The sequence below is a fragment of the Lethenteron reissneri genome, chromosome 35 (assembly GCF_015708825.2).
Source record: "Lethenteron reissneri isolate LAM-NWPU_2019-01 chromosome 35, ASM1570882v1, whole genome shotgun sequence".
NCBI lineage: Eukaryota > Metazoa > Chordata > Hyperoartia > Petromyzontiformes > Petromyzontidae > Lethenteron > Lethenteron reissneri.
This window is the reverse complement of record NC_083813.1, coordinates 3,216,866-3,361,044: the sequence shown is the minus strand read 5'-3', so window position 1 is coordinate 3,361,044 and position 144,179 is coordinate 3,216,866. Positions and strand designations below refer to the sequence as shown.

At 47.1% G+C, this 144,179-nt stretch overlaps 3 protein-coding genes across 3 annotated transcripts; 1 reads left to right on the top strand and 2 right to left on the bottom strand.

The window, feature by feature from the left end:
* Nucleotides 1-12,357: 12,357 nt before the first annotated feature.
* LOC133350752 (terminal nucleotidyltransferase 4A-like) lies at nucleotides 12,358-56,466 on the bottom strand. Its single transcript, XM_061565475.1, has 14 exons — nucleotides 56,413-56,466; nucleotides 55,457-56,307; nucleotides 47,845-47,968; nucleotides 36,548-36,594; nucleotides 34,625-34,745; nucleotides 33,764-33,871; nucleotides 32,630-32,758; nucleotides 30,149-30,362; nucleotides 27,285-27,411; nucleotides 24,693-24,820; nucleotides 22,543-22,883; nucleotides 20,532-20,648; nucleotides 18,972-19,115; nucleotides 12,358-18,622 (listed from the first exon to the last, which is right to left on the bottom strand). The coding sequence occupies exons 1-14, from the start codon at nucleotides 56,464-56,466 to the stop codon at nucleotides 18,461-18,463; spliced, it is 2,667 nt and encodes an 888-aa protein (XP_061421459.1). The 3' UTR covers nucleotides 12,358-18,460.
* Nucleotides 56,467-68,111: 11,645 nt separating this feature from the next.
* Nucleotides 68,112-99,020, bottom strand: LOC133350816 (ubiquitin-conjugating enzyme E2Q-like protein 1). Its single transcript, XM_061565572.1, has 3 exons — nucleotides 97,874-99,020; nucleotides 90,631-91,480; nucleotides 68,112-71,278 (listed from the first exon to the last, which is right to left on the bottom strand). Exons 2-3 carry the CDS (start codon nucleotides 91,429-91,431, stop codon nucleotides 71,147-71,149), a joined length of 933 nt encoding a protein of 310 aa, XP_061421556.1. The 5' UTR covers nucleotides 91,432-91,480; nucleotides 97,874-99,020; the 3' UTR covers nucleotides 68,112-71,146.
* A 4,379-nt stretch (nucleotides 99,021-103,399) lies between these two features.
* On the top strand, nucleotides 103,400-129,780 carry MED10 (mediator complex subunit 10). The gene is made up of 4 exons (XM_061565571.1): nucleotides 103,400-103,619; nucleotides 119,098-119,181; nucleotides 120,438-120,540; nucleotides 128,213-129,780. Exons 1-4 carry the CDS (start codon nucleotides 103,498-103,500, stop codon nucleotides 128,309-128,311), a joined length of 408 nt encoding a protein of 135 aa, XP_061421555.1. The 5' UTR covers nucleotides 103,400-103,497; the 3' UTR covers nucleotides 128,312-129,780.
* Nucleotides 129,781-144,179: the final 14,399 nt, after the last annotated feature.

Below are 144,179 nucleotides of genomic sequence, written 5' to 3'. Positions count from 1 at the left end.
TCCCTACACCTCTGCTGTAGCAGACGGACAGAAAATATGGCATCTGTGCAAGACCGCCCCTTCCTGAAACCGCATTGGGGCTCCGCAAGCCCCTCCTCAGCGTGCCTAGCAAGGCGATGTTGAATAATCCTTGCCAGGACCTTACCCGGCACACTGAGGAGTGAGATGCCCCTGTAGTTGTTACAGTCTGTGCGGTCCCCCTTCTTAAAGAGGGGGACCACCAGGGCATCCTTCCAGTCCTGCGGAACCCGTCCAGTGGTCCAGACTGTTGTTATGATGTCATATAGGGCAGTCTGTGCACAAACGCCACCCTCCCTCAGCATTTCGCTTGGGAGATCATCTCTGCCCGGTGCCTTCCCTGGTCTCAGACTCCGGATCGCCCTCAGTACTTCCTCAACAGCTGGCACCTCAGCCAGCCACTCACAGGGGGTGACCTCTTCCAATATTTGAGGCACCGCAGCCTCAGCAGGGTTATCCCCACTTTGTGCCATGATGTTTTCCTGGCTGAGAGAATTTCCCTCCCCCAGGACCTCACAGAAATGCTCAGCAAATCTGCAAACCTGTTCCTGGGGGTCGGAGATTGGATCACCGTTTTTTCCTCTAATGATGGTAATAGGTGTGGCGCTGCAGGTTACTTTTTTGATGGAGTTAAATAGTGATTTGTGATCACGGGCCACTGAGGCAGACTCCATCTCCTCAGCAACCCGCGACCACCACCCATCCTTACAACGCCTTACGGCTCTCCGAACTTCCGAGCGAAGGCTGCGGTAAACCTCCTCATTCTCTGACGTGGGATGCTGTAGGCGATGAGAGTGGGCCTGTCGCTTTTTCTCAATTAACCTGAACACCTCCTCTGTCAGCCAGGGTTTCTGGGGAGGTCTGGACCGCGTACCCAAAGCAGCCATTGCAGCTGCATGAGTCACAGTCTTAAACCTCGCCCATTTACCCTCGACATCAGGTGGAGTGGGGGACGATGCCAACCCCAGCTGCAAGCGATGATGAAATTCTCGCTTGCAACTTTCATCAGCTAACTGAGACCAGGCCACTTTTGGTTGGAATGGGATCCTGGGTGTACACCCACCACCGGAGTGGAAGAAAGGCAGGCGCATCTTACAGATGACTAGTCGATGGTCAGAGGACAGATCAGCTCCACGGTAGGTCCTGGTGTCAAGGACATGGGTTCGCATCCGCTGGTCCGTCACTATGTAGTCCAGCAGATGTTCTTGCTTGGACCCGGCATGTATCCATGATGTTGTGTGGATGCGCCGATGCCGGAAGAGCGTGTTGGTAATTACAAGCCCATGGGCTGCACAAAAATCTAGCAGCCTCCTACCGTTATTATTGAGCTGATCTGGCCCATGCCTTCCAATCACTCCAGACCAGGTGTCAGCATCATGACCAACTCGGGCATTGAAGTCACCCAACAAGATGACTCTGTCCCGAGTGGCCACTTTAGCCAGCACCTGTGACAGGAGGTCATAGAAAGCGTCTGACTCATCGGCTTTGCTTGCATCCCTCCACGGATGTTCGTCTTCGGTGGGGGCATAAGTAACCACGACCACCACTCCTCGCCTCTGGTTGATGGGAAGGCGAGCCCAAAGTATCCTGGGGCTTACAGCTTCCCACACCTCACCGCCACGCTCCCACGCCCCCTTCATTCTTTTGTTCAGAAGAAGAGCCACACCCTGTTGTTTGGCAGTCTCCTGCCCCGAGTAGAGGACTGTCCACCCCTCATGGTGGCAGGAGCCAGAACACACACAGACACACACACACAGACACACACACACAGACACAGGCAGCACGCTAAGCAGTACACTACCGTTCCCCCTACACAACACACGCGCGCGCGTCCATAGGTACACATAGACGCGCTTGCCGCAGACACACACGACTGTCAGGGTGCGTACGGCAGTAAACGACTGAAATAATAAAGCGGCAATGCTGCGCAAGGAACGCCTTAGACCTGCAACACATTTGTGTAATGCGAGCGTAAACACACAAACACATACAAACACATACACAATACACACACACATACATGCAGACACACAGACAGACACATAACACACATACATACACAGAAACACATACATAGACACACACATATGTAGGGCTGTTACAGAGGGCCTGTTTGTGTAGGGCTGTTTGCATAGGGGCTAACGGATAACAAACACAGTGGGCGGGGACTCCGTGAGCACACGGGGTGGTGCCCGCAACGACGTCCGCACTGGACGGCGTGAGGGGGGTTTCGATCCTCTAGGGGGGTATAAAAAGGGATGAGCCAGAGAGCTCGGGGCTCAGTCTTAGTGTAGTTAAGGGAAGAGAGAAGACCGGCCAGATAGGCCCTGGACTCCCCCTGGGACGCCGCCCTTGTAAGGGCAGTGCAGGCTGGAGCCAGTGGCGTGGTCCCGGAACCAGAGTCAGACCTCTGGGATTCCGGGTACCGTAGCCCGACTGACCAGTGTCGGGCCAGACAGCCTCCCCTAGCCCGTTAGCGGAGGACTCGGCTAGGAAGGCTAGCTAGGGGTGAATTCCCAGTTGTACGGGTGAGGGGGCCGATACATCCCTCCAGTGCTGTAAAGACATTGTGCAAATAAATACGTGTGCCTTACCCCGTTGTCCACGCGTCCTCAAGAGTACTTCATCTGGCGTCAGAAGAACCAAGAACATGGACACGCGCCAATCAGCTCGAGCCAGGGAACGGCAAACGGAAGACGCCGCCGAAATTGTCGAGCCCGAGATGGCTCAACAAGACGACGTGCAGCCGGGGCCGGACGCGTCCTTACCGGAGCGTCGCCATGGTGAGGAGCAGCGGACAGACGACCTAAGGCTGGCTCACGAGAGGCTGGCGGAACTGCTCTACGCCGCTGCCGCTACGCTGGAGAACATCACACGGCTGGGGGCTGGTGGTCCACCGCGGGGCGAGGGGAACCGGCGTCCGGAGCGCCTTCCCGCCATTTTTGAAGATTCAAATTTTGAATTTCCCGCCATCGACGCGGCGACCGCTATGGGCGTGGCCAACCTCAACCTGGGGTCCGACATCGGCCGCGCTGGGGCTGCCGCATCAACGACGGAGGAGGGCGCGTCATCAAAGCTGCGACAGGCGATACCATCTGCCGTTCGCGCCGAGACGCAGCCGAGTCGGGGAGGCAGCAGCCCACGGGACTCCACGGCAACCGCTGCGCTACATCAAAGGCTGCCCCCGCTTAAAGAATTCGTGGGCGCAGAGGGCGACTGGAGCGGCTTCCGAAGACGCTTCCTCGCCCACCAAGAAATGGCTAAATGGACAGACGAAGAAGCTCTCAGCGCCCTGCCGGCGCTCCTGGACGGCGACGCGCTTGCCGCCCTAACATCGGCACCGAAGGAAAGGCGCTCTACGTTACCGATGGCGCTGCAGCTGCTGGGAGGGGTCTACGGACCATCGGCGGAATGCAGACAGGAGTTCTACGACCGCAAGCGGGGAGAAAAGGAGTCGCCCCTGGCGTACCGAACGAGCCTCCTGGCGATGGCCAAGTCGGCCTTCCCCCGTATGGATGACGACGGCATCGACGCTATGGTGACGGAGAAAATACTCCTCCTGGCTGACGATCTTGACATCGCTGTCGTCGCACAGGAGGACGCGGAAATGACATCGCTCCAGGCGGCGCGGCTCCTCCACGCAAACCTCCTGTCGCTCCGGCGGAAAGCCAGCAGGGCATCGGCGGGGCGTGCGGTGGCTGCAGCCACCCTTCCGACGGAGGAACTCTACGCCGTCGACCACCGACGGCAACAGGCGACGAGTGCACGGCCGGGCCAGGACGGGTCGGGCCGTTCCGACCATTCGTCACCTCCGACGTCGCTCCCGCGGTGTTTTAACTGCGGCGTCCGGGGCCACGTCGCCTCGGGGTGCCGCTCTCCTCGTCAGCGCGGGACGACACCTCACCGGGACGACGGGCCTCATCCCAAGCTCCACCATCAAAAACCGGCGAGTCGCGGCACCCCACACGTTTGGCCCACACACACAACCGTCACGCACTCAAACACCGCGACGAGAGGGGGGCCGGTATCACGCACCATCGCACCATCACGCACCACTCCGGGTACCCATATCGAACCCGGCCAGTGGTCCGCGCTGGCCGATCGTGTGGTTGCCGCATCGTCGGGGTCGTCGGCCGTTGTGGGGTATATCGACGGGGTTGAAGTGCGCATCCTGGTCGATACGGGAGCATCGGCGACTATTATTTCGGAATTAATTTATAATATTCTCCCTGTCCGGAGTCGTCCCTTGATGCCAGTTAACATACCATTCTATGCGGCTAACGGGGGCTCACTTGGCATCATCGGACAAATTCGTGCCCAAATTTGTATCGGGGAAATAAAATTGTCTGGGCCGATTTTTGTTTCTTCCTCGCTGGCGGTTTCGTGCCTGCTGGGGACGGACTTCCTGGCCAAAATGCCGATTGTAATTTTGATCGACCAGGGGTGCATAGAGCTTCCATCGGGCAGACGCATGGCGTTTCTGCCATCACCGGTTGCGACTCGGACGGCGTTCGCGACGGTGCCGGCGTTCGTGGAGAGAACGGTACGCGTTCCTCCGGGAACGCAAATGTTGGTACCCTTGAAACTTCGGCGGCCCCTCGTTAAGGGTGCTGGGGCACAAGGGGTACTGTTGGGACCGTCTAGGGCCGGGGTTAGTGGACCTGACTTACTACCGGCCCAGACCATAGTGAGAGGGGATGGTGAACCCTTCATCGCGGTCCTAAATGTGGGCTCGCGGACGGTGGTGGTCCCACAGGGGACCGTGCTTGCTCACGCAACGCCGGTGCCGTGTGAGGAACCCACCGTAAATTGCGTCAACACTGTCCCTGCGTCGCGACCGCATTCGGACAGCGATGAAGGGTGGCTCGAGGCGCTTTGTGCGGGATCGACGGACCTGTCCGATTCAGAGCGTCAACAACTTAAAACACTACTGCGAGAATTTTCCGACGTTTTTAGTCGAAATAAATATGATTTGGGTTGCACTCACTTGCTGCGTCACCATATTGACACGGGTGACAGCGCGCCAATTCGCCAAAATCCGTTTCGGTTGAGTCCCGCCGAAAAGGACCATGTCAAATCGGCTGTTGATGACATGTTGGCCGCGGACATCATTTCTCCTTCCACCAGCCCTTGGGGAGCGCCGATCGTCCTGGTTAAAAAGCAGGACGGTTCGTTGCGGTTTTGCGTTGACTTCCGGCGTCTTAATAAAATTTCGGTTGCCGACGCATACCCGCTCCCTCGGATGGATGAATCGCTTGACGCCTTGGCGGGAGCGCGATTCTTTTCCACACTCGATTTACTTTCGGGATTCTGGCAGCTTCCTCTGGATGATGAGTCAAAGCCTAAAACTGCTTTTCGTACACCGCACGGCTTGTTTCAATTCAACCGGTTGCCGATGGGCTTACACTCAGCGCCGGCAACTTTCCAGCGTTTAATGGAATTGGTTTTGGCTGGACTGCAATGGGAGTCGTGCCTCATTTATTTGGATGACGTTATCGTCTTTGGTAAAACTTTTGATGAGCATCTCCAGAGGTTGCGGGCGGTTTTCCTAAAGATGCGGGCTGCTAATTTGAAATTCAAGCCCCAAAAATGCCATTTGTTGCGTGATTCGGTGCGTTATTTGGGGCACATCGTGGGACGCTCAGGTATTGCTACCGATCCCGCCAAAACGCAGTGTGTCAGCTCCTGGCCGACTCCCACCTCGGTGGGAGAGGTCAGGAGTTTCATTGGGTTCGCGTCGTATTATCGACGGTTTGTTGCTGATTTTGCAACAATTGCTAAACCCCTGCACGCTTTAACATCTAAAGGGGTTCGGTTCCACTGGGGTCAAGAGGAGGAGGCTGCGTTCCGCTCCCTTCGGGACGCCCTGGTGAAAGCCCCTCCCTTGATCTACCCTGATTTTTCGAAGCCCTTTTTGCTCGACACCGATGCGAGCAACACGGGTATTGGGGGTGTGCTTTCCCAGGTGGTTGATGGCGTTGAACGGGTGGTCGCGTACGGTAGTCGGGTGTTGTCTCCTGCGGAGCAGAGATATTGTGTCACCCGTAGAGAACTGTTGGCAATTGTTTTTTTCATCCAACAGTATCGCCCATATCTGTACGGTCGGCATTTCACCGTCCGCACAGATCATGCGGCACTACAGTATGCCCTGCGGGTTCAACAACCATCGGGACAGTTGTCTCGATGGTTGGAGGTTCTCCAGGATTTTGATTTTGAGACCACTTACCGTAAGGGCGTTCGCCATACCAACGCGGACGCTCTGTCACGCATGCCAACCACCTCGGAATGTGCATGCCTCCTGGGGTCGGGACGTTGCAGACCTTCAGGGGACGCATCGGTTCCGATCCTGGCAGCCACCGACGACGACGAGCCACTGCCTGATAATTCGATCGAACAACAGGGAAGGGATTCCCTGTTGGGGTTGCCCGTCACTGAGTGGGGGCGCCTCCAAATGGAGGATACCTCCCTCCTCGGGTGGCGTCGTCGCGTCGGGGGTGCTGGCCGGGTGAAAGGTGATTCGGGTGCATGGGAAATGGTACAGGGTCTGCTCATGCATTGGGACGCAAAATCACAGCGACATCAGCTGGTCGTCCCTTCTGAGTTGCGAGGCAAAGTGGTGTGGGCCGCGCATGAGCGCCTGTTACATCTGGGGACTCTAAAGACCCTTGCACTGATACAACTAGATTTTTTTTGGCCTGGTATGACAAAGGATGTTGGGGATCTTTTGGGTTCATGCCCGCGGTGTGCGCAACGGAAACCGCCGGCACGGGAGTCTAACCCGCCTTTACAATCAATCAAGGTGTCCAGAATAAATGAGCTTGTCGCGCTGGACATCTTGGGCCCATTTCCCGCCACCCCCAGGGGCAATAGGTATTTGCTGACAGGAGTCGAGTATTTTACGCGCTGGCCCATGGCCTGGCCCCTTGCCAACCAGTCGGCAGCAGCCATCGTGGACGCCTTTGTTCAGGGATACGTCCTGGACAAAGGTGCTCCGGAACGGCTGCTGACCGACCAGGGTAAAAATTTTTCCAGCAAATTACTTAAACAAGTCTGTGACCTCTTAGGCACAAAGAAAATTCGGACCTCCCCGTATCACCCACAGACCGACGGAATGGTCGAGCGCCTGCATCGCACCATTTCGTCAATGATGGCACAGCAGGTCTCAGATTCTCAGACTGATTGGGACCTGCATATTCAGGGGGTCTTGGCGGCATACCGGATGGCACCCCATGCAGCTACGGGATTTTCCCCCTTTTACCTTATGTACAGTCGCGAACCCGACCCGCCTGTTCGCGCCCAGCTGCAGATCCCCGACCCGCAAGGAAAAACTAAATTGGCTGACCACGTCAAATTTAATCTGGCTAAATTAACAGAGGCGCGGGATGCTGCGAGGTTGAACTCGGACCTCCGTCAAAAGGCGAACGAGCGCCTCAGGTTGGGTCGGGCGCATGTCATACAGTGGAAACCGGGGGACAGGGCATGGTTGCACTGTCCCCAAGTACCCCTGGCTACCTCCCCTAAGCTGGCGCGGCCGTGGCGGGGCCCTGTGGAAGTGGTCGAGGTCTTGCGACCACAGTGCGTGCGCATTCGTTGGGGGAAGCGGCGATGGTTCGTGCACCCCTCTCGGTTGAAACCTTTCGTCGCGGTACACAAACCCACTTCACACATGCGTGGCCAGACGTGTGGGGGGTCGACCGACTCACTAGGTCCGTCTCCACCGCGCTCACCTAATGCCTTGCCGGCCGTGCCACCTCCAGGTGCATCGAGACTGACGGGCTCACGCCCGACCACCCCTTCTGGGGATACCAACAGTCACGAGGCATCAGAGGAGGCCTCACTCCGGGACGGACGATTACCACCTGACGGTCCGCCACCCGGGGTTTCCCCGTGTGAGGGGCCCGCCGCAAGGACACGCGCAAAAATGCGCAGACTGTTGTGAAACCGCAAGATGTGTATATATGTTGTGTTCATTGTGTGTTGTGTGGGGGGGGGTGTGTTCCCTGCCCATTGAATTCACATACGTTGTGCTCACCTGCTGTTGTGTGTATGGTGGCTTCGCTGCAAATTGTATATAGCTTGTTCTTACGGTATCCGTATTTATTCAGGGGGGGTGCGTCGGATTGTCCCCTTTCAGGGTTGAGGGTTTTGTTGTTGTCATTGTTGTTGTTGTTGTCGTTGTTGCTGTTGTTTCCTTCATGTTAGCGTTAAAAACGTTTTTTTAAGGCACACGCGGGGGTCCAGGGGTTAAATAACTTTTATTAAAAGTTGTTGCAGCCGGGACGGCTGCGAGCTGTACAGGGGGGGGTGATGTAGGGCTGTTACAGAGGGCCTGTTTGTGTAGGGCTGTTTGCATAGGGGCTAACGGATAACAAACACAGTGGGCGGGGACTCCGTGAGCACACGGGGTGGTGCCCGCAACGACGTCCGCACTGGACGGCGTGAGGGGGGTTTCGATCCTCTAGGGGGGTATAAAAAGGGATGAGCCAGAGAGCTCGGGGCTCAGTCTTAGTGTAGTTAAGGGAAGAGAGAAGACCGGCCAGATAGGCCCTGGACTCCCCCTGGGACGCCGCCCTTGTAAGGGCAGTGCAGGCTGGAGCCAGTGGCGTGGTCCCGGAACCAGTCAGACCTCTGGGATTCCGGGTACCGTAGCCCGACTGACCAGTGTCGGGCCAGACAGCCTCCCCTAGCCCGTTAGCGGAGGACTCGGCTAGGAAGGCTAGCTAGGGGTGAATTCCCAGTTGTACGGGTGAGGGGGCCGATACATCCCTCCAGTGCTGTAAAGACATTGTGCAAATAAATACGTGTGCCTTACCCCGTTGTCCACGCGTCCTCAAGAGTACTTCACATACATACACACAAACACATGCACACACGTACATACACACATACATACAGACACGCAGACATACACATAAAGACATACAAAAAAACCCACATACATACACACACACATACACACAAACACATACACACACATACATACGTCGTGTGTGTCTGCAGCAAGCGCGTGTATGTGTACCTATGGACGCGCGCGCGTGTGTTGTGTAGGGGGAACGGTAGTGTAGTGCTTAGCGTGCTGCCTGTGTCTGTGTGTGTATCTGTGTGTGTGTCTGTGTGTGTGCGTGTGTGTGTGCGTGTGTGGTGTGTGGGGAGCGGTAGTGTACTGCTTAGCGTGCTGTCTGTGTCTGTGTGTGTGTGTGCGTGTGTGGTGTGTGGGGAACGGTAGTGTAGTGGTTAGCGTGCTGTCTGTGTCTGTGTGTGTGTGTCTGTGTGTGTGTCTGTGTGTGTCTGTGTGTGTGCGTGTGTGGTGTGTGGGGAACGGTAGTGTAGTGCTTAGCGTGCTGTCTGTGTCTGTGTGTGTGTGTCTGTGTGTGTGTCTGTGTGTGTGCGTGTGTGGTGTGTGGGGAGCGGTAGTGTACTGCTTAGCGTGCTGTCTGTGTGTCTGTGTGTGTGTGTCTGTGTGTGTGTGTCTGTGTCTGTGTGTGTGTCTGTGTGTGTGCGTGTGTGGTGTGTGGGGAGCGGTAGTGTAGTGGTTAGCGTGCTGTCTGTGTGTCTGTGTGTGTGTGTCTGTCTGTGTGTGTCTGCGTGTGTCTGTGTGTGTGTCTGTGTGTGTGTCTGTGCGTGTGTGGTGTGTGAGGAGCGGTGGGTGTAGTGGTTAACGCTACGCTGCGCTACCAACCCGGCGAACCCAGTTCCATTCCCGCTCACGGCCACCACCGGTGACCATTATTTGAACCTCCCCTAGGTCGACTCTGCCTCAAACGAGTAACTGCTGTGGCGTATTAACATCGCCACTGGGGAGACAAAGGCGGCCGGCCGTGGTGGATACAAGTCCCGGGCGAAGCCGGGTAGTACAGCTAGTCTATATTGATTATAGTGCGCTGCTACTGCAATTGTTAATTCGGCCGTTATGGATCGACTTATGCAGCTAGCGAGGGATGCTGGGTTTAGTGATGTGTGTTGTGTGTGTCGCTATTGTAAACTTGTAATCACATTTGTTGGGAAAACTGTTACGTTGTTTATATAACATTGTTTTAGTACGTTTTAGAGGGGCTTGGTTTGGCCCGATTTTTTTATTTAGTATAGATTTATACTTACAATTTTTATCTGAAATGGAATTTTTTGCACTTTCTGTACGCAGCATGGACGGGTTGTGCTTTTTCTGCAGGATTTTATTGTTTACGTATGTGATGTTTAGATTTGTGTACAATGTATTTTAGGTGTATCTTGTAATTTTATTGTTTGTTGCGGTTGAACCCAAATCAAGAGCCAAATGGCTCACAGGGTAAATCCTAATAAATTAAACTGAAACCCCCCTCAAATATGACGTCACAAAGCTCTGCCCCCTCCCCCAATGAAATATATAAAACATGCTTCAAATCGCTTTAAACTATTGTCATTGTAGTGCGTATGAACTGTGGCGCTGCACTCTGATGTTGTCGAAGAAAACATTTATTAAAAAGTCTATTTAATTAAGTAGAATGTGTTGCCTGTTTATTTAAAGTTGCGCATTTTGATGTGACGTCACATTTCCCACCCCCCCCCCTCGTCACACATCGTCACAAATGTTTGACCCCCACCCCCCCCAGGTGCATGACGTCATTTATGGACGGCCCCCCCGTCGTCATACGCCAACATCTTCAATGTCTTCGTCCATTATGGACTATACAATGAAAGCGATTTATATTTGAGGATGAACTTTAACAGTTCGGGCTCATAAGATCAATTTAATAAGAGAGCCGGTCCGATGAATCGTCCAAAATTGGGAAAATGCTAATTAGTTTAAATTTGTAAATTATGAAATTCTAGTGATGCAAGACATTATTGATACATTACAGAAAAAAGCAATGTCATACAAGAGGAATCGTACGATTTTCAGCTTACCATTTGTAGAAATTTGAGTGAGAGAAAATGTCATGCGAAAGGGGATGATGCAATAAACGTGTCTCGTTACGCAACGTATTTGCTGCACTCTCTTCAATACATGAACAACCCCCGATCCACTGCTGGATGAGGGCCGCCCCACACCATGTCTAAATGGACCATGCTTCACGCAACTAGTCCGTACGAGTTGAAGGCAGCAAGCATCGTGCAGTACAACGAATGTAGACGAATTGCCTTCTGCTGCTGTGACTCCCATAGCAGCCTCTTTAATACTGGTAGGAACCTCCTGGTTACACCAGCCCACAGGGGATTATTGTGTCCGTCCGTCGTGCATACAAAAATGGGAGGGGTGGGGCTGGGTGGAGAAGGGAGGGTGGGGAGGGGCTGGTCACCCCGTTGTGCCCTTATAAAACTCAACGTTTAACCTACTCACGCCGGCTTGTGCCCGCCCTCAGTCGGGCATATTTGCGGAATACACCACGCCGCCGTTGAGCCTGGTCATTGACCGAGCAACCCAACGTTCCTATCAGCTCCCTCCGCAGGAATGTGTTATACCGCCTTATTCAAAGGCGCTTTCCAACAATTCTACATAAGTTAGTGTCTGAAAGTGGCATTCTTGTTATGGTTACATAACAGATGGGAGTAGTTCAGGCGAGGTTTATACAGGGCGATTCAAAACAATGTTAACACTTCTGAGAGTTTGCAACAGTACAATAAACGTGCAGCCTCCAGGCTCTGGAGACCACCTGGGAGAAGATTTCAGGCACGTGTCGACAATAATAGGGAATAAGTGGACACTGAACTTTTTGAAGCTATTAACATACTCTTGTTTCTTTCGGTAAAGTCACATAGAAGGGAAATAATAAAATATAATACAATTCTCACGACGTTTCGATTGCAACACAAGCAATCATCAGGTGTGAAATCCATAGCAGTGGTCTGAAACCACAGCAGTGGGTTTCACACAAGCAATCGAAACGTCGTGAGAATTTAGTAAAATTTTTATTATTTTATTATTTCCCTTCTACGTGACTTTACCGAAAGAACCAAGAATACGAATCCCTGCAGTCACGAAAGCTTTCAATCGAAACTATTAACATACATTTGTTATCATGTTAGTGTATTATCCGTTCTTTTCCCATTAAAAACGAGTCCCATATAAATGTTAACATTTTTTTGAAGTACCGTGTGTGTGTATATTGGTCTAGTCAGTTGGCCACCCATTAACATGTATCCAGGCTGAAACGTGCTTACCTTATAAAACCCGACGAGATCATGCCATGTGATTTGGTCATAGGCGTCAAAATAAATTCAGCCATATAGCCTCCACAAAGCCTCACATTTGAGTTTCACAAAATTATAGAATTCACCAATCCTTGCCGTCAATGCATTGTTTTACCCGTGTGTGTGTGTTGCCAACGATCAAAATAACGAGCGTAGACAACAAAAATGTGGTAAATTCAAACTGAAACAGATTTTTTTTATTGGCAATTGAACATTAATAACGTTACACACTGTCACACGGTGTCCCTGTGTACAGAACCGGAATACAAAGACAACTTTTGGTTTGTCCGTGCGGTGGCACGTGATGCAGATTTGGGATGCCCTCTCATTTTCAGGCGCTCCAAATATCAGAAATCAAAAGCAGCCATGAACTGAAATAGGGAGGAGGGGGCAAGCAGTTTGGGGATGGAGTACACACGCAAATCAACTACCCCGACTACTACCCCTTATCGTAACAACCCTGCCAACCCAGCCGACAATAAGAGCTCTCCCACAAACCCAAAACTGCTGTCCATTTCAATAATCTGTTCTGTTTTCAGTTTTGGTGTCCACAGCACCATGAGTGGATGTGCATGAACAGCTTTAGTGCATAAAGTCCCTCCGAAAAAAAACCTTTGTTAAAAACTGGAATGTTACGTTAAGTAGGATTTTAAAACATTGCAATGGAAGAATAAAACAACACTGCTTTGTTACAACGGATGTGCTCCTTCCACTGCAGTAAACTAAAACACTGACTGTTCAAATTCACGCTCAACATTAAGTAAAAAAGGAGCATTAATAAATGTCCATGTATTGTACTATTATTTTTTATCACGCTGTGTAAAAAAACATTAATTTTATTACTTTGAAACTTTTTAAAAAGAATATTGTGAAATTCTTTACAAGGTCATGCGCGATGGAAGCAGGGCCCATTTAAACCCAACTACAATGGTCACAAATGTTCCCTGAAATCATGGGAATTAAATAAAATGTTTGTGGCTTTCAATTATTGGAAGCATTTGCCAAGAACCAAACTGCAAACCCCACAGTATCATCCGCCGTCTTGTGATTAAAAAACAAATATTCACTGGAGAACTGCTCCAGGTATTACTCGTTGCTGTTACAGGCCACCATTTGATATTCTACAAAAAGGAAAACAATAACTCGTTCGATCCATTATCAGGTTAATTGCACCGTAGACAAGTTGCACACTTGCTAAAACAGACTGAAAAACTTCCTTTTGAACAAATGCCAAGCATGCGACTTGTTAAAATCCCTGCAATCTGATGTGGCATCATTCCATGTGGGCCATCACAAAGTACATACGGTAAAGCATAAATAAGACTGATACATTTCGGCAAATATGGCTCCGAGGCTTTGCACGAGCATTAATTGTCTTTTGTTTTTATAACTTGGAAATTTGTCGATTTTATTGTCCTCTCCAAGAAAAAAAAACTGATATAACGATCACCAAATATTGAAATTCATTTGGAGCAAAAACACTTGAATTCTGCTGTAATATCACACCCCTCACGAACGGTTCAAATTTCCCGAATTATAAAAAAACCCAATAATGGCAGCCAAAAGAGCCCTTAAAAGGCTTCTCAACCAGTACCATCTGCCAATCAAACCCTGCAAAACTGCATCTCACCCTCTCAAACAGCACGGTCAATTATGCACATGTCGGAATGCATCTAGAATCTACAGTAGGTCCCAGATTAAGGCCATACTTGTCCCAAAGTTTGGGAGGCAGTGATCCACAAATTTGTTTTGGAAGTAGTGACCCCATGATGGAATTTGAGAGATTCCTTACACCAAGTGTGGCCCTTGAATGCAAAAAGAACGTTTTAGAGGCAGGCGAGCATGCAGGGAGGCACCTAAAATGGGGGATATTTGGGAAAGGCCTTGCCCAAATCCTTAGGTCCTTGACATCGGTTGTGATGGGGTGGAGTAACAAGGCCTGCCCTTGCACAGCTTTGTTTCGTTTGGCTCGAGTCTCGTTTTGAGGTTGCCGTGTACGTTTTAAGAACAGTTGTACAAACCCAGGTTTCTCCATGCTAGTAATGTAGATGGTACATAGTGCTATACTCGCAACTTCAACCATGTGCAAATTCAAATAATATTAATAAAAACACAATGTGCACAATGTAAAATTCCTAAAGGATGTTAAGCAAAACTATTTTTTGTCTTTGTGTTTTTTAAAATAACCACAATAACAATGAAAATACAGTTGTGTTTCATCCGCCGGCGCTTTTTCAGAACTGGACTGGCCACATCACAGATACAAATTCAAGCATACGAGGCAACCAGGCACTCTTATTTTACAACCCTGGATTCATTATACTCACCACACCGCCCACGGCGCGCAATGCCACCACAGCGCCGCGTGTTTTACGCGAAACAGTGGCGACTTGCAAACCATTGCTTTCGAGTCAAGTTCACAAGAACGTATCAATGCGCAGAATTAAGCGGTTAAACAACTCATGAATAAAACAGTACCGGTGACTTAATTTCTATTTTATTAACTTTACTAATTTACGTAAATGTTTATATATTAAATTGCCCGTTAGGGTGCCTAGAACTGATATTTTTTTATTTCCTTTTTTCGTATATAATTGCTTTTGTTGGGGTTTGTTTTTTAATGTTAAACACTTAGTACAAAATAAAAAAAATGGAAAAAGCCACATTAAAACCTATCGCTTGATATCTAAGGTCTGATAGGCATAATAGCTCTTGGTCTACAAAACGTATGTCTTTGCATTGCCACGCGTTAGCGGTAAATCCTACCTGCTGCCATTCCTGCACAAATTATCAGCTGCCGTACAATAAACACGCGTCGGCTTTCCATTGTACACCCAGGCTGCGATGATCTTTACCAGCGCTGCACAAGGGAAACATTGCATAGTAAAATGACGCATTACAAAAATCAAAAACCAAAACCAAGTGCATTAATCACGCAACTTCATATTATAGAGTTTAGCAAAAACACAGCAAGGGATCCTTTACGTGAATATCCACCTTAAAAATGACGCATGGCCAGTCCTATGTAAGTGTTTCACCGCTTTAAAACAAAATATGCAAGAATACAGCATATAGAACTGTGTGTGCTTCCTTTAAGAACGTTTAAAGCAGGAAAAGTTCACGACAAATGCACTGTCGGAAAAAAATGCCGAAACCTCGATGTTGCATGACCCCATCTTCATGGAGGGGAATCCTTAAAAAAAAACTTCCATCTGAGGTTACCGCCAAAGATTAAATTAACTGCATCTGTGCTTCCAACCAAGAACCCAAAAGCAATGCATGTAGCTATGGAAATTATCCAATAGCGGAAAATGTTCTCTACAAATCTCTGCAATGGCTTGCACACAAACACCCACAGCCAACACCGTACGGTACTCTGCCACGAGAACATTGGTTGTGGCATATCTGTTCGGTGGACCCACGTAACTTCATGTCCACTGCGTGTATAAACTGCAAATGATAGCAGGTGGCACAAGTGGCTGAATGGAATCCTGTAAAGACCAGTCAATCACAAATGTTTCAAATAACTTTTACACTTTCTTTTAGTTGTGACGGCAAGCGTACGGCTGCCGCATGGCATCAATTGACGAATCGGTCCGTGAACAGTTCCACAATACCACGGAAGTGGGAAGAAGTGCAGAGCACAACAAGATCTGGCCACGAATCAAAGTGTTGCCTTTTAAAAGTGGCGGTAAAAGCAATGTGGCATCCACAAATGGTTTTATCCACCAGTACATTAATTTCCCACTGCCTAATCACGACTCGTGGGGAAGTCATGACAAACCGGGTTAGGGAGGTGGGGGGGGTCTGCCAGATGGAGAGCACTTTAGCGCGACTGTTGGCTTGGTTCACTGTAAAAAAACTGCAACCCAAAAAAGCAACGTTGTTTGCACAAACGTGGCAATGTTCGAGCCGTTACAAAACCACCGCCGCCACCGTAAAGCGGAAACCGAAATTAAAACACGGTGACGCTACCTGATGGAACTGGCACTTTTTTTGTTTTTAACCCCAACAAACCTGCGCGTTTCAGTTTAAAGGGCCGTTGTGTTTACATGTATAAAATGCTGGTCACCAACAATGCATCTTACGTAACGCTATTGCACAAATATACACGCCTGTTATTTCTTAGTGGGGATGATTGCATAACACCCAGACAACACTGGAGTGGTTGTTAACGTGTTGAACCAAACGCTCCCCGGTTGCAGGAGCATTCATGTATATTCATTCAAAACGCAGAAAGCACAGAACATCAAAACGCACGGCCGCAAGCCTTAAACGACACCTCGCACAGTGGTCAAGCATCAATGTGGCACGCACAACCGATGTTGCTCAATGCTGCACAAGTTAGGAGCGGATGTTAAAATGGTAAAATGCTTCGTGCCAACAACTGCCCGCTCATTCCCGTGTCTATCACTATAATACACGGCACACATTGCAATGGCTGCCAACTTTGACATGTCCAAAACATTGTTGATTTTCAAAGCATGTTTCAATTTGTCTTAATGGTTTATCAGCTCAAAAACAAGAGCTAATGGTGGGACAAAAATGCAGGAATTAAAACATGAACCAGTGATCTTGAGAGAGTGCCTATGAAGTTGCACATTAGCGTTACAGTATAACCGTCACATTCACAACCACATTTGGCCTGCCTTGTTCTTATGTGGAGCACGGCCAAAACATTCGAGACTCGAAGCATTTCACCTAAAATATCACGAATACTGCCAGCTATGCTCCCGGGTTACGTTTGGCAGCCAGCAAAAACACTTTGGGGCAAATATAACCAAGAGGGCAGTGTGACATTCTACAAAGTGCTTGCCAGCATTGCAGTTGCATTGGTCGTCCCATGATCTCGAACCAGCAAGCCACCTTGTGTTTTACTCGCAATGGCGCAGTTATCAAAGCGATGCGCAGGGCTCGCAACCACCAATGCGAAAGTTTGAGATGGGTTATGGGGGCAGCAACCTTCACACACGGGCTCTTGGGTGCACACAAACACACACAATGGCCCATCTACATTTTGCACCTGTGCACCCAGTTAGTGAAAATCAGGCCACCATTTACTTAACCTTCTGCAAATGCTACAGTATAATTAATCAGGTTTGGAGTGCTGGGGTTGGGGGACTGGATGTTAAGACCGTGCATGGCCGCTCTGGCTGTTGTTACAACGTATGCGAAACTCTTTCACCATCGCCTAATACGGAGCGACGCCACTTAGGTGTGCTGAAATCAAGCGCCTAGGTCAGTGCACTTTGTATTTATGAGGTTAATGGAAGCACAGCTTCCACGAGCTACATTATCGAAATTCGAACCGTATTAAAATCATCACTTACAGTCGATATTTCAACATTATTCCATCAATATATACAACTGTTTAGCAAAAATAATCTTGTAGTAAACATGCAATGTGTTTGTATATATAGGTTTAGTGTCACTTGTTTAAAAATACATAACTAGTTTTAATTTCCCTTTGCCTTCACAATACCTTACAACACTGGCTCTTAATATATATTTTTATTTTCGTTTTGTTTTGCTTGTAACAAAAAAAAATAGCTGTACAAGTGTGTTCAAAAAACAAAAAGGGTAAAATGAGATTTCATTTTTTGGCTACCTGGAATTTAGCAATTCACAATTTCTTTGCAACCTCCTTTGCAGTTGAGCGCGACAGATTTCTTCGTTTATTTACGGTTGTTGCCATTTCTCCTTCCACCTCTACGTCCTGACACGTGGCAATAAAATAACCGCACGGATATAAAAATGAAAGCCATTCAGCTCATGTGAAAAAAAACAAAGAGCCACACAAGCAACAATGTTCTTTTGCTTCTGGGCTGATGTAGGCAGGACATCTGGAAGAAAGGCATGAATGCAGAGTCTTCACAACACGACTGTGGGCACAAGCAAAATTGGTGTACTTGCTCTTGTACGCTGTCGCTTAATAAGCCACGGAGTGGCCAGTTTTAAAACCTCAGCCGAGGTCTCACCTTGGATTCTTGGCCCAGGCTAGACTCTACAACCTGCACCTTGGCAGGACCAGAGGTGGTCGGGCCAGAATCTCAGTCACGAGGAATTTAACCCAAATCTTCACCCAAGCAGGATCACTGTGGATTCTGGCAAAGGATCGGAACCTGAACCTTACCCCAGCAGGACAACGGGGGTCTAACTCAATCACGAGCCTTGACCCTTTTGTCGATGCCTCGACAGAGGAAAATTGATGCGAGCTGCCAGGGCTGTTGTGGGTAGGTGGCCGTGGCGGCGGCGACGACGACGGTGGAGGCCGCTACGGTTGGTGGTTGTTATGCTGCCCGCGGCGGTGCCTGCGCCGCATGCTGTGGTAGCTGTGGCTCGTCCGGCCGCTGCTCCCCGACGCGGGCGGACGCCCATCGCTGGGCCCCGAGTGGGGGTGGGCATCTCTGGGCACGGTGTACCTGTAATCATCCACCTGGGAAAAAAACCAACAACAGCAGCAGCGGCCTTAACAACGACAACCGAGAACCCACATATCCAATTACGTATTTGTCATGCAAATATTGACGAGCAGACTGAGAACGCCGACTCATTACACACCTGTCCCCCAGCTAAAATGACAGGCAGCCGAAACCTGGATTCAAATTCGGCATTTCAGCGATGTCAAGTTTAGGTCTCAGACCCCCGAGCGGCCACTGCCACTGGGTGCAAAAGATGTCACCGTGAATTGCTACACCAACCGTTCATAACAAACCCCGGGGCAAGCGTATCGCCTGTCCAAGTGCCGGGGGAGTTTGGGGGAGGAGAGAAAAAAAAGAAATCACCTGGCGATAGCGGGGATTCCGGACGGGCTCGTAGGCCGCGCTGTAGGGAGCCGGTGTTGGCAGCAAGTAGTCGGGGGCAGCCCTCGCCCCAGCAAAGGGCGCGCACGGGAATCCTCCCGAGGGCAAAGTTCCCACCATGAATTCCTGGTGGTGGAGGCACGGGACAACCTCGCAGTGTGGGTCTCCAACAACCAAAAAGGTGCCGCGTGGACGTGTGTGCTTGTGTACCTTACAACAGCATATACAGGCGTAACTTCATAGCTTGACACTAAATATAGCCGAATCCCAAGACGCCGTGCGACAGAAAAGATAACCGGTGGGGGGTGGGCGAGGGGGGTTGGAGGGGATTGTGATGGAGGGAGGTAGTCCGGTATAGGTGCTGTATAATACTCGTGCCTCGACTCGAATAGGTGGAGAGAGACTTAGCAGTGTTTACAACCAAGGGGGGAGTTCCAGACAGCGGATCCCCACACCAGTGAAGATCGACTGGCAATATTGATAGGAGACCTTGGTTACTGCGTGGCAGGGTGGCGCAGTGGTTCGATTTCCGGCTCGGACGCCATTCTGTCTGCCGTTTGTATATTCGCCCCCTGTTCTGCATGGATGTCCTCTGTATTCTCCGCTTTCTTTCCAATACTAAAAAAACAACAACATACAATGCAACTGGCATTGGCCAGAAATTCCAATGCTAAAATATAAACCAACGTATGTAGAACTTCTTTCTTCGCACCATATGTAGACAACCGTGCTAAAATCGGGGATTACACGCAGCAACATCATCATGCCAGATGGGCCGGTTATGGAGACGAACTGCAGTGGCACCCACGTATCGGTGACCTCGGGAAAAACCCAAAGGAGTGATGAAAGAGCAGACCGAGAGGTTTGGCATTGCTTGTGTAAGATGGTGAAAATCTGGCAGGAGAAAGGAATCAAAAGGATGGTATGGTCGCTCGATTCCCAATCTTAAGATCAGGAAATTTCCATCAGTGGGCACAGCTCATTATCCCTTCCAGGTCAACAAAACAAGTACCACTTTGTAGAATATCACCAGGGGTGATTTGAAGCCTGCATACAGGTCATATCCCAAGCCAAGTTTGAGAGAATGTGCCCATAGTGCGCAGCAGCAGCCACGACCCATCGCCAACCCCCTAGAAAATCCCCCAGGGTTAGAGAGCTCCCTCCCCCTGCCCAAGTCTGGAGAGTAACGGTCAAAGTGCTGCAGCCACGAGAGGCACGTGGCCAACCCCTCGACCTGCTCCTCTTCCACCCCCCCACCCACGAGGTTCAAGCACAGCTGGTGGGCAGGGTCAAGCGTACGTCAGACCTCTACTCCCCCCCCCCCCCCCCCCCCGCTAAAACCTCAATTGAAATGCGGGATTTTCCCACCCACAGTTAAAAATAACCATTGGAGACAAGTGCTTAACCAACATTTGAGCCAGGAGATGGGTGGAGTTTTGAAGAGGGAGAATGACAATAGTGGCGATTCGAGATTCGAGTTCGGCTGCGACTCTCCACCGCTGGACAGACGCTCCCCGGTGACGCGGGTGGTGAAGCGGCTACCTGTGGTTGACCCGGCGTGGGTGCGACATCGTGCAAGGGAGAGGCAACGCTTGCTGGGTTCGCAGTCGAGGCTGCCGACACCACCGCTGTTAGCCGGGCCGCAGGGTTGTCAGAGTCCTGGGGGGGGGGGAATGCATGCAGGCGACGTTACGCAACCGCCCAAGTGACACGAGAGACCTCCAAAGCAGTGGCCAAGTGACTCAGACGGTCAATTCTTAGAGGCAATGGTTGAGGGGAGTAATGTGTGGGAGAGGTAGCCATGCGTTACTGTACTTGGACTATCAAAAGATGGATAGATGCCAACGTCCGCTCCGAGGTAGCCAACAGATTGCAGTTCAATAGATGATTCAACCCAATTATAGAGAATTAAATATCACCCCCTTGTATGCACAAGTTTTATAGGTACAGTAAACCCTTGTTAATTCGACGCAAATGGGACTCGGGCCTTTGCCGAATTATCAAATATTCCGAATAATGTACTCGCCAGTGCCTCCCCTGCCCCAAAAAAAAAAATCTATTTTTTTTCTCCAAAAATAATTTTACTAAAAAGTAACACTTACCATGAGTAGCTAGCACTGCAGGCGAAGGAGGATGTGGTCGGTGACAGGTTGTGGAGGGGGGCTTAAATGCACTTACTGTACTGTACGTTCCCTTTATCACTAAATTATAACGTAAATACCAAATTACACCAACATAAAACTTCACATTTTTCACGTAACAATATTTACTTAAAGACTACATTATATTACACTTTTATACCACATTACTCATTGTCAGACTACATGCTTCCTCATCTTCTCCCAGGCTTTGTTGACGCTGTAAAGGGTACTTGATTTTATGTGAAACTCTTCATACACACCATACGCATTGACACACCTGCATCAATTCCATCCAAAACTGTGGCTTTGTCTCTCAGACTAAGGAATTTACACTTAAGTCCCTTTTGATTACTTCTTCATGTAGTTGTAGACGACATTTCGGAGAGGGTTTGCTTGCAGAGTGCATAAACAAGGTAAAGTCCAAAGCAACCGGTCTGCACAAACGCTCACCACGGGTTCCACCTCTAGACTGAGTCAGTGTTGGTCGTGGTGAGCGGCACCGCTCCACGGGTCTGCCGAAATTGGACCATTCGCTACACCGATTTGGCTCGTGGCGAATTACTAATACTGTATACATGCCAAAAGCACAGCCGTTCCAAATTTTCCCCAATTACGAATTATGAAATACCGAAATGACGGGGTTTTACGCTACTGTGGTTTTGCCTACCCCATGCCAAACATAATTTGTCAAATTTGACCAAACCTCCCATGGTCTTGAAACTCAGGCTATCATGGCTGTTAACAGTCATCTGCACAATAATATCACTGCTACTAAGAAAATACAGGTAGTCCTCTACTTACGATGGAGATGCGTTACGACGACCCCATCGTAAGTCAAAAATATTGTAAGTCGAAGATGGCCTAGCCTACCCAGGAGTCTTAAAGAATGGTGATAATTTAGCAAAACATAGCAATTTACAGTACCGTACTGTATAAACTATATACTATATGTATTTATTAATTACAATACTGTATTGCACAGTAAAATTTAAAGTAAAGAACAAGGTAAATTCCTAGCCTACCTATATGAACTGCAATTTCAGAGAAAGTTTTTTCAGGAAACAATCCTATCTGCTATAATTTGTTTTAACATGTATTGAACGTATCATATCGTGGTAACCCTAAAATGAAATCGCTAAAGCTACGTATCATTCATGCATTGAACGTATCGTAACGTATCACTGGACTGTACTCACCAAGATTCGTACGCGGCTGCGTTTGCCTGCCGCGTGAAATTTAAAATATTTTACAATTTTGTCGTATCGCTATCGCCATCGTAACATCTAAATATCGTAAGGTCGGATCATCGTAACTCGGGGACTATTTGTATTGGTCAAGTTTCACAAATGGTCTCAAAGCAAGACGTCTCGCCATCGCGGCTGGCGGTGACGAGCCCACGCGGCGGCGCTCACCGTGTCGCTGGAGGCCGACTCGCAAGACGACGCGGCAGACCCGCTGCTCGTCGACACCTGCTGGCTGCTGGAGCGCGAGTCCGACGACGAAGACACGGCGCCACCGCTGCCGCCTCCTCCTCCGCCGCTGCTGCCTCCCCGCCCGCCACCCTCCTCCCAGTCCCCGCTTCCCGGCACCGCCGCTCCGGGTGCCGCCCCTCCCACGCCGGAGAGCGTGGGAGGGACGCCGTTGCCGGCCGACGACGGAGCGATGGCGACCGACGAGCACTTGAGCAGAACAAGACGTGGATCGGGGCGCACGCCCCCGAGGAGCCCGGGCACTGGCGGCCTGAAGCCCGATGCTGTCGGCAAGAGGGGAAGGGCGGTTATAGCAACGAGTGCCGACTCGGCGTGCAGGGTAGAGTGGTGGCAGTGGTAAGCTCACGGGCACTACAAACCCGGTGGCCTGAAGCCCAACGCCCGGTTAGGCAAGGAGAGGGGGCGGCTACAGCGGCAAATCATCGTCAGCCATTCTGTGTGCGTGCGTGTACGCGGGTGCAGCAGTGACGGTGGCGAGCGTGCTGCTGTCGACCTGAAGCCTAATGCAGTCTGGCCAAGAGGGAAGGAGGGGAACTATAGCATCACGTTCTGTGGGCAACTTGTGTGTGTGCAACGGTGGAAAGGTGGCGTGGTAGTTAGCGTGCTGCGTGTCAAACCTGGCGACCAGAGTTGAAGTTGCAGCCACAACTAACAGTGGCGAATATCTGAACAGGCCAGGGGCCCCCTCGGGTGCATTGTGCAATTCTTAAAAAGTTCTCACAAAGAGCATTTGCCCCAACAGTCTGAAAGGCTACGAGGGGCATCTTTGCGTGTGTGCATTTCTATCAGCGTGTTCATGTTCCCTTACGTTTCTGGCCAGGAAGTAATTTAGGCCTTAAGAGTCCTTTAATGTTTAGTTGGCGCACTCGAAGACCCCTTCCATACAGTAAACAACTGGAGCGTGCACTCTTTCAATGAATGGAAAAGCAAAACTAGACAAACTCTCCTAAAGCCCTCTCGTGGCTAGCAAACTGACATTCAGCCCCTGAACATATTGCCATACGCAACAAGTGTGCTCATGTGACAGCAGGTGTGCGCAGTGACCACATCACCAAGCAGCTCCTGTTGTTTCGCCCAACAGAAGATATTAAAACGCAAAGTACAGGGCTATACAAGAGATGGGCTTGTGTGGTACCCAAGGGACCTGGAGGAGTCGTGAATTTTCTGGCCACTGGTACCAGTGCTGGCAGGATCAGCCGATGCGCAGAAGGCGCACGAGATGAGCGTTTTCACCTGCTGGCGGCTGCTGCTGCTCACGATCAACAACTGGGAGGTGGAGGAGTGATGCTCATGACAATGAGCAGAGCACCGAGTGGATGAAACGCAGTTAGCTGGCAGTGGGAAGTGCGGTTGGAACATGTGCCCAGTCATGGTAGTCCATTAATCCAGGACAATGGGACCCATTCCATGAGGACCTGCCAGCGAGCCCTCGCCATTCTACATAGCTTAAAAGTCACTGACGTCACCACCACTTGTTGCTGTACGCTTGTATGCATTGGGTAGTATCATGTTGGAATGTGTGTATGTTTGTATGCAAGTGCAAGTGTGCAGGAGGTGTGGGGAGCAGTAAGATCGTGGGTAACGCATTACACTACCAACCCGACGACCAGCGTTGGATTCTCGCTCACAACCAAAAACAATGACGAATACTTTAACTGGTCCTGGGCTTTCCAAGTCAACTTAGGCTCACGAGTATCTGGTGCAGTGTGTAAACATCAGCAATGAGTAGACAATAGTGGCAGGGCATGGCGATAGCCACCCACCCCCTCGTGTGCCGTGCTGGCTAACAGCACCTCCCCCCCAGGGGATCTTTTGTCTTTGTGTACAAGAGTGGGTAGACAAGAGTGTGTAGGTTTGTGTGGGCATCTGCGTTTTCATTCAAGTGCAGTGAGAACCTGCATGCAGGCATTGTCGTGACCAGCACACAGTTACACCGTTGAGGCCATCTGCCTTCTTCACGCGTCACCATCAGCCACGTCGCAACGCACGCCCAACCGGTATGACCGCACGCGCTCGCTTACAACCACGTGCGCAACCACGTGGTTGCGCCGACGGCGAGAGCAACAACATGCCTGCAGGCTGCAGGGAGCAGGGGAAGGCGGAGAGGTCGGGCGTGACGGGGGAGAGTCCCCACGTCTGCTGGATCCACTCGCGGTACTCCGTCACCTCCCGCGTCACCTTCACGATCCGGCCCAGCGTGCTGTGGCCGCCCCCCCACCCGGCGCACACGCGTACGCACACAGACACAAAGCAACGGCGACGTTAGTTTGCAGCACTGAAAATTCGTTTAAACTACAGTCGCCGACCAGGGCGGTGCCGCAAACATCTGTGAAAAACAGCTTGATAGCTCATCGGATTCCTCCAGGATAAATATTCTGATTCTGCGGTAGAGCGTTCGCCACTCATTGCCGTGGTTGCTCGTTTGAACCCGGCGGCTGCCCTGATTATTACTGTGGCTGTAACAACCGTAATAATACTATGCACAGTCTGATTCTCAGCCGATGGCAAAGATCGCCTGACATTATTTATAATAGCAGGCCGTTGTGTGCCAGCGTCCGGGTTCAAATGTGCCTGCAATTGGGACAATACAATGCAATTATCGCCCCCTAACGACAGATTAATGCCCTAGGTCACTCGAAAATGAGGCAATGCCAATCTCCGGTTTTCACCTGAGTTAAAACTAAAATTAACTTTGCAGCCAATACACAACATCGGGGTAAAATGTATAAACGTGTGAAAAAGAGCTTAAAAGCTCACAGATTCCTCAAGTCTCAATAAACATTCCGATTCTGAAAGGATTCGCAATTGGATAGCCACAAGGTTAAATTCCAGTCAGAGGGCCAACGCTCTTAAACAGCAATCCATAGCCCATAAACTAGTGCTACTTTGTAGACATTAAAATGCACCTCCCATTAGCGCGGTTGGCTACATACGGTGTGAAAGAAGGTCTACATACATACCTATGGAGTTGACTGGCTGCCGGCATGAGAATGAGGAATTTCCACCACTAGTTAATAGCCAATAAGGAGAGGAATGTTTGCCCGTACGACTCATTTTAGCAGGGAGACCGACTTTGAAATACAGCTGGGTTATCAGCTGATGTTTCTTCCCAAAATATCTTCATAGAATGCCTTCAGGTTAGAAGAACAAAGATATGCCGGGAAAACACAGAGCTGTTCAAGTGCTTATGATAATGCCGATGCTACCGTTTACACTGCTGCCAATCCCGGTGTTCTCGAACAGACATTGATGATTAATTGATTTAAAAAAAGACTGATCTTGCATTTAGGAATCGATTTTAGACAGGTTTTATGCAACCTATGCTAATTATGTGGAAACGTTCCATAGGAGGATGATTAAATTAACTAGCGGAGCTACAAACGGTATAAATGAGATGGTACAAGTGACAAACATTTTTTTTCTTGGATCCTGGTCATCACCTGCCAGACAGACGAATCCATACATCCTTCTGCTGATAATGCTGTTGATACTGCTAATGGCTGCCAAGGACGATGCGGCTAACACGGACAACACCAGTGGTAAGAATTTTGATGCTGATAATAAGAGCAGGCTTTGAAAAGTTCTCTAAAAAAAGGAGTTGACAGCACTGGTTTGCACGACTGGATATCTGTGAAAGAGCTTTCTAGCTCATTAAATTCCTCCAGTATAAATAAAGATTTTGATTCTGAACTAAATTTACCTATATTGGACACCTGCTTTAAAAAAAAAACACCCAATGCCGATTTAAAGCTTTCGTGACTGCAGGGATTCATCTTCTTGGTTCTTTCGGTAAAGTAACGTAGAAGGGAAATAATAAAATAATACAAATAAAACATAATAAAATCATTCTCACTAGTGAGAATTATTAGTGAAAATTATTTTATGTTTTATTTTTATTATTTCCCTTCAACGTGACTTTACCGAAAGAACCACGAAGATGACACCCAATGCAATCACAAGCTTAAAAAAAAAATGGTTGTCCGTCTAAGACTACCCTTTCCGTCTAAGACTACCCTTATGGAGATAACAAGACGACCATTAGTCTGATGCTGCTGACACTGTTGCCAATGATGACACTGCTAACAATCACGACACCTCCCTGTGAATTGTGGGTAACAGGTCCAAGAGGAGGGGCGGCAGGCACGCAGTTACCGGCTCAAAAAGCCTTCTCTGTCCATGGTTCCTGTGGCCTGTAGGGAATTGCTAATCTTTAACAATGCAAAGAATTCCCCCCTTCTTTCCACCTGCTCCCCTCTACTCCCTTACTAAAAAGTTATTCTACCCTCACCTTCCCCTCACCACATAAAAGTTCACGTACCCCTCTCGCGGTCCCCACTCGGTGGGGCAGCAGCGAGCCCAATCTCCCCCCTCCTCACACAACGTTCGGGACTTATGACCAACGCGGTTTGTGCACCTACTAAAATGGAATAAAAAAATAAGTAAACAACTCTGACGGCGACGATACCGACATAGATGGCCACCACTCCGACGCTGCGAAGCCTCTTGCTGACGGCGAGGAGGACTCGTAGCGGCTCTGTATGCATGTAGGCACAACTTCTTTCGCATTATATGTAGCCAAACGTGCCAAATCGGAGGTTCTGCTTGCTCATGCGGCAGTCAACAAGCAATGCACAGGGGAGCGAGGGAGCGAGCTGGCGGCCCACCTGTCCAGGTCGCGGTTGGGGTAATACTTGGCCTGTGAGCAGACGGCACGGTTCAGCACCGTGTAGGCGTAGTCGAAGGCTTGCCGGGCCTGCATCGCCCCATACGAACTCCGCCCGAGGTCCTGACCTGCGCCACAGAGGATAGACGCGCACACCAACATGTGAAGCCGACGCCACAACGTCGTCGTCACACATTCTCCCAGCGACGATGTCGCTGGCAATAATTGTTCGACAACTCCTGCCGTCAAACAAGCCATCATACAACTTGCATAGGAGTTGATTTTGTTCTTTAATCGTTTTTTGTTCCCCTCCCAATTAGATTTCAATTGTGATTTGGAGTGGTGTCGAGACAAAAAAAACACCATCGGAACTTTCACAGCAAGTAGGGTAACAATTACCTTGTGTCACCAAATAACTAGGCATCAAACTATTTCTGAGGTCATTCAATAGCCTCCTATGCACACTAGAAGGCGCACCTCTTTATATGCCCTGTAATGAGCCTCATCTGATATATTTAATCCTCAGATGTAATAGGCCACATTCAGTGACAAACCAATGTAAAGCGATGTGTTGTTTGGGCAGAGCTGATCAGGCTGAGAAACTTCAAGTAACTTCACTTGAGAAGCCGATTTAAATCAGTTGGCTAAAACTCTGATTCAAGCCTAAGATCTAAGCATGCCAGCTCAGTGTTCCTACAAGTTAGTAGCCCCCTGATCCATACATCTACCACTCGCTCTCCATCTCTCCCAGACTATCGTGTTACTCGCGATCAATATGCCAAGGGCACCTCCAACAAAATTACGGTTCCTTTCCACAAAGTCTCTGTTCGATGAGCAGCGACTCCTAACACAAGATAACGTGCGTGTACGTCTGCCCAGGAAATGACCACTGCCTGTACATTAGAGAGGCACTATCAATTGTATCATTAGCGGCCATTTACAGAACCCAATCAAAAGCCTTTTTGACAATGTGACATTTTCAAAAGATCAATGGAATATCCTCGACGGTCTAATATCAAGCAACCAATTTACCCATCTCGTAACCTTTTGATGGTCACAGTGTTTGGAATGCTGGCACATGTCAATATTTGGTCATAATATTCGGTCATTTCCGAAGAGGCTTCCGAACCAATAGCCGAACATGAAGGCTGCATTGCAAGTCAAAAGGCGAAAATGTCATCCGGTGAAAGGTTATCCGCTGCGATTGAAGCGTGGCACCGACTCAAAATAGAGGGACACGCTTCAATCGGCTTAGTCCCTTTTTTGTTCAGAAGCAAATAAATTTAGATTTCATAGCAGTGACAAACGTCCACTCTTCAGAGTTCGCAGTGCTGAAAAGCACTGCTGAAAAGCACTGCGAACTCGGCGCAAAGAGGAAAAAAAAAAGCGGCAACGTTTAGTGTACGGCGGCAATGCTAAAATAAGAGGGAACATCAATGCAGCGTGTAGTCTGTGTTCTCACTCTTTGAAATAAAAGCGATTGAATGATTAATGGAGTGAAAGTGCCGGCTTTAACGATACCAGCGACCTACGTGCAAAAAAAACCCGTTGCGTTTATGCCCCACAAGAGGCGCTTTATAAATACTACAGCGCTTAACGTTACAGGCTGGATAATAAAATAAAATGTTAAATCAGGAAGACCAAGGTTGCTGAAGATAATAATCATAACGATGGACACTCATTCTGCATTAATTAATTAGTATTAATCCTGCAATTAGTAGTCAATCAAATCAATTTGATGAAAATACAGATTACAATGATGACAACTCTGCTGCTAATGACGATGGTGGTGCGACTAATGACAATTTCACTTGACTGCAACAACGGTAATAGCAATGACAATAATACAATGGCACTGGCAGAAACACTAACATTAACAATCATGATATTTAAAATGTGCTGCGTTTTATTGCTTCTTGGCAACATATTCTGTGTTTCACGGTCGTGATAACGATTATTAGTGATAATAATTGGTAGCATAAACTTCTTGGCGAAATAGGAAAATAGTTGTTGCACTCCGTTCGTACGTTTTGATCCACATGCCGACATGCATCTGCAATACTGCAAGCGGTCTGCTCAAGCTATAATTGGAACCGTCACCGTCGGAAGGATTTCCAGACATCAATAGGCTTGACTCGGAGGTGTCAGCGGACAGTGTTTCACGGTGTCTTTGCCAATAGACTCCGACAGTTGCGAGCTCAGAAAACAATAGATTTTAGGGGGCGCAGGAATTTAAATTGAACTTTACTTACTCAATACTATTCACCAACAAGTCTTAACGAACGGTGCACATGTGGTGACGGAATATGGGATATCCGATGAGGTTGAAAACAAATACAAAATTTTAGCGTGATCAGATATAGGTCGAGCACCGACAAACCCGTAAAGAATTAACGCGAGGCTGGATTCATCATCCCTCATGAATAGACGCCCATCAGTTTCATTGTTGGAAATTCGGAGCGAGCATGGGGACGTGACTGCAGGAGGCGCAGAGTTCCGAGTAACGTCGAGGAGATCATTCGAGCAGCCGCACCCATGCAACGGCGAGGAGCTGCCAAGCCGAGCAAAGATGAATGACAATACTATAAAAAACTATATTTCATTTTACCAGGGAATGCTCACCGAGCTATACAGCTCTTTTTCAGAAGCGATCTGGCCACAAATGATAGCACAATGAAGTGGCTTGTCACGTGGAAATTTATAGCAGCCAAATACCCTAAATGCACGCGACCACAAGGAGAACATGCAAACTTCAAATATTACAGGAGTCAAGGATGGGGATCGAACCCAAGACCTCCTGTATAGCAGGCGAGGTAGTTAACATCTCCCAGCCACCGTGGCACGCGATAATGCGGAGCACCGCACCTGGTACCACGGGGTCCTCCACGAAGAGGAAGGAAGGGCCGAACCCCTCCACCAGCTCCTTCTGCGCCTCGGCCTTTGCCACGTAGCTGCCGCCGTCCTTGATGCGGATTCCCGCCTTCAGGTAGTTGAAGTTGCGTCCGTACAGCTCAAAGAATTCGATGAGCAGCATGCCGAGGTCTCCGTCCCCGCTGCGCCCATCGATGTCCGCGTGCAGCTGCATTGGCGCGAAACACAGAATGCGCCACTCGTGACGATGCAGAGGTGGCCGCGAGGCTCGCCGAGCTCGATCTTAAGTAAAAAAAGTAGTTATTTGAAACTCTTCTTTTTAATAGTATATAGGTTGTTTGTGTCTTACTGCCTTTTGCGTTCCGATAACGTGCGTGTACGTCATCAAAACAAAACCGATAGAAAACTAGCTTTAACGATACCGAGGCTCCCACAAGGCGTGGCAGTTTGGCGCCAGCTATCGTAAAGTGCGGTCGTGTTGCTACAGTTCTCTGGGGTGAATAAAAGGTCTTTAAATACAACGGCCAAATGCCTGGAAATAAAATTAACGCAGAGCCGCTTGCGTGTTCCGAGATTCAGGTGAACGGGACACACCCTGGAACTTCCAGACATCCTGTAGTGGGAAAGGGTTAACTGCGATTCTTGAATATGTTGTTAGTTTTAATGTTAGGTTAGGTTAGAAAAAAAACTTCAAGTTTTTCAAGTTTAATTTATTAGGTAGAGCCCTGTGAGCCATGCGGCTCTTGAGTCGAGTGCAATCGCAACAAACAAAATATGAACAGAGAACATCTTAAAGCGACGACACACAACAGAAACATCCTGGATAAACCAGCAAATCTTCCAGAAAAAAACTAAACACCGTATTGGACTGTGCAGTTCAGTTGCCTGGGTGAAACGTGGGCCAAGTTTTGCCCAATTCAGGCCAACTATAATCACCTACTTAACGAACCACCTGAACATTTTTTTAACCAGGTAAGGCCCACTGAGCTATGCAGTTCTTTATCAGAAGCAACCTGGCCACAAATTATAGCTTATTGAAGTTTGTTATTATATGGAAATTTGTAGCAGCCAAATACTCTAAAACACATGTCAATTCTATATGTGGAGGGGAAAAATCGGAGGACCCTGGAAAAAAATCCACACGACCACAGGGAGGAAAGACAGACATGCAAACTCCAAATGTACAGCAGGCATCAGGCTCAGGATCGAACCCATGACCTCATGTATACCAGGCGAGGAAGTTAATATCCTCGCCACCATGGTGGCCCTACCGGTTTGGTTTCGCAAACCAAGCTAGCAAAAACCAGAATCCGAATTCCCACAGCAGCAGATGCGCTGTATCCGGGTTCACTTTGCTTTGGCCCCCTCTCAGCTTTGACGCGGGCTGCATGCAGAAGCAGCCGCAACTGCACGGGGTCAGTGGAGAAGAAACAGGGCACTGGCAAAATGCCACCTGTCGCATAACAGGTCAACTCCATTTCTGCGTTTTAATTTTAAAACAAAAAAGGAAAATTACCAAATATATCGCTGCTTGGGTTCAAACAAGTGAACCCAAATCAGGCGTGAAACTTATAAAAAAATAAAAATTTGCTTTGTTACTAAGACCGCTTCCCTCCAGCTACAGAGCAACAGAAGGAATGCGATGGGGGAGACATGAAGCGCAAGGATGGAGGGGAAAGGGAAAAGTCATTTTGGGCTGTTCCAGCAACGTCCTAGAAACATTTCTGTAAACCAAGCACACACTAAAGCTAATTCAGGAATGTACCTGGGAAGAACTGGAAAAACCCAGGGGAACATGAAATCATAGTCCCTCTTTAGAAGCAACGAGCTGGCACCCAATGGGTTCCTGGGCAAGCGCCATCATCGTCATCATCCGCGATGACTCACCATGGCCACCAGTGCCCAGAAAGTCTGGGTTCGTGCCACACGGCATGGAACACATCGAACCATCTGCGACCCACCCATCTATGCCGCCAAAGCGATGGTAGGCACCACCGCAAACAGCAGAGAATCCAGCTTTTCTAACGCACCACGCGACAATACATTAAAGTGGTGGTAATGATCATGGTGGCTGTGGTGGTGGCAACAATGGTGGGGGTAATTGATGGCAGTCGTGAAGGTGATGCTGGCGATAATGAAGGTTGTGGTGGTAATGATCAGTGGTTGGGGCGGTGGTAACAATTGTGGGGGAAATTGATGGTGGTGGCAAAGGTGATGAAGGTTGTGGTGGTGATGGTAACGATGGTGGGGGTGCTGATGGTAATGATCATGGTAATTGTGGTGGTAATGCCAGTGGAGGTAATGAGAATGATGGTGGTGGTGGAAAAGGTAATGTTGGTAATAATGAAATGTGGTGCTGGTAACAAGAATGGTGGCGGTGGTAACGACGATATGTTTCGGTAACCAAAAGGGTGCTGGCGATAACGGCGGTAAAATTATCTGAGCGGAGCAGACGCGCCGCGGGGAGGGCGGCACCTGCAGGAAGCTGACGACGAGCATGACGAGCAAGTAGGAGCTCACGCCGCCCGTGTACGGCTCGTTGAGGTCGCGCTGCAGCAGGAACTGCTTGAGCACCAGCACGAGTTGTGGCAGCAGCGGGTACTCCTGGATCGTCGGGCGAGCCACGGGGCCGACATGCGGTGAGGCACAGGTCAGGGATGGAATCGCGTTAATATAGCAACGTACAATCGGTCGTTATCATCGTCAACGAATGTTGTCACGTCCGTAAGATAAATCGGCATTATCGTAATCAGCAGCAGCGTCAACAGAAGTAGAATAATCTTCACCACACTCATGAGCGGCATTGTTGTCAGCAGCCACATCAATAGCATCGGCTACAATTAGAAGCAGCAGCAGCAAAATGAGTGTCACCCACTGTCGGAAGCAGCAGCATCACGATCATCATCACCCACGGTTTAAGGATTGCTACCGAACTGGAAGGTGATCTACACGAAGATTTCTATGCAGTGTCCCTTGTCAAACAAGCATGGGGCGGCACTCATCCTCCAGCAGGCCTGGGGTCAAATGGGGGAAATTCCACATTCACATGCCTGGAGACAGCGTATCCAAACAAATGTTGTCTACATTCTGCAAAGCGGTACCTATTTTATTAACCCCCGAGCAATAATGGGCTCAGATGACAACCTGAAACAGGATAAAAATGTGCAACTTTCCGATTTTGGAGCTGGGTGTTCTAACCACAGCCGATGACCAATTCACACCAAAGGCAACGGTCTTTCATCGTATCTCGGAGGCCAAGCAGATTCGAGTCTTCGATAGGCAAACACCACGCACAGAGGTGTTGTGAAACGGCTGCTGCGGAGCTACAATCTGTGCAGCAAATTGCGATGCGGGCAAAATCCATCGTTATACAATGCGCTTCCACGTCTACGCTTCCAGCCTTCACAACCAGCACGAAGTGCTGGAAAATAACCCGCATGGCATGGGGAGGCCCTCATCCTGCCGTGGATGGACAAAAAGGGGCCGTACATGTACATAGCCTCCTATAAACGACAGCGCCACCCTGGGTCGGTTAGACAGAGTCCTGTGCGGTAATAAACGGCAAAAAAGCCTTTGTTATGCAGCAGTGTGACGAGTGCATCTGCACACCTCGATGAACTGCTTCACGAGCCGGGCAGACTTCACACCCGTGTCTACGTTGAAGCTGATGTCCACCTTCACCTCGGTACGCTCGTCCGTAAGCTTGATGATGGGCACCTGTCCACACACACAAAACAGACATCATTCTCTGCCTCTTGACCTCGTCACCCCAGAGCTTCAGCACATCACGATTTCTTGACCCCACTTCTAAAAACATACCATCCATGAGCCCGAATCTCTTGGACATCCCGATGTCACTTATAAAACCACGACCTCACTCCCAATGACTTTAATCCTACCCTCATCCAGACCTCCTAGCTGCACCCTTTAACATGTCAACCTCACCTCGTAGATGACCTCACTCCTGGGACCTCTTGATCATCTTGCCTCCTATTATCCTTCCCTTATCTCCACACATATTCCCTTGGGGGCCTCCAATATCTCAAGAGCATCACCCTCCGTGTGCGCAAATCGAACTCCCTTCCAGACCTATCCCAACACTTAATGGGTTAGAATATCCCTGGGTTTGATCTTCCACGAAGCTCATGGTCCACCCTAAAATTGCATCCGCACAAAGCATGGCAGCAGATGCGGATACCCGCTGCACAAATGGAACGTTAAAACCTCTCCAGCGTGTGACTGTGGTCATCCAGAACAGATCGCACAACGTCTAACGGCGCAACGCCCGATCCACAACTATGAAGTAGACATCACGACGATACACTCGGCTGCTCCTGACGCGGTTATCCGACTTGACTACCTGAATGCGAGATTGTAGTTGTTGCTCTGCATCTACATATCAGCCATACAAAAATAAGAATATGGGTCACCTACGGCCAGCCCCAAGCAGCAGCGGACGACTCCACTCACCCGTGCCTTGTCCAGCACCTTCATGGCCTCGGGCCGAGACACGCGGTGCCTTCGCAGCGCCTCCTCCAGCGCGTAAATGGGGTTGGGCCCCAGGTTCCCAAACACCACCAGGTCGATGTCGCTGCGTTCAGATAACAGTGTGCGTGCGCACACACAAAATGCAAAAGGAAGCCCATTTAGCATTGCAGAATACGGTATATACAGAATCAGAATCTTTACTTATCCTGGGAGAAAATCCAAAAACATCACCACAATCACAATATTGCGAGTTCAACTACCAGTCAGCGGTTGATTTCACTCATCATCCCTCTCCAGAGATATAATTGTTGAATTTCCAAAAGAGTGTTGCTTATTTTACCGACCCCAGGGAGGGAAGATGGATCGAGCTGAACCCTTACGAAAATTTGACCTTGTAACTTTCATTCAATAGTGTCACCTACGCAAATTATCATAGCATAAAGCTGCATCCGTAACAAGCGAGGGTGTAACAATTCACCAATTCGGAGATTAAAATCGATTCCTACGCTCGCAATGCACGCAAGCAACCGCGCACAAAGACTTTGTTTACATCACAGCATTAGGAATACATTTTTTTTTATAGGCCCACAAGGGGCGAGTGCATTGTCACAGACCTAAAAAATGCAAAACCACCACAGCGGTAACAAGCCCTGTGAGCGAGCCATGGAATCCGATTGCAGCCTGGACCAGGTCTGCTGCGCACAGGAGGCTTTTGAGGCTCTGTCGGCGCTTCTCACGATCGCGCGCTGCACCAAATAGCTCTCCATGCACGCCATCCGGAGTGTTTCCAACACAGGACACCCACACTGCACATGTCTTCAACTCACTTTAATAGCTTTTAAAAAGCCAACGTGCACTTTTTTTCCCCGTTACACACAGCCAGCATGCTTGAGGGAAGGGCAGTGCTTCAAAATGGGCTTGTACAAACACCATCAAAGCACAACACTCATTTCCATTTTATTAAAAAAGGCTCCCTTTCACAAGATTTTTTTGTTGGCAGAAATGTACCACTCTCCTCCAGCGAATAAAATGCCACTTGTCCACCCGCATAAATAACGGGGCGTTTCATCAAAACGGGACCAAGCACAGCGGACTAATTTGTGTCCTACGTTAAAGCCTGCAAGAGAACGGGGAGGGGGGGGGAAATGTTGGGTGACGAAATAAAAATCAAGCGGATGTGTACCTCATGTCCCAGCAGTGTGAATGGAAACAAACGGTCCCTTTTATTGGCAACAGCCTTAGGAGAAAGTTGTAATTTGCTTCTGGAGATCGCCGAGGCAAGTATGAAATGGAACTTGTTGTTTTTTTAAAGGATGAATGCTGCTCAGCGAGCCCCTATTGACGCCGGGGTAGCACACGTTAAGCAGTGGCACGCGAAGGGTGCTGGTGTGGCAGTCGCGACATCCAGCCGCCTTGGTGTTCCTACAAAACTCGTTTACAAATTGTCCCGGGTATTCATTTAAATACGGCCAAGTGGCTGAGTGGTAGTAAAGCAGGTGGCGGCCTACAATCGCAAAGGTTGCGAGAGCTCAAATATTGGTTGGATATTGATTTGTCCAATCATCCCTCCGAGGCCAATAAAGTTGGTAGCAACTTTGTAGAGCAGGTCAACAGTGGTTGCCCTACGGATAGACCAGCCCGTCATGGAATGTAGAACTTCCACCACTGGATAAAGGGCCGTTCGCTCCACCTCATTATTCATTTGAGTAGGAAATAACACTCTTCATTTCAGGTTAAATGAACCTAGGAATTGCAAAGTCAGCTGTAGAAACGACTTGCCAATGCCATCATGCATGGCTGGGAATGTAATCCAGGTTGCCAAGATTGCAGCGTAGTGCCACTAAATCATTGCCACTCACCACACGTGCACAAACAAAAACTGAAGGCTCTCTGCACGCCTCTTACCTTGTGGGGAGGTACAGCTTTGTAGTGACACTTCCATACACTTGGACCTGAGCAGATATATAAAAATAGACATTGCATTAAAGTTTAAAAAGGCATCTTAAATATTAATTTGTGTGCACGTTAGAAGACGGGGAAGCTCTCATTGCCGTTTGCTGAACTGCCAATTTAATGTCTCTTTAATGACTTTCCAGAAAAGAGCATCGATCTTACGTCAGTAAAAATCAACATTATGGCATAGCATATCATGGCAGGAGTAATCAGTAACATTTCATCACGAAGATGTTCAGTCAAATCATCCAGACTGATCAGGCCAGTCTCCCTTCAGGGTCAATACATTGCACGACAATCTTGGGAGAAGATGACAAGCCATCCAAATAAATGGTAATTTACATCCTACAGATCGATAATAATATTAATTAGTTACATTTGAAAGGTGCATTTCATCCGTAGATCCCATTGCGCCCAAGTATGGAAAGCAGGTGATAAAGAGAACCAGAGTATAGAAAACGACCAAAAATAGGGGGTGAAGGCCAATCTAAAGAGGAGAGAGTTAAGAGACCGGACTTGAATTAGGCCCAACAACTTCAACCGTCTTATTAGCAAAAAGGCACAAAGCATTCCATCGGTCTGGGATCTGCAGTGGCAAAAGCCCGATCACCACAGGAACAGAACCTTGACCTCGGAGTGCTTAGAACAAGGCAAGCGGGGACACCCCGTTGGATTGTAAACATGGATGATTTCAATGCATTGGTCGGGTGCCTCACCGCGACTAATACAATGCCCACATCACGATATTCACAACTTGGTGCCAAGCTGATGATTCGTGTAACCTACAGTTTACACAGTACCAAAGTCGCTGTATATATCTGCTTAATGTGTCTATAACTAAAGTTCTAAATTGTGCTACAGTCCATGTAAAATTACTGCCGAAGCAAGCTAAAACTACATGCCAATGTATTATGAAACATTTATGTTCGTGCAATTAGAGCCGTCGCATGACAATTGTATTTTTTGTTCCAATTTGTATTCGCTTCATTGCTGTACTTCATTTTATTTGCTTTTGTTGGATATATTTGCCAACCCAGGTCACCCTTGCAAATGAAAAACTCATCCCAGTCTCGAGTTCCCACAATCTGGTTAAAATAAAACTTTAAAAAAACTAACACGGCACCAGCACCACTGAGGACCCATGGTACAAAATTCCAACTTTCATTCCAGAAAAAACGCTCACATTTAAGTCTAGTTATTTTATTACTTAAACTGGGCCACGCAACAATACAAAAACAACTTTTGTACAACAAATTATCAGAAAACATTTTCCAGAATTCGATCCAAGGCGCAACGTGTAGATTTGGACGATGTTTTGACGGGTCGGGACTGAGACCAACTCGTCATTTGCGCAATTTGTTGGGTCATGCAAGAGACGGCCGAATGCGAGGGGGTCCTCATGCTCCCAAGCCAAGTGCGGTGCTCAGATCCATTCAAAGTGCTGAGCCAGGTGGTCAAAACTCACATTTTTTGTGCCAGGGTCCACCCACAGCCCCCTCCCCACAACACAACCAGTGTCGACCTCCAAAACAATGTTGTACACCTCTCTTAAACCCCAACACGAGGTTTGAATTCACAATCTTACAATTCTAAGTCAAGTATTAAAAATCACAGCATTAAACGACTGGAATGAACGGTGTAAAGTGAAGGTAATAATTACATCAGGGTCTGGTGCAAGGAAACACATGGCCAGGGCAGGAGCCAGGTCCATGTGGAGCAGAGTAGTGGGGGAACGGGAGCCCAAACATGGCCAGTGTGACGGGTGGAAATGCCAGACTTGGGCGGCGGTTAATGCCATTATTCACTCCGTCAATTTCAGGGCAATCATTTCTTGCAATCATCGCCGACAAATGATTGTCAGTACTTTCCATCGTAAAAATCTCATTGCCAAAAATATGAACAATTCTAATCAAAGCTGCCTCCCTAGTGGGCAACTGGAGTGGCAACTTCTGATTAGATCGGAGGTCACGCGACCGACTGCCTGACAGCGTCACGCTTTCTGCGCTTGACATAATAGCCGCTGCCACACAGAGCACGAGCTAAATCTCAGCAGAAGGAACAAGAAGCATTTGGATGGGTTGCTCTTCTTGTAAGTAATGTGTTGTACTGTACCGAGTGACGAGCAATAATGGACTGCATAAACGGAATGACAATGACCCAACTAGTGACTCGTGCTGCTGGCCTACCCCATCCCTCATCAACAAGATAATTTACAATCTGTAGACCAATCCTCGTGTAGCATGCAGTTTCCGAAGGGCTTCCTTCGAGTGGCTGAAGAGAACGGTTACTCCCACCAAAGTCGCCATAAAATCGCTCACTGTCGATGCATTGTCGGTGAGGATTGGCAGCAATGATTGCCCTGAAATTGCTGAAGTGGATCATGGCCTCGAGGCACAGACTACTCAAACTTGGCACTGCAGAGCCTCAGCAGCACCCGGGCCCAAGAGCCGACACATTCCAGGGAATCGGCACCAATAAAAAGGAACCCATGACAAATTATAACTATTATTATACTTTTGGGTTAGAACGATTAGCACGGTTGGTTACATATGGTGCAAAATAAGTTCAACATACATGAAGAGTACATCTGGCATTCACCCCATTCTTACAGCTCAAGGCTATCACGTGAAAGCAAAATGTCAACGAGCGTGTCAGTAGGGTGGCCGTATTGCCGTGTTTTCCCAAAATAAGTAATTTGTTATGTATGTTCTACACTAGGCAAATTTTGACTGTGACACAGGCACATATTTCTTATTATTTTTATACCACCATGGGGACCTTCAGCATCCACTGGAAAGCAAAGCAGGAGGGCATGCATTTGTGTTCAAGACACCCGCATTATTAACCAGGGTGGCTGCTGGGTTCGAACCACAACAAACAGCAAAAGCGCCACCTCAGGCGTGACAAGTTACTGCAGTGCACAGAGCACTTATAAATAAAAAATGCGGCGCACGAACCCCAATTCTTTAATCCTTGAAAAACCAAAGAGGTTGGTCAGTTTAACACAGCAGGCTTTCGCGACCAATATTATCCAAAGGATTTTTTGGGTTAGATTGCGATCTAACCCTAAAAAAAAAATCTCTTCATGGATCATACAAAAAGTAGCAGACAAAAAAAAATCTATAAATGGTGAGCTCTGAAACATCAATAATCTATATACAGCAGCTCCTGCAGATGATGTTCCTTGTTAATCCATGCTCATGGGTTCAGCAGATGTTTAGGGAATGTGCCCTGTGCAGTCATTAGTGGCTCGACACTCCGGTGAAGATGGAATTGCAGCTCCCACGTCTCAGAGTTAATAGTCAAGCATTTGCTAGGAACTAGGTTCTCGACAATTCACCGTAATGTACTTGGACACTGCTGCCCCAGATGCTGAATTGCTGCAGCAGCTGCAATTTTCCGCAGAAGCCGTTTTCACCAAAAAACCTCCGCTGAACAAAACTCGCAGCACATAACCGGCACTGCTGAAATTTTGGGTTCGAATCCAGGTACAATCAAAGAAAAGTAAGGAGTCGATATGCACGAGTTACAAGGTACACTGGAAAAGAGAGGATAGGTGACCGATTCTGGGGGCTAATACCTTGCCAGGAGACCCATACGTCATTACGGAGATCCTGGGTACAATCTGCATTGTGGCTCCCCATAAGTAAACCGGATTCAAGTATATTTAATAATAATTGTTTTTCTATAGCGCAATTCCCACAATGACTCAAAGTGCTTAGGTTGTGGAGAAAAGGCTGTACAAACAGGAGAGTTTAAAACATATTTTTTTAAAGCATAACACTCAAGATTCCCAAATGGACCAAGGAAGAGAATTTCACAATTGCAGAGCCTGGCTGCAAAAAGCTCAGTTTCCCATAGAACAATATCTGAACTTTGGAATAATAATCAGACCAGACTCACAGATCGAAGAGGTTTCCCACAGTGGAATATAAAACTAAAGCTTATCGGCAAGATATTTAGGAGTCAACCCATCAAAGGCCTTAGTTGATGGGACCAACAACCGAGTGCCACCAACGACTGCATCAAGAAAATTGTGGCAACATTGCAGCTCTAATAACGAAGGAAATAGTGTTGACCAACATACAACGAACACACCGCTGTTGACGAAAGGGCCTCAATACAGAGGGAGCTCTAGAGAACCCTTCGGGTGTATTTGGCCTTCTCTTTCATGCCTGCCAATGGACTGTGGTGCGGCCATCTGGAACGCGCTTCCTTCAGGAAGCCAATCGAGCTATACACTATTAAATCGAGATTGAAAACTAATTTCTTTAGAACCGTTTAGGGTTTAGTTCGTTGTCCTTCCCCCCGCACCTCTGAATTAGCACGGTTGGTTACGTACGGCGCGAAATAAATTCAACATACAACAGATAGATTAGGGGCCTCCATTTAGTACGTACGCATGGTGGGGGGAGGGGGGTTAACCCAAATGCGTACACTTGCGTATGGGGGGGGGGGGGGGGGGGGTCTACTGCCAATGTACGTACGCATAGGAAACGGGGGGGGGGGGGGGGGGGGGAGGAGGGTGAAGCCTCGATAATAATTTGTCGATATTGGCCTTCAAATGAGTCAGATAGTCCGGCGGTGGACTATCCGTTTCCTTAAACACGTCAATATTATTAATCCTTCATCGTTTCTGCGTGAATTAAATATCAGCCGTTCTATAGGATTGGGGGGGGGCGTCAGGCGTACGTACGCAGGTGGGGGGGTTGGGTGTAAAAAGTTTGCGTGCGTACCAGGGAGGGCTCAAGTTGACAGATTTTTGCGTACCTACTCAATGGATGGCCCCTTAAGAGCGGCTCCCAGTATGCAGCACGTGTTGTGGCGTATCAAAGTAAAGGTCACCGTGTGGATGTCGGGGGTTCACGTGCACATGATGCCGCTAGAGGGCGCTATGGCAGTACGTCCAAGTCACGTGGCTTATATAACCCTTGTTTTTAGTCATTAACAAAGCTTCAATCTTGCCTCCACCAGCCTTAGGACACAGCACAAGCGGTGCTTCAACAAAACAACAGCTATCTTTTGTAACGTAGTGTAATGTGCTTTATTCCAGACGCACGCGTCACATTGACAGATTGGCTTGACGATGCATGCCTCACCACCGTAAACACCACGCAGTACCTTTGACGAAACCTTCAGTGAATTTATCAGGGAATTGATTAGCCATTAACAATCTCTATGAATAACAATCTTAATCTGTAGGTCTCAAAAAGTTTGAGGGTCCTTCACGACAAGGTAGAAAGCTGGCATTTTGTACATTAGGTAGCTTTTAGGACACAAACAGGATAAATCTGAAAATCTGAGATTTTTTTATTTTAAGGCCCCCAAATCTCGATTTTAAGTGCCGCATAAACATGTTTGCGAGTGTCATTCAGAAACCGGTTAAAATAAGATTGCAGGTTTCTTTCCTTTGATAAAGCATTAAACGGAAAATAAAATTGAAGTGAGAATCATTCTTCTATCTTCTATTGTTTGAGATATTTTGGATTAAAGGAGTTTTGAATGGAAAAAAAACACGCATTTTATGATGTTCAAATCCAAATCATTCGAAAAATGCAATAAGATACGAACTTCTCCTCAGTGTTAAGTTCATTCGTTTGTGTTTTCTTATAAAAAAAAACTGAATCTTTAAATTTAGCAGTTTCCTATGGGTACGTCTTTAAATATAACAAAAGTTGAATCAAGTAGTCAATAATTATGTTTTGCCGAATAAATCTGAGTAGTTGCTAGTGTCTGATCGTAGATAAAAAGTGTAAAAAAAATCCTATCAGGTTAATTATTAAAATTATTGAAAATGTTTGCCTGGTGAAGACAGGCTTCATGAACTTGTTACAATATATGAATGAAGTAGTTAGAACGTGCAAGCACTTTTTGGCGTGGAAAGAAAAAGAAAAAAAATACTGCACAAAGTGAAAAACCACGTACACTACAGGAGAACGCCCAAACGCTGCACATATCCCTTTTATCAAAAACTATGCGCTGTACCAGCTCGTAAATCAAAACACTTCCTTTCCCTGGAGGTGGGAGTCTCAAGCTGGGCCCAGAACTGGGACATCAGTTGCATAACCAGCTGGCTATCAAAAGCACGCAACTTAATAGCCGCCAATTTGTCTCCAAATGTGCGAGCAGTTATGCAACAAGGAAGTGAAAACAAAGAATTCGGGATCGTAGCGGACAATCACAGCCGTGTACGTGATGGGATACTGTCGCTCCTAAATTGATGCGCAGTCTCATCTCTCAAAAAACTACACAACTGCTCACAACATTTCGATTTAAAGGTTTCGTGACTGCAGGGATTCATCTTCTTGGTTCTTTCGGTAAAGTCACGTAGAAGGGAAATAATAAAATAATAAAAATAAAACATAATAAAATAATTCTCACGACGTTTCGGCCACAACGCAAGCAGCCGTCCTCTGACACTGTCTTTCCGACAGACCTGGTCTTCACCTGAGGACGGCTGCTTGCGTTGTGGCCGAAACGTCGTGAGAATTATTTTATTATGTTTTATTTTTATTATTTTATTATTTCCCTTCTACGTGACTTCACCAAAAGAACCAAGAAGATGCTCACAACATGTTGCAGAGACATCCACATAGGAGGGCAAATCCGTGCCATGCAACCAAGCTACTCAAGCGACCCGGCTTCAGACTCCACCTGCGAAGTCAAGTTAACCCAAGTCCCGATCCACTGCATTACAGGCGTGCCGCAAGGTCAGAATGTGCCGCAACACCAACATCCCCAAACGATAAACACTATTTTCTGACAGCACACGAGATTTGACAGAAAGTCATCCCGGAATGGATGAACACCAAATTAATGATTTCATTCGACAGCGAACATCTCGCATCGTACACACGGGTTTAAGTTCCATTGTGATTATTATGGCATGTAGTTTTAGTGACGATCTAACACTCAACTAGCTTCCGTCCCCATCTCCAGACTAAGCGGCGCTGGGGGGCTGGAGAACACCTCCGACTGTCGGAAACGTGGCTTGCTTCGCGTTCAGATTCCGTGTTGGGGGGGGGAAGCAAGCCATGTTTCCAACATGCATTCAATGAGTACCACCTCGTGGGAAGTCAACAATGGTGGTGGTGCAAATCAGCCCCTACCGTATAACTTCGTGTCCTTCCCCCACACCTCCAATAACCACGGTTGGCTACGTAGTGCGAAAGAAGTTCAACATACGAATGCCCACTGTTGACTCGGCAATTATTTTGCGCCCACTTGTGAGTCAACGTTAAGCTTCACCCTTCAATGCGCTAAGGACGCAATTGCTTATCAATTTATAAACTGACAAAAATGGGACACCTGGCAGCTCTCATTAAACTTTACATGACCCCCACCCCACTGCCACCAAGGCTTGGATACAGCCATAAAGGTCTAGAAATTCCAGGGAAATACATATTATGTGGCAAAAGGTATTCATATTTATCATGGGACCTTTATGCCAGTAGAATACCATGCAAAATAATAGATTTTACCCTTTTTTGGCAATTAAAAACACGTGTTAAGATGTTCAAACACCAAATAGAAACATTATGCAAAGAATAAAGTTTGCATTAAAAACACACGCACACACAATTGTGGCAAAACATGCAAACACCTTCTGATAATATACGCATCGTCCTTGAAACAGATTGACCTACACCAGAAACAGCCTTCTTTATGGCCTAGTCTCACCAATGTCAGACCAGAGAACGCCCATAAAGCTTGTTTGTCGTGTTCGACATCGTATTAACGGGAGCATGCGCGGCGGTGGTGGCAGCTCGCCGGCGACGTTACGCGGCCCGGCGTTACACACACACTCACTCACGAGCATCATTAATGAGCTGCCGGTGGGGCTTAATGAAGGTTCACACGCTCGCTCTACCAAACCGGGACTTCTGCCACCCTGTCCCCCATCTGTACAAGCAGAGATCAGAGAACAAACACCCTTCTTTCCAACGGAGGTATTAATGCAGACTTAAAAATGGACTTCAAAACAAACTGCAGGGATTCATATTCTTGGTTCTTTCGGTAAAGTCACGTAGAAGGGAAATAATAAAATAATAACAAATTTTTATATAAATTGTCATGACGTTTCGATTGCAACACAAGCTATCATCATCAGGTGTGAAAACCACAGCAAGACATTTTAAAAAAAGGTGGCGGTTTTTTCAAATTATTCTTGCTGTGCGTTTCACACCTGATGATGATTGCTTTGTGTTGCAATCGAAACGTCATGACAATTTAATTGTTTTATTTGTATAATTTTATTATTTCCCTTCTACGTGACTTTACCGAAAGAACCAATAATATGAATCCCTGCAGTCACGAAAGCTTAAAATTGAAATTTAAACTGCAAGCTGTAAACTTGCTATTTTTCTCCATCCTGTGAAGTGTCGTCAACCTTTTTCGGACCGAGATCACCGCTGTGGTTGATGAGCCTAACAAAGAGGTGCAGGAGAGAGTACCATGTACGAGTAGGGAGATGCTCGGTGTACACAGGAAGCAACTTAAAACCATTGCGCGCCAAGGTCAAATCTTGCCGACACTACATCAACTCCGACAAATGTGCGCTCCCTTTCCAAGGCAGCAGCAGTAAATAGGCCACTTATTTGTTACACCGCGGATATTTTGTGTCTGTCCATCAGGCTGTCCAAAGGACATACCACACACATTCTGGCAATATCAGCAGCAAACACCTTCAAAAACGTGCTTTTGTTCCTGCTTTCTAATGTTGAAAGCGTTGATGCATTAGCTCTGTCCATCAGCCTGTGACCGTGTCACTATTACGAGCATAAAGATGATCCAATATGAACGAACCAGCAGTGTGAATGTAGTGTTGCCATGTGAGATTCATCCGATTGAAAACCAGCCACAATGATCGCAGGATTAGCCAAAAACAGAGACAAACATTATTTGCAAATAATAAATTCCGATTAGCACGGTTGGCTACGCACGGTGCCAAAGTTCAACGTACGTACATACACACACATTTGACCCCGAGATCTACCTGTCGGCTTACAAAGATCGCAAATTAAATAGTTCCAGAGACAAAACGCATTGGGAAAAAAAAAAATCGCAACAGGATGCATGCGCAATTTCCCCCCCACCCCCAATTCTTTTTTTAACTCTTACCGTTACGTTTCTCATCGCAGCGATTATTGCCCGTGCGTTAGAACGAGTGTGTGTGTGGTAGAAGCGTGCATGTTAAAACACGTGCGCATGGGCGCAAACTCTAGCATTTAAAAAAAAGGGTACAGCGCGAGATGTCTTCCAGCAAGAACACGGCACTCCAGCTCATCGTCATAGGCCACTCATAACGTCCCCCTGGCCGGGCGTTGTTTTTGTTCGCGCGCACGCACGCACACGTTCACGTGCGTCCGTTTGTTTGCGTGTTCTTAATTCCCTAGGAAACGCCTAACAAAAACAGAGCCTCTCTTAATGCAACGGTCTGCGCACTCGTTTCCCTCAACAACGTGCGGCTTTATATTAAAACAACTGGATGGAAATGCTTCAGACAACGGTGGACACCAGGGAGCTGCAAGGTGGTCAGACAGTTTGAGTGCCCGTCCAATTTTCGCACGCGCTTGGGCGTTGCCCTCGCGTACGAGCGGCGAGGTCTCTCCAATTCCCTACCACAAGCTCCACTAAAGAAAAAAAGCAGTAAACCGGACAACAACGAACTCGAATCTTGTCGAGGAGTGGTGTCCACCAACCCGTGGTTCTTGGGGCCCACATGGATGTGGGAAGTGGTCCGCAGAACTTGTTGCAGATACTTGGGAGTTGCTTCACAAAGCTGCATAATTTTTACTGCCCGTTGTTTTTTTAGGGTTGATGGACCATTCATGGCATCCAAACAGATTGGGGACCACCGTTGTCAAAATCTACCCAGGCTTTGTGCTCTGGGCTACTCCACACATTTTTGTACGTTTATTATGTTGATTAACTGCGAATAACCAAACCAAAATAGAGATCGATTGTAATTTAGATGATCACATTAATCTCCCCCCTCTTCTCTGCACACCGGATTGGCTCACAAGTGACGGCACCACATGTATCCCTCTATTCAAGACCGGAACAGGAGGATTTCTCCACAACTTTGACTGCCGCCTGATGAGACTGGTTGTAATGACCTGCAAAAAATCGTACTAGAATGGAAAATGGTGTGGGTTTATTCTCCAACACACGAGTGCTGCTGAACTAATAACGAACATGGCATGTTTTACATCATGGGACCTTCTTTGCCAGTACCAAAATAAGAGAATAGGTTTCCCCCTTTTTTCTGGCAACAAAACAGATGTCAAGATGTTAAAACACCAAACAGAAACCTTTTACAAGGAATCATGTCTGCATTAACCGCAATACTTGTGGTCAGAATGCAAACAAAAAACGTACTCTGATAATATATGCATCGTCTTTGAAACCTATTGGTCCACACCAGAGACAGCTTTCTTTTGAGCCTAGTTTCAAAACGGTTCGACCAGAGGACACCAAAAGGCCTTTATAGACAATGCATATGTTATCAGAATTCGTTATTTGTTTGCATTCTGACCACAAGTATTGTGGTTAATGCAGACATGATTCATTGTAAAAGGTTTCAGTTTGGTATTTTACCATCTTAACACAGCTGTTTTGTTGCCAGAAAAAAGGGGAAAACCTATTCTCATGGCACGTTTCGTTTACGTGACAAACCTTACGAATTAGCGGTGTCAGGTGGTGGCAGTTTTAACGACACATTTATATTTACGCGATCTAAACAAAACCTCTATAACAGATATACAATTTTTATGTTGAAATGAGAAAAGCTATTCAAAAGTTAGCCAAGTGTGTCGTTAGAAATGCGAGCGATATCACCGCTATGACACCCTGCGTTTGTCGTCGCACTTCATTCAAGAGACGCGACGAGCACTTCGACCGAGCGACGCGACCGTCGTCCTCCTTAAAAAGACAAAATTGGAGAAAGTGGGGCCTATCATACAGGGACCCCAGTTGAAAAGAGCCCTTGGGGACTCGGCGAGGCTTTGCCGGGTAAAATACTTAAGGCACATGTTCTTTGGTTCTTTTGATAAATTCACGTAGATAAAAAATATAAGAAAAAATTAAGTGAATAATTGTTTTTTTTGTATTCACTCTTTTTTTTTCTACGTGACTTTACCAAAATAACCAAAGAATATGAATTCCTGCAGTCACGAAAGTTTTAAGTCACTTTATGGCACATGTTGTGCGCGGGCGCGCGTGTGTGTGTGTGTGCAAGTTTGTCGCACCTCTGCGGTCGGCCATAGCTCCTTGACGACGGTCTCTATCCTGTGCACGACCTCGCGGCGCATTCGCTCCTCCGCCTCGCCCGGGGACATGTACGCGTAGAAATCCAGCACCTCCTCGTGAAGGCTGCGCAAACACAGGAGGCGGCCCACAGTCACTTAAATCACTCGCCCCGCACTGTTTGTGGTGGTGTGTGCATATACCTAGGTCGACCCAGCCTCAAATGAGTACCTGGTGCGGTGTGTAAACATCGCCATTAGGGAGACAAAGGCGGTTGGGCGTGGTGCTGGCCACCCACCCCCTCGTGTACCGTTCCGGCCTTCATAGGTGCTCGCTAACAGCACTTGCCCCTACAGTCTGTTAAGGCTATACGGGGGACGTTTGTCTTTGATAGCGGACAAAGATCCCCCATATAGCCTTAAACAGACTCCTAGGGCAAGTGCTGTTAGCGAGCGGTGGTGTCGCAGTTCACGCGCTGCGCTCAATTCCCGCTAAAAGCCAACGCGGGTGACAATCATCTCAGCTGGTCCTGGGCCTCCCCTAGGTCGATTTAGCCTCAAATGAGTACCCTGTGCAGTGTGTAAACATTGCCACAAGGGAGGCAAAAGTCACCAGGCATGGTGCTGGGCACATAGATGCTTGCTAACTTCAACTGCCCCAAAAGTCTGTTGAGGCGATACGGGGGATCTTTGTCTTTGATAGAAATAGCCGATATACACAGTGTGCATTGGAATGTCATATGCCGGTCCATCCTAGTCCATTATATCAACACCTTTGTCTTCCCTGTGATCTAATCCCAACACACCTACTCTGGTACAAGTACCACAAGCAGGGAATGGTGATCTAGTCACTCTCAATGCGCATACAAGACTAGCAAAGCGTGTTTGATTGGTGGCAATAGCCAACACGAGTGGTGCCTGAAGCCCCCTTGGCAATCCGCTAGTTCAACTCGGCTGCATGCAAGCACATTGCAGAACCAGTAAATTTAAAATTTTTAGATATAAACTCAGCCAGGTGTGGTGCTGGCCTCATCCCTCATTAGCGGTGCTGCTCTAAACAGGTGCTCACCGACAGCACTGCCTAACCAATCAAGAAGACCAATATAATTTACTTTTTGGACTTGTTTAAGACATGTAATACAAAGCATAAACATCACGCAAAGGCTGTACTGTGTTTGATATCGGTTGCCAAATTATGAAGCCACTAGAAAATGTCAAGGCATCGTAATAACAAATTAATAGGATTCTTGAATTTAAATACGATTATAGATTTGAAGCTTTCGTGACCGATTCTTCCGCCGTTGCCGATCATTGCTACAACGCTGTGGGCTCTCATGAGATTGTCTTTTCCGAGACCAAGGTACTCTGCAAACCTCCTGGCTACCATCAAAGGTTTGTACACGAAGCCATCCAAATATACAAACAGACATAATTTCAACCGTGACGATGGGTACAAACTGAGTAATCATTGGAAAGATGTTATTAACCATGCAAAAAAGATTTAACTACACATATTTGGACCATCTTATTTGGCAGGCACCATTCTTTAGTTACCGTACAGTTTACTGACAACCAGTTTTGTTTTATCATGTTTAGCTTCTTTTTTCACACACTGCTTTCCTGCTTTAAGTTTTACCCACCCAGCAACATAGCAAAGGGCTATTTCTTCCTGACATCCTTTTCTGCTTCTACCATCTACATAACAAAGGCTCAGCCCCATTTTCAGCAGCCGCACCTTAACAACTCTGGCACCTCGCAGTTCAACCAGTCTACACAACAAAGGCTCATTCCTAGCAGCAGCCTCAGCCGCACCAACCTCACAATAATAATACAAAACTCCGATCCAGGTGCCTACCTTGGCTCCTCCCCCCCTCAACCAGTATATATACAAGGACGGGTCTCTTAAAATTTATCTTTACTTGATACAGCAATCGTGCTGTGACGGTTCCACCTGAAGACGGAAGCTTGTGTTGCCTCCGAAACGTCGTGATTTTTATCTTACTTTTATTAATTTAAATTTTATTTTTTACCTACGTGACTTTACCGAAAAAACCTATGAGTATGTTTAAACACGATGCCAAATCACAACAGATCATCGAATCACTGTGGGGGGCTGGTGGGAGGGGTTAAATATGACATTCCAAATATAAAGCACATGTATAGTTGCAAGTTCAAAGCCCCATCACGGGTCAATGTGGCCTGGCATGCCTCTGGTGTTGATGAAAATCATTTTCCACACAGGGTGGGAAGTCAAACAGAGTCATTGATGTGGAACCTGGAATCTCGAACACTGGCTCAAGGAGGAGCGCTGCTTGCCAGTGCAAGGCAGGCGCGATTTGACTTTTAGTTTCACATCAAATCCGACAATGTGCCAGTGGCGCCTCGTTCGTTGCAGTAGCTCATTCCCAAAAGGGGTTATTCGGTGTCAAATCCACGCATGGCTGCGCATTTCATCTCACGGGTCGTAGGTTACGCGAGGTGACGATAAGCTCTCGTCATCAAAGAGGCCCAAACAAGCCGCATTTAACTTGAAAGCCCCTTTTCAAGAGCTTTCAAACGACACCTCTTCAGCCAATATCAGTGGGGGCCCAGGTAAACGGCCACGATGATTTGACGCAGAATCATTCTGGCTTGCCAGCCGTCACATTTACACGTAGAATGTGATTGCAATGGCATCTTTGTGTCATGGTAACTTAGACTCGTGATTTAATTTAACGCTTGACGACACATTAACACCGGGGTCAATATCTGCCAATATTTTGAAACATTTTACGACGGAAGCGATTTGATGCTACCACGCCGTGAGTTTTAGCAAGAAGCACCCCCCCCCCCATGATACAGAGACCGCTTCAGGGTTTCCCCTTGTCCCTTGTAGAAAAGCCTCCTACCCCCCCCACCACTCCCTCAGACACCTTATCAGCCAGGTGAAATATAATTACATTGGTCGAGATTATTTGATACCCTGCGAGACCGATCAACATTGTCGTAACGACTGGATATATGATTGAAAATTTCGATTAAAACTGCAGGCATTAGAGTGTGACCTGCCCAACCTATTATACTGAGTAAATTATAACCTCTCTAAATTGGTACTACAGTTTGCAATGCAACACAATGACTGAATAATGTGCAATTGTAGTATTCCTACTATGAAAGTGCTGCACGGTTTTAACTATTCAACCTCACGGTCGATTCCTTGAAATTACACGATTCAAGTTGCGATTTGATTCAAGGATCAACATTTTTTCCCCTTAATTTTTATCATTTAGTTTTTTTGTATGCACCTCTTCTGTTTGTACTTGTACCTGCTTCAATAGCCCAAGTGTAACATTCGCAAATAATTAGCAAAAACTGCAATTAATGCACCGACCAGCATCGTAAAATATGGTCAAATAATTCCCGCTGCTGCAGTGGATTGACGAAGGGCTGTTACATGTACATTTGTTGCAAAAGGTTGATATTAATCTATGATAAAAATCTGAGGTGTATACTGAACTTCTTTCGCACCATACGTAGCCAACCACACTAAAATCAGGGGTGCGGGGAAAAGGAAACAAACTAAATATAAAAAAGCAGTTCTAAAGACTATGACCAAATCATCATGTGCCCTATGACAGAGTTCAGACTCTAAGAAAGGAAAAGCAGGATTATAGCACCTGAATGGGGGACTACACGGGAATATCAAATGTTGCGGTAGCATGACCAATAGATAGAATCCAGGAACAAATTTAATCTATCCATGTGGAACTTCGAGTCACCCCTCTTTATGCATAGATCTTACTCCAGTTCTCTTTAAAGCCAAAAGCATTCGAAAGTAACTGGTCAAACATTCCAATGCAGGGCCCTCCTGAAAAAAGTTGGACTCAGCGAGGCTTTCCTGGGTAAATATAAGGGAATTGATTACATATTTAATTATCATGAATCCTGCGTACCATGATTGCAACAACAAAAAATCAATTCTTGGATCGAATCACGACCCAAAAATATGCCAATGCAGCGAATTTCAAGGGAAGCCAAATGTTGCCTTCGGACTAACGAGTGCTAAATCTAGACTGGCTTGGCACCGCTCAAACACTTTGCTCAGCATTCCACTTGTAGTCTGGAGCATGTGTACTATGGGTTTCAGGACAATTCAGGAGGCATAAAACCGAATAACTGGCTTCTGTGGCTGGTTAAATCTCCCATGCACATTAACCAGTGCCCTGGCTTAGACCTTAAAAGAATAGATTCACATAATACATTTAAAAAACACCAAGGGCATCATTTCCATCTTCACTCAAGGGGCACTTTTCTCCAGACTTCACGCAAAAAAAGGGCACCGTTATAAACAGGTTCACACTCACTCATTCACTCGTGACAGGTGAAACCCCAGAGATAACGGTGGATTTAACAGTCCCAAACTGGAATAAGGATGGAAACCTGATCACAGACCTACAAGAATAATATGCCGAAAAATTCTAAATTAAAACTAACTTAATACCTTTTCCTTTCCTTCCCGATTATGTTGAGGATCATTTGTAAAAATAGGGATATGGTTTAATGAACTCTCAATAGTCCATGGGCAAGAACATAAATTGGTAAGACACGAAGGCAGCAAAACTTTAAAAGTACCAATTTACACGGCCAATAATAGTAAAGTATTCGATAACGCCATTAATTTCAAATGGTTCACGTAATTCATTGTTGGCAAAAGAGAAATTGGAACCACTCGAATTATGCCATCTCAAAATGGTACCGGACAAGTCCAATATCTGCTCTTGGGTCATGGACCATCAATCTTTTTATAAAGAACCGAACTGGATAACGGCTTCCAAAAGCCATTGTATTTGTGCTTTCCAATTAAAAGACTCGAGGTATACTGTTAGAAACAAATACATTTTCCTCCCTGGAAAGAGGAATCCTAACTTCAATAAAAAAACATCTTGCAACATTTTGTATCAGGAACATTTAAAATCAGTCTTTGGAACACAATGGCCAATTGTATAAAATACATGTGCCACCAAGTTTCATAAACGACTCAAGTTTTATATTCCAATGAAACTGGCATGAGTTACACGACTAACAATCCCCAAGAGGTATTATGTAACCAGCAAATGAAGTGGAAATCAACTGAACATACCTTTTAAATAGCGGTAAAATAAATACTTACGGTGTTCTACTTAACCAAATGGAGGAATTTCGTATGTTAAATGTTTGCTTGTGAACATCATATTTGTAATGAAAGCGATTTAGCACAAACAATACATTAACATTGACAATGGAAGTCTACGTAAAAAAAAAACACTTTACTGGTACTGCCCAAAAATTTCAATGCTGAAGAATTATTATTTACAAATGACTAAGCTGGGATCACACAAACTTGGGAAGGAGCCTCCTGAAAAAGTGTCGAGAGGACTTGGCGAGGCTTTCCTGGCAAGGCAGCGATGAGTGTTGTTACTTGGTGCTGCTCGTGTTTTATGGTCGAAAAACAGCATTTAAACGGTGGTAAATAGTGTAGTCGCGGAAGTTTTTGGCAATTAACATTGGATTGGTGGCAGTGTTGTGGTACCTGGTGGACAATGCAAGTGACAGCGATTGAAGGTAGTGACAGCGGTATAGCTTTCATGGTTGTGTCAGTAGATTGTGGTAATGCTGGAGGGTATGTCACAGTGGTATTGGTGGTAGAGGGGGCTGGTGGTTATGGGTGATTGCGAGTGACTGGAGGAGTGGTAGTTTGCAGTGGTATTAGTAAATGACATTGGTAGTTCCTAGTGGTAGTGGCCAATAGGTAGTTGCAGTTGTCTGATTATGTAACGTTCACAGCTCAAGTAAACTTATTTAAACAGGTCACTTTAAAAATAAGCCATTTTACTTTCAAACAAAAAGATAAATGCTTCATCCAACTGGGCATCTTCAAAACATATTTCCTGAAGATTGAAAAAGAGACATTATTCTCATTTCAATGACCGATAAAACAGACGGAGTTTCACCTTAAAAATCAACCTGTTGTTGTTCGTGATGATCATTCTTTTAAGAAGTCGTTGGTTAGCAGAAGTGGTTGAGGATGGTTCATATTACTGTAGTTGTGGTTGATGGTAGTGGTGGTTGTGACAGCATCATTTATTGTAATATACTGCAGTAGTTGACAATGTGGAGGGGTCCTGGGCATTACGAATTCCAATTTTAATATTTGGAAGTTTCAGCGGTGGGTGGTTCCGAGTGGATTATATTTTGTTGGTATTGGGTTAGTGGCGGTGGATTTAAGAGTTGTAATGAAGGGGTTGCAGTGCCAGTGGTTTTGGTATTGGTAATAGGCAAGTCACACTGCCAGCTTTAGGTGGTGTTAGACGGTGGTTGATGGCAACAGTCACTAGACGAATGAACACTGGCTGAATATTACCCGAGACTCGCTGGTGATGGTTATTGAGATGGAATGAAAAATTCATTTGTTTAAGTAGTTAGTGGGTGGTTTCAAAGAGCAGTGGTTGGTAAAAGTGGGAATTCCAAACAGAACAGTTTATTTAGAATTGCCCTGGGAGCTAATTTAATCAGGTTTCGAATTGTTGGGTAGTAGTAATTGTTTCTTATGAAGTACTGTAGCAATGCACGAATGTAGTCGTACTTGACGGTGGTGGTAATTAGGACAAGGGGACTAATGCTCGGGGTTGGTAGTTCCGGCAGCAGCAGTTAGTCGCGGGCAATTCTTTGTGGTGGAAGTAGTTGATATCGATTGTAAGGGACACTTGGGAATGATTTGCGGTGGTATTGGTTGGCGCCTAACGGTAGTGGTAGATCGCAGTGAAATTGGCATTAGATAAGCGTTAGTGGTGATGGCAGTGATTGATAGTGAGAGCATTCATGTAGGTGGGTGCTCAAACCGCATCAGTGGCGAGTTCGACTGCAAATGATACTGCTCATAAAATTGCTGAATAGCACTCTGCAATCCTCGAAAAACACGCACTAAACAAGCACACACACACACACACAAACAAAACGCCACATCCAACACACATCACGGCATGTACAATCATTCTAGATCTGTCGTAACCACACAGACACCACACACACACACGACACAAACGCACGCATCAGCAAACATTCACCAACAACGGAACAGTGGCTATCACCACAGCGCGTGTGCCAGGCTAGATGCACTTTTGAAACAACGCCAACGGTGGCAATTTCAATTGCAGGTCACGGGACAGACCCATCGATGTTGCTTGTTAAAGGTTAACCGACAGACAACCGACGGGTACAAGCCATTGCCACGGCGCTTGTGCCAGGCTAGGTGTACTTTCGAAGCCACGCAGACTTGTGGAAAAGCTCAAATGTCAGGTCAGGGGACAGACCCATCGATGTTACTTGTTAAAGGTTAACCGACAGACAACCGACGGGTACAAGACATTGCCACGGCGCTTGTGCCAGGCTAGGTGTACTTTTGAAACCACGCCGACTTGTGAAAAAGCTCAAATGTCAGGTCACGGGACAGCCCCATCCATGTGCTTGTTGGTTAACCGACAGACAACGGACAAGAGACACGACGCCACCGTCACACAGCGCTCGTGCCAGGCTAGGTGCACACCGTTGGACACACAGCAACAACAGCAGCAGTAGCAGCAGCAGCAGGCAGACGCACCCGCCAACGCCTTCGCTGTAGTCCCTCCGCTTCCACGGGGTGCAGTAGCCGCCGCCCGCCAGGATGCGCGCGTTCATGCCGTAGGTGCTCGCACGGTTCTCCCGCGCGGCCCCGGCAGCAGCGGCCGCCGCAGCACATCCCCAGGCACCTCCACCACCTCCTCCACCACCTCCACCACGGCACTCGCCGCCACTGCCATGAGACGACCCCGAACCAAAGGCGGCGGTGGCCACGGTCGCGGGGCCTCCCGGTCCCGCCTCGCCGCCCGGGGCGAAGCCGTTACGGGCGGGAGGCAGCAGCAGCAGCGGCGGCGGTGGTGGTGGAGTGGCAGAGGGAGCGGGAGGCAGCGAGAGAGTCGCGGCGGCGGCGGCGGCGGTCACGTCCACAGCCGCTAGCCCGAGGCCTCCTCCAACACCTGCCGCCGAAGCGGCTCCAGGCGAGGCCGGGGAGTGCGGGGGGACCCGTGGCCGCTGGGCCGCCCTGCGTGCTCTCCCACACGTGCATCCACAGGGTGCTGGCGGGGCCCAGCTGCTCCGGCTGAATCCACGAGATGCGCGGGTCCATGATGAGGATGATGGGGAGGTCGGGCGAGCGGGCGGGGAGAGGGGGGACGACAACTCGGAGGACTCGGCTCGAACCGTCGTGGCTCGGCCCGCGCCTTTGCCGCTCGCTGCCTCCCTCCCGCCGCAGATCGGACGAGGCGAGTGGGCGCCGCGGGGTTGGCGGTAGTCGCGGCGAGCGGGCGCCGCTTTGCCCCGGTGCCCCTGCGTCGCGATGCTAGCTGCTGCTGCTGCTGATGATGATGGCGCGGGTGGGAGGAGGAGGAGGACGACGACAGCATCGACGGCCCTCTAGCGGCGCGGTGACGTAGGCGGCCAGCGTGATGACGTTTTATAGCGGTGACCTGCGTGGTGACGTAATCACGCACGCGGGCCGTTCGTGCGTTGCTCGTTAACGTTCGTCGGCGCGGTGACGTCATGACGCTCGCGGGTGTGACGCGACGACGTCATGACGCTCGCGCGTGCGTGGTGACGTCATTTATCAGAAACGTTTCGCGTGATGTAATACGCACGGGGGCGTGCGTGGTGACGTCGGCTCGTCAGAAACACCTGCGTGGTGACGTCAGACGCACGAGCTAGCCGGCTGTTGTGGGTGACGTCAGGGAGACCTGGTGGGGGTCAAGGGAGAATGTTGTCCAAAGTTGTTGTTTGGATAAACAACGACGTGATTCATCTTCTTGGTTCTTTCGGTAAAGTCACGTATAATTGAAATAATAAAATAATAATAAAAAAATATAAAATAATTCTCACGACGTTTCGGCCACAACGCAAGTAGCCGTCCTCAGGTGGAGAACAGGTCTGTCGAGGAGACAGAGTCTGAATGGGGGGGGGGGGTGGGGGGCAGACAGACCTGTTCTCCACCTGAGGACGGCTGCTTGCGTTGTGGCCGAAACGTCGTGAGAATTATTTTATGTTTTATTTTTATTATTTTATTATTTCAATTTTACGTGACTTTACCGAAAGAACCAAGAAGATGAATCCCTGCAGTCACGAAAGCTTTAAATCGAAACGACGTGATAATCGATGGCAAGAACAGGCAAGCTGAGATTCTGTTGTCAAATTGTAATGAAGGCCAGGGAATGTTCGAATGACTGAACAGAGAAGACTGTGTAATGTCCATAATAAAGGGATTTTATTTTATTTTTGTTGGGTTAGATCTCGTAAATATAAACACAAAGCAACTGGAATGTCACGCGTATGTATGTCACCGTACGTTGTTCTTCTTTCGCTCCGTACGTAGCCAACCGTGCTGCTATTCGGAGGTGCGGAGTTGAGGGGAAGGACAAACTGAACACTCAAAGCGGCACAAGTTTGCGACGACACCGAAGTTGGGATTCCAAGGTTCTCATTAGCAGCTCCCCAATTAGTCGCTGTGGAGAATTCCAGTGGTAAATGTGACCCTGGGCCACGAGTCTTAAACCGTAGATCCGTGGAAGGGCGAAGCGAATGTCAATTATCATAATTGTTTATTTAGACTGGAGGAATCCGATGAGCTATGAAGATTTTCTTCTACACAAATCTTCAGTTGAATTTGGCCCGTCCCCTTAGTGATGTCCAGCGTCAACCCCCAACGCGTGCCACGCGAGCCACAAACTCATATATGGGCATTTGTTACATCCAATAACTAAGCCGGTGGTTACATTTTTATATAAAGCTTTCGTGACTACAGGGATTCATATTCTTGGTTCTTTCGGTAAGGTCACGTAGAAGGGAAATAATAAAAGAATACTAATAAAACATAATAAAATACAATTCTCACGACGTCTGTCGGAAAGACAGCGTCTGAATTCAGACGCTGTCTTTCCGACAGACCTGTTCTTCACCTGTAATATAAATAAAATAAAAACGCCACTTTTTTCAAAATTTCTTGCTGTGGTTTTCACGCCTGATGATGATTGCTTGTGTTGCAATCGAAACGTCGTGAGAAATTTATTGTTTTATTTCTATTACTTTATTATTTCCCTTCTACGTGACTTTACCGAAAGAAGCAAGAATACGAAGAAGCCGGTGGTTATCAATAATACAAGAAAAAAGAGCCTTGGTTATTTTAATATGGGGCCATCAATTTAGTACGTACGCATGGAGGGGGGTTAACCCAAATGCGTACGCTTGTGCATGGGGGTCTCCTGACAATGTACGCATAGGAAACGTGGGGGGGTGGGGGGTGAAGCCTCGATAACAATTTGTCTACATTGGCCTTCAAATGAGCCATAGTTGAGTATCTTCAGCTGTCAGAAAACAAGTCCTACAGGGAGCGGTGGGACTATGGGAGAGGTGTCACTTCGTGTGCCACAGTGCCCCTGACTGCAGCTATCACGCAGCTCAGCAAAATAAGTGGCCAAGGTACACAACTTAATTATTTAATGTAGCCGACGTTGTACTACTATCTGTTTGCTTAAACACGTTAATATTAAATTTCGATTTAAAGCTTTCGTGACTGCAGGAATTCATCTTCTTGGTTCTTTCGGTAAAGTCACGTAGAATGGAAATAATAAAATAATACAAATAAAACATAATAAAATAGAATTCTCACGACGTCTGTCGGAAAGACAGCGTCTGAATTCAGACGCTGTCTTTCCGACAGACCTGTTCTTCACCTGAGGACGGCTGCTTGCGTTGTGGTCGAAACGTCGTGAGAATTGTATTTTATGATGTTTTATATTTATTATTTTATTATTTCCCTTCTACGTGACTTTACCGAAAGAACCAAGAACACGTTAATATTATTGACAGATTTGTGCGTACCTACTCAATGGATGGCCCCGAATGCCTCAGGTAAGAGAGACGGTGGTAGGAGGGCATTCCAGAGAGGGGGGGGAGAGGCAAGAGACAGGTGGGTGACAGCTTTATGAGTAACATCATCCAGCAGTGGATTGAGCATGGGGGAGGAGGGGGGGGGGGGCTTCATGTCTGCGTGACGTCACAATCGGGCAGGGAACGTTGCGCCTACGTCATCCATTGACGACGCACGCGCCCTTCAAACGCTGCGACGTCGTTTGACGGCTTTAACCGCTATGACACCATCACGCGCGGGTTTGACCCTATTAGTATATTTTGGTACTGGCAAAGGAGGCCTCATGATGTAGATGCTTACCCCGAGCTCTCATTACTCTGATAGTGCGTTGTCTTTGAACTGTGCGCATTTTGGCGTCATCTGGTCGAACACCGTATGAGACTAGGCTCTAAGAAAAGCTGTCTCTGGTGTGGACCAATCAGTTTCAAGGACAGTGCATAAATTATCAGAGTATTGTTTTTTTTTTGCATTTGACTGCAAGTATCGTGGTTAATGTGAACATGATTCCTTGCAAAACGTGTCAGTTTTGTTGCCAGAAAAAAGGGGGAAAACCCTATTGATATATTTTGGTGCTGGCAAAGGAGGCCTCGTGATGGGTTTGACTTTGTCGGAGACGCGAGCTTCGTGGTGACGTCACGCGGTCACGTGCTGTGCCCTCCCCCCCTCCTCTGCGCGTGCGTCACTGCACGGGGCGGGGACATCTGGTGTGACGTCACTTGATGGACGGGAACAATTTGAAAGAGGGTGCGTGACAGGGCTGCTAAGGGGCCGTCCATAAATGACGTCACGCGATTTTGGAAGATTTTTGACCGCCCCCCCCCTTCGTCACACGACGTCACAAAAAGTCAGAACCCCCCCTCAAATATGACGTCACAAAGCTCTGCCCCCCCAATTTTTATTTTTAAAACATGCTTCAAATAACTTTAAACTATTGTCATTGTAGTGCGTATTTAATGTGGCGCTGCACTCTGATGTTGTAGGAGAAAACATTTTTTTAAAGTCTATTTAATTAATTAGAACGTGTTGTCTATATTTATTTAAAGTTGCGCATTTTGATGTGACGTCACATTTCTCAAACCCCTCCTCCCCCCCTCGTCACACATCGTCACAATTGTCTGACACCCCCCCCCCCCCTAGGTGCGTGACGTCATTTATGGACGGCCCCTAACTGAAGCGAGGTGGATTGGATGCGTAGGGGCGGGTGGTGGCGAGTTTAACGACACATTTGTGTTTACGCGATCTAACACCCCCCCCCCCCCCCCAAAAAACATAATTATTATGGACGAGGTGGATGAGTCACGTGACAGGTAATAAGGGGCCGTCCATAAATGACGTCACACACCTAGGGGGGGGGTGGGTCAGACATTTGTGACGATGTGTGACGAGGGGGGGGGGGTTTGAGAAATGTGACGTTCCATCAAAATGCGCAACTTTAAATAAATATAGACAACACGTTTTACTTAATTAAATAGACTTTTTGATAAATGTTTTCTCCTACAACAGCACAGTGCAGCGCCACATTAAGCACGCACTACAATGACGATAGTTTAAAGCGATTTGAAGCATGTTTTATTTTGGGGCTGGGGGGCAGAGCTTTGTGACGTCATATTTGAGGGGGGGTCTGACTTTTTGTGACGCCGTGTGACGAAGGGGGGGGGGGGGGGTCAAAAATCATCCTCACGATCCATGGGCAGGTGGCCCGTCGGTGTCCACTGCACATTTCGTCGTTTCTTTCCACTTTGTGCCAATATGCTCAAGTTCGTGCCACATCTCTCTGGCGCCAAATTATTGCGTCATCGTCGAGGCACGCTCTGTCAGAATCAGAATATGTATGTATACTGGAGGAATCCGATGAACTATAAATATATTTTTCACAGTCGTCTACTGGAGGCGGGTTAGAAGGTTACAGCAACAAACGGTACAAAAAACACGATAAGAGTGGGGCTTGACCTATTTACAACTATAAACATTATTTTTATTTTACCAGGTAAGGCCCACTGAGCTATTAGCTATTTTTCAGATGCGACCCGGCCACGAATGATTGCTCAACGAAGTGGCTTACCATGTGTAAATGTACAGCAGCCAAACATTCTCAACGCATGTTTCTAAGTGTGGAGGAGAAAAAAAAGAACAGAGCACGAGGAGAAAAATCCACGTGACCACGGGAAGAGAGAGACAACTCCAAATACACAGGAGGTGTCAGGGTCGGGATCTGGAACGAACCCACGAACCTCCTGTATACCTGGCGAGGCAGTTAACATCTCCTCGCCACCGTGGCACCCGTGACGGTGCGTGACACAATGCACACCTGTCAGGTGAGCCACTTGGCGACGACGTCATGGCGATTACGTTTGAAGTGAAGATGGTGCGGGTTACGGGAATGGAAGTGACGTGGCTTGCTGCTGCGATAACACGATGTCACACAATTTTTGTTCCTGGGTAGGAAGTGTTATTTCGTAATTGCTCATGGGGCCGTCCATAAATGACGTCACGCACCTGGGGGGAGGGGGGGGAACAGACATTTGTGACGATGTGTGACGACGGGGGGGCGGGGGGGTTTAAGAAATGTGACGTCACATCAAAATGCGCAAATTTAAATAAATATAGACAACACGTTCTACTTAATTAAATAGACTTTTTAAATAAATGTTTTCTCCTACAACATCAGAGTGCAGCGCCACAGTAAATACGCACTACAATGACAATAGTTTAAAGCGATTTGAAGCATGTTTTATTTTCAAAATGGAAATAGGCTTTTGGGGGGGGGCAGAGCTTTGTGACATCATATTTTAGGGGGTCTGACTTTTTGTGACGCCGTGTGACGAGGGGGGGGGGGGGGGGTCAAAAATTGTCCAAAATCGTGGGACGTCATTTATGGACGGCCCCTTTGGCTAAAAAGTAAAGAAAATGACTATTAATCCTCACGAACTTTGCTTTTGTGACCAGCACAGTGATATTTTGAAATCTACCTATTTTCAATGGGAAAATTGGCGAATTTGTGTCTATCCGTTCATATAAAGTCAGAAAAAAACAACATATGAATCAAAATTAACATGTATTTATATATTAAAGTAATACAAAAATGAGGCATAAGCAATGAGCAAACAACACTTACTACCCCGGAACAACACAAATTGTTACACAGTGTAATCAGATGACGCCCCCCCCCTCGCCTTGGCTAACGTTTCAATTTCACAACAGCGACCTTCAACTGCATTTCACAGAAGAACAATGACGTGTAAAAAAAAAAATCACAGCCCTCTACGTGCATAGCAAAAAACTAAACTATTTTTTTATTTTACCAGGTCAGGCGCACTGAGCGATATAGCTCTTTTTTAGAAGCCACCTGACCACAAATGACAGCTCAGCGAAGAGACGTATCACGTGGACATTTATATCAGCCAAATACTCTCAACGCAGTGTTTTGAAATACGTGGTCAACCACGTTTAGTGTCTAACTGTGTTGTTGGCCGACTGGTTTGCATCGCATTATGTTTCTAAGGTTTGTCGAGTTCGCGTCTCCCATCTTCTTGCTGTATTTGCCTCCGTGCAATTTGCCGTTCTCGGTGTGCTCTGTGTGCCATGTACCTCTGTGTGTTCCTTCGCTGTGTTTTGCCCCATTTTCGCCTGATGACGAGCGCTTGTGTTGCGTTCGAAACGTCGTGAATTTCATTTTCTTTTCACATACGTGACTTTACCGAAAGAAGCAATGGGTACAGTCATTCCTGCAATCACGAAAGCTTCAATTCTAGATTACTCTCAACGCATGTTGATTTCAAATTGTGGAGGGGAAAACCGGAGGACTCGGAGAAAACAATCCACGCGACCACCGGGAGATCATGCAAACTCCAAATAAACAGGCGTTAGTCTGGTTCGAACCCACGACCTCCTGTATACCAGGCGAGATAGTTATTTCATTCTAGATTTAAAGCTTTCGTGACTGCAAGGATTCATACTCTTAGGTTTTTTCGGTAAAGTCATGTAGGTAAAAATAAATAAAAATAAATCATAGAAATAAAATAATAAATCACGACGTTTCGGAGGCAACACAAGTCTCCGTCATCAGGTGGGACCGTCACAGCTGAATTTACTATATTAAGTGAGGAAAAAAATCCAAGAGGCAAGCCCTTAAATACAAGTTTGAGATAGTTCACATCTCGCCACCCTGGCACCCATCACCAGCAGTTCTTGAATAACTGCGCCGTGGTCCTCTTTGTTCGACTTAGGTCACTTTTGTTCGACTTAGATCACTTTTGTTCGACTTAGGTCACCATCAACATTAATCTGAGCAGTCCTCAGACAGCTCGAGACACCCGCGGACCTGTTCCGTCCGCATTGCTGTGGCTACTGTTGTTGTAATGACAGCATTATTTGTTTTGTGGTGATGCGCGTGTATCTTTAGCGAGGTATAACCTCACATAGTTTGGTGCGGGCAGGTCATAGAGAAAGATGAAATATGGGTGGGGGGGGGGGGGGGAAACTACGTCCATATTAAAATATATAAACAACATTGTATTTAATGTTTCAGACTAAATAAAGTAGTTTCGCAAGAGGCATGTGCTCGTCATGGGAATAATTAGCCCGTATGTTCGCCGTCAGTGAAGACGTGAGATGAATGTAGTGAATGATGTATGCCGAATGGCTCACAGGGCTATACCTCATAAATGAACTTAACTGAATGTTGAACGTCTTTAATTAAATTGTCGGTGCCACCGGAGGCTGCCGCAACTTTTGTAGCTCCAATCTTTTTTGGCGGAGACGCAACCTTGAATTACGTGATGACCACACATGCATCGTCGGAACGACGCGAGTTTTTCTACCGCAGTGCGACACCAATTTGCGCCGGGGCCCCGCATGGATCATTACGCAAGTGTCTGGCTCTATAAAGTCAGCTGTGAAGCAATTGAGCTGCTTGGAATTAATAGGGATGCTCATGCATACTGTTTGGTTCTTTCGGTAAAGCCACGTAGGTATAAAATAAATCACGACGTTTCGGGCGCAACACAAGCGTCCGTCATCAGGTGGGAAAGCATGGTCTGCTGCTGAGGCAGACTGTTTTAAAAGGTTTGAAATGGGTGTAGCTCAAGGGTCATAAAGAAGTCGAGGAGGCCGCTTTCCTAGCATAGAGTTACATGCTAATTTCTCACATTAAAATCATGCTAATCTCTCATTAACATAGCCACTTCCGTGCCCTCGTCGAGGAGGCCGCTCTCCTATCTTACTAATTTCTCACATTAACATCACTAGCCCGGGCTACTTCTTTATGACCCTTGGGCTACACCCATTTCAAACCTTTTAAAACAGTCTGCATCAGCAGCAGACCATGCTTTGCCACCTGATGACGGGCGCTTGTGTTGCGCCCGAAACGTCGTGATTTATTTTATTTTATACCTACATGGCTTTACCGATAGAACCAAAGAGTATGGATTTCCTGCAGTCACGAAAGCTTCAAATCAAGAATGCTCATGCATGTCTTTTTTTTCCTCTGTTCAATAAAGGGGCATAGCAGCAGGCTTGGTCCCTTGCCTGCTGCTGTGTGCCTTGCCCGTGTGCATGCAGGGTCAGTTGCTCTTTCCAATTATTAGACTGAAATTAAACGTACAAACCACCCACTCGACTGGCTTTGAACACGCCTGCATTCCCAGATTAAACAATGCAAGAATTGTCTTTGGTTCTTTCGGTAAAGTCACGTAGATAGAAAAATAAAAATAACTTTAAAAATGCCGTAGCCTGGTTCTTAATCGGAGTGTACTGGGAGACTATGTAGACTGTATCCTGGTTATTGCGTTTTGTGAGTGTACTGGCAGTCTATAATGTAGACTGTAGCCTTAAAAATAATAAAATAAAAAATAAACAAAAAGCCAAGAGGTTTCAATCGCAACACAAGCGGTCGTCATCAGGAAGTGGGATTTTTTTTCGTATTTTTCAGGCGAGTCTACATTATAGACTGTCAGTACACTCACAAAACTCCATAGCCAGGCTACAGTCTACATTATAGACTGCCAGTACACTCACTCCGATTAAGAACCAGGCTACAGTATTTTTAAAATAATATTTCATTCACTTTTTTTCTATCTTCGTGACTTTACCGAAAGAACCAAAGAATATGATTTCCTGCAGTCACGAAAGTCAAGTCAAAATGTAATGCAAGAATAAGCAATAATCCAAACAGGCTCTGCTCGTGATAAAAGACCTTTATTTAAAACATCCTCTGTGGCAATGAAATAACACACGATGCGGGCACACACACACACGCGCACGTGCGTTCCCAAGTTCGATATGCAGCATGTAAATCCATGGATGCAGCCAAGAGGGAGACACGACACAAAGACAGGACGACTCGAAGCACTACGGTCGCAGGGGGAGACACGTTCGCCACCATCACAGCATCAAAGCAATGTGTCCATAATATACATATATATGTATAGGCTGCCTCTTTAAATGTCTTTCAGCAAAAAACGACTGTGGTGTGGACAAAAACGTGGCAGCGATCCGGCCAATTTTTTGTAACTTTTTTTAAATATATTATTTTTTTAAATCGTTTTTTATCATTTTTTTTTTACATTTCTTGGCGTCACACATTAGGCAGGCAACTTACACGTACAGGTAACACTCACTAGTTACAATGCAACTTAATGACAATTAAAATGAAATAATACCTAGCCACTAAGTTCCATACAAATGGCACTTTGTATTTTATCCGACAGCAGTAAGTGCCTTAAACTTGTCAAGTTGTTGGATAGATAAGATTCGCTTAGTTGAGTTATTTTTTTATAACTATCATAACTATATTTGTTTATGGGGTCCATTCATAAGCCAGCACGGTTTATGGGCCAAATTCTGAGCCAGGAATTCTGAGAAACTGGGTTTGAATCCACATTTCAAAACAAGATTCTTAAGTGTTGTGATATCTAATCATTGCACAAATGTGCAGCATATACACGGCTCCAGTTGAATTCAAATTCGTCTTCAACAAGGCATCGTGTATATCATGACACGGACTGCACTATGTGATGGGTTGCTCTGCTGCAGGTCGCGGGACAGAGAATTAACAAACAAAGATCTACTTCATATCATTAAGATAAAGTTTGTTTAAAAAAATATTACCAATATTTCAAGACAACCGAGTGGGATAGGTGACTAAGGGTGGCCAGGTGGTGAATGGCATTCACAATTCTAGATTTGAAGCTTTCGTGACTGCAAGGATTCATATTCTTAGGTTTTTTCGGTAAAGTCACGTAGGTAAAACATTAAAATTAATAAAAGTAAAATAAAATAAAAATCACGACGTTTCGGAGGCAACACAAGCTTCCGTCTTCAGGTGGAACCGTCACAGCCACGACAGCTGTATCAAGTAAATGAGAGATTGCAGGAGCTACCACTCCGTGGCTGTGACGGTTCCACCTGAAGACGGAAGCTTGTGTTGCCTCCGAAACGTCGTGATTTTATTTTATTTTACTTTTATTAATTTTAATGTTTTACCTACGTGACTTTACCGAAAAAAACCTAAGAATAGGCATTCACAATGGCTGCGTCTGAGCAGTGAGCCAGCACCACGAAGACTCTGGATGGAATATTCTGGCAGCCGTCATTAAGACAGGTCCTCCAGTGAAGCGAGTCAGATGGTCTCGGCCTGGTCACCAAAAACTGCAGAAGTAATCCACTTTAAAATAATTTAGGTTTCTCACTTTACTACTGTATTTGCCCCAGCCCAGCAAGATTGCTTTACATTTCACAAATATATTACATGACCGCTAGGTGGTGGACCACTTCCCCCCCCATAATTTAAAGTACTATCGTCTCGTTTTGGGTTTGTGAGACCTATGTAAGCGACGGCAGTTGTGGCGTCATCTTCCAGGGCTGTTCCCTGACGAAACACAATGTTCTACTGTCTGGAGGGGTTCCAGATGGACGGTTTTTATTTGCTTCATTAAATTACCGAGAGCACAATTGGGTTGTAATTGTTGGCACATGTGCAGGCAACACAACTATGTTTGGAATGAAATACGAGGTCTGAGTCCAACTGTGGAAATGTGCAATTTACAGCACGCCTCGACGCTGCAACAGAGATTAACACTGTTGCACAACTCATTTTACAGGGAGCAGCCTTGAATTAAAAATACAACGATACGGTAGAAAAAATAAATAGATCACGACGTTTCGACCGCCACACAAGCAATCGTCTTCAGGTGGGACGATTGCTTGTGTGGCGATCGAAACGTCGTGATCTATTATTTTGTCTACCTATGTGACTTTACGGAAATAACCAAAGAGTATGGATTCCCGCAGTCACGAAAGCTTCAAATCAAAATGATACGTTAGAACTCTTATCCGCGACAACTATTTAAAATTGCAATATCAGTAGGGTCTCAAAAAGTCCTATTTTCAGCTCCTCTATTTTTATTTGTGTGATTCCCCCACCTCCCCGTCCTGCGTAAAGTAACGGCTTCCAATAATGTGCAAATGTTTCGCGAACCGAATCCATGATCTCTGTCCCTCACGTCACTGCAGATAAGAGGATCTTTCCTGTAATGAACGATGGAGGGCTGTGTGTGTGTGTGTGTGTTACAGGACTCGTGAGCAATATGACAACACACGGCAACTCCACCAATTGGAGAGTTTAAAACAAAAATGTTGGTGCCCTCAAAGAGCGCGTAAAGATTTGTTTTTACTTGTGACATAGCAACACCCGGTACACTTGTCCCAGATACATATTTGAATATAAATTCGGTAAATTTTTCAGACAAGACGCATGGAACAAATTATTTTTTTTGGAATTTGTTACAGAAAGCCAAACTCCATTATCTTCTATCCTTCCATATCATATACCACAGTTCACCGCAGACACCACGATACGTAAAAAGCAATCATAAAAACAATCCCCATTGTTTAAACCACTCCTCTCCATGGAATTTCATATCGTCTCTGCGATAGGACAGTCTGTAGTGAGATCCAAGCCAAACCGACTGGGAAAGCAGCTGTCTGTGCAACTTTAATCGGTATCCATGGCAGTAACTGCGCACAACACAAATAATAAATAATAAAATAAATGCACATTTTGACTTAAAACTTTTCGTGACTGCAGGACTTCATATTATTCGGTTCTTTCGGTAAAGTCACGGAGATAGAAAATGAAAAAAAAAACACGACGTTTCGATCGCAACACAAGCGGTCGTCATCAGGAAAAGGGGGGGGGGGGGGGGTTGGCCTACAAAGGCAAACTCCCCTTATCTCTACCCCCCCTTCTCTCTCACCTTATCTCTACCCCCCCTCTCTCTCACCTTATCTCTACCCCCTCTCTCTCTCTCCCCCGTTGTCTTCTCCTACATTAACATTAGCTGCTCCGCTCATGCTGCCGACACGCTTGGACTATGCCCATTTGTAAACCTTTATAAAGTTTGCCTTTGGAGGCTAACCCCCCCCTTTTCCCTGATGACGACCACTTGTGTTGCGATCGAAACGTCGTGAGTTTTTTGTTGTACATTTTTATTTTCCATCTACGTGACTTTATCGAAAGAACCAAAGAATATGAACACTAAATGTAACATTTTGCCATTAACAATATTGCCATCTACCAGTCTCACAGACTGAAAAACGTCATGTTAATAATGATTCCCTAATTAATCCGGGAAAGGCTCCAAGTCTGAAGAGTGTCCTGCATTTTGCATGTTTGCCCATATTTTCCGAACGAGTGTTTTGAAAGGGAACGGAAGTGCCCGGGGAAACACACCACCCGGAAACGTGGGTTCCCGAGAGGATGACGCGTGCAATCTGCACGGATGCACCAACCCTGCCGTTGAACAACTGCACCATGGGATTTCGCCACTGCGCAAATTAACAGTCGTGAGAATAATAACAAAAGTTAGTTCCTTTTTTATCCAGGAGAGCCACTCTCTTTGTTTTTCAGGAGGGTCCCGATGCATTTTTTGTATTTTAACATATTTTCAAACAATTAAGGAGTCTTCATATAAGCGGAAAAAACCCGTAGCAACCCAGAGACAAGCAGAGGTCGCAATCGGGTACCCGATACCCGTACCCTACCCGGCCGGGTATCGGGGTACCCGTTTGCGACCCTTGTGCGGCCGGGTATGGGTACGGGTAAGGAATCAAAACCCATTTGCGACCTCTGGAGACAACCCAAGCGCATAAGGGGGGGGGGGGGGGGCAACACCATTCCACCATACAGATGGATTCGTCCACTTGCTGTACTGCCTTCTTCTGGCGAGCCGGGGTATGGCTCCTCAATCCCCACGGGAAGAGAGTTTCACAATCCACTGAAAGTCACTGAAACGAGTGGCAGACAATGACGACAAGGGCGCAACCGAGTCAGCACCGCACGCGAGCTGTGTCGGGTTTCAGGGCTGCCCCCTGCTGAATAAAACCGTTCATTAACCGAGAACGTTTCAGTTAAAATGGCAGCCACGTAGGGATATTCGGGGCGGATCAGGGACCTAATTTTCTGTTTCATGACACCGGCTGATTATGGTCTCATGATCAGAACGCTCGCCACCGAGCGAGCGTTCACACAGACTCGATGGTTCGAATCCCACCACAGGTGCCAGGTGATTACTGGAATGTTTTTTTTTTGCAGGGAATTGATGAACATAGCCATTTGCTATGACATGGATGCTTAAAAAGCACCCGTGGATTTAATGTATAAGATTAATCTGTGACGATGCTAAAACAAAGCCACACTTAAATATGTTCTGCACCTAAATTGCAAAAAGTCACTTCCCACATGCAACTACCATTAACCAGGAACTCTTGCAAAAGTGGTAATGAATCCGTGGGCTTTTACCCTAGTTAATGAAAGGATAATGCATTGAGAGTGCATCGACGCACGATGTCTACGATGCTACGTTGAATGAAACGGCTCTCGTTTGTCGAGGCATACGATAGCAACATCCCCTCCAGCCAACCGTGACATGCAGCATCATCATCATCTGACGTCATATTGTAACAGTATATGCAGCTGAAAATTTCACCCAGCTTGGGTATCGCAGATTGTATCGAATAACAAGTCTTCTGCACATCTGAATAGAGGCTATTGGGTGTTGGTATTGGGATCCAATAAAAATTGACAGCTTATTACGAAGGATTCTGCAGTTGCGCAATACTTTATATATAGTCGTGTAATTCAACATGTTACGTTCGTATTAATTATAGACCGTGTTGCTTATATCTCTATATAAAACGTACAGATAAATTATTTACAACCTTAAAACAACAGCCATCGCGATAATATACTCCTGCTTTTCGTTTGCCTCAAATGTGGCGTGCAAATTGGATCAAAATAAATATTCTGGCAAATTCACTCTGTAGGTCAGAGCATATCACGAAGGACAACGTATCTCCCACCAAAACAAGCCTGACTTGGCAAATGTCACACAATAAATTACACGCTTAAAAGAATGATATCTGCAAGGGTCACAGTCGCCGAAATAGACGTAACGGTCAGTGACAATGTGCGTCGCGTGAGAATTGCCATGGTAGTGTTTTAACGAGTTAATTAGCTTGTTTTGCTTTACCCCACGGAAATATTGCACTTTCCTGGGATCTGATCAGAGGCATCTTGACCTCTGCTGCTATTTTAAGTTCAGTTTCCATGACAACACAAATCTCCACAGCTCTGATTGGCTAAGAAAATGCACGTGACTTAAACCATCACTTCCTTTCAGTTTAAATTCAAGCTTTGAAAACGCACTGGGGACTTTTTGAAAGACCAAACCCACTTGACAAATGCAAGGCAAAACAATACAACGACAAAAAAAACCTCACGAGATTGATGCGGCATATGGACAACCTCCATCCACTTCCGTAGATACCTATTTCGATCTCGTTAAACGGCACGTTTGCATTGTAACTTCCATTCCGACGGCTCAATTGGCGCTTCCAGCCGTGCAGCTTGTTGTGGGGATCATTGCATTACAAGGTGCTACGGAACGCCAAGGAAGCCACTTCGATGCAGTGGAATGCCGAGGGTCACCTGACCAGTGAACGCAATGCGCGCGAGCAACAACCCCTCGAAAAAAATCTGCACGAAAGTGAATGGCGGCCAGTCGAGACATCAAACGGAGCGGGGGATTTGCACATTTTCACCTCACAGCTACCCCCCCCCCCTCAGTAGAATTTCTTCACTCCTCGCAATTTCACAAATGGGCCCAGGCAATGGCAATGGGCTCAATAACTGGTGCACGTGGAGCCTCCGCCGAACCTTGGAGTAAAAAGAGAAGGACCACTGGGTAGACATGAGGGTGGGGACTTTTAGGATGGAGGTCGGGAGGGCGACGGCCCCGGGGGGGTGGGGGGGGGGGAGATGGGGGGGGGGTGTCGAACTCATCCCTCCGAAGACGGCGGCGTCACCCAGCCATATTTTTCGTGAGTTTTCACCAGGCTCTTGAACGTCGCCTCCGCCTCTTTCCTCGTGAACGCCTTCTTGGCCTTGCTCGCTTTTCTGCAGATCCGTCCCTGCAACCAGACAGTGCGTGACACGCGGCAAGACAAATGTTAGCTCAGGTCATGAGGTTGAGGTCAAGGTTTTTCCCTCCTTTGAAACCATCGTTGGGGTTGCACACATCTTCACTTGGTGGAAAGTCCACATCCTCGTGGCAGAGAACAGTCCATCCATAGAATGACCATTGTACAGACATCTCAAGCAGTAGTATTCATTGAATTGCTGAGAATGAGTCTACATTGCTGGGCATGGGGTTATGCCGAGAGACCGACTGGTTTGAGAAGTTAGTGGGATTGTGCAGCACGCATCGTTTGAAGAGGAGGGAATGCTCCCGAAAAAAAACATCGCCCGCTGAGCTGCAGCGATCCTAACAGGTCGTGTGCGGGTACGGGATGGATTGTTACATCGCAGGACTGAGGGATGGTGACAGGTCGACGAGACCTTCATCCAGCAGTGGATTGACCTATGGCTGATGAAGATCACGTGTCTTTAGGTTTAAGCCTGCGTTCGCACGTGTGTCTCTTCTTAAAGCAAGTATCAGTTACTATGAGTGGTGATTATATGGAGAGGAGAGAGTGGCCCCTGCCATGGAAATGTGGGATTCTACCACTGGTTCAGGGCAGTAACAGAGCAGGCATCACCCCACACTCGATTGACTGGGGAAAACACGGTGACCTTTTGAACGTTACTCAATATGCTCTGGATGGCGTACGATGCTTTTCATGCACAGCACGCCGGACCTAAGAAAGGTCAGCATCTCCCCCTCCCCCCCGTTCAAACACGCATGGAGCAGCACCTGCTTCTATTGGAAGCACCGAGCGAGAAGTGGACATTCCACACTCCAATGGCAGGGGGCAGTCTATACTAGGCCGAACATTGTTGATGTCCATATCAAGCTGGTAAGTTCAGTGTTTGAACGCGAGCGAACCTTTCCGTTCGTAAACCGGAGCGCTTCAACCGCATTGCCGTCCGGCCAGATGCAACGGCCGATTTAACAAGCATTCGCGATGCAGCCGCCTGCCCCCCTCCGACTGTCCCCCGCAACCACCGACAGCCACCCAGGAGTCACCTTCAGCTCTTGATTTTCGTAAGTTAATTCGGCGTAGCGCGTTTGCTTTGGCGAAGACTGCGTCAGCTTCGCTCCACCGCCGGCCGTGCTGAAAAATCGGCCGACTCGGGTTCTCCTTCCACTTGCGCGCACGCGGGGCTCGTTTGACGCACGCGAATGAATAATTTACGCGTTTCCATGCAACGCGTGCTGCGGTCAGCTCTGGCGTGTGTCTTTGACCACCCCGTGTGGCCCGTAACATAATAGCGCGCAAAACACGCTGGGGGGGGGGGGGGGGGGGGGGTTGGAATTTGCCCACAAGAGAGCGTACAATACCGAGCGGGGCAGGTTACGCACGCTGCGGGCCACGCATAATCCACCCAATAACAGAACACACCGTTCGAGCCACACGTGCAGTGGTGGTGCTGGAGGGGAGTCACCGGTTCAGATTTCGGGTTGGAATGTTGACTGTCGTGTGCGTGTGTTTGAAGAACACACTGCGATGAGTTCACACTTGAGCGCAAACATCGTTACTCAGCCCCATCATCCCTCGGAGATCAATGAAATGATTACCACCGTGCAGGAAGCCAAGCTTGGCACAGACTACATGATGTTCTTTTGGAAACAGCTGGGCTTGAGCAGGGCACGATGGTGAGAGAGGATGATGGATGATGATCAAGGATGATAACAGAGGGGGGGCAGACAAGGAACAGAACACGTCCAGGAGGACAGCAGTTCATGTGCAGGTGCTGAGCGGATTGTAACATCACAGGATGAGAAGTTCGGGAGTTAGGGGAGGCCTTCATGCAACAGTGGATTGATCATGGCTGCCGATGATAACGATGATTATGCCAGCTTCCTGGAGCAGTTCTTTCCAACTCGGCCCCAATTTAAAACTGTCACAGGGAGAGCGGCGGGGAGTAAGTGGCACAATTTATACCCGTCACGGCAAATCGCCCCGTGTTTGACCTCTCCCTGACAGACCGCCATCTGAAAATTGGGAGCTAAAAGCCAATCCCGGAGAGGTGGAGAGCATCACGTGGCGAGCATTGTGACATCACAGCGGCTCGAGGCACCATTTAAATACAGTAAAACCTTGGATTGCGAGTAACTTGGTCTGCGAGTGTTTTGCAAGACGAGCAAAATTTTTTAATAAATATTAATTTGATAAACGAGCGAGGTCTTGCAATACGAGTACTGTAGTACGTACAGTATACGCTTTGTCTGCCGAGCGTCACGTGATCACAACGGAGCTAATGGTTCTTATCTCTCGCTGCGGGATTGTGGGTAATTGTCTCCCATGCTCGGTCTCAGTCGGCGTGCCTCACTCGTATAGTCAACATCCGTGCGAGCGTAGACTGTTTACTGTAGTGTTGTGACCACGTGTGTGTGCGTAAAGCATTTTTTTTTTATTTTGTGTCCAAGTGTAGTGACTGTTCTTTAGTAAAACTGTACTGCAAGTGAAAGTTGTCCTACACAATAACCCTCCTCTCCTCTCTCTCGTCTCCCTCACACCAGCCACGATTAAATTTAATAAATAAATTTGATTACTTTATATGACATTTAAATAATAAAAATATAAAAGGTATTTTGTATGAATCATTTTTATACGAATACAGTATTTTTAGGTTGTGGAACAAATCATCTGAGTTTCCATTATTTCTTATGGGCAAATTCGCTTTGATATACGAGTGCTTTGGATTACGAGCACATTTCCGGAATAAATTATGCTCGCAATCCAAGGTTTTACTGTACATTACTTTCCAGTATTTTAATACCGTACCAAAACACAGAAGTGGACGAATGATGCAATGGCCAGGCCAATTCACTATGAAGCCAGTGATCCGAGTTCAATTCTCGGCCACGGTTAACATCAATTGGCACGTCATATTTGAACCAGCCCTCAGTGGGCCCCCTTCACGACCCTGCAATGAGCAGCATAGTGAAGTATGGTCGAACAAACGTTATGACCGATGAGGCATGGGGAGGCCTTCACCCAGCAGTGGGTTTACAAAGGGCTCACTTTTGTTTCTCAAATGATTGCAGTGCGGTGCATTGCACACGCGACTAAAGCAAAAGCCATCAATGAGATTCATTACGTGAGCACTTAACTTGTCAGGCAAGATCGACCGTCGGCAGCGATTCCGTAGGGCGTCGCAGACAACCACAACAGTTGGTCCGAGGGACAGACTGGGCCCCAACCATAGGAATGGGGAATCTCAAGCAAAACTACCAACAGAGATGATCACTGGCCCCACAATTGATTTGCGATTTTAGACTTGACTTGCCATGGAGGGTGTGGAGCTCAAATAATTGGAGCAATGCAATTTGACAGCGGGGTCAGGCTGACTGCACAGTAAAGCGGAGTTCAGGTGACCGCAGATGAGAAGTTCATGCTGTCATGCCATTCGGCACGTGTGCTGAATGACAAATCGAAACGCAATAGTTCACAGCACCGAGTGTTAGAGAGTGATATGGCACACGCTGTAATCAGACTAAGCGCAATGAGTCCAGCGACCCGACTACAGTTCCCGGAAGCAGTTAACATCAGTGTCAAGTGACATGTGAAAGCAAGTAACTCTGAAATTGGGACTACGCAGTTCCAATGAAATTACTTAAAAACAACTTCTAGCAATCAGAATAGGATTAATTTAACTTAAGTACGTAATCCTCCCAACTGGCCACAGACAACGAGATCTTAACTACCTTGCCTGGTATACAGGAGGGCATGGGTTCGATCCAGACCCTGACGTCTGTATCTTTGGAGTTTGGATGTTCTCCCTGTGATCGCGTGGATTTTTCTCCGAGTCCTCCGGTTTTTCCTTCAGCATTTAGAAACGTGCGTTTCAGAGTATTTGGCTGCTAGAAATTCCCACGTCATTTGTGGCCATGTCGCTTCCGAAAAAGAGCTATATCGCTTAGGTGGGCCTTACCTGGTGAAATTAATTTTTTTTAAATAGTTTTGTACGCACCGGAGTATTAAACCCAGCGCGCATGGAACTTTGGGCTGATGTCGGGCCAACGTTGCACGTTTACTATGAGGATTCATCACCGCCCCAACAATACACTGAACATCAACAAATGCAGTTTTGGCTCTGACCACCAGGTGGTCCTTCATCCACATTGAAACGGCTGCGCCGAGCGTGCGCGACAATGCAGCAGGGGTTTCGTAACACGGTACACGGCGTTCCCTGCGAGAATGGACACGGGGTGGGGGTGGCGCTCTTTTCCGTTGGTGGCTCCGAGCCAGTGCTGACAATTCCACTTTTTTATGGTAGGGGTCAGTTTGACGATGATGAAGATGATGGTGGGTGATGGGGGGGTCAGCCTGCCCATAAGATGACCAATGTCGATTTCTCTAAAAGTGGAACCTATTTTATTTAAACCACACATTTATTCAGTTTTTTTTACAAAAACAAACAAGATCCCCCAGTATAGCATTAACAGACTGTAGGGGCAAGTGCTGTAAGCGAGCACCTATGAAGGCCGGAACGGTACACGAGGGGGTGGGTGGCCAACACCATGCCCAGCCGCCTTTGTCTCCCTAGTGGCGATGTTTACACATTTGAGGCCGAGTCAACCTAGGGGAGGCCCAGGACCGGTTCTGATAATCGTCACTGCTTTTGGCTGTGAGCAGCGCGCTAAACCGCTACACTGCCGCTCCTCACATGCACAAACCAGTGCCACCCCACCCAGACCGGACTGACTGCCAGCGTACGGCAACACCTACTGCGGTGTTCGTTATTTCGTGAACACTGCAAACCTTTATTTTCCAAAATATCTTGACGATTGGAGACTTAGTCATCAGCCGCCATGATCTACCCACCAACTTCTGGATGAAGGCATTCCCAAGCTGTAGCCATCCCCCCTTCATGGCGTCTCGTTGTAATGATGCGAAATTATTTACTCTCCGACGATTAAGTCTTTCACGCGAGTGGTTGAACGGTGGCCAATATTATGGATAGCAGTGGTGTGCCGTATAATGAATCACCACCACCCTCACAAGGGTGAGGGAATCAATGACGGTGATCACTGCGATTCAGGGGCTGTGGTTCTACTCTAGGTTGGGGTGAAGCGTCGCTATTTCTATCTCGTGGCTGATGGAGTCACGCGAATCTATTACCTGCAACGTACACAAATCAATACCGCATTAGGTATGCAAAATTATGTGCTGTACAGACAAACTCTTCCACAATTCAAGTAAATGTAGAGTAGTCGTGCGAGGGTAGCGATCGATAATAATCAGTCCATGTCCCCGGTTCAAGAGCGCACACAGTCACCTGTTTAAAGAGTAACCAACGTAGAAGAAAAGGTTGCACATAGAAGACCTGATGATGCACGCAGTGATGAGAAGAAAACTGGCACTATTTGGACACCATATGCAAAATGGACAACAAGAGCGAACTTAAAAGTGTGGTGTTGTTGTTCGGGAAAATGGAAGGAACCGGAAAGAGAGGAAGACCTGACAGAGAACGGCTTGACGACGACATCAGAGATTGGTGGCAGAGAGACGTGGCACGAACTTGAGCACATTGGCGCAAGACAGAGGAAAGTGGAAACAAATGGCAACATGTGCAGTGGACACCTACGGGCTGCCTGCCCACATGGACCGTGATGATGATGATGCGATGATGATGATGATGATGTTGTTGGTGATGATGATGAAACATGAACGGAGCGTGGGGGCGGCCGCCCATCTCCACTGTCGGCTTTCAAGCCGACAGTGGAGGGAATTCCACATTCGTATGGCATGGGCCAGTTTTGCCCATAAAACCTTGTTGACTTCGTGTTCCATCCTGGGCAGCAGTAAAACGGGTCAGCGCTTGGGAAATGAGCGCGCAGTCAACCGGACCCGCTTGTTACGATTATGTTGACGTATTGTTTTTTTGAGAATCACAACTCAACGCGAGGCCGATACAAGGCGCTGGACATGGAACGAAAGGCGGGGGTGGGGGGGGGGGCGAACGAGGGAAATTCCGCGAACAGCAGCCCCGAGTTGGACGCGACAGGGCCCTCGCGAAGGGGGAGAACTGGAGGCTCACTGCCCCACCCACGTGGGTGCCACGAGAGCGGGGGCATGAAGGTTTATATGGGGAGGTGTGGCGGGGTAAAGGGGTAAGGGGGGGGGGAGAAAGGGACGGGGGGGGGGGGAAGAGGTAAGGGGGGACAAGGAGGGGGGATAAGGGGGGGGACCGGGACAGGGGGGGGGGGTGACAAGGGGGTGGGGGAAGAAAGGGACGGGGGGTAAGGGGTAAGGGGGGGACAAGGGGGGGGGGGATAGGGAGGGACAGGGGGGGTAGACCGGGATGGGGGGGTGACAAGGGGGGGGGAAGGGACAGGGGGGGTGACGGGGGGGGCAGGGACAAGGGGGGGGGGGAGACCGGGACTGGGGGGACGACGACATTGTGATTTTTAATTTGAAGCCGATGGTAGCGCTGTGATTATGCAGAGAACAAACGTGTTCATGCTCTTCCCGTCACTGCTCCAATGCCTTCTCATTGCCATACATTCACTCGCGTTGCAGAGCACGACCTATGCCCCGGCCCTGTTTTTTATTGTTGCCATGTACAGTACTGCGTTGCGCATTCGTTGGCAGCTAGGACAGCAAAGCATTCCTGAAATCGCGATCAATATATGAGTCACGCGGCCGCTCCCCTGTTCAAACCGAGCGATGAGCGGCCGATAATATAATCCTTCATTTGCCGTCCCGATCCAGAGGTGGAAATTCCACATTCAGATCATGGGGAGCGGGTCTCGCCGCAGAACAACCGCTGTTGACGACGCGGACCGTACGGGAGTGATGTTCAGCACATTGGTTCAAACACAAAGGTTTGAGATCATGATTTTAACTTGTAAGTGTTCCGAATAACCGTTTGTGTCATGTATTCATGGAAATAATTGTGCGTGCAACTAGGAACCAATTCTGAGGATGGTCCATGCCTGCAACATCTGGCAGTTGACCAGCATTTATTTAAGCGTGCCTGACTGTTGATGAGACACTATACGTTGAAACGGTCCAGAGTTTGCGTATATTGAACCAATGCTGCATCAAATTATGCAGGCCTAGTGGTAGGTGTGAAAGGTGTGAAGTGTTACTTTATTTTCTTATGCGGAGAAAAAGATGGAATGGAGCAGATATGTGGTCTTATTTTTTTCGTTATTGTGAGTTCAGAGCTCTTGGAATTATGATCCCGGCTGGCTAAAACACATTAAGTCATTAAAAAACAATGCCGTGTAGTAAGATGTCTTCCGCCCAGTGGCGGCTGGTGATATTTATTTTTGGGGGGGCGCATTTTTTTTATTTTATTGAGGGGGGCAAATAAATATAAAGCAGTACCAAAAACCATTTTGACTACTTGAATATAAATTTTGATGATCTTTATTTACATTTCAGACCAAAAGAAGTACCAAAAAGCATGTTTCCTACTTGAACATAAATGTTTCTCTTTTATATACATTTCAGACCAAAGTACCAAAAAGCATGTTTCCTACTTGAACATAAATGTTTCTCTTTTATATACATTTCAGACCAAAGTACCAAAAAGCATGTTTCCTACTTGAACATAAAAACGTTAGTTTCATGCTATTATCAATATGGCTGCGGCTACTTTCATGACGTTTGCATTTGTCAGAGAGATGTTTGAGGTCTCTTACCCCCGTCGTTGTCCACAAAACTTCAGTGCCGACACTTTGAAATAAAAGACAGGGAAAACAAAAAAGAGAATTGCTAACATCACATCCAGCCAGCCACCTCCGTTTCTCATAACAAGCGCGGGTGAAGCTTCGTGTGTAGCTTCGTCCTCTGTCACTGGCCTGCTGCTGGATTTGTAAATCGGGTTGGTCCGGTCCGAGATCCTTCATCTTTTTTATTTCTTCCAGCGAAAGCCTTGTGAAAGGGTTTTTTTGTAAATAAATTACAGAATTTGGATGAACTGCTGCCATTGTTTACACCAAAAATTTGATCAGCCTAGCAAGTGTCAAAGTGGTGTCGCCTTCGCACTCGCAGTAGTGGCCTACAGCGTAAATTTGAATGACAGGTGACGAGAACCAATCAGATTGGATAAAATAACATGTATCCAATTCTGATTGGCCAGGGACGCAACGACTTGCGCCCCGAGGAGAATCTTTAAGAAACCAATTAGAGACCAGCTTCAGGTCACATGCTGTCCGAAAATGTAAAGTCTCACATAGACATCCATTTGTCCGGCGCCCCGCATGAAACACATTGAAAAACATAGAAAATAGTTGACCGATTAAAGCCAGTTTTTATTAAATGCTGATGCTTTTCTTACTACCAGCCGGCACATCGTATGAAAAAAATATTTTATTTATGTATTTTTATATAAATTTTGCATATGTATATTTCTTGAATATTGAGGGGGGCGGCGCCCCTGCGCCCTCTATTGACGAGCCGCCACTGCTTCCGCCTGTGAACAAGAAATTATCTCCACCTAATGCCTCGGAACATTCTGCACCAAAGTGCTTTTTTAAATTTCCATTCCAGTACATTTATTTATGTATTCTACAGAATTAAGCCTTTTCACTTGCCCTCCGCCCAGACTCAAATTTCAAACACGTGGAGCACAGTAGCCACGTTTTAAAAAAAAACAAATCAAAGTCAATTTGAATGTCAATGTCATCGGATAATCACAGTCAAAGCCACAAATGCCAAACCTCTCACCACATTCCTTTTTTCTGCCAGGCCCCTTTCCTTAGCTCTACCACAGTCAACATTTGGCCTACCTCCAAGGTCCAATCTCTTCAGATCGCAAGACGCGACGGCAATTCTCCGGCAAATCGCTGCCGTGCAGAAACCTTCACCGACAAATAGGCGCTTCGTCCGTTTCCCATTAGTATTCTCGAACGGAACTCCCGTCACTTTATGCCATTGCCTTACAGGCTAAAGCTGTTCATATGAAATGCATTGTTGGTGAATGCTGCCTGGGGTAATTGCCCCAAAAAAATTGCCCAAGTGTATAATGCCCTTCATGGTCCCATCTTCCCCGTTGGTGGCCAAACTGTGGGTGGCACTCCAACTGTCTGTCTGGGTCACCTTCTCCTTCAGCCCGGCCCACGTGCCCCATCCGTTGCCACCTCCTCTTGCCGATTACTAAGGGTCGGCACGGTTTGGCTCAAACCACCAAACCGCGGTTTGAACCGAACCAAATCGGTTTGGTTTGGCTCTGTTTAAACTGGTTTGGTTTGGTTTGGGGCTACGAAAACCGACTCGGTTTGGCTCGGACAGGGTGGAACCGGCTCAAACTAGTTTGGTTGGTTGTAAAGGCCGAGTACAGCAATATCAAGGACATGATGACGGACATTCTCAACCAGCGCTACCCAGCGTTGACGACGGACGCGGCGCCGAAGGCGGCGCCGCGTGGCGGCATTAACATCCTCTTTGACATGGTCTACGCGCCCAACGCTCACGACGGCGCCGCCTCCGAGGTCGACCGCTTCCTGCTTGAGCCAACTCAGGACCTGAGCATGGACGTCGTCGAGTGGTGGAAGCTGTACGGCGGCAAGTGCCCGCGCCTGCGACGCGTGGCCCTCGACTATTTGCCTATCCCGGCGTCGTCCGTGCCCTCCGAGAGAGCAAACTCGGCCGCCAAGCGCTCCTTTCTCGACCGACCAAACCTGCACAAGTGCACGTTCAAGGCCGAGATGTGTGTGCGCTCGTGGGCGCGGATGTTGCCTAGTGTTGGGGTTTCACTGCCATTGAACTACCACACTGCGTTCAAGGACATTGGGCGGGCCAAGCTTGAGGAGATGGCTGTGGACGACATCGTCGTCCAGTACTTGCTAGTGAATCTCAATATGAAGAAAGCCTGCGTAGAAATTAGCGATTAATACACTTGATATTTGTATTGAATGCGAATATTTTTTGCCGCGCATCTTTTCGGTTCAAGCCAACTCAAGAGGTTTGGTTTAGCTTAGTTTGGTTTGGTTTTGGTTTGGTTTGGTTCAGTCGTCGCTGGTTTGGTTTCGTTTGGTTTGCTCAATTTGAAACCAGTTTGAGTCGGTTCAAACCGTGCCGACCCCTACCGATTACATCCCACGGGGGTTAGATTGCGTAAGTCTAAATGTGTCGTTAAGCCACCACCGCCCGACACAGACAATTAGCGAGGTTTGTCTCTTTTCACGGTAATTCACTAGCTTTATGTAGTATTTGATTAGTATTAAGTGACTTCATGTGATGTATTAGTTTAATTGTGTTTGGTATGACCTTTGAATCTCTGCATCTTTTGCAGAATGCCAGTGAAGACATCAGTTTCATCCGCTTGATGGGGAATTTCTCCAGTTTTTTGGTTTTAAGACCCTAACCAATCCATTTATGGCTTCCTCAGCACCCACTTATATTCAAAGGCTTCTTCTCTGGTCACCCATTGCGATTGATCATCATAATTTAACACCTTTGGTCAATCTACTGATGGACGAGGGCCACGCCACACCGTGTCTGCTTTTGGGGTTGTTTGATGGTACTTCACAAAGCTGGTCTCTCTGTTTGGCTATTACTTGCCACTGATGTCAGCCGTGCCAGGAATCCAAGCCAGGTTTGCAGGGTTCACACAGCGCACGGTCCTAACTCTATCCTGGCACAAATTATTGTTCTATACGTTATTCTTGAGAGAACTATGCTACGGTTAAAACCATACATTTGTTATGTCTTAATACCACACACACACACACACGTATCCTCCGTTATCGTGCAATGTGGCATTTCATTTAGAAGGTTAATTGTCGCATTATATGATTCAACACGGCTTGGCACAGGTGTACGTGCAACATTAATTTCTATTTATACAGCCGCAGGAACGTCTCGTTCAAGAGAACATGATAATCAGGTCGGTATGTTTACGTGGTAGGCCTCTTTCAAACAACATCAATTATCATTAAATGTTTGATAATGCAGAAGGAGGCTGCAACATGAGACCTATTGATTAATTAGCAGTGATAACAATCATGAGCATGTAAATTCAATTCCTGGACAGAGTTGAATCATCACTAATATTACAGCAGCTCCATCAATTCATTATCATTTAGCGGTACCATTACAACGATTACCATGATTAAATTCATGGTACAAATTTTTCTTGCCATCTTTATCATTTATTTATATCATCATCATCTCCATCATAAGTCAACTATCCGAACAATGGCAGATCCAGGATTTTCAGGTCGGGGGGGGGGGGGGCAACCCCTCCAGCAATGAAAAAGTATAGTTGTTAGTAAGTAAGGACTTGTCCCTTGCTTTTTATTCGACGTCCATTGTTTTTTATTCGACGCGTGTGCGGCGATGGCGCAGCCATCGATCGAGAGTCGAATTTTAACCGCGTTGTGTGATCTGCATCGCGCTCGCTAAAGTGAATGCCTTCAGGGAAGTCGTGTCCTGTATATGCAACTGCGCAAAATTCTGAGTCACTTATAACTGCTTTGCCGTTACTTATTGCAAATTATGGACTCGGACTATTGTCCTATCATCTCAGAGTCCCTGGGACGTAAATATATGCTACACAGTGGCAGTGGGGGTTGAAAAACGCTGATTTATTACTAATAAACCCAAATGATTTGATCAGATCATTAGGGGGGCACGTGCAACCCCCCCCCCCCCCCCCACTGGCTCTGCCAGTGAATCCGAACGAGGTACTCGCTAACAGTAAATACTCTTTGCGAGCCCCTATGAAGGCCGGCACAGCACACGAGGGCGTGGGTGGTCAGAACCACGCCCGGCCGCCTTTGTCTCCCCATTAGCGATGTTTACACACCACACCAGGTACTCATTTGAGGCCGAGTAGACCTCGGGAGGCCCAGGACCGGTTGAGATAATCGTCACCGGTGTTGGCCATGAGCGCGCTAACCGCTGCACTACCTCTCCCCATTCAGTACCATCATCACCATGATTACCATCATGATCGTACCTCGGTGGGGGGGGGGGGGGGGGGGGTTAAAATTAGCACCATCTCGTGAGCTTGTACTGCTTCATCAGGACTCAAGTGGGAATTCTCCCATATAAACCTTGATGTCTCCACACGTGGCGAGCCCAGTTTTCCCCCTTCACCGGGACCTGGTCACGCTGAAAATCGCGGCTGCTGCTGTTCACAAGATTTGTTCCCACCTTTGTCCCCCGTGACCGGCGCTTTGCACCAGGCTCGCGTTGAGTTGTGATATAAAAAAACAGTGGTCATTCTAAGAATGAAACATCCCTGCCATAGGAAAGAGGACATCTGATAACACTACGAACATTTATGCAAAAAAGTGTTTAAGACAAAATAAGGCCAGATGGGTGTGGCGTTGTGAAAAAAACATTCCCGGAATGGTGTTCCAGACTGCTCCAGCTACAGTGCTGGTAAACAATGGCTCACCTCGTGAATGATCTCCGTGAATTTGGCATCTGCCTTACCCCAGACAGCAAAATTTGGCGACTGAAGCAATAAACACCCCGCAAATGTTCTGGACGCAGAGAGATGTTTATCCGCCGACCCCCCGTGTAAAATGGCCTAGTGGACAGCAAGCCAAGGAACACCCAGTAGTCCCAGCCAACAGGCTTGCAAACATGGATGCAATATTGCAATAGATTGTTTGATAAACGGGATACCAGCTTAGTGCACCAGTGGGGAAGGCAGTGGCTTCAAAAAACCAAGAAACAAGCACTCTATGGGGGCAAGTGCTATGAAGGCCGGCACGGCACGGCACGCAAGGGGGTGTGTGGTCAGCAACACGCTCGGCCGCTTCGTCTCCCTTGTGGCGATGTTTGCACACCACACCAGGTACTCATTTGAGGCTGAGACGACCCAGGGGAGGCCCAGGAAAGGTTCAGAAATGTGTCACTGGTTTTGTCCGCGAGTGGGAATCGAACCCAGGATGCTGGGTTCATAGCGCAGTGTGCTAACCACTACGCTACCGCACCTACATACAGAAACCAACCATCACGCAAACTGCGGTCATCCTCACAGCAGTGGCTTTTGGCTAGCCATGGAACCAAGTCGGTCACCGCATTGCGTGCTTTCGGATGAGCTTCTGCAGCCATCTGGAACGCTCTGTCCTTCGACATTCGGAAGCCACTGCAGATATGCACTTTTAAATCATCTCGTTTGAAAACTCATTTCTTGAGAACTGCTTTTTGCGTTAAGTTTGTCGTCATTCCCCTGCACCTCCCCTTAGCGTGGTTTGCTACGTACAGTGCAAAAGAAGTTCAACATACATAGCTCGCGGAGTTTATGGCATACACTGCCCGTGGCACGGCGCAGGCACAACGAGGGCCCAAATGATCCCTGTAAACGGCCTACTGACGAGCGCGCCACTTTAGCAGGATGCTAACGGTGGTTATCCTTTTGAAAGTCTGGGTCCTGCCGTGGTAATCGGGAATTTACACCGCCGGCTCAAGACGAGTGCTGTCCCCTGCATCCACTTGAGCCCGGAGACGCGTTGACATTCTGAATCGAGCGCTACACACACACACATGCAGTATATAAAAACGTGTAAAAGATTCTCTCTGAGGTTCTGTGCCCAAGGGCAGGTCCATGGCTCAAGCGCCTCCATCCCATGCGAGCCCCCCCCCCTCCTAATCTGCCACTCCCCCCCCTGCCTCCCAATTGCCATGGCTCCATAACTCAGGGCCCTCGAGCCAAAACGATGGTAGAATAATTCAGGTGGATTTAACTTTTGCCTTTCTCAGCAGTCGTGACGCCATCACACTGGAAGCAGTTTCATGTTATACCCGGGACAATTTTTGGAATGCACCCCCCTCCGCACACAATTCGATGAGCTTTCAAATTACGTGGTTACGGATAAATTATTTTAAAAATATGAAATCTTTAATTTGTGCTCTTGGTGGTCCATGTGTAATATATAGTGGCTGCACAGCTTTCTAGAATGAACTGGACACAATATATAGTGGCTGCAGAGTTTTCTCGAATCTAGAATCAACTGGACACAATGTACTGCACTCACTCGGATTTTTCTCTGTTCACTTCCACTTAAAACTAAGCTATTTTTTATTTTATTAGGCGAGGCCCACTGAGCTATGTAGCTCTTATTCAGAAGCAATCTGGCTGCCACAAATGATAGCTCGACGAAGTGGCTTATCACGTGGAAATTTATAGCAACAGCCAAATACTATAAATGCATATTTTTAAGTTTGGAGGGAAAAACAGGAGGACACAGAAAAAATCCATGCGACCACGGGGAGAGACACATGCACACTCAAAATATACAGCAGGCGTCAGGGTCGGGATCGAATGCACGACCTATTGTACACCAGGCGAGGTCGTAAACATCTCAGCACCATCAGTCCATCTTTTTCCTGGTCACCCTCGGCCTCCGTTACCTTCCGCTCACGTTGGCATTGCTCAACCAATACAGAATACTGCACATGAATTGTAAATACTGTAATAGAGTCTTGCACACAAAATGAAACGTTTGTATCACAAACTTAAAAATAGATTTTAATCGATCAATCAATTAATCATTACATCCTTAATGTCCACAGGATCCGATATTGTGAGCCCTGTTACTCTCCGAACCCTGTTGTCTGGCTCCAAGCGGTCCAATGCCTTTACCTGAGACTGCCGAGAATGGCAAGGATTTCTTTTCAGGCACAAAGCAAAGCGTTCGCTCATTCGCATGCGCAACACACAAGCGTGTGCAGGGGCGACGAGCTAGGACACACGCTTGATGGATGTCAGGTGAAGGCCTGCGATATCGCTTCAGGGTCATCCCCCCACCCGACGTGACAAGTGGCCTTGCTATCTATAGAAGGATCCAGAAAGGGGGAAAAAATGATTTTGCCCTGTGCCGTTAGCACAATTGCTCTACGGGGTCTGCGTGTGAAAATCTGGCTTGGATGGTGCTGCGGTTTAGAACACTCGGTTTGCATTTAGGAGGTTGCGAGTTCAAATCCCAGACGGTGGTGGTTTGACTGGATCAATAAAATGGGCAGCGCCTTGAGTAAAAGTCAAACACAGTGGTCACATGCTACGGAGTGACTGGCCCCCGCCATGAGAACGTGTAAAATTACAAACAGTGGCTCAGGGCGCGCAGCCGCTGTCGTTTCGCGCCGCCGTGTTTGCTTGTCGGGGAGGACCCCTTGACTTGCCCGATGCGAGAACGTGAAAAACCGCAGAATACATTATATTGTTAAACACAGGGGGAACAATGCTGAAAACAGTGCCGTGGGCTCCTCGCCCCGAACCGCGATTACCCAGCACGCGCTCTGCACATTACATATTTTTATTTGTTGCCAAAAATGGATTTTGGCGCACTGTGACCTGTGCACACAACATTGTAAGGATGTACTTACAATGTTCACCATCACCGTGTACAGGTTACCGCACAGAGTGTGCCAAAGTCTGTGATCGGAGCCAAAGAGAAGCCTTTCTTAAAACTCTCTTGTGCAGCAAAACACTTCACATCGCGCTACGGAACTGCCCCGGGAAGCGACATGGCAATGCATTCTCTCGATTCAGTCTGTTGCCCAACACTCCAGGGTGCTGCTTCCGCCTACGTAAAGAGCTGGATGCCGCGTGCCAGTCATCCGAATCAGAATATTTTTTTACGCTGGAGGAATCCGATAAGCTATAAAGCTGTGAAAAAATAAGAGCTACAAAGCTTTTTTACCACATAGCCAAAGCCACAGATGTATTCTTAATCAGTAGGTTGCAGAGCCAATACACCAAGTAGCATGCAAACCCAACTCACACCATCTTTTTCTGCAGTGCAAAAGCATTTCCACAACACTTGGCACCCTAGTGAAAGCACGGGTGACTGAGACCTGAATTTGAATGAAACTCAAGTCACCCACAACACGACGACCATTATGAACCCCCCTGCACCACCAAGACACCCCCCGACGACCTCTGCCGAGACTCTGGACTCACAGTGGCCTACTCTTTTCTGAATGACGCGAAACCGTCGACAATGGCCACCTCCAATTAGCACGGTTGGCTACGTAAGGTTCGAAAGAAGTTCAACATACATACTTTCACCACAGGTCAGAAGTGCATTGGTGATTTTGGCCAGTGGGAACAAGTGGATGGCCGGATTTGAACATTTCGGTTCAACATTTGGCCATGTGGAAATTGCCTCGGCGCCGAGCAAGCCCCATCACGAAGGCAGCCAGCAGCCTTTAACAACCTTGCAGTTTCGACTCCACGTTTGGCAATACGAGTATGATGGGGTCCATCGTGGTCCTTAGAAAAAAAAAGCAACACGGCAGTTAGTTATTCTACAGGTCGGTGTCTTGCCTAACGCGAGTGGGCAGCTGCTTCTTCTTCTGTGCAAGAGCGATTTGCCACGTGCGACTCATTAGCACGGCTGGCTACGTACGGCGCGAACGAAGTTCCACGAACAACATGTACCCGAGATATATACGGCACCAGGGTTTGCTTCACATCGGTGGGTCTCGGGAGGTCTCGAATCCACTGACTCAATAGCGGCTTATCACTGTCCTCAACTATTGTATTTGTAGACTGCAAATGCGTACGATAGAGAGGTCAATATGGTTGCTTTTTTATGAGAATGAGAAAAAAATTGTCTCTGCATTCGATAGAGAATATCCATAATAGGTTTTTTGGGTTAGATCGCGTAAATATATAAGTGTCGTTAAACCCGCCACCACCCGACACAGCCAACTAGTAAGGTTTTTCATGTGAACAGAACATGCCAATTCGTCACTAGTACGGCACACTAGTGTGTTGGAGAGCCAAGCCACAACATTTACAATCTCAGTATGAGAATATCGTTCAATAAAATAACACAACGTGCGATACAAAACGCCTACAGAATATTAAGATGAACAGGAAGGGTCTGTAAAACAGAGAGCATTATACGCAGAGCTTCTGCTCATGGTGGACACTGCCCAAGGTGTGTTCCGGTAGCAGTTGCCACCCACATGTTTGTACCGACCGACCTCCTTGGGTCAAAAGCTATTTCACCAGCAAAGTTAAATGTCAAAGTGCCTCCCTCCTCGAACGAACAGTGGGACGCCGATACAATTCTCTTGGCGGCCCTGAGACGGTGGTGGTTAAGGCCAAATTCCCACGTTGAGGCGCAGTCTTCCCACCGCACAACCACAACTTGGTCATTATTTTAGAGGTCCCAGAGATAGGATGATGATGATGGGTTGAATCAACTGCCAAAGAGGTTTTGAACTATTATTTGGTTCTTTCGGTAAAGTCACGTATAAAGAAAAAAGAATAAATTAAATAATAACATACGACGTTTCGATTGCAACACAAGCAATCATCATCAGGTATAATGAAATAGCGACGTAAAATCTAACCAGAAAAATTTATAGACAGACATATAAGCAGACAGATATCACCAAGATACACACAGCGGGCAACACAGGTACAGAGAGGAGTGATCGTCTCTGTGGGGTGGCCTTAAATAGACAGAGGGGGGGCGGAGGCAGCGAGAGGGAGGGGTTAGAGACAACATTTACATGTCAATGAGTACAACAAAAGGAGTTCCAAGTTTACCTTTTTTCTCTCTCTCTGGGTTTTTATTCTCTCTCTCTGCCTGTTTATTTAGTGTAATTTGTTTTGTCTACACTCGTTTTTTGTCCTTCTTAGGTTCTGCTTTGTCTCCGTTCCTCTTGTTTTTATGTTTTGTCTTTCTTTGAAATTTTCACACTTAAATTCTAACTTAGCAATCTTTGAAATACGTAATCGACCAGGCTATGCGTTAATTGTGTGTTGACCGACTCTCTGTGTCGTTTTACATAACATTTCGATACTTTGCTAGGTAATTTAATTTTAGTGTGTCTCTTTCTCCCCCTAAGCCTGCTCACTCCTTTTTGTTGTACTCATTGACATGTAAATTTTGTCTCTAACCCCTCCCTCTCGCTGCCTCCGCCCCCCCTCTGTCTATTTAAGGCCACCCCACAGAGACGATCACTCCTCTCTGTACCTGTGCTGCCCGCTGTGTGTATCTTGGTGATATCTGTCTGCTTATATGTCTGTCTATAAATTTTTCTGGTTAGATTTTACGTCGCTATTTCATTATACCTGATGATGATTGCTTGTGTTGCAATCGAAACGTCGTATGTTATTATTTAATTTATTCTTTTTTCTTTATACGTGACTTTACCGAAAGAACCAAAGAATAATTCCTGCAGTCACGAAAGCTCCAAAGTTAAGGTTTTGAACTCTTATCCTTCCCACCGAGTCAAGCGCTCGAGCACAATTCTACTCAGCTGAACATTACGCGAACGCGGCAAGAATGTGTATGTATGTGTAGGCGTGTGAATGCGCGTGTCATCCTGCTGATCGATATTCTGTCAAGCGAGTTACAAGCACCGCCACAATATGAAAAGAACACCCAACAAAATTACGGCGGATCGGCGGTCAGGCTTTAACATTTCACTCCCACCACTCCGCTCCACGCGCAATAAATGCACCGTGTTGTGCACGTGCATTTGAGGTCGAGAGGACCCATTAAGAGGAGGTGACATGAGATGGCCCAGTGGCTCAGGGAGGGGGATAATGACCGTGTCAGAACATGGAATGAACAGCACCGAGTTCCCGGGTTCAAATCAGGGTAGGCGCCTGCATTTAATTCGGATTTTCAAGTGCGGAGATAATAAATGCACTTCGGGCAACCGCCGCGGGGGAAAGCCACTCATTACAGCGTACCGAGGGGCATCATCTCGTGTTGTACGAGAGAAGGCTACCGCTGTGACTGCCGGGATAGGTCTGTGGGGTCATGTGGGGCCTTTTCCACGCGTGATGCCATCCTCTGCCGACTGTTGTTCCAGAAAAAAAATACGATCATGACTCCATATTTGGCGATAACAGCCAAACAAGGTATTTGAGCTAAGTGTGAATATGAAGTGGAGTTTAAAGAGATTTTTAAAAATTAAACTATAGTACAGTATGGTTTTACACTATTTGGCTACGAACCCCTGAAGGTGGCTGCACGACTCATTTCGGCTGTTGCCAGGGACGCAAGCAGAGCCAAGGGACAGATGGACAATTCATTCGCAGCCGTGCGATGCCATTTCAGCGAATGACAGTGGGATGGACGAACAGACGGACAACACAGCCAGATCCACGTGATCTCATTTCAGCCAACGAAGGATAGGCCGTGAGACCACAGAGTCAAATCACTCGTGACCTCATTCAAGCCAACGACAAGGCACGAAAGATGGATGGACGGACAATGTGAGACCCAATGCAAGAGACCTTATTCCAGGCAAGCGACACGTATGTCGGCGCCGAGGAAGACGAACGGACAGACGGACGGACTTATCCACCGTCCACACACACCGCAGCCTTGCCAGGCACCCCGCACGCGCCGCCCAGACGCCCGGGACGCCCTCACCTGGCCCTTGATGAGGCTGGCCGCGAACTGCCTCACCACGGCCTCCACGGTGTAGGCGCTGGACCAGCCCCTGGGCGTGAGCAGCTCCATGCAGATGGCGCCGCCGTCCAGGACGTATCCGTTCTCGATGCGCGGGCTCAGCACGCGCATGAAGGGCGGCGAGAAGGGGAAGTTCTCGGGGAAGGCGAGGTTGAGGAGGACGCCGTCCACGCCCGTCTCGCGCATGTCCTGCCACAGCGCCGAGTCCCTGTCGATCTGGTAGAGCTTCACGTTCCACTCAAACAGGTTGTCGTCCACCAGCTCCACGCTCAGCACCTCCTCGCTCAGCCGGTTCAGGTCCTGCAGCTCCTTCATGAGGCGGCGGGCGCGTACCTGCGAGCTGTGCTGCCGGTTGGCCGGCGCCGGCGGCAGCGACGACGACGACGAGGACGACGGCTTCCCGAAGAGGCCCTTGTGGGGGGGCGGTGGCGGCGGCGGCGGCGGCGGCACGGCCTCCGCTTTGGCCGGCTCGGTCGAGCGGCCGCCAGCCTGGGGGAGCGAGACGGTGCCGCCGTCCCTCCCGCCGCCGTTCAAAGCGACGCAAGCCTTGCCCTTCTGCGACCCGCCGCCACCGCCACCGCTGCTGTTGTTGTTGTTACCGCCGCCGCCGCCGCTGCTACCGCCACCGCTGCTGTTGTTGTTATTGTTGCCGCCGCCGCCGCCGGTGATGCTGTTCTTGCGCGCCTTGCGGGAGCCCTTGGGGCTGCCCGTCTCCGGCTGGTGGAAGCGGATGAGGCCGATCTTTCGGAGCAGCGTCGCCATCGCTCGCTCGCGGCTCGGGACTTTGTGGCCGGCAACGTTTGCCCCGGAGCTGTCGGGGAGTAAACGGGAACGCGCTGTTGGTTTTTCCCCCCCCCCCCCCCCCCTCCGGTAATAAACGCCCGCCGGGGCGATCAATTTCAGGCGCCTGCGTGTGCTCCTGCTGATGCCGCTTGCCACATCTGCGCTTTTATTGCGGCCAACACACGAGCGTATATCTTCTCGCCGAGGCAGTGTTAGATGCTTTCAATTGTAACGATCTGTCCCCCCTCCGTTGGCCGCGTGCCCGCCCTGTCCTCAGCTCTGTCCGTGTCTCTATGGCTACTTGGCCGACTGTCGCTGTGGTCGGTCTGACCCTATCTGTCGCTAAGGTTATCCGTCTCGCTGTGTCCAGCTCATTAGGTCCATCTTGCTCTCTCCGTGTTTACGTAGCAAACCTCAAAGCGCAGTTTCTGTTGCTATGGCTGTATGGGTGTATTTCAAGCTCATTTAATGTTTGTTCATGTCTAGAGCTGTCTATGTGTCCGAGGCTGTCTTGCTATGTCGATTGGTATGGTTGTTCATCTTGTTCTGTCCCTTAGTTTGTATTTATAGCCCTGTTTAGTTGCATCTACTGTATATGTATAGCACGGTCTGTATCCCTGTCTTTCTAGCTCTGTTTCGTTCTCCGTAGCTATTTGTTCAGACCGGTTAATCTGTCCAAACGGCTATCCATCTAGCTTAGTTATGTCCTCTCCAGCTATGCGACTGTTTTATGAACTTATAAATTTCTGTTGAAGTGGCTGATATCAATCTCTGTGCTCTATGTCTCCCATGTCTGTGTACACCACTGAAGTGCTATCTACATAGTACGATTCCTACATACTGGCAGTGGTGAGGCATAGTTCGCATGGGGCGTAAAGGAATGAAATAGGGCCCCCGTAATAGAGATTTTTGGGTTAGATCGCGTAAATATATAAACGTGTGGTTAAAACCCGCCACCACCCGACACAGCCAACTAGTAAGGTTTGTCACGTAAACAGAACGTGGCCAATTCGTTACTAGTACAGCACTAGTGTAGTATACTAGTACAGCACTAACCGGTGTGTTGGAGAGCCAAGCCACAACATTTACAATCCGAGTACGACGTTTCGCCAGTAATTACAACGAGCTTCATCAGGCGACAGCCAGATTTGTGGAGAAGTCTAACCGTTTCGTTCCTTACATAGAGAGGCGTAGATGTGTCGACCACCCTTCTGCGCTCTTTGTAACCTGGCGCTGGGTACCCCTGGCTTCTGGGCCCAGTGTGCAGTCTCACCGCCTGCACACTCCACTGCTATGCCGCCTGCGTGAAGCCCACTGAGAAGTGACCCTCTTTGTGCCTCCCTTCTTAGCTACATTACCATCTCCTTGGCTATCCGCGTAGCAAAGTCTCTCAGTGACAGCCACCCTCTGTGTGTGCCTACACAAGTATGTATGTGCGACTCTGTACGGCTACGTGGTCATCTGTGAATCACCGTCTCTCAGCGACATCTGCCGCCCGTAAACGTGCATGTGTGTGCGTGCGGAGTGGTAGGGAGTGGTGGTGTAGCGGTGAGCGCGCTGCGCTACCAACCCGGCGGCCTAAGTTCGATTGCCGCTCATGGCCAACGGCAGTGACGATTATCTGAAACAATCATGGGCCTCCCTTAAGTTGACTCAACCTCAACCGAGTAGCTGGTGTGGTTAGTAAACATGACCACTGGGGAGACAAAGGCGTCCCGGTATGGTGTTGGCCACCCACCCCCACGTGTGCAGTGCTGGCCTTCATAGGTGCTCGCAAACAGCACTTGTGTGGAGTGGTAGCAGCGCTGTGAAACCGACCCACCAAGTTTGATTCCCAGCCATGGTTAACATCGGTGGGGAGTGATATCTGAACTGGTCATGGGCCTCCTGTAGGTCAACTCAGACTTAAATGTATACCTGGTGTAATGTACAAACTAAAACTATAAACTAAACTTAATTTATTTGACCAGGTAAGGCCCATTGAGCTATATCGCTATTTTTCAAAAGCGACCTGGCTAAAAATGATATCTCAACGAAGTGGCTTATCGCGTGGAAATTTATAGCAGTGGAGGGAAAACCCGGGGGACCAGGAGAAAAAGCCACACAACCACAGGGAGAACATGCACATTCCAACTATAAATGCGTCAGGGTCGGGATCGAACCCACGACCTCCTGCATGCCAGGCGAGGTGGTTAACATCTCACTACCGCGGCAAAATAAAGACGGCCGGCCAGTTACCGCTGGTGGCTACCCTACCTCTGTGTGCCGTGGCCAGTCTGAATAGATGCTCGCTAACACCTCACGTCCCTGGGGTCCACAAGACCAGACGTGAGCCACTCGGCTTGGCTCTATAGCCGCCCTGGGGGTGCGAAAGCTCTTCGCACAATGGGGGCTCTATCCACATCTTTCCCATCTCCAATTGTCTCTCGTTTAATTTCCCTCCGTCACTCTATCTATTGAATTTAATGATACAAAGATCTCTCCCACATGATCTGTCTCGAGCTCACCATCTCCCTCTACATCCTCCTTCTGTCATCCCTTATTCTCTAAGTGCCTCTCGCCTTGAAGCGTGCGTATTTCCCCTATCCGTGTGCGTCTCGCTACTTAGCGGTGCAACTCCCTCCATGCCTCTCTATGGCTACACAGGAGAACTCCTCTCATCAGCAATGACACAAGGATCTGAATTTAGAAGTTAATCAAAGTAATAATGGAAATAAAATAATAAATCACGACGTTTCGGAGGCAACACAAGTCTCCGTCATGAGGTGGGACCGTCACAGCTAAAATTACTGCATCAAGTGAATGATGTCGTGATTTATTATTTTATTTCCATTATTACTTTTATTAACTTTTAATTTAATTTCTTATCTACGTGACTTTACCGAACAAACCTAAGCGTATGAATCCTTGCAGTCACGAAAGCTTCAAATCTAGAACCTGAATTTAGACTGCGAGAACCGGGTGAGCTATGAAGCTCGTTATTTACACATGTGTCCACTAGGGGGAGGTATGGGGGACCAATAACGGGAGATATGTGGGGACCAGTACAATCCGCAGGGTTATCCGCAATTACACTCCTCTTATCCGTGGGGTAGACGACCGTGGGTAACCCCGTGGATAACAGGACGAATTTTCCTTGCAACACTCTTGTTGTGTTTGAAAAAAAATCGCGGCGCAACAGTGCGTCATTACACAACGACTTGTGGGAAGTTGTAGATATCCATTCGCACGGTTGGCTCCGTACGGTGCTAAAGAAGTTCAACATACACACATGCAATAGAATCAAATAAAGAACTTCTTTCGCACCGTATGGAGCCAACCGTTTGAAATGAGTCTGAGGATTGTACAGCTGCTATGGCTATAAGGAGCTGCGGATAAGAGGAGTTATCCTGTACTGGGACAACCACAGCAAGAAAAACTGATGACGATTGCTTGTGTTGCGATCGAAACGTCGTGATCTATTATTTTTCTACCCACGTGACTTTACCGAAAGAACCAAAGAGTATGGATTCCTGCAGTCGCGAAAGCTTGAAATCGAGATTTCTCCCGTACTGTTACAGTCATACTCCATTGCATGGCTAGATCTCAGTCTCTATTTCTCTGACCTTTTCAATATCTCGATGTTAATACGTTCACCTCTCTATTCCATTGTGCGTGTGAATTTCACATTGGCTCTGCTATTCACTTACGTCCATATCTAAGCCCTGGGGGTACAACCTCCATAAACACATAAATACAAAGACCGCCCCAACGTACAGCCTTGGCAGACTGTTGGGGCAAGTGCTGTTAGCGAGCACCTTTGAAGGCCGGCACGGCACACGAGGGGGTGGGTGGCCAGCACCACGCCCGGCCGCCTTTGTCTCCCCAGTGGCGATGTTTACACTCCGCACCAGGTACTCATTTGAGGGCGAGTCGAACTCACATGCGCACACACACGCATACCCATGCACACCCATCAGTATCAATACAAAAACACATCTATATATCCCCGTATGCTATGAAGGCCCACGAGGGGGTGGGTGGTCAGCACCACGCCCGCACACCAATGCAAGCACATACACACCGCAACATCTGTGTAAATATGCACACACACCAATATATTCAAAATGTGTAACAAGTATTGTGGTCAATGCAGACACGATTCCTTGTAAAAGGTTTCAGTTTGGTGTTTTAACATCGTAACACCAGAAAAAAAGGGGAAAACCTATTCTCATGTGTAACATCCACACAACACCAAAATACAAATAAACCATCCCCCATATACAGATAGCCATTTGTCATTCCACTGCTGGATGAAGCCCTCCACTGTGCGGGTGGAGGGGATTATTCTATGATACAGCACCGTATGCACTTCACTGCATCGCTCAGTGTGGGTTGGTCAAGGTGGTAAACATTTAACGTTGGACAAACGTCGGATCAACGTTCCATATTGATTAGGACTTTGGAGCTTGGTACAGTACAATTGATTTTGCCACACACCGCCCTCTGCTCACGACAGCAGCCTATAGCACCTGTCATTTGCACGGACACCCACACTACAAACCCACAATCCTGTGTGCACACACCCACTCACCAATACACACTACACACATGGTGTACCTACACACAGCACACATGGTGTACCTACACACAGCACACGCCCATCCACACACATACACGGATGCTGTAAACAGGACATAAAACCACTCCGACACACCACTTTGCTCCCACGCACATACTTTACAAATATTCCACCCGTACAGCCGTAACAGACTGTAGGGGCAAGTGCTGTTAGCGAGCACCTATGGGCATGGGTGGACAGCACCACGCCCGACCGCCTTTGTCTCCCCAAGTGGCGATATTTACACACCGCACCAGGTACTCATTTGAGGCCGAGTCGACCTAGGAGGGGAGGGGGGAGGTCCAGGACCGGTTCAGACAATAGTCACTGATGTTGGCCATGAGCGGGAATCGAACTCGGGTGGCCGGGTTCGTAGCGCAGTGCGCTAACCGCTACGCCACCGCTCCCCACACATCAGCACACACCAGAGTATGAGAGCTCGGGGTAAAGCATTTACACCTTTGGAACCAAATGCTTACCCCGAGCTCTCATACTCTGATGGTGAATTGTCTTTGAGTTGTGCGCCTTTTGGCGTCATCTGGTCCAACACCATGTGAGACTAGGCTCTAAAGAAAAGCTGTCTCGGGTGTGGACCAATCAATTTCAAGGACAGTGCATACATTATCAGAGTTGTTTTTTGTTTGCATACCGACTGCAGGTATTGTGGTCAATGCGAACATGATTCCTTGTAAAAAAGGTGTCCGTTTTGTTGCCAGATAAAAGGGTAAAAAACCGATTATCATATTTTGCTACTGGCAAAGGAGGTTCCAATGGAATATAATACTAAACAAGGATAGGATGGGGGGGTTGAATTGAAAATAGGTAAGTGACGAAAAATAAACAAATGTAAATAAAGGATTGTGTCGAAATACAGATTTCACAAGTGCACAAAATTCCGGCCAATTTTGCAACACTAAATGCAAACCGATATATAACGTGCACAGCAGTAGCATACTTTACACAAAACCAGAGAGCAATATCAACACATAAGCACACACACCATTAGCAAAATATACACCCATATATGCACAAAGATCCACGCTCGCAGATACAGACACACAAATACATACACAAGAGAATGTATACTGTGCACACAGAACCAATGCATAAATGGAAAAACATACACGAGCACAGAGCAATACTTAGTACACACAATATCAACACACACACAAATCTCTTGGGCCGGGCTTCATCCTGAATTGAAATTTCACAACGATGAAATACCCACCAATACAACTACACACATCCTTACCCATCGACACGACACAACTGCACACCCATACACACCCCAACACAATCGCACATCCATTCACACACCAACACAATTGCACACCCATACACACACCAACACAATTCCACCCCCATACACACAGCGACACAATAGCACATCCATACACACCCCAACACAATTGCCCACCTATTCACACACCGACACATTCATACACACACCAACATAATCGCACATCCAAACACACACCGACACATCCATACACACACCAACACAATCGCACATCCATTCACACACCAACATAATCGCACATTCATTCACACACACACCAACACAATCGCACATCCATACACACCCCAACACAATTGCCCACCTATTCACACACCGACACATCCATACACACCCCAACACAATTGCACACCCATTCACACACCAACACATTCATACACACACCAACACAATCGCACATCCATTCACACACCAAAACAATTGCCCACCTATTCACACACCGACACATCCATACACACCCACCAACACCATCACACCATCACACCCACCCACACACCCCATGCTGTGTGTGTGTGTGTGCTCACCTGCTCTCTCCCTCTCGCTTTCTCTGTGTGCGAGTCCTCCGCGCAGCCCCGCAGGTGCGGGCCACGCAGAATAACAATCAGCCCGCGGGGCTCCGGTGCCGGGCAGCAGCAGGAGGAGGGGGCAGCAGCAGCAGGAGGAGGAGGAGAGATGAGGGGGCAGCAGCAGCAGCAGGAGGAGGGATGAGGGGGCAGCAGGAGGGGGCAGCAGCAGCAGGAGGAGGAGAGATGAGGGGACAGTGAAGGGAGAGCGGCGGAGAGAGACGAGGGGTAAGAGCGGAAGGAAGATGAGCGGGACAGCGAAGAGGAGGCGAAAGATGACGGTGGTGGTGGTGGGAGTGGTGAGGAGGAGATGGGGGGGGGGGGCAGAGGGAGAGATGAAGGGGAAGAGAGGGGAGAGCGACACGAGGAGGGGATAAAGTGGAGAGGCGAGAGACGGGGATGGAGAGTGGAAGGAGGAGAGAGAAGAGTGGGGGGAGAACGCCGAGAGGGAGAGATGTGGAGAGATGGGAGAGAGTGGACTGAGAACAGTGGGGGATGTCGCTCCACGCACAGACGCAGCAGCGATGGAGACTTGCCGCACGCAGCTGATTCTCTCTCTCTACAACCACAACACACTCCACGCAGCCACCATAATCGACACAAGCTAACACGAAGATAGGCTGAGAACAATAATAACACCGGGGGAGGAGCGGTGTGGCTGGGTGGGGGGGGGGACCACAGCCTGTATAACAATGGAGCTGGCTGTCGTAACGAAGCAGCTCCTCCCCTCTATCCGCTTCTCTTGACACGGCGGCTCGAGGATGGCGTGAACCAACGAGCTAGGAGATCAGATGAGAGGCTTCCTACTGCTGCTGCCACTGAGCTAGACAGGAGGCAGAGAGGACAAGCGAGGGGCTCTCGCGACTTGCAGACGACGAAGACGGCTGCGGCTCCTGCTGCTGCATCGTCCGCGCCGCGGAGGGGCTTTAACCGCGACGTCACCGGCAGGAAGCGCGCTCAGTAATTATGTAACCCCCCCCCCCCCCCATTCGGGGGAGACGTCACCGCGCCTCGTGGTGTTCACCGGATTCTCGAGAAGAGAATTGCCCCGGGTCAACAACTGCCACCCCCCCCCAAACCCCACACCTTTCACCCCCCCATCCACTCCTTTCACCCCCCACCTACCCCTTTCACCCCCCCCAACTACCCCTTCCACTCCCCCACCTACCCCTTTCACCCCCCCCACCCCTTTTACAACTCCCACCCACACCTTTCACCCCCCCCACCTACCCCTTTCACCCCCCCACCCACCCCTTTCACCCCCCCCCACCCCTTTCACCCCCACCCCTTTCACCCCCACCCCTTTCACCCCCCCACCCCTTTCACCCCCCCCACCCACACCTTTCACCCCCCCCCACCACCCCTTTCACCCCCCTCCCCACCCCTTTCACCCCCAACCACCCCCACCCACCTATTTCACCCCCACCCACCACTTCACCTCCCTCACCCACCCCTTTTACCCACCCACCCTTTCACCCCCACCCACCTATTTCACCCACCCCATTCACCCCCCCCCACCTCTTTCACCCCTCCCCACCCCTTCCCCCACCCCTTTCACCCCCACCCACCTATGTCACCCCCACCCCTTGACCTCCCTCACCCACCTCTTTCACCGCCCACTCCATTCAGGATATTGGCACCGCAGACATGAGTCTAACTTGACTTTAGAGCTATGTGACAATGAGAACCCTGCAGGGAGGCCTTGAGGTTGGCTCAATGCTTCGGAGACACCCCTTACTACTCCAGGCTACTCGTCACAGTGATCAACTGCGCCGTACCAGCCATGGAACACGAGGCCAAACGCATGTAAACTAACCTCATTTCCGAAAGAGGTGGATAGATTGCCGGCCAGGCTGTGAAGGTCAAATAAAATTGGCAAGGTCTCCATTGTCACACTAAAGAGAGATAGCACTTCTCTTTGTCAGGGGATAAATTGGATATGAATTGGAATAATTGTGATGCATTGGTCAATTCACGGCGATTGCATATCGACGCATGCCACCGCTGAACTGCGTGTACCGGACCAGCAGTAGCTGGGGGCTCTGCTGGTGGTTCACGTCGGCCGATCGTCGTTGGTGGCCCCGAGAAAGCCGCCCCATCATCACGAGACACGGCCGTGGGCCGTCAAGACAAAAGAGCCTCCACTGAACGTGGAGTGAGCGGAAGGCAAGTAGGAGAAGCAGACGAGGGCATCCCAGCTGTGACGTGGCTTTAATACGTGAAGAGCAACGGGCTGTCGATGAGCTTCGGGGGGTTGAGAAGCTGAAAAACAGCAGTGGAGCTTATATTCTTGGTTCTTTCGGTAAAGTCACGTAGAAGGGAAATAATAAAATAATATTAGTATATTCATATTTTATATTAATATTATTTAATATTCTTGGTTCTTTCGGTAAAGTCACGTAGAAGGGAAATAATAAAATAATATTAGTATATTCATATTTTATATTAATATTATTTAATATTCTTGGTTCTTTCGGTAAAGTCACGTAGAAGGGAAATAATAAAATAATATTAGTATATTCATATTTTATATTAATATTATTTAATATTCTTGGTTCTTTCGGTAAAGTCACGTAGAAGGGAAATAATAAAATAATATTTATATAAATATATTAATAATTTATATTAATATTATTTAATATTCTTGGTTCTTTCGGTAAAGTCACGTAGAAGGGAAATAATTAAATAATATTGATATAAAATATATTAATATTTTGTATTAATATTACAAAATATATGAATATAAAGTATATTATTATTTTATAATAATATTATTTTATTATTTCCCTTCTACGTGACTTTACCGAAAGAACCAAGAATATGAATCCGTGCAGTCACGAAAGCTTTAAATCAGCAGTGGAGCTGTTTAAATAAGATCTGAAAATGTCCCGTTGCTGAAGAGCGAACGTGTAACGAGTCGTTGCTGAATAAGGTTACACTGACCATTGGTCGACTCAGCCATAAATACGTACCTGGTGCGGTGTTTAAACATCGACACTGGGGGAGACAAAGGCGGCCGGGCGTGGTGCTGGCCACCCACCGGCTGGTGTGTCGTGCTAGCCTCCATAGGTGCTCGCTAACAGCACTTGTCCCTACGGTCTGTTAAGGCTACAGAGGGATATTTGTCTTATGGTCCATTGACCTCCAAAAACTACCCCCCCCCCCACAGGGACCCCCCCTCCGCCTTCTGATAACATTGATAGGGCCCCCAGACATGGCCAATTATGTCGTGACCCCCCACACCCACAGAATGAACGATGAACGCCTCTCCCTAGATTATAATACAGTACACTACTGTTCTTAAGCCTGATTGTTGTTCGCATCATAGATGGCCAATGATGTCATCAACATCCCTGCCACCACCCCCCCACACACCGCCTTCCCGACAGAATGAACGATTAGTGTTCCCCCTGTAGGTTATAATACAGTACTGTGGTGTCCTTTACCCTGAATGTTAATTGGAAGCCTCACGAATTGTTAAGGCTCCTTTTCGGGATGTGTGTTAAATTCGATGAACGAGTGGCATCTGAGAGGATCCCACGAGAGCCTGTGGTTACGAAAGGATAACATTCAAAGCTTTGCTCAGATGGATTTAGGAATCCATTGTTGTACTCACCATTTATTGGCCAACTCACAGCCCAAGACACCTGGTACTGTATTACCAGGCATTATTCCACACTACTGCTGACCACGCTCATATTTGCTTAGTTTCTAAGATACGACGAGGTCAGACAGATTTAGGATGATGAGATTTTTTTGGGTCGGGAGTCCCTGATGGAATTACTGTATTAATGGTGGCGTCTAGATGGAAATATTTATGAGACCCTAAATGTAGCCAATGCAGAGGTCCCCAGAAAGTGCTAATGATGAGCCCTCCATATTGAGCCGCAGATGAGTGCCCAAGATATTGGCAACGATGGCGGCCCCAGATGTACAAAATGATGGATATCCCCCAAATGGAACCATTTGTGACCCTCTTCACTCTGAGATGTATCCAATAAACGGCTCCCAGAGCTGACAATAATGAGCCTCACAGATGGTAATATTGATGGGATTCTCATATAGAGCCAATCATAGTCTTTGGATAATAAAAATCCAGCATTATAATGTCGAGAACTGTGCTAATGTCCATAACATAAAATTACAAGTGATGCCAAAGTCAATCATATAGGGCTCATCTGTGTTGGACATCCACATTTCTATGACAGGTTCCAGTATATCCATAGGCAAACCACTGTTGACTTCCCATGAGGTGTTAACCCACCATACTGCACAGTGTGTAGGGTAACACGAAAAGTATCTTATTACTGAAAATGTGTTGAAATACTTCATTTAATTCCGCATTTTTAAATGTATGTAGTTTTATTTGTATCTCATTTTAAAATGTTACATTTCAATACATCGCTGTATACTAATACTGTTTTTTGTTTGTAACACTGCAGGTATCTGTTGGAAAGACCCTAAACTGCATTACCATTAGCCACAGAATTTGATTGTGAACTCGAGATGCAAATCTGGCACTGCATCTCCGAGTTGACTGTAAATTGGGCCGCCAAAATATGCTTTGAGGCGCACAGAGGCAATATATTAGATACGGTATGTCTGAATAGGCTCTCACCTGTTTTGGACCCATGCGCTTAACCTTAACTGATGCGAATTCAACCCCGATGAAGCTTAGAAAGCTGGAGTTCAAAATAACTCACAAACACCTCGTTGTGAAATGCCCAATGCAGAATATTCCTCTGTTTGATCGTCCACGCCGTTCATGGTCCACCGTATACCGCATCCGGACAAATCATGGCAGATGTGGATACCTGATGCACAAATTGAACATAAAAACTCTCCAGTGTGCGACAGAACAGACCATCCAACGTATAACGACGCAACGCCCGACCCACAAATACGAAAGGAGACATCGCAGCGATGATGATACACTCCGCTGCTCCTGACGCGGTTGTCTGGCTTGACCACCTGAATGTGAGCTTGTAATCGTTGCTCTGCATCTACATCAGCAGCCGTACGGAAGAAGATGAAGAAGTGAAAGTAAGATAGAGATGCAACTCTGCAATTGCTTTGCTCATGCCACTGATAGTGGAAGGGCCTCCACTCTAGTGAGAGCTCGAGCGAGCACCCAAGTGTAGTTGATTTTGGCGCAGGTAAAACCCATTGGGCAATGCTCATTTTCGATGTGGACCTGGTTGTAGCAACAAAAACAACAAAAAACATTAATCACAATCCCTCTGTACGCTTTCATTTGTTCGAACCGTTCTTGAAAGTTGGGTCGGAATCAAAACGATTAAATGAAGCACGCGGGACGAATCGCAGTTTAGAGTACATTAGGAAAACTTAATCGAGTCGTGAAAAGTAATACAAATAAATACGCCTCGAGGGGACATTACTGAATTGCACGTGGTGACGAACCCCCCATGGGGAGTCTGCGCTACGATTGGTTAAAACCGAGCGTCACGTGGCGCTTCGGAGCAGCCAATCGGACGCCTTCCGTGAGCACGGGCCTCAGCCTCGCCTGGCCTGGCCGCCCTGCTAACGTTTCCGCTCGACAATCAATAGCCCGTCAATTCATAAACATGGCAGAGAAATTCGACAACCTGGAGGAGCACCTGGAGAAGTTCATCGAGAACATTCGGCAGCTGGGAATCATCGTGAGCGATTTCCAACCGAGCGGACAAGTTGTGTTGAACCAAAAGCTGTGAGTTGTTTTTTCCCCCGCGCGGCCTAGTCTTCACCCCTCACCTGAGCCTGATTCCTGCCGCTTTATATTCTTACATCGCGGTACCTTATCCAGGCCAGACCGGCGAGCCCGGGGCATGCTCCGTGAACCATTCTTAAAGCCATTCATTCGAAATGTATATATTTATACGCTATGAATAGGCTACGTTACATTTACAGACGTGTGGATTAAGACACGCGACTAATATACGTCGTTTTCGTGTGTGTACGACTGTTCGATCAACTGCTGCATGGCAGCCGGCTACGCCGTGGAAGTGATGGCTTTCCTTACACATTCTAGATTTGAAGCTTTCGTGACTGCAAGGATTCAAACTCGGTAAAGTCACGTAGGTAAAATAATAATATTAAAAATAATAATACAAATAATAGAAATAATAATAGAGATAAAATAATAAATCACGACGTTTCGGAGGCAACACAAGTCTCCGTCATCATGTGGGACTGTCACAGCTGAATTGACTGTATCAAGTGAGGATTTAGCTGTAAAATGTAGCTGTGACGGAGACTTGTGTTGCCTCCGAAACGTGATTTATTCTTTTAGTTCTAATATTATGTATATTAATTTTACCTACGTGACTTTACCGAAAAAACCTAAGAGTATGTTTCCTTCACCATGCTTAACCATGCTCGTCAGTGCGTGCTGTTGAAGGCGAGGAGCACAGAATTGCAGTACACTTTGCAACAAGTCGCTCTTTGCTGGACCGCCCTCTTGATTCCAGATGAACTTCTGCGGCCGTCAGGAAGCCACTGGAGCGATGCACTTTTAAATTATCTAAACTGATAAACGAGTCTCTTTAGAATTGCTTTTTGTGTTTAGTTTGTACTTTCCCCGCACCTATTAGCACGGTTGGTTACATGCGGTGCGAAATAAGTTCAACATACGTACATGCAATTAGACCCGCAACCTGTCACGTCTGTCGTGTATGGTGATCGCTTATGTAAGTCGCATGCAGATTGAAGGCCCCCGCTTGGCTTCCAAAATATGCCGAGATCTGGCGCATTCCGAGTGATTTGGTCATAGGCTAAGCGAATACAATGTACTGCAATTTTTGAAGGTAAACATGCGTGTCCCTCCATATATAGTGTATCAGTACATCAAAATGTGAGCCTTCGCGACAAATGTTATCTAACTGCTAGATGGCTAGGGAATAGCGGCACAGCAACTTTGTATTGACCTTGTGGGGAGTTTCCAGTACTCTCGATTTCTTCCCACATGAAGCCAGACATTAATAGAAGTGACCAACTTCCAATGTAGAACCCTCGTGAATAAATCTTGGCTCTGTGTTTGTTTTTATTGGTGAATATAGGGCTTTATAGTCAATGTATTTGACCAAGAAAATAGGACCAATTTCAACCTGAGTCGTCTGCAATCGGGCATTTAAATACTGCTGGGCTTGCCTGATGTTATTGGTAAGCTCACGGAAACTGCATGGCCTCTTCAGCACAAATAGGCCTATTCAGCTGTACCGTACAGTATTGTAACAAATAAAAAAAACGTGCATCTGTAGAGGATTGTTGGTTATAAAATAGATATCCACATTACAAAGCATTTAATTATAAAATAGATATCCACATTACAAAGCATTTAATTGTAACGTCATCACAAAACTGTGGAAGTTGATAGAGGCACACGGGAGAAGAATACAACCGCATTGCAACGTACATTTGGACTGTCAGTCAGAAGTAGAAGTCTTAAGCCTGGCCCTGAAGAGGATGATTAAGCCGTCCAGGCGGCCATATGGTGCTTCAAATATTGTGGACAGCAGAAGAGAAAGAGCGAGTTTGACTGGGAGATTTGCAGGAAACCTTATACTTACCACGTTAATCATTAACAAACCAGTCTACCTAACAGTTATGTGCAAGAGTCTTTCGGCATTAACTTGCACTTTTCTTGAACATTTTAAAGTGAAGTCTATAAAAAAACCTATTTTGAAGATATTCCCCAGCAGCACATAGGCGTGTATCTCATTAGTATTCTACCGACTGAATACCCAAACTACATTATTCTTTAGGGCACATACCATTGTGCATTTCAGCTGTTTTCAGATTTTCCTTCACGAGAAATGTCAATACTCTACGCCGTCTCGCAGCATGACATTCTGTTCACCAACGCATTGGAAATACCCAGACTGGTTTGTACAGCTGTGGCTTTATTTAATGCAGGAATTGCCAGATGTTGACACTTTCAATGCAAACATTTTCAGCATCAGTAATTTTATGGTTATCTGCAACAAAAGTGCAGGTTAACTTTGAATGACTGGTAATGGTAAATTTATGGTCTGGAACATCCAGAAATATCTGATGGACAAAACTGGAAAATAACAATCCTAAACGTTTCTCTAAAATATATCTAAATATAGATAGTACATCTAAAATAGATGTTCATTGTGCTAAATATTTCACTTGCTCATTTGTGGTGAGTTGTGGTGTGTTGATTTATCTAAGCACCGATATCACGCCAATTTCTGTACAGTGATAAAGTTAAATGTAGTCCTGCAATTGCTTGATTATGCCTTTGCTGGAGGAAGAGCCTCCACTAGAGGGAGCGCTAGAGAGCCCCTCTGGGGAGGGTATCATGGCCTTCTCTTCCACGCTGGCCAGACATCTTCGAAATGGTGGAGGTATCCACACTTTGCCCTGCCACGTGCGTATTTGGTGATCGACTGACATTGATGTAAAACTGCTGGGTGGGACAGGTGGGCGGGATTTAATAAGCTTGACCATTTCAAATACCATACCAGGAGATCAAACCTGCGACCTCTATGTGAATCATTACACTTTGGCAGTATTGTGATGTTAATATATTGACTGTTTAGTATACCGAGTGGGATTTGGCAGGTGATATCGCTAGAAGCCATCATTGCTGATTAACAAGGATAGTGACAGAATAGCAACCAAAATTATGAGACTGGGCCACAGAGGATGACCATCAAGACAATGGAGTGATGATATCAAGCCTGGAGCGTGCCATTCAGACTGTCTACTTGACGGACCTGTTCTCCACCTGAGGACGGCTGCTTGCGTTGTGGCCGGAACGTCGTGAGAATTATTTTATTATGTTTTATTTTTATTATTTTATTACTTCCCTTCTACGTGACTTTACCGAAAGAACCAAGAAGATGAATCCCTGCAGTCACGAAAGCTTTAAATCGAAATTTTATATTCAAGAGTAATTGTGGCATTGCAGGAACATGAGGTATGGTGACTCCCATTGGAAGGCCTTCATCCAATAGTGTCTGGATAATTGGTAGCGATGATGAAGTTACGGGATATCTGAAAATTGTTTAATATCACCAGCCACTGGACTGCTGTAATGTAGCTATACAGTACAACTCATATCCTTCGGTTTTCAAACACTGATATTATTTTGTACAACATTTGATCGTCCTTATTCATAACATTGTTGACTGAGCTTTGTATAACAGGCCACTGCTGAGAGTCAACGAAAACCAAGTCCAGAGTGTCTGTATAAACATATACTGCTGAATAACATGTCACCAGAAAGCCCACAGGCGAACGGATCTAAATATAGTTTTGTTTTTATGTAGTTTAACAGAGCATTTTCACTTATGTAAACAGTATCATGTATACACAAGAATATGCCATAACGCACAAGGGTTTGTTGTAACATATAAATAATTGTTCCTGAAAGAATCAAGGTGACTCCTCATCTCTAGCTCGGCAATGGGAGCGCTTTAAACAGAGCGTACCGTTCCCACGTGTTAATTTCGACGATCTGTTTAGATTGTAAACTTTTATGGCAACATAATAACGTCTCGTCTAAAAACACATCTTAAACCCGTTTATTCTATGTAGCTCTCCTTCTCACTTTGCCTTCCCTTAACTTTATTCTTACAAGGCGCCTTGCAAATACATGAAAATTATAATTACAAGTGTAAATTATTATTAATAATACAATGGTGGTTAACGACCCCATCATTCCATTCTAAAGCGAATGCAGTTTCATGCTGGTGGAACGGATTAAAATCAAATTTGAATAATACCTGCACGTATTATGTTTAATATATACTATAATCATGATGTTATATAGGAATGCATCTCTGAATGTTAGGATGTTTTTCAGGAAGGTTCTGAATTGGGATATTTTTACGAAGTTAATGTGTAAGTACAGTAATGTTAACATTCTCAAAATATTCTTGGTTCTTTTGGTAAAGTCACGTAGAAGGGAAACAATAAAATAATAAAAATATAAAACAATAAAATTCTCACGACGTTTCGACTGCAACAGAAGCAATCATCATCAGGTGTGAAATCCACAGCAAGAAAATACATTTTCTATTTTCTTGTTTTATATGTTTTATTATTTTATTGTTTCTCTTCTACGTGACTTTACCGAAAGAACCAAGAATATGAATCCCTGCAGTCACGAAAGCTTTAAATCAAAATTCTCAAAATACTCGTTTTCCTGAATAGAGAACATTGGATCTTCTCAAATTGTGTACCTATACATTGACAAACAGTTAAATATACTAAATAGTAGAGTTTTAACTTTCGGAGATTAAATCAAATGTGTGACTAATAATAATTTTTTGGGTAGATCTCGTAAGTAAAAAACGTGTTATAAACCTTGCTCCACCCGGCATAGTCAATTAATAAAGTTGTCATGTGAACAAACGTGCCAGTTTAATACTGCTTAAGCACATCGGTGGGTTGGAGAGAAATCTCACAGAATTTCACAATTTGGTACAACGTATGCATGTATGTATATATATTATACTTATTTTGTACCGTACGCAGCTAAACGTGCTAATCGGTGGTGCATAGAACGTTGCGATGAGAAAATGTCATTGTCCTCCAGTCTTGAATGTAAATAGGTGATAATAGGGTTTTTCCCCTTTTTTCTCGTGACAAAACTGAAACTTTTTGCAAGGAATCATGTTCACATTAACCACAATATTTGCAGTCAAAATGCAAACAAAAACAACTCTGATCATTTATGCATTGTCCTTGAAACTGATTGGTCCACACCAGAGACAGCTTTTCTTAGAGCCTAGTCTCATACGGTGTTCGACCAGATGACGCCAAAAGGCACACGGTTCAAAGACAATGCACTATCAGAGTAATGAGGGCTCGGGGTAAGCATCTACATCATGAAGCTTCTTTAGCCAGTACCAAAATGTAATAATAGGGTTTTTCCCTTTTTTCTCGCGACATAACTGAAACCGTTTGCAAGGAATCATGTTTATATTAACCACAATACTTGCAGTCAAAATGCAAACAAAAAACAACACTGATACGCTGTCTCTGGTGTAGACCAATCAGTTTCAAGGACAATGCATAAATTATCAGTGTTGTTTTTTTTTCATTTTGACTGCAAGTGTTGTGGTTAATATAAACATGATCCCTTGCAAGATTTCAGTTTTGTCCCCAGAAAAAAGGAGAAAAACCCTATTATATTTTGGTACTGCCAAAGGAGGCCTCGTGATGTGTAAATAGGTGGTTTGTTCTTATCGATGTGCATCCACAAGAGTGCAGTAAGTGGCAGGAAGCGATACTTAGAAGTCCATGTATTTGTGTCAATTATATTTTCTTATTTTACAATAACTAATGTTAGATATGGCAATATGAAAGTAATCTTTGTGCGTGCACATTGACATCAGACCACCTATTTAAGGTCCAAGATTGGAAGACACGTTTACAATTCTGTCACCTGCCTGAGGATGCTGACTGTAGCTATCAGCGAAACGTGGTCTACCCAGTTGTTACATGTTGTGAGATTGCTCTCCAACACACCAGTGTGCTGAAGCAGTAATACATTGGCACGCTTGTTCACATTACAACTTTATTAATTGGCTGTGTATGGTGGAGGAGTGATTACGACACATTTTACTTAGGTGATTGACCCAAAAATGTATGCTGAATCAGAATATTTATTGCATAAGCTTACGTGTTAAATTTAATTTATCTTCATGTATTATCATTACTCTGGCCTAAATCCAAAGTATGGAAGTAACACACAACTATGTATGTAGAATACAGTATTTAATCTGCACCATGACTGGCTTCCTAGGTCTACCTCCCAGCAAAGGTGACTTTGTGAAATCGTTGACTCGCTTCTGCTTAATGTACATTGATGCTCTGTCCAAAGCTCTGCTATTTTATTATTGCCAGTAGTATGCTTTCTGCTTTAACTTAAAAAAAAAATCAAATATGACCTTGCAGTTGAACAATGGGAAAGCGAATTGTGAATTCTCTGCAAGAAAATTCGACTCTTACTGCATGTTAATCCACAGTGGCCATAATGTACCTTTGTGGAAATGCACCACTGCTTTGTGACGATGACGAACGTGTCGCAACACAGCCCCGTATAAAGCGCTGTTTCCAGCGGTGAGTGACACAGAAGGTGCGATTCCCATTGCGGCAGAACATGAAATTAACTTCACATTATTTGTCGCCATCTCCGCCAAGGTGTTGCATGCACCCTTAATTAAAACACAATATGCGGGTAGACATTTAGCCGTACGCATTGACCGATTTTTTTTTCTTATTTCAACTACCCATGGCCTCGTAACCTGGAATTTCCACCACTCGCCCCACACTTACTTGAGCGGCGAGAGGCTTTGGATAGGGGGGGGAGCCCTTTAGAAAAAGCCCTCTGAAAACCCTCTTGCCATGCCACAGTGCAGCTTTTTTAGTGGTTACCAGTAATAATGTTTGTGCAACATTGTGGCTTTATATGCATTTAAAAGATGAAGATTGGTGCATGTGGAGAGGTGCACTTGACCCAAGTTCGAAAAGCCTTCTCAATTAAAACAGCTCGTATAAAACAATATATAAATAAGCACTTGGTATGTAAATCATACATGGCTGCTTCTATCTGCCTATCACACAATGCTACCTGTTCCACTTCCCATAATGTATTCTAATGGCTGAGTTACAGAATTACACTACAATGATCTGCTACAGCCTGTTAAAAGGCACAATTGTTGGAGCTCTTCCCACAGTCTGAAGGTTACAGGTCGACGGGAGGTGCCCGCTTCTCCTGTGCGACGTTTAGATGAGTTTGAGTGTTCGCCACTCTTCATGAGGGAGCTCAAAAGCCAGGTGGTTCTTCACTGGGGTTGGTGATGAGGCTCTTGCCTGTAGTGAAATGTGATCAAGCAGTCCCCATGACCAACATGGCTTGGAGAGACTTTCATCCAGCAGTGGATTGATAAAGGGTTATAACATTGCACTGATTGATCGCAGTGTCGTGTTCACAGCACCAGTTTGTACAAATTTGATGGTTTGATTTTTACCACTATCTAGGTGTCTGGGGTATCAGATGTTAAACACTGCATGACGCTATAATCTTGAGCATAACATTTCATCATGTACAGTTAAAATGTTGACAATTACCTGGAACTCGATTACAAAAAGTATTACGAATAAGTACAGTGAGGGAAAAAAGTATTTGATCCCCTGCTGATTTTGTACGTTTGCCCACTGACAAAGAAATAATCAGTCTATCATTTTAATGGTAGGTTTATTTGAACAGTGAGAGACAGAATAACAACAACAAAATCCAGAAAAACGCATGTCAAAAATGTTATAAATTGATTTGCATTTTAATGAGGGAAATAATAAGTATTTGACCCCTCTGCAAAACATTACTTAGTACTTGGTGGCAAAACCCTTGTTGGCAATCACAGAGGTCAGACGTTTCTTGTAGTTGGCCACCAGGTTTGCACACATCTCAGGAGGGATTTTGTCCCACTCTTTGCAGATCTTCTCCAAGTCATTAATGTTTCGAGGCTGACGTTTGGCAACTCGAACCTTCAGCTCCCTCCACAGATTTTCTATGGGATTAAGGTCTGGAGACTGGCTAGGCCACTCCAGGACCTTAATGTGCTTCTTCTTGAGCCACTCCTTTGTTGCCTTCGCCGTGTGTTTTGGGTCATTGTCATGCTGGAATACTCATCCACGACCTATTTTCAATGCCCTGGCTGAGGGAAGGAGGTTCTCACCCAAGATTTGACGGTACATGGCCCCGTCCATCATCCCTTTGATGCGGTGAAGTTGTCCTGTTTCCTTAGCAGAAAAACACCCCCAAAGCATAATGTTTCCACCTCCATGTTTGACGGTGGGGATGGTGTTCTTGGGGTCATAGGCAGCATTCCTCCTCCAAACACGGCGAGTTGAGTTGATGCCAAAGAGCTCCATTTTGGTCTCATCTGACCACAACACTTTCACCCAGTTGTCCTCTGAATCATTCAGATGTTCATTGGCAAACTTCAGACGGGCATGTATATGTGCTTTCTTGAGCAGGGGGACCTTGCGGGCGCTGCAGGATTTCAGTTCTTCACGGCGTAGTGTGTTACCAACTGTTTTCTTGGTGACTATGGTCCCAGCTGCCTTGACATCATTTACAAGATCCTCCCGTGTAGTTCTGGGCTGATTCCTTACCGTTCTCATGATCATTGCAACTCCACGAGGTGAGATCTTGCATGGAGCCCCAGGCCGAGGGAGATTGACAGTTCTTTTGTGTTTCTTCCATTTGCGAATAATCGCACCAACTATTGTCACCTTCTCACCAAGCTGCTTGGCGATGGTCTTGTAGCCCATTCCAGCCTTGTGTAGGTCTACAATCTTGTCCCTGACACCATTGGAGAGCTCTTTGGTCTTGGCCATGGTGGAGAGTTTGGAATCTGATTGATTGATTTCTTCTGTGAACAGGTGTCATTTATACTGGTAACAAGCTGAGATTAGGAGCACTCCCTTTAAGAGTATGCTCCTAATCTCAGCTCGTTACCTGTATAAAAGACACCTGGGAGCCAGAAATCTTTCTGATTGAGAGGGGGTAAAATACTTATTTCCCTCATTAAAATGCAAATCAATTTATAAAATTTTTGACATGCGTTTTTCTGGATTTTGTTGTTGTTATTCTGTCTCTTTGTTCAAATAAACCTACCATTAAAATTATAGACTGACCATTTCTTTGTCAGTGGGCAAACATACAAAATCAGCAGGGGATCAAATACTTTTTTCCCTCACTGTATCTTCCTCTATATCGAGCTCTGTGGCGCCGTGGCTGGAACTTTTTCTCGCAATTGAAGGAGTTTTCATATCCCGCTGAGCAATCAACTTGCTTCTCTGCGGCAAACTTGAATTTCATTCATATAAATACACCCTCTTTCCGAAATAGTTATTTGCTTTTTCAAATTGCCGTACCACTTTACGTAAAAGCAAAATTGGCCATCTTTTAGAGAGACTCGCCTATCCATGTAAATGTGGAATATCCACATTTAAGTAGGGAGGCAATTTGGTATTTGTAAGAGATAACAACTTTGCTCGTGTCTTTATTTATTCCTCGGTAGACTGTCAGGGGATTTAAGAAACATTTGGCCTCCCCCACACCTCTGATTAGCACGATTTTCTACGTACGGTGCAAAAGGAGTTCGACATATACTTAGTATGAAATTAGTTCAAATGTCATAGAAATCTGATGTAATTTTATGGATTGACCCACTACATTTATCCATAACCCCTTACAGAAGAGGATATGAACGTGAATGGGCTGCCACCCCCTGATTAAAACAAAACAAACGTTGACTTTGATGACAGCCATGCGTGTTGATTATTTCCTCTGTTGGTGGAAAACATACACTGCAATCAGTAATTTGCTCAGAGAACACTTCAATGTAATCCTGACTCTTTTAGAAATGCTGCTCAAGGAGGTAGCAGCTGACAGCTCCTGCACACGTCACGTGATATTTGCGTGTCTATATCTCTCGACGCTGGCAAAAGCCGGGAGGAATTTTCACCGTTCATCGACGTTATCGCGCACCTACGGGCGTTATCCTTGTCCTCATGTCGCAACATTACCCCGTGTCTCTTTCCCTTCTTTGCAAAGGCAGTTGTGCACACTTATCTCAATGACGCACATCAGTTTCAAAACGCCATGTGTTATTTTGGTGGTTGAGACAAATTAATGTCATCGCAGTGGAAGGGTGCATGTAGATGCTGCACAATAAGAAGGAAAAAAATTCTGCTCTAGTAATTCAATCCGGTGATAAGACACTGGCGGCCGGATGGCACGGCACTTTCCAACTCACGTCATGTCTGGGGGTCTCCATTTCAAATCCCATTCAAAGATAAACTCTTCATCTCTATAGAAGAATATAACGTGCATGTATATTTTGGACAAGGTGAAACGTTATGTTAGTATCTCCCTGCTCCTGAGCTTGGGTAATTTTCATCTTTTGATAGCCCTCAACCGGTCGAAGAAGTTCCATATTCCATTGGTCGGAAATTTGGACTTGCTACCTTCCAGTTGGGAGCCGACCTCCCCCCAACTGCAACACCACCCAGCCGTGTGTAGTTCGGCAAGACCCTGAGAATACAATCTTGCTCTTCAGAAGGCACAGTTGTTACATGTCTGTGGTGGTGTTTTTGCAGGAAATGTTTTAACGAGCGTGTGTACGAGCGTTGTCAACACGCGCTTGTCGTCGGATCTGCCAGCAATAATTAGTTTTTTACCGCAGGTTGCTCGCACAGTAGCAGCTGCTGCCAATATTGTGTGGTGCTAATGCACTTTCTATTGACAGACCCGCTGCATGGCAGATTGTTAATTCTCTTGCGGCGGGGGGGTGGCAGTTGGCGTGCTTGCGTCAGTGCGAAATATTTGACTGTCTGACGATCTGCATGATAGCCTGGTGGCTTGGAGAAGGGGGACCATTTTACATACCGGGCTATTGCACTTGATAGCCGGCCACATCAATGAGCGTCATTAATGTCGTGCGTCATGCAGCAGTAGGGGCAAGGAGTGTTGGTACGCCTTTACTAGGAACCTCTTGTAAGCGTCAACCTTTTAAGTGTTTTTCCTCGCGAGGAAATTTCGGGAGCCACATTGTGTTCATGGCCTGGCTGAGCTGCGCTCTGGCTTCGAGTTTTGTAACCCTTGCAGTGTGATGATTGTGAGGCAAATGGCCAAACGTCGTCGTCGTCGTCACCACGTTCAATCTAATATAACTCTCTTTTGTTTACAGCTGTGTAATTGTAGGAATAGTATTGCAGGCATTATTGAGTTTGGCTGAGAGTTGTACTACTCGGGCCATGGTGCTAAGTCGTCGCAGAGCTTTGATGTGCTTGGTGTAATCTCCGTTTTGACACTTGGTGAGAGAGTGTTCCAATGTGACGAGTTCAATGGTTGGCAGTCAAGTCATGAGTGATGCCTACAAATATCTGTAATTAGACTTCTAGACTGTGAAGGCAAGGGCTGTGAGATCGTGCCTACAAACTGTCTGGAACTCCTTTCCTCCAGTCTCTCTCAGTTATGTAGCCTATTTCACCATTGTTAAACCGAGGTTTGATGCTTTGATGCGTGCATTGCCTTTGTACTGTTCTATCTTTTGGCGGTCTCTGGTGCTGACATTGGTGAGACAAGGCCATTAAGAGGGCTGTCTGGTGTTGGCCAATCAGTTTCAAAGACAATGCATGTATTTCGATGTAAAGCTTTCGTGACTGCAGGGATTCATCTTCTTGGTTCTTTCGGTAAAACACAAATTATTTAATTATGGTTTATTTTCATTATTTTATTATTTCCCTTCTACGTGACTTTACCGAAAGAACCAAGACAATGACCATGCATTATCAGAAGATGATTGTTTGCATGTTTTGCCGCAAGTATGTGTGCTTAATGCAGACTTGATGCCTTGCAAAAGGTATCTATTCGGTATTTTAATATCTTAACACCTCCTGTGTTTGATCCGTGGGCTTTCGCGATCAGTATTATTCATAATAAAGTTTTTGTGTTGGATTTACTCTCCAACACACCGGTGGGCTGAAGTAGTAACTTATTGGGATGTTTTGTTTACGTAACAATTCTTACTGGTTGGCTGTGTCGGGTGGAGGCGGGTTACGACACATTCATACTTACGCGATCGAACCAAATTTTTATTTATTTTGGACCTCCTGTGTTATTGCTTGAAAGGACAAAACCTATTCTTATGGTTTGGCTGCTGCAGCTCCTTACTATTAAAATTTCCCTCCCTTTATTACTGCTAATCCTACTTCCTCCCTTTATGACTGCTAATCCTACATAATACACGAGCATAATATGACTTTGAGACCCCCCCCACCACCTACACATTCCACAAGTAGTGACTAATCCCATATCTTCCTTTCCATAAATATGCTAAATGCATCTTATGTAAATTTTTTTGTCAAGGCGCTCTCCTCCTCTAACCCAGCTTAAATATACGCTGCCAAGCTTCGTGGTGTTCATTCGGATGCTGTCTTTCCAACAGCCCTGTTCTTCACCTGAGGACGGCTGCTTGCGTTGTGGCCGAAACGTCGTGAGAATTGTATTTTATTATGTTTTATTTTTATTATTTCCCTTCTACGTGACTTTACCGAAAGAACCAAGAAGACGAATCCCTGCAGTGACGAAAGCTTTAAATCAAAATCTATTCTTATAAATTTAACTCGATTCAAGACATTTGTTACATTGCACTTCCAATCTTTACGCTAGCTTCCCTCGTTCCCCATTTCCTAATTTGCGGGCCTTAGGGCCTTTACTTAGTAACTGTGATTTTAAAAAAAATGATGATGACAGGATTCACAGGGAGCACACAGTACTTGTGTTAAACACATTTCAAAGTCAGTTCAATTGGTGAAATGTTTTTAAGTAAAAAATGTGAACCCCGCTAAAAAGAGCACTGGGAGATGCTGATCTACATTAGCAGTCGGCGATGGAAATTCTACCTTCCATTGTCGGTGGGCCAATTTCTAAACAGGGTAATCTCTGTTAATGAAATCATGAATGTTGACCCGATGTTCATATGGGGAAAAGGCGATTTAGGTTTCCTTTGTCCGACTGAACTTATGGGATATAATGAAAACGTTTCGTAACATTAATCCTGTATTGGACACATGAACAACATCCATATGCTGAATTAAATTGTACAATAATACAACAGACAACACACAATACAAACACGTCAATACATTTTACTCTAAATTTGAACGCTTTGTTTACCTTCGATGTGATGATGATAATGGGGCTGTGATGATGCTACTTGTGTGGTCATCAGTGCACTTGTTGCTACACTTTCCTTGATTGCCTTCTCGTTTTTCTTTACGTAGCTGACTGTCAGCTGACTTTCGACTCGTTCACCACGATAGCAAGTATATCCAACAACTCTACTTTTTTTAGCTAAACTCATTACCTTTTGTTTCTGCCTTTTTTACTCTTGCTCTCAATTCCTGACGCTTAGACCCCCACAATGGGAAAAAAAACCCACCACAAATAAGGCGAAAAGTGGCACAAAAGGCAACGGTTTCAGCATTTTCGATGGCAGCCCCAAGGCCACCAACCCACTGGTGTACTGTGCAAGGCCAGGACCTCTCGCCCACGATGCGATGTCGCTGAATTGTGAGCAGTTGAAGCGGTCGCATTGCGAATAGTGGAGGGAGAACGGCGCGAAATTGAAACTGGAATACAAATGTAAATTCGCGAATAATCGCGTTTTGCTAAAGAAAAAAATCCACGAATGAAGAAGTTTGTCTGTATAAGGATTGATATTCCTCCTAGCTTGTGTACAGTTTGCTGATGTGGGAGCTCTTGATGATGTTTAATGGTTGCATGAGTAAAATGCCACTGTGCCATATACCCTCCTCCACCTGAAACAGCCAAATAGATACCGTTGTCACGTGAACAAATGTGCCAGTTTTTATTGCTTCAGCTCACCGTTATGTTCGAGAGCAATCCACAACATTTAGCAATTTGCTACGATGAAAGCCTATGTATTAAATTCAAGGTCAGATTTCTGTTTACTGTAATTATATTTCTGTGCCGTTCCAGGGTTTGTTGCTATTAATTGCCCATGCAGATGCTTTGCTTTGTACGTCACCCACAAAGTGTGGCATGCTCGGTGGGATCGTCTAAAAGCGCTTTCCGATACCCTTAACAGCTTTTCTTGCAGATCGTTTGCACAGTCTGATGCAAATGTAACTTGTACGTGTAGTGAAATAATTCTCCAGTCCGAAGTAGTTGAAAGTGTACTTGGCCTGCTGCATAATGTCAAGTGCATCTGATGCAGTTAATTGAGTGATTGATAGTCTCGGCTTCATGAACAATAAATCCATTGGCCAACCTGACGTGGGATAGATGTGGATGCAAATGGAAGCCTCTTAAATGTTCAAGATGCAGAAGAAAAATTTGGTTTAATTTTGGATAGATTTTTTTAAAGGAAAAAAATCTTCTTGCTGGTATAACTGGATGCGGCTAGTTGACGTTAAGAGACCTGTTTAAATGAGTGTGGGACTGTTGTTGATCGTTGTTTGTGGCCTTGAGCGAGGTCATGAGTGGAAATTACACATTCCCATGGATGGCTGTAAGCCGCAACATAAGAAAGCCACCCTTGAATTGCCACAGTTTGCGTAATTTTTAGTTCAGTTTCAGTTTTCATTTATTTGGTATAGCCCTGTGAGCCATTCGGCTCTTGAATCGGGTGCAACCGCAACAAACAAAAACATGAACAAGAAAACATCTTAAAGTGACTATGCGCAAACAGAAAAATCCAGGAAAAAACTGCAAAGTCTTCCATAAAAAAAGCACCGTACACCAACGCTGTGCAAAAATCCCAGTGGGATGCAAGTCAAACAACAACCACAAGACAACTTCGATTAAAGCCATCGTTCTAACTCCGTACTACAACAAACAAACATGGCCAAACCAAATAACGTGTTCGAAATCACCAAAATAATGCCATAAGCAATATAACAGTGATCATCGGAACTGTGACCGAATTTCACAATAAACGACATAAACAACACGTACCACCAAACCCTGTAGCCATAGCTGGCTGCATGACCCCCCCCCCCCCCAAGGAAACATGTAAATGGTGGTGGTGGTTTTGTGAGTCACAACCACTGGCCAACGTTTGAACGTGGAACCTTCAGACTGTTTTCCATTTGCTGTTACCACAGCGCCACCTGATCAGTAATGTTGTGGCTTTGTGGGTGTAATGTCTGATACAGACAGTATTGCTGGGCTCCTGAATTTGAATCGCTTACTCCGATAAAGATGAAAAAAGTTTTCGATCACTTTTTGGGCGCGAATGCAAATAAATTAAGACATCGTTGGGTTTGTCTGTACGATGGTTTATTCATAGCTTAGTTTAAATGTATTAAATCAGCGAGAGGTTTCAAGTTTAAATCCTGTTTTGGGAGTGTATCAGCCCAGAATACGTCCGCAGTTAATAAAACGAGAGAACCACGGTATTTGGGCACTCGACAAAAGCGTTTGCCCTGTGGATAGACAGGTCCCCATTATAGAAATGTGGAATTCCCGTCGCTGCCTTCAGGGACTCCCAATGGAGACTTGTGCTCACCGCTTGAGCGGGAGGGATGCCGTGCCTGTGGCTCCAGGACCTGGGGCTGCCAATTGAAATTGGAATGCGCCTGGTGGGTGTTTTTTTTTCTTTCATCTGCAGGAACACAATGATCGGCGGGTTGCAAGAGATCGAGAAGTGCCGGCAGTCTCTTCACGATGTGCACGTACCGTTGGAAGTCTTTGAGTACGTTGGTTCTCCTCGCCGCTCGTGATGCACTCGCACGGAAATTGCATTGTGTCTGCCCACACTCGCCGTAATCTGCTGGCGCTACACACACAGTTTTGAGTAATATCACGTCCAGTTTTGACACTGGGAATAAAATGTATTTTCGGGGTGTAAAATGCCATGTTACCTTGAAAGCCATGAGTCATATTGATAAATGCTGTCAGTACTTGTTTTAAAGACAACTCACAGAGCATGTCTGAATTAGAGATGTATATTGTATCTGCACTCTCACTTGGAACTACTGTTAAAAAATGCACAACATACTTAATTTAAAACATAGTGTTTTTGTTTCAAAAGTAAATCATAATCAGTATCCTATCGTTCAGCAGTGAACCTTACCGCCCCTCCCCCCCGCAGAACCTGAGAATGACATGACCACTCCTTGGCTAAGCATGCGTCGGTTATTTCTACCGTCCAAACACAATGTGGAGCAAATTGATGCTCGTGTTATCACACAGTTTAAGTCTGATGCTCAATTCATGTTGGTTAAATGTGTAAAATACCCAGTAGCGCAGCTTACCTTGAAGCGATGATCTCTACCGTCTCGATCAAGTTTAGTTTGAACAGATTGAGTTGATAAATCTATCACTTGGCTAAAGAAAATCTGAATATTGCAATTTTAACTCCTTATTGGAGGTTGACTCGGCAATCAAATCATCCTGTAGTTTATCATTTTGATCCCACTTTGTGGGCTGTCAACAGTGGTCTTCCTATGGATAGACCAGTCCATGTCATGGGTTTATGGAATTTACACTGGTGGCTCAAGACTGCTAATAAAAGATGAACACTATACTACTCTTGCTTGAGCAGGCAGACTATGAATAATTAAAATAAGCCTTTCGTTCGAGCGAACATTGATATTATAATGAAAAAACGTAACTCCGTTAAAGAGAAACTTCGAAAAAATATATTGAAATTGAAATCTATATTGCATTTAGTGCCGTAACAGCTAGTGTCACCAGGATTTGTACAATCATTCGAGAATCGATTAAATAAATTCGTCTTTGCGGAAGGTTAGCATTGGTCATCCTATTGAAAAATGTACCTGCCATGGGAATGTGGAATTTGCACAACTGAATCGGGGCTGCCAATGGAGACGAGAGCTCCCGCCCCTTTGCTCCATTGAGCAGGGACACGTTTTTACTTTTGACGCGAACATGAGTCGCACTGCGTTGGCGGGCGCTGGAGCAGAATTTCTTTGACCTTTGCCACAGATACATCGACCAGGGGAAGAACCCCCAGCTCTACACCAAAGAATGCCTGGAGCGTGCACTCGCGAAGAATGAGCAGGTCAAGGGCAAGATCGACGCCATGAAGGTCAGGGCACGCAGCAGAGCTAAAACATTCCTCTAAGGGAGAATATCGCACGTGTTGGCGAGCTTTATTTAACCAGTTAAAATCTATCGAGACCACTATGTCTCCTACAGAAACATGACATTTATGTTGGGGGACAGCCAAACAACCCAAACAAAAAGTCTCTCAAAAAGGGGTAAAGGTGAGAGAGGAGGAGTATGGGAATTAAAAAGAATGCCAGGTAAGAGGAACTGAAGGAACCGAAAGACACATTGTGCGAAACCAACACAACGCACCAGACCACGCTAACCTCTCTGACCGCCCCGGTCATACTGGTCGCACAGACGATTAGCGCGGTTGGCTACTCACGGTGCGAAAGAAGTTCAACATACATACAGACTTGGTGAACTGCCTTGACTGTACGGAGCGAACCAAGTACCTGTTAGCTCAAGTACAGTTTATTTTACTGAACCAGGTGAGAACTCCAGAGACCAGGATGGTCTCGTTTGCAAGAATGTCCTATGGAATTAAGTCTGCCAGTAGCAGGTGATGATTTTCCTCCGTGTATCATCTCGTTTGAATAATTTGCGGGTAATTATAACATTTTTGGAATCTTGACGCCCATACGCAATGTCCTTCTCTTGCGAATGATGTCACAGGGATCTTTAACTTCGGCTCTGAGTAAAACAGGTGGCATATAGTATTATAATCTGGATTGTCTCAGCTAATCTGGGCTGTCTCGACTGCACCAATGCCATTTTTCATTTCTTTAGCATCTGAACGTGATGAATCCCTGTTAGAAGAAATCAGTAGCTGTGCATATTTATATCTTGGGTAAGAGGAATCTTTAAAGGGAAATTTTGATGGGAGAGTGAGGCAAGGGTCAAATACTACAGGCAGAGCGACGAAATTATCATTTACAGACTTGGGAGAAGAGGAAAGTCACCCGCTTGGATTTAATTGAGTAGAAAGAGTGAATCGTTCGGACAGCCAGAGGAGGTTTAGGACCACAGACGTAGCAGAAGAGGAGGAGCAACTTCCACCAAGCAGAGGTTGAATGGAGGTCTTCAGAGAGGGTGTTGGTTGCTGGAGCGAAGGTAACAGGGAGGGGAGATGGAAAGTGATGAGAGGCGAGAGGTAGTGGAGTTGAAATCAAGGAAGATCTTGAAGACTGAGGTTGATGCGGTAATCTAATCCAGGATTTCACTGGGGCACCAACCACTTTAAATTGCTACATCCGCTTTCTCAATGTCTATCTAGCACTGCTTTGTCTCTGCTCACATGAGTGTCAGTCATTCTCAGAAACTGTTATAGGCATGGTATGATTCACACCCCCCCCCTAGCGTTTTGATGATTTTTTTGGCCACAATTAGATTCAAGTACCAAATAGTTTGTCTAATTTGTATTGATTCCATTTTTCCCTTTTGTTTGCACAGTTTTGGCTATGTCCTTGGCTTAGATATAACATCGTGTACTTTGCGTATAAATTAGCAAAAATCTTTAATCTTTCCTACGCGCATTGTGAGCATCACGATCGATCTTAATCAATGAATCGACAGATCCTCACGTCCTCATTTCGCTCCTTAATATTGCATCCACTCTCTAGCGGGCGCCAATCCCACGCTTGGCTGGCACTCATTCGGGCTGCGTGCAGCTGCCCCCGCTGCAGGACGACACGTTTCCCCTCCTCTCCTTCCACTCTCACAAATTTGCTTTCGTTCATCTGTCTCTCCAACCTCGTGTGGCCCAGCCGTGTCATCCTTTCTAGGGTCACGAAAAATTAGTACCAATTAGTGGGAAGTCAACAGTAGTTGTGCTTTTCAAAGACTCGGCCCCCCCTGCCAAATTAATGTGGAATTTTTACCACTAGCTCAGGTTCCACCAATGAGAATGAGCGCCACCCAATGCTCCCTTGATACTTTAACCTTTATTTCATCATTTCCATTTTTTTTGCAAGGTTCACTAGCTTTGTATGTGTTTTTTACATATTCATGTTGGTGTGCGTCATTTTTCCTATTGGGGATTTGTGTTATGACGCACACATAATGGCCTACTGTTGAGAATTATGTTAAATGGGTGTTTAATGTCCACAATGCAATCAATTGTGTGGTTCGGTGATGAAAGCCTGATAATAAATAATGGAACTGTGTATGACTCGTGTCTTGAAACCCAAGCGTGGAAATAAAACGTTTGACCCCTATTTGTCAATAATATAAAATAACTCCCAAGGTTGAAGAGTGACTCATGGCATTGATGCTCACGTCGATTTGTTAAGCCACCAAACTCCAAAAAGTTTAATCCCCAGGTAGTGATAATGATCGACCGCGTGGCTCTGGTCAGCGATCGACTCCCAATCGGAAGGTTCGACGGTTACATTTTTGGCTTGTGGTCGAGTACGGACTATATCATCCCTCCTCCCGAGGTTGGTAAAATAAGCGACACCTTCTAGCGGGTAAAGTGTTCGTCATCCCGTGGAGAAGCTGGCGCCTGCTGCAATAATGCCAAATCATTTCCACCGACCTGGCTTCCACCAATGGAGGCATGAGCACATGGGACTTGTTTCTCAATTGAGACGGATATGCTGAGGATTTATTTGCAGTCGAAGCGAAAGCAGTTTTCATTTGCGGCCAGTGTGATGGTTTCTGCACCATCCTCTCTAATTGCACTCTCCCCTTTCTGAAAATAGGGCATTTCGCACCAAATTCAGGCCCATGGTCGGTCACCTCCGTGGGCTGGAATAGAAAAGCGGCAGAGACGGGGCACCGCAAGGCGTAATCTCCCGTGGAATAATCAATGTTGTGTGCTCTGCGCGCACGTGGGCGCGTGTAATTTATTCGCAAGGTCATAAGCAATTTCACTCAAACCTTATTGTTTCCAAGTTAGCGTTTGGCTCCTTCCAAGCCAGTGAATTACCTATTAAATAATTCCTCGTGGTTTTTTTTGGATTTCTACAGCTTGATGCAGCAAGCAAAGGTTTTGGCCCAGTGAAACACGTAAAAATGACTTGTGCCTTGGTATTGGGGAACAATGTAACATTTCTTTGTCGAGTCCAGAGCAACATTTCCTGAAATAAATGTTCTTATTAATCCCGCGTAATCAGAGGCTGAGTGGTGCGTTCATTATAGCATTTACGTAACAGTCGTGGGTTCAGTCGTAGTCGAGGCTAGATTCAGTCTGTCATTCAGTGCTTCTGTGGGAATTAAATAGTGATTGGCCTACAGAGAATGTAGAATGTTTGCTGTTAGCTCATGATGAGTGGGGGAGCGGTAGTGTAGTGGTTAGCACGCTGCGCTACGAACCTGGCGACACGAGTTCGATTCCCGCTGACGGCTAACACCAGCAACGATTATCTGAACTGGTCCTGGGCCTCCCCTAGGTCGACTCGGCCTCATGATTACCTGGTGCGGTGTGTAAACATCCCCACTAAGGAGACAATGGCAGCCGGGCGTAGTGTCGGTCTTAATATGTTCTCGCTAACAGCACTTGCCTCAAAAGTTTTCTATGGCTATATCGGGAGATTTGTCTTTTGCATATATTTGCGTGTGTGTTTATATTTCACGCAGTCCAATACTCTACTTTGGTCCAAATGGATGTTGCTGGTGTAAGAGCGCTTGATCTGCGATCAAAAGATTGTGACTTCAAATCCTGGTCAGAGGTTGACTCATCCAAACGTAGCGTGTTTGTTGAACTCTGTTGTTCGGCTGTACCGCTCGAGCATGACTACCTGAATGTTGATGAGGAGGCCTGGCTGCTTGGCGGAATGAGCGCGGTGCGAGGGTTGGGACGGCTGGAGGATGAATGCGCTGTTGAGCGACACGCTCGACGAGTGCGCGTGATTAAATTTGGGCAAAATGCCCCATCCCTTGCCACCAGCGTTTATCCATGCCTGCCCCTGGCTTGGGAAAGTGGCGTAAGCAGGGGATTGTCATAATGGTAGTGCACAGCCTCTACAGATACCTTGCTGCGCTCCTGCTGCCACCCACCTTGAAGATTGCCCCATCATGCCCGACTGTTTCTGGGTCTCTTAAGTGCTGGGTAATTGTCAACTTCATTCGCAGTCTGTAGTCAGTGGAGGAACTTTGTATGTTCCCCTGGCAGGGGCTGGTGTATGTTGTGTCGGCTATCAGCAGCATAGCTCTTGTTGGCTTCTCGGCCAACTGGTGCAGCGTCCTCAAGTGAACTCATTTCACCAACTCTCATGGGATTAAATAATCATGCAATTAACTATATATAAACAGGTGACAATATATTGAGATAAGTCTCGGTGGACTGTCGGCTGTAAGGCATGGTGATATGACCTTGCATAATCTAATCAATGTCTAGTATTTAATCAATTAACACATATCCCATTTTTTTTTACAAAGAGGCGTTGTCATCCCTATTATATATGACCGTCGTTATTAATGTTCTGCACTGAATATCCTTTAAAAAGAGATTATGGCTCTGATTGGAATCTCACTTGGTTGACAAGATGCAGTGATTGACATTTGGTAATTTTTGGGGTCTTGTTGTTGTGACTTTTCCACACAATGGGCGGGGGTCACCCTTACCAAATGCATCGTACTGTATTTGTAACGTCTTGCTGTGCTTTTGAAGTTTCTTGTAGAAATCACTGTCATCACTCGTGCTCATAGTGTTCTGTATTAGAACCCACCTTAGTATATCTTAGTAAATATATAACATTGCAGTGGGCTTCCACCCAGATAATTATAATGGACGTATGAGTCGCCCTTCCCCTGCGATTGAATTCCATGATTCAAGGTCGTGATGTGAATCAGAATTACATTTTTTTCTGTCTTGTACAATTTTGTCCATGCCATTTGTCTACGTGTGACATTAGCATACAATTTGCATAAATCGAATATAATCTTGTTCTCGCCACGTGGTTCAACTCGTATATCGCGAGCATGAGGATCGGTTTTAATCAATGAATCGATGCATTATGACACGCCTGCTGTTAATATAATGGATGTGGAATGCGCGTCTTTAATTATTTTATTGAGCTCTTGAGTCAAACCCCAGGGTCTGTGGGAGCGGACCGTAGAGGCTGAGTGTCGACTCTTCAGCAGCACCGAAAAAAGGAAATATTCCTGACAGAGGGTGGGACGTGATGGCAAGCTGCGACTAATTTTTTTTAATGCTCAAACTGTACGGAAAATGGATCGGTGTGCTAAGTGTCTGACGCCATGCTAGCCTTTGACATTGGAATGGGTCAGATCACAGCGGTGTTAATGCGAACAATCTGATGAGAGTCACCGTGGTGACGAGATATTCACTACCTCTTCTGGTATACAGGAGGTCGTGGGTTTTATCCCGACACTGATGCCTGTATATTTGGAGTTTGCATGATCTCCCTGTGGTCGTGTTGCTTTTTGTCCGGGTCCTCCGGTTTTTCCCTCCATTCAGAAACATACGTTTAAGAGTATTTGGCTGCTATTATTTTCCACGTGATAAGCCACTTCGTTGGTGCCATCATTTGTTGCCATGTCGCTTCCGACAGAGCTATTTAGCTGAGTGGGCCTTACCTGGTAAAAAAAATTGATTTAAAAAATAGATTAAAAAATCCTCTCTGTTTCCACCACACAGTTGGCCATGGGTTTGAAGTCCGCCTATGTCAGTAATTTCATGCCACAGCTCTCATCTGCACTCCGCCCAAACACTGACTGTCCTCTGCTTAATCACAGTCCAGTAATTCGTTTCACAAAGCCATGGGAGTTAAAAGGGACAATCGTCGTGATTGTAGCAATTATGGGCGAGGCTAGCAGGAGAATATAAAAACAATACTGCCTGGAGGCCTCACCATGCCCCCCCCCCTCCCCCAGAGGAAGCTGGGCTTCAGGTCGATTAACGCAAATCATTGCTATTGCCCTTATCCACCGTATATGTGTGTGCTTGCCACGCATACTGTGTATGGGCAAGAGTTAAACTCGCCCTGTCTCTAATCATTAACATGTTAACGTTTGATGTGGGCTCCAGGCTCCCCAAATCCCTAATCTCTAAACCTTGGGCGATGATGAATGCTGCAGATGATTATGGTGATACTGTTCCACCACCACGGCGGAGTGTCGTTAACTCTGTAATACATATCGCACGATCGAGATGCATCCCTGTTAATCCGGTGCTTGTGGAGGTGGGATCGTGGGTCAAGTTGAGGACACGACGTGGGAGATGCCCCCATGTGCGGAGCTGTGTGGAGTAGCCGCTATGGGAAGCAGCAAGAGCAGCAACTAGGTGTCTGACTCAAGATGGATGGAATCGTGAGTGCAATCTCTTCATGTGGAGATTTTCTCTGGGTACCAAGTTTCATACACACACACAAAAATGGAAAACGAGGATTTGGTTCACGGTTCATAATACGACACCCACCCCCTTGTGTTTATCTTACCCTACATCAACTGAAACATTAAACAGGAAGTATGTTGAATGCAAAATGTGATTAAAATGTCCTAGTTTTAATATAACTTGTATGGTAAATGTATAAAATGTCAAAAATGTCTATAGGATCAGTTTCAAAGGCAATGCGGATATTGTCAGAGCACGTTTGTATGTTTTTACCACAAGCATGTGTGGTTCATGCAGACTTGCTTCCTGGCAATAAGTCTATATTTCGTGTTTGAACATCTTAACAGCACCTCTATTATTGCTGGAAAGGGTAAAGCCTATTTATTTTTCATTTGATGCAGTGGGTTTGCTGTCCCCTGCTCCATTTGTAAAATAGAGCTTCATAGCTCATCGGATTCTTCCAATCTAAATAAAGTTTCAGATTCTGGTATATGAATTTTCAGCCACCTCTTCGTGGCTGAGCTCTGTACCCACAGCGCTGTAAACACCAAAGGTGGTGAACAGTTGGTGATAGGAGAGGGAGGGAGTTGGGCTGCTTGGGAGATGAAGCACATTGGCAAACCAGACCTTGTCACATGGCCCTATCCCTGACCCTAACACCACCGTTGCCACTTCACCCAACCTCCATTTCACCTTTTCTTCACTTTTCACTTTTAGTGTTCACAGTCCTACCTGGCCGTATGCTTAAAATAGCAATGTTTCCTGGAAGAACACCAACAACTTGCAACAACAATTCCACTCATTATGTAACCAATGTCTCGAGCAGGGGTCTGCAATCTTTGAAAGAAGAAGAAGATACTTTCATTGTTTTAGTCTTTGACCAAACTAGTTGGAGAGCCACATCACTCACAGAGCCACTTGTATACATACACAAACACAGCAGTAGGTATACAGCAGATCACACATTCTGGCTTAAGTAAACAAAATAGGTGATGGAATAACCTGCAGCTATTTAGTTTTTTCCCCCCTCTTAGTTATTCTTTAACAACACAGTTTGACTGTAGATTTTGTCGTCACCAAGACACCCCATAGTGAACTATTCCCTGCCATATTTAATCAATCATCTTTACGTAAAATTATTTTTAGGATTTAAACTTTTTTTTTAATTGGCTGCCCGCAAGGGGGCAACCAAAGAGCCGAATGGAGGAAGCCAAAGAGCCACCGCATGCGGCTCAGGAGCCGCAGGCTGACGACCCCTGGTCTAGAATGCAGTGCTTGGCCTATGGGCGGGGGGGGGGGGGGACCCCCTATTGGCAGCTGTCCCCTAAGAGTGTGACGGCGAGGTGTGGTACGGTGAGCGAAAGCTGCACTCGCTGACGGCGGCGCGTCGCCCTGCACCGCGTGTCTTTTTCAGAAATTCCGGAGCCAGCTGATCGCCGAGCTCAGCCGCGTCTTCCCCGAAGAGATGAACAAGTACAAAGCGATCCGTGGCGAGGACGGGTCCGCGACGTAAGCCCGGGTTCAAGATGCCTTGCTCCCTCGTCTGCCTCCCATGCAGTACCACGTTCCCGTGCCAGCCTGAAACAGCCACGGATCTTCACCTTCCCCCGCCCCAACACGAGAATGCAGATCCCACAAAGAGCCATACGGACTGTTGGTGCGAGTGCTGTTGGTAATCGCCTATTTTAACCAGCCTAGCACGTAATAGGGCGGTGTAGCGAGGACCACGCCTGGCTGCCTTTGTCTCCCCATTGCCGATGTTTACACACAACATGTCATAATTTTAAAGTTGAGTAGACCTAAGCGGAGGTCCAAGACAGCAACATATTCTACTCGCCACTGATGTTTGCCATGGCTGATGTTCAACTTGGGTTGCTGATTTAATAGCACAGTACGCTAACATGAATAACCTCTTCCCACGTTGAAATGCTCACACATATGTACATTTACACAGACACACGTGGTCTCTGGGTCTGTGGCCCGAGTTCAGAATGACTTTCACAATAAAAAAAATTGCCTACGCTAAGACTTGTAATGTAGGTTCTGGGAGAACTTGGGGGTGTTTGAGACCCCCCATTGCTCATTCCACACTCGGGTGTGATCTCACGCACAGACACGGACACAAATATCTCCCGTGTAGTCTGAGCAGACTGTTGGGGCAAGTGCTGTTCGCGAGCACCTATGACGGCCGGCAAGTTACACGAGGGGGTGGCTGGCCAACGCCAAGCCCGAGCCACCTTTGTCTCCCTAATGGCAATGTTTACACACCGCACCGGGTTCTCATTTGAGGCTCAGTCGACCTAGGAGAGGTTCAGATAATCGTCGCGGGCGTTGGCCGTGAGCGGAAATCGAACTCCCGCTCACGGCCAACCGCTGCGCTACGCCCCCCCCCACACACATGCAGACTCGCTGTTACACACACACACGTGGCGGTTGACGATGTCGTTCCAAGTGACTGCTGTCGGTTGAAAAGAACAACCTCTGGCGATTATGAAAAATCAACACAAAGCAAGGCCACTTTGTGCTGAATAGCAAAGGTTTTTTTTATGCTCGTTTAGCTTCTGTAGATATATCATCGGTGTTCCTGCAGAAGTGATGCAGCCCCCCCCCCCATTAGGCTCGGGTCAGCACAATGTGAAACGCGCTATCAACTCGGCAGCCTTCAGGCTCTGCCAGTTCCGATTTCATGCGGGCTGCACAGCTTCGAGGATGAGCCCTTATCCTTAACAGCTCTAGACACAATTGCGGCATTAGGGGCATGACGAGTCTTATCGACAGTCTAAAATCCACGAACAAAAAAAATCACTACACCCGAGCTGTGGTTTGCTAAAAAAAATGTAAAATGGTCACACGAGGCTGCTGTATCAACTGGGGGTAATCATTTCTTTGTAGATGTTAAATTGCAACGTTGTCAGTTTGGCTGCAAGAATTCTGTGGTGTGCCTCGTTATTTAAGTTGTATAATAAAAACATTTGACCGAGATGATCCTGTAATTTTTTCACTCAAACCTTAATGAAATAAAAACGTTCTACTTGTAAAAATGTTTACGTAACGTTTATTGAACTTGTCTTCAATGCGCTGCAAAATAATCTTGCACGATTACATTAAATCAATAATCTGGGATGGATTAAGTGCGTTGTAACGTGATGGTGGTTAACAGTCGTGGTTAGCCGTCACGGGTATTTTGATGTAGAACACTACACACCTACAAATTAGCTCCGCATCAAAATTCAAGCTCCGTTTCCCTCCGCTTTGCTCAATGCATGCTTCATTGTTTGGAAGGTATGTGATGTGCTGTGTGTGCGTGCGAGAGATATTAGTTATGCTCATTTCCGCATGTAGAATAATGTTCTCATCAATGTGTAACCATTTGTATCATGTATTTATTCACACATTCAAATGCCACATTTTTGTATGTGTGCAGATTTAGCAGGAAGATTATATCAACAATAGAATCGATGTTAACAACTCGTCAATGTGTAACCATTTGTATCATGTATTCATTTACACATTCAAATGCCACATTTTTGTATGTGTGCAGATTTAGCAGGAAGATTATATCAACAATAGAATCGATGTTAACAACTATTGGTCTAATGATTCTCACCCTCTTGTCAAATTGATGAATTATCACGGTTCAGGGTTGATATTCAATTCAACCATTGATTTTTTTCTCCTCCTGTTTTTACCGTCGCTTATTCCGATTTTTTTTCTCTCACTATTGCTTTGCTATGAGTTTTAATGTAACCGCATGTCGGTTGCACGTAATCTTTAATAAACGAAGACGATTATTCGCTCATGATGTTTGCGCAGGTATTGAGTCGTTATGACATCGTCACGTGCTGATGAAAGTCATAAGAATAGCGAAATGCCTCCAGTTAAAATGAATTATTTCAATACGACTGTTTATGTTCTATGTTTCAGTGTATTTTGAAGTACCCTGTGAGCTAAGAAATTCTTCAGTCGGGTTTTTATCAGAAGTATATCACCAAACTCTGAAGGGAGAATGAACCGAGTTGATCCAAGCAGGGACTGAACTGTTGGGGTGTGAGCGCTCCGATGGTGGGGTGTGAGCACTCCAATGGTGGGGTGTGAGCGCTGCAATGGTGGGGTGTGAGCACTCCGATGGTGGGGTGTGAGCACTCCGATGGTGGGGTGTGAGCGCTGCAATGGTGGGGTGTGAGCACTCCGATGGTGGGGTGTGAGCGCTGCAATGGTGGGGTGTGAGCACTCCGATGGTGGGGTGTGAGCGCTGCAATGGTGGGGTGTGAGCGCTCCGATGGTGGGGTGTGAGCACTCCGATGGTGGGGTGTGAGCACTCCGATGGTGGGGTGTGAGCGCTCCGATGGTGGGGTGTGAGCGCTCCGATGGTGGGGTGTGAGCGCTCCGATGGTGGGGTGTGAGCACTCCGATGGTGGGGTGTGAGCGCTGCAATGGTGGGGTGTGAGCACTCCGATGGTGGGGTGTGAGCACTCCGATGGTGGGGTGTGAGCACTCCGATGGTGGGGTGTGAGCACTCCGATGGTGGGGTGTGAGCACTCCGATGGTGGGGTGTGAGCGCTCCGATGGTGGGGTGTGAGCGCTCCGATGGTGGGGTGTGAGCGCTCCGATGGTGGGGTGTGAGCGCTCCGATGGTGGGGTGTGAGCGCTCCGATGGTGGGGTGTGAGCGCTCCGATGGTGGGGTGTGAGCGCTCCGATGGTGGGGTGTGAGCGCTCCGATGGTGGGGTGTGAGCGCTCCGATGGTGGGGTGTGAGCGCTCCGATGGTGGGGTGTGAGCGCTCCGATGGTGGGGTGTGAGCGCTCCGATGGTGGGGTGTGAGCGCTCCGATGGTGGGGTGTGAGCGCTCCGATGGTGGGGTGTGAGCACTCCGATGGTGGGGTGTGAGCGCTCCGATGGTGGGGTGTGAGCGCTCCGATGGTGGGGTGTGAGCGCTCCGATGGTGGGGTGTGAGCGCTCCGATGGTGGGGTGTGAGCGCTCCGATGGTGGGGTGTGAGCGCTCCGATGGTGGGGTGTGAGCGCTCCGATGGTGGGGTGTGAGCGCTCCGATGGTGGGGTGTGAGCGCTCCGATGGTGGGGTGTGAGCGCTCCGATGGTGGGGTGTGAGCGCTCCGATGGTGGGGTGTGAGCACTCCGATGGTGGGGTGTGAGCACTCCGATGGTCGGGTGTGAGCACTCCGATGGTGGGGTGTGAGCGCTCCGATGGTGGGGTGTGAGCACTCTGATGGTGGGGTGTGAGCACTCCGATGGTGGGGTGTGAGCGCTGCAATGGTGGGGTGTGAGCACTCCGATGGTGGGGTGTGAGCACTCCGATGGTGGGGTGTGAGCGCTGCAATGGTGGGGTGTGAGCACTCCGATGGTGGGGTGTGAGCACTCCGATGGTGGGGTGTGAGCACTCCGATGGTGGGGTGTGAGCACTCCGATGGTGGGGTGTGAGCACTCCGATGGTGGGGTGTGAGCACTCCGATGGTGGGGTGTGAGCGCTCCGATGGTGGGGTGTGAGCGCTCCGATGGTGGGGTGTGAGCGCTCCGATGTTGGGGTGTGAGCGCTCCGATGGTGGGGTGTGAGCGCTCCGATGGTGGGGTGTGAGCGCTCCGATGGTGGGGTGTGAGCGCTCCGATGGTGGGGTGTGAGCGCTCCGATGGTGGGGTGTGAGCGCTCCGATGGTGGGGTGTGAGCGCTCCGATGGTGGGGTGTGAGCGCTCCGATGGTGGGGTGTGAGCGCTGCAATGGTGGGGTGTGAGCTCTCCGATGGTGGGGTGTGAGCGCTGCAATGGTGGGGTGTGAGCGCTCCGATGGTGGGGTGTGAGCACTCCGATGGTAGGGTGTGAGCGCTGCAATGGTGGGGTGTGAGCACTCCGATGGTGGGGTGTGAGCGCTGCAATGGTGGGGTGTGAGCACTCCGATGGTGGGGTGTGAGCACTCCGATGGTGGGGTGTGAGCGCTGCAATGGTGGGGTGTGAGCGCTCCGATGGTGGGGTGTGAGCGCTGCAATGGTGGGGTGTGAGCACTCCGATGGTGGGGTGTGAGCGCTGCAATGGTGGGGTGTGAGCACTCCGATGGTGGGGTGTGAGCACTCCGATGGTGGGGTGTGAGCGCTGCAATGGTGGGGTGTGAGCGCTCCGATGGTGGGGTGTGAGCACTCCGATGGTGGGGTGTGAGCGCTGCAATGGTGGGGTGTGAGCACTCCGATGGTGGGGTGTGAGCGCTGCAATGGTGGGGTGTGAGCACTCCGATGGTGGGGTGTGAGCACTCCGATGGTGGGGTGTGAGCGCTCCAATGGTGGGGTGTGAGCACTCCGATGGTGGGGTGTGAGCACTCCGATGGTGGGGTGTGAGCACTCCGATGGTGGGGTGTGAGCGCTGCAATGGTGGGGTGTGAGCACTCCGATGGTGGGGTGTGAGCACTCCGATGGTGGGGTGTGAGCGCTCCAATGGTGGGGTGTGAGCACTCCGATGGTGGGGTGTGAGCGCTCTCACGGCACCACCCCAGCCACGTTGGTGGAGACGGAGGCGCCGGTTATTTGCGCCATCGCGAGACGTGCGATTGAATCGTGACACGCTGTTGACCGATCCGCCGAGCTGTCCGGGCGACGCCGCTGACAAAACTCGCTTTGATCCCTCAAAAATTGCCAAACACTGCAATAACCTGTCCCTCCTGGAGCAGAGCTCTGAGCCACCGATCCTGGAAAATTTGGCCTCACGCGGCAGTCTGTGGGAAGCTGTCCGTGCACAAAATCTTTCTTGGTTTTGTGTCTCGCGGCTGAAATTGATTTCCCCGCCTCAGCCTTTTCGCAAACAGGCAAACGTCTTTGCCAGTCGGTGCACTTAGGACCTTATACAACTTTGGCTTGGAGCTCAGCGTGGTTGCAGCATGGCATGTGCCTTGCGGTCGGCAGGCAGGCAGGCACGGGCAACACTCGTATGCTGAAGGATTATCGATCCCGGCTAAAGGTGGGGGGAGGTGGGGGGGTAGACCCCAGCGGCGCCGTAATGGGAATTGATCGCCGTAGTTAATCCTGCTGATGCTGCAGTGTGGGGCTCCACTTAAGTGATGCACGCTTCGCCGTTTTAAATCTCACCTCGCCCGCAACGCGATCCAAAAACGCCATTGGAGTTTTTGAGATCAAGTTCATCGAGGTTATGACGGCCAACGTTGTTGACTCCCGCCGCCACTACACCTCGCCATTGCTTCCTTCTGCCTGCCAGGTCCCGAAGTTGTTGTTCAGTCGAAACTTGAAAATGCATCTCAAATTGCCCCTTAAGTCTCCGCCACTGTCTTGCCTCTCGGCTTCTCCTTTGGTCACCGACTTCTGAATGCCAGGGCAACCTGGCCCTCCATTCTGCACACATTCCCTAGCCATGGACATTTCCGCTTCTTTTCAAGTCCTGTTGTCACCCACAAAGTGATGCTTTGTGACTCCTAACATGTATGTACGATGAACTTCCTTCACACCCTACGCAGCAAACTGCGAATCGGAGGTGTGGGGGAAGGCTGTATTGAGCCATTAATACACCTCATCTATCAATACAGCCATCTCAATACACCTACATATCTGTACAGGGATTCTAGGAAAATTCGACTTCCAAACTTTCTGAGATACGAATAAACCTGTCCGTTTGTCCAGTTGCAACTGTTCACGATGATATTGCCCGTTACAAGTTGATTTGTGAAGCGCAGAAGAGAGCAACTGTGCAGTCATCTCTTGGTAAGTTAAAAGAGAGTAGAGAGGAAACACGCACACCAAAGGGTATTAGCATCTACATCTGCAGAACATGAACCAGTGCCATCTACATCTGCAGAGCATAAAGAACCAGAGGCATCTACATCTTGCAGAACATGAAGAACCAGTGGCATCGACATCTGCAGGAGATTATACAACTTTTAAAGCCATTCCCCGTGTTTAGTGTACATGCCGTACAACGTGTGGAATCTATAGAGAGTAAAGTTGGATTTGCGAACAAATCAAGTTGCGAACAGACTTCTGGAACCTAACTCGTTCGTAAGTAGAGGAGTCCCTGTATTCCTCCAAATTGGTTTACAGAGTTCATTAAAAACCCACCCTGCTAGTGCACAACAACCTCTCACGACTTCCTCTCAATCTCCCCGTGTTAAGCGCACCACTACCAAGATATACATACCTGTCAACCCATACGGTTTACCCCGTATTCTTGTACAGGGAAATTGAGTTTTCAGGTCGCTATGGCGTACAACCGTTTCAATACGGGCACATTTGTTTGTTTGTCTGTGTGTTTCCCTTGTAATGGGACTCTGTAAGATGAACGTTGAGATATATAAGAGGCACGGGATGACCAATAAGGTCTGAATCGGTCCTGAATAAGAATGGCACTGATAAGGGGTTGACAGGTATGGATATACACAAAATAGAAATCGCAACACAACGGTCTAGAACTAAGGTATGGATTACTAGCGGCTAAAGTGAACATAGCTTGCAAAAGTGACACCGCGTTCGACTCGTGCTCGATGAACGCACCGCCTCGGGCGTTTTCGCGCACGGAGCATTGAAGCGTGGCCCAAAGTGTTCCGCTCTTGTGAACGATTCCCTCCGCCAAAACCGGGAATGAAAAAAGAAAACTGCTCCACGTGAGGCTCGCATTTGTGTACAAAGCGCACGAGGCATTGGGAAGCTCCCTCGCGATTTTTCCTTGTGTTCTGTTCTATATGTTAACAGAAACCATCGATCTTGGAAATTTGAAGGAATTTCGTTGTACGAGGGTTACTCTGCGGTATTAAATGGACTTGCTCCTCCCTGTATTTATGACCTCCTTCAGCCACGAATATTCCATCGAGATCGTTAAGATCCTCAGATTGTGCATTGCTCACCGTCACCACCGTCTCGAGGCGTCACACTCGGCGGGTGACGGCGCCTTTACAACTGCGGCCACCTCAACTCTGGAATTCGTTGCCCCTTCGAGGTCAGGGACGTCAAAGACACACATCTTCAAATCTCGACTGAAAACATACCTGTGTAAAATGGCCCTCTCTCTTGACTTATTCTCAAACGTCTTTCTCACTTTCTTTAACTGGTCAATGTTAAACTGTTTCTGCCTTTCCATGTGTAATGACGACTTGACACACTTCTCTTGATATGGCACTTTATTGAAGGCACGTTCACTTGACGTCAGGCGGAGACCCCCCACTGCAACAGCCCCGAGTCCCCGGCGCATCTCCCTTTTATATACCAACACGAGGCCACGCTCCCCCTTCTCGATCATTCTCGTAGCCACCAGTCCCTTCGCACTCACAACTGACTCCCCTGTCATTACCTCCCGTGGCCACCAGTCCCTTCACATTCACAACTGACTCCCCTGTAATTACCTCCCGTGGCCACCAGTCCCTTCACATTCACAACTGACTCCCCTGTAATTACCTCCCGTGGCACCTGCCCTGTCTCCTCTCGGTTGACACAGACAAACAAAGTTGCATGAAATACTCGTTAGGATATTTATTAAACTTTCCTAGAGGCTTAGCCGCACCGTGCAATCTTTGGTACGCTTGCTGAGGGTACGATCGGACTACACTGGATTGGTCAACATGAATTGCAAGCAGTTCGTACGAGGTGAAACGCTGTGCAACCATGTTCAATGCAATCGTGTGCAATCGCCGTTCGCCGCGAAGTTGGTGATGGCATCACCATGGCGCTTGTGCCAGGCTGTGTGCACTTTGAGGCCACGTGGAAAGGCTCGCTGGCAGGAGGTCACGGAACAGATCAAGGTGCCACAAAGTCAAGGTGCCACAAAGGCCCGTTGCATTATGGGGCTCCGGTGCATGATGCCCCCCTTGTAGTTTGGGAGTATTTGAATCTGGAATTCAGCGGACGATGGATTGGGAGAGGGTCTGACGTGGCTGCCCCGAGGCCCAGGCCTGCAAACAACACGCTACAATTGGCTAGAATATGAGAGACGGTGGTGGCCTGGGAAGCCAGCAGTGGATAGATATCCGCTGCTTCTGACAGTGACGACTACTATGAAAATAAGCAATAAACATGGTGTCAGTCAACCAACCAAGAGTTGAGCTTCAATCGATCAATGTCGCGGCCTTGCAACTGTGAGTTATGTGCTCTGAGCACAGCATCGTCCGGTCAGATAATACAGTTATAACAACAATCCATCTTCGTGGAGAATTCCCTTTCAGGAGTTATCAAGGGGCTTACTTTACACTTATGAAATAAGTTCAACATACACACGTACAGAAGTTCAACATACACACGCACGTAAGATTGACAAATATTGAGGAACTCAAGACGGCTTGTGCGAAACTGCTCGTCCAGATACGCAGACATCATCCACTTGAAAGAATCTGTCGAGGAGGACATGGGCACCGATCCAGCCGTGTGCTGAGAGGGCGACACGCGGAGGTGTTCGATTCGAGGTGACATCTATCGTGCAGGTTTTCATGCAAAAGGGGGGCTCTGTGGCCACCCTGTACGATTGCGGTTGGCTACGTACGGTGCGAAAGAAGTTCAACATGCACAATCTGCACACATACAAACGACTCTGAGAAGCCTATTACCAGAGGTGGGACAAAGTCATTGTTATGCAAGTCCAAGTCGAGTCTGAAGTCATCAAATTCATGACTCGAGTTTGACTCGAGTCCAAGTCACATGACTCGAGTCCACACCTCAGAGGTGGGACAAAGTCATTGTTATGCAAGTCCAAGTCGAGTCTGAAGTCATCAAATTCATGACTCGAGTCTGACTCGAGTCCAAGTCACATGACTCGAGTCCACACCTCTGCTACGTACGGTGCGAAAGAAGTTCAACATACACAATCTGCACACATACAAACGACTCTGAGAAGCCTATTACAGAGTGTCGCGTCGAATGTTGTTCGATGTCACCTATCAAGTCACCCATTGCGATCTGAAAAAAATAAAAAGCACGTTGATCATCCAGGGTCGCCCCCCCATCTATCAATAACATCACCCAAATTAATCGGGAGAAGTTACAAATCAACATTGAATTGAAAGCCTCTTAAACATGTCTCCCACCATCCACACACTCCGTCTCGATAGTTGATGTTTTACACAACACACCAGCTTCCCCGTTTAAGGCTGAGTCAATCTCGGGGAGGTGCGGGACCATTTCAGATGTGGCCAGCGCTGATGTCAGCCGTGGCCTCGAACCAAACACGAATTGCCATCCGTCGACACACACGCACGCTGACATACAGGCAGTGGCTACATGGTCACGTGGACGAACTCGCTGATTTGATGAATATCGGATTGTTATCAAGCCTCGTTGTAAACAATAGAGCCTAGCAACCGATTGCACTTTGCAGGAACGATGCAACGGTCAGGCAATTCATTGCTCGCCACAGGGTTGCATCCAATGTTTAGTCCGAAATTGCATAGTCTATACAGCCCGTTGGGGTTTCCTGCATAAATGTTTTTATTTTGTTAGAACTATTATTATCTGACCAGTGAGTGCTGTGGTCCGCACCTCCGATTAGTACGGTTGGCTACGCATGGTACGAAAGGAGTTCAACATTAGAATCAGAATATGTATTTGTATTGGATGAATCCGATGAGCTATTAAGCTATTTCCCACAGATATCCAGTCGGGGCGTGTCAGTAAGTAACAACAACAACAAAAACAATACAAAAACACGTTATGAGTGCAAAGTATAGGTAAGGTAAGAAAATGATTTTTTTTTTTACCAGGTAAAGCCCAATGAGCTATTAGCTTATTTTTCAGAAGCGACCTGGCCACAAATGATAGCTCAACGAATTGGCTTATCGTGTGGAAATTGATAGCAGCAGACACACACTGTAAATATTCTGTTGGAAGGCCGCAAGCTCAAAACCTGGTTGGGAGTTGACTCACCCCACGTTTATTATTTATTTTCATCATAACCATCGTCAGCAGCAGCAGCAGCCGCGAATATCTACAGCAGGAATAAGATGTCCCCAGGCCAAAGCCTTCTCAGCGTGCTGCCATGTAACAGCCCGTTCAGCTCTCGCACAATCAACTGATGCTAAATAAAGCATTGACTACAGGAGATCGAACTCTGGTTTATTTATTTTTACTTTGAATATTTTTTTTAGATTTAAAAATTCAGCACAAAATCGGCATCCGTAAAATTTGCAGCATCTTATGGGAAGCTCTTCCTATGGACACGCTGGTCGCTTGGCTTTGTAATGTGGAATTGCACTGACGGAGCTGTGCACTGCCCCAGGGAGACACACTCGCATCTGACTTGGGATGAGTATTTTGTAAAACAGGCCAACCTGTTTCTGTGCGAGCTGTCCTGGCTGCGTTAGGCGTGGGCTGAGAATGCTTCCTGTGCAAGCTGTTAGCAGTCAATGTTATGCGCGCATTAGCGGCCAGAGGCTCAATGCTACAATCACGCATCCAGTGTAAGTGCCTCTTAATTCATACCCCTACCCCCTCCCCACACACACACCGTGCTTAGCATCCAGGATGGCATTAATTGATTTTTGTCTAAATGTATACATCCTGCTTTTATAGGAAATATCAATCGATATGTATTATAGGCTAATGCCTTAGATGCTGCCAAACATCGTCATCGCTTCCGCCAAATTCAGCAACTTTCACAGTTGACACTTGACCTCTGAGATTCGCCCATGCAGTCTCTTCTGGGGTTTCGTCTTCCTCTTGGTGGCTGACACCTGGGTGCCACTCCGATTCTGATGCAGGCTTTCAAAGTGCTTGTGGTGACATTCCTAGAATCCTATACACCGAAAAATGTGTACTCGATATATATAATGATACCCATATCGATCCATTGTTAATGTCCGGCTCTTTAACCCATACAGGCATTCATTCATTACTGCTGCATCAAACATACATCTTTTGAAACTGACATTGACCCTTATCCTCTTCAAAAGGGGTTTATGAAGGCCTTAAAAAATACAGTTTATGTTTACACATTGCATGTATTAAACGCTTCACGACGCTTGTTACTTAAATATTAAAACATGAGCAGCACAAAGATCACGCACCACATTTGCTGAACAGAATAAAATAATTGTTGGAGTGACGCACTTGAAAAAAAACCAGCATTATAAGTCGTGTCCAATCTACAGCATATCCATCGTGCAATTATTGAGGGCACCTTTTGGAATCAAAATTATTAAAGAGGCAGACGAGATCGGGTCCCGGGTGCTTTTTTGTAAATCGGCACAGTTACCACCACTCGATCACTCGGTGGGCCATACCCATCAAAGGCCTCAGAGTCCAAGAAGTATTTCGGTCCCAGAGGGTCGGCTTGGCATCCTTCCCTACCTGCCTCAGGTGGACTCGCCTACAGATTGTCCCTCGTAAAAAAAAAAAGTACGGCTGAAGGGTCCTCGCTGGGTTGAGGCAAACGATGACTCGCACGGTTGGCTACGTACGGTGCTAAAGAAGTTCAACATACACACGAACACACCGCCCGGTGTTTGTGCGATGATGAAGAGGCATCGCCCAACAACACATTGCTGCCTTTTATATTTTATTGTATCAACTTACACACGTACAAGACATGCCTTTGTGGCAGCCTCTGTGTCCACGCGGGCTGAAGCCTATGTGACCTCTGTGGACACGCTGGCTCAAAAAGGTTCTTACGTAAGCTTAATTATACATTATAATAGTATTCCGTTTCATATAGCATCGTCGTTCATACAAATTGCATCTCGCAATCGCCGAGGAACCACAGATCAGCTGGAAGGCAGCCAGGCGGTAAGCCGGCGGCAACAATTGTCCAAGCTCTGTGTTCCTCTTTATATTAAGATGTTTTCAGACAATTCATGAGTGGGATATAGACAAAACTATTTCTCATACAGTAGGAAGAGATGATAAGGGGGCCGTAGGTGGATTTTCTCCCCCCAGGCCGAGTGCGCTGGCCCTCCAGGAGCCCCGAGACGTCCCTGTGTGGTCGCATTGAGATGATGTATGGTGCGAAAGAAGTTCAACATACGTACACATATACATGTCCAGCAATGCGATGGTTCATGAATTATATATTTTGTAAATGGCATAAAACAACAGCGTAAGGGTAACTGTTGAAACCGCATCGCAGAGCTTAAATTTCACATCGCATTACGGGAAATTGATGCATTGTCGTGTGTGTAGGAGTGGTGTTACAGCTACTTACGAGCAAGCACACAGTACTATGATCCCGGCCACCTCGTGTTAATTCTTGGTCAAGATTTATATCTGTACCCATGCTGGCCCTCTGCTTGGTCACGTTGTCATTCGCCATTTTCTATCCACTGCTCGGTGAAGGCCACCCCACGACTTTGCCATCGCTCGTGGTCCTGCATGCCACGGTCCCTCTCGCTCCTGCGCACGAGTCGATCTCATCACTTCGTCGACCTGGCAGAGTCACTGCGCGCCAGCCCGGTCTGGGAGCTCGTACACAAAACGGATGGATGCACGGTGAGATAAATAACCGGAACAACGAAACCGACACCAATCTCCCCTGGCTCCCTATTCCGGCGAACATTTCTGCTTCCAAACATCCACCGAGACGGGCAAACTGCACGGGAAGTCGTCGACGCGTTGTCTTGCCAGCGACAACCGACCCATCAACCAAAGCCTCAACATTCCACTTCGCCACCAACTCAAATCCCGACACACCCCCCTCCCTGCTGGGATCGCGTGGCTTGCAGCGTCCTAGAATCCCACCCAGATCCAGAAGAGACGCTGGAGAACAGAACAACGCCGATATCCACAAATCAACACTTCAATCGATACTCAGACATCACAATTGCTTGGACGTTCCTCCTCGAACACACTGGCCACAGCCATCAGACAAATCAGAACATCAACAGACATCTCCTTCATGAGTGTGTAGAACTATGAAAGACAAGCAACAGTGCGACTCTGGCCATGCAACACAAACTATGGGCCACCCAGTAAACCCACGGTACCAGGCTATGCGTTAATTGTGTGTTGACCGACTCTCTGTGTTGCATTACATTACATTTCGATATTTTGCTAGGTTATTTTATTTAGTGTGTCTCTCTCCCGTTCTCCTAATTTTCAAGCTTGCGTACCTTACCACGCGTCGTCCTACTCATTGACATGCTAATTTTTTCTCTGCCCCCTCCCTCTCTCCGCCCCCGCCCCCTCTCTCTATTTAAGGCCTCGTCACAGAGACGTTTTCTTTCTCTGTGCCGATGTGTGTTCTCTCTCTATGTATTATTTGGTTCTTTCAGTTAAGTCACGTCTAAAGATAAAATAATAAATTTAATTGCTATTATTTAATTTAATTTATTATTTTATCTTTAGACGTGACTTAACCGAAAGAACCAAATAATAATTCCTGCAGTCACGAACGTTCTAAAATTAAGATTCTCTCTATGTATCTTTGTGATATCTGCCTGCTTCTATGTCTGTCTATAGTTTTCTGGTTAGATTTTTGTTGCTATTTCTTTTATACCTGATGATGATTGCTTGTGTTGCAATCGAAACGTCGTAGTATGCTATTATTTAATGTATTATTTTATCTTTATACGTGACATTACCGAAAGAACCACAGAGTAAACCCAGGTAGTCTGCGCTCATCCAATGGAGTAGGAGGAGGAATCGCAAAACGACACCAACTCTCTCCCGAACGCCACTCGTGGCCAGCAGACCTCCACATTCATTGGCATTCAACTCCTTTAACATTTTGCCATCACGCGCAAGAATGGAATCACCCCATCGTCTTGGACATGTTCTTTAATTTGCCCTGCCATTCTTACACCAGTCCATTATCATATATTCTTGGAAATGTCGCCCAAGCCCAATAAAAAACTCAATTTTTTCTTCTTATTCTTCTTCAAAAGTCAACATCATGTTTTAATTTGTTCTCGAACATAGGCGGTGCTCCTTTAATTCTCTCCGTTTAATTCCGAGCACGCGGCATCTCTCCGTGCCTCTGGGTGAATCTTTATCAGCAGGCGATACGGCACTCGGCGAAGGCGTTGTTGGTGTTCTCTTCAACAGTCAAAATGTAATTTTCCAAAAGCACTCCCTCCCGACCTTGCTCCTTTCTTTACTCCTTCGCTATCACTATACCGGCCAACCTTCAATGATTTCCACAAGCTTCTAAGGTATGCACACTCCGTTGTTTCCCAGTCTTGTTCGGTGAATTTGCAGCATGCGATTTCTATCGCGCTCTCTCACACACACACGCACACGTTTATATTTAGCCCCACGATGCAGCCCTCTTTCTTATGCTCTTCAAATTGTTTTATTAACTTCATTCCCACGCTGTCGTCGTCGCTGAACTGAGATGGATAAACACGTTCACCGTGAACCCCTCCACCCCCCCCTCCACCCACCCCGTGCCTTTAAAAAAGAAATCCAATCTTTGGGCCGGTAAATTAATGACGCAAATGTTTACCGTTCATTATGTCCTCAGCGTCATTATTGCGCGAGGCTCACACCGAGGACGTTGATGTCTTTCGCATAGTCTGCAGCAGTAGTTTAGAAGTCCGGGCACGTTGTTGCTATGGTTACAATACTGTAATCCACATTGAATGCAATGTATTTTTTACGTGGCAAATTTAGACCTTAACGCCCGTACACGATGGCCTATTATTTTGAAATTACGCCATGGGATCATTGCCGTTCTCTGTGAAGCAGACGGCGCGGGATTTACGGGTCAATAAACTTGCAGTATTAGCCGAGGCGGCCTGTCTGGTTCGAACCGCGGACCTCTGCAGCGAGCGGTGAACGCGCTCCCACCGCCAGACAACGCGATCACCCCATGAGTCCTTTGTGTGTGCGTGTGTGTGTGCGTGTGTGTGTGCGTGTGTGTGTGTGCGTGTGTGTGTGTGCGTGTGTGTGTGCGTGTGTGTGTGTGCGTGTGTGTGTGCGTGTGTGTGTGTGTGCGTGTGTGTGTGTGCGTGTGTGTGTGTATGCGTGTGTGTGTGCGTGCGTGTGTGTGTGCGTGTGTGTGTGTGCGTGTGTGTGCGTGTGTGTGTGTGTGCGTGTGTGTGTGCGTGTGTGTGTGCGTGCGTGTGTGTGTGTGTGTGCGTGTGTGTGTGTGCGTGTGTGTGTGTGCGTGTGTGTGTGCGTGTGTGTGTGTGTGCGTGTGTGTGTGCGTGCGTGTGTGTGTGCGCGTGTGTGTGTGCGTGTGTGTGTGCGTGTGTGCGTATGTGTGCGTGTGTGTGTGTGCGTGTGTGTGTGCGTGTGTGTGTGTATGTGTGTGCGTGTGTGTGCGTGTGTGTGTGTGCGTGTGTGTGTGCGTGTGTGTGTGCGTGTGTGTGTGTGCGTGTGTGTGTGCGTGCGCGTGTGTGTGCGTGTGTTCGTGTGTGTGTGCGTGTGTGTGTGCGTGTGTGCGTGTGTGTGTGTGTGCGCGTGTGTGCGTGCGTGTGTGTGTGCGTGTGTGTGTGTGCGCGTATTTATGTATTTGTGTGTGGGGA

Coding starts and splice junctions, on each gene's coding strand:
- LOC133350752 (XM_061565475.1), bottom strand. CDS start 56,466: ATGACGTCGTCGCGTCACACCCGCGAGCGTCATGACGTCACCGCGCCG. Junction 22,884..24,692: donor CTGCTCCCTGCAGCCTGCAG/GCATGTTGTTGC, acceptor TCTTGCCGACAG/CATCGGGCTTCAGGCCGCCA. Junction 20,649..22,542: donor AGTCGGCCTCCAGCGACACG/GTGAGCGCCGCC, acceptor CCCCCCCCCCAG/GACTCTGACAACCCTGCGGC.
- LOC133350816 (XM_061565572.1), bottom strand. CDS start 91,431: ATGGCGACGCTGCTCCGAAAGATCGGCCTCATCCGCTTCCACCAGCCG. Junction 71,279..90,630: donor CCAGCCTCATCAAGGGCCAG/GTGAGGGCGTCC, acceptor GTCTGGTTGCAG/GGACGGATCTGCAGAAAAGC.
- MED10 (XM_061565571.1), top strand. CDS start 103,498: ATGGCAGAGAAATTCGACAACCTGGAGGAGCACCTGGAGAAGTTCATC. Junction 119,182..120,437: donor GTACCGTTGGAAGTCTTTGA/GTACGTTGGTTC, acceptor CCTTTGCCACAG/ATACATCGACCAGGGGAAGA. Junction 120,541..128,212: donor GCAAGATCGACGCCATGAAG/GTCAGGGCACGC, acceptor TGTCTTTTTCAG/AAATTCCGGAGCCAGCTGAT.